General features: G+C 39.9%; 13 protein-coding genes across 30 annotated transcripts; 8 read left to right on the top strand and 5 right to left on the bottom strand.

Moving 5' to 3' along the window:
• Positions 1–5,855: 5,855 nt before the first annotated feature.
• gcgra (glucagon receptor a) lies at positions 5,856–40,660 on the bottom strand. Of its 4 annotated transcripts, none has more exons than XM_053339186.1 (15): positions 40,376–40,660; positions 19,225–19,342; positions 15,725–15,872; positions 15,103–15,199; positions 14,056–14,163; positions 13,749–13,843; positions 13,541–13,635; positions 13,146–13,353; positions 12,395–12,554; positions 12,136–12,196; positions 11,433–11,502; positions 10,224–10,312; positions 9,963–10,107; positions 9,075–9,116; positions 5,856–8,941 (listed from the first exon to the last, which is right to left on the bottom strand). In XM_053339186.1, exons 3-15 carry the CDS (start codon positions 15,776–15,778, stop codon positions 8,576–8,578), a joined length of 1,590 nt encoding a protein of 529 aa, XP_053195161.1. In that variant the 5' UTR covers positions 15,779–15,872; positions 19,225–19,342; positions 40,376–40,660; the 3' UTR covers positions 5,856–8,575. The 4 variants fall into 4 exon arrangements, with proteins under 4 accessions (XP_053195161.1, XP_053195165.1, XP_053195164.1 ...); XM_053339190.1 differs by having other exon boundaries at positions 13,164–13,353; XM_053339189.1 differs by having other exon boundaries at positions 19,225–19,339.
• Positions 40,661–58,558: 17,898 nt separating this feature from the next.
• Positions 58,559–59,536, top strand: LOC128379289 (G-protein coupled receptor 183-A-like). Its single transcript, XM_053338912.1, has one exon. The coding sequence runs from the start codon at positions 58,559–58,561 to the stop codon at positions 59,534–59,536; it is 978 nt and encodes a 325-aa protein (XP_053194887.1).
• Positions 59,537–60,501: 965 nt separating this feature from the next.
• On the bottom strand, positions 60,502–63,061 carry LOC128379538 (zinc-binding protein A33). Its single transcript, XM_053339193.1, has 6 exons — positions 62,534–63,061; positions 61,869–61,964; positions 61,548–61,778; positions 61,423–61,445; positions 61,211–61,329; positions 60,502–61,103 (listed from the first exon to the last, which is right to left on the bottom strand). Exons 1-6 carry the CDS (start codon positions 62,918–62,920, stop codon positions 60,568–60,570), a joined length of 1,392 nt encoding a protein of 463 aa, XP_053195168.1. The 5' UTR covers positions 62,921–63,061; the 3' UTR covers positions 60,502–60,567.
• Positions 63,062–64,294: 1,233 nt separating this feature from the next.
• On the top strand, positions 64,295–66,784 carry tubb4bl (tubulin, beta 4B class IVb-like). 13 transcript variants are annotated; one of them, XM_053339200.1, is made up of 6 exons: positions 64,299–64,355; positions 65,199–65,307; positions 65,495–65,605; positions 65,727–65,870; positions 65,921–65,922; positions 65,972–66,784. In XM_053339200.1, the coding sequence occupies exons 1-6, from the start codon at positions 64,299–64,301 to the stop codon at positions 66,782–66,784; spliced, it is 1,236 nt and encodes a 411-aa protein (XP_053195175.1). The 13 variants fall into 13 exon arrangements, with proteins under 13 accessions (XP_053195180.1, XP_053195175.1, XP_053195170.1 ...); XM_053339195.1 differs by having other exon boundaries at positions 65,727–65,759; positions 65,817–66,784; XM_053339207.1 differs by lacking the exon at positions 65,921–65,922 and having other exon boundaries at positions 65,727–65,806; positions 66,665–66,784.
• Positions 66,785–68,270: 1,486 nt separating this feature from the next.
• crb3a (crumbs homolog 3a) lies at positions 68,271–71,548 on the bottom strand. The gene is made up of 4 exons (XM_053339241.1): positions 70,938–71,548; positions 70,442–70,642; positions 69,386–69,438; positions 68,271–69,287 (listed from the first exon to the last, which is right to left on the bottom strand). The coding sequence occupies exons 2-4, from the start codon at positions 70,527–70,529 to the stop codon at positions 69,078–69,080; spliced, it is 351 nt and encodes a 116-aa protein (XP_053195216.1). The 5' UTR covers positions 70,530–70,642; positions 70,938–71,548; the 3' UTR covers positions 68,271–69,077.
• Positions 71,549–74,267: 2,719 nt separating this feature from the next.
• On the top strand, positions 74,268–79,696 carry asf1ba (anti-silencing function 1Ba histone chaperone). The gene is made up of 5 exons (XM_053339237.1): positions 74,268–74,347; positions 74,511–74,632; positions 75,970–76,085; positions 77,602–77,778; positions 78,885–79,696. Exons 2-5 carry the CDS (start codon positions 74,524–74,526, stop codon positions 79,074–79,076), a joined length of 594 nt encoding a protein of 197 aa, XP_053195212.1. The 5' UTR covers positions 74,268–74,347; positions 74,511–74,523; the 3' UTR covers positions 79,077–79,696.
• A 630-nt stretch (positions 79,697–80,326) lies between these two features.
• prkacaa (protein kinase, cAMP-dependent, catalytic, alpha, genome duplicate a) lies at positions 80,327–95,796 on the top strand. Of its 2 annotated transcripts, none has more exons than XM_053339219.1 (10): positions 80,327–81,080; positions 90,636–90,697; positions 91,155–91,283; positions 91,752–91,850; positions 91,935–92,017; positions 92,104–92,230; positions 92,353–92,448; positions 92,650–92,772; positions 94,076–94,240; positions 95,287–95,796. In XM_053339219.1, exons 1-10 carry the CDS (start codon positions 81,035–81,037, stop codon positions 95,410–95,412), a joined length of 1,056 nt encoding a protein of 351 aa, XP_053195194.1. In that variant the 5' UTR covers positions 80,327–81,034; the 3' UTR covers positions 95,413–95,796. The 2 variants fall into 2 exon arrangements, with proteins under 2 accessions (XP_053195194.1, XP_053195193.1); XM_053339218.1 differs by lacking the exon at positions 80,327–81,080 and adding an exon at positions 86,697–87,109.
• A 4,098-nt stretch (positions 95,797–99,894) lies between these two features.
• samd1a (sterile alpha motif domain containing 1a) lies at positions 99,895–110,236 on the top strand. 2 transcript variants are annotated; one of them, XM_053339210.1, is made up of 7 exons: positions 99,895–100,391; positions 103,064–103,418; positions 103,841–103,980; positions 104,101–104,161; positions 107,786–107,867; positions 108,011–108,125; positions 108,477–110,236. In XM_053339210.1, exons 1-7 carry the CDS (start codon positions 100,029–100,031, stop codon positions 108,621–108,623), a joined length of 1,263 nt encoding a protein of 420 aa, XP_053195185.1. In that variant the 5' UTR covers positions 99,895–100,028; the 3' UTR covers positions 108,624–110,236. The 2 variants fall into 2 exon arrangements, with proteins under 2 accessions (XP_053195185.1, XP_053195184.1); XM_053339209.1 differs by having other exon boundaries at positions 103,838–103,980.
• Positions 110,237–110,999: 763 nt separating this feature from the next.
• tecra (trans-2,3-enoyl-CoA reductase a) lies at positions 111,000–115,548 on the bottom strand. The gene is made up of 11 exons (XM_053339229.1): positions 115,378–115,548; positions 114,638–114,689; positions 114,476–114,520; positions 114,239–114,342; positions 112,601–112,716; positions 112,275–112,380; positions 112,078–112,150; positions 111,953–111,996; positions 111,803–111,860; positions 111,622–111,710; positions 111,000–111,253 (listed from the first exon to the last, which is right to left on the bottom strand). Exons 1-11 carry the CDS (start codon positions 115,546–115,548, stop codon positions 111,080–111,082), a joined length of 1,032 nt encoding a protein of 343 aa, XP_053195204.1. The 3' UTR covers positions 111,000–111,079.
• Positions 115,549–120,200: 4,652 nt separating this feature from the next.
• dnajb1a (DnaJ heat shock protein family (Hsp40) member B1a) lies at positions 120,201–127,244 on the top strand. Its single transcript, XM_053339224.1, has 3 exons — positions 120,201–120,695; positions 122,284–122,870; positions 123,268–127,244. The coding sequence occupies exons 1-3, from the start codon at positions 120,485–120,487 to the stop codon at positions 123,496–123,498; spliced, it is 1,029 nt and encodes a 342-aa protein (XP_053195199.1). The 5' UTR covers positions 120,201–120,484; the 3' UTR covers positions 123,499–127,244.
• A 2,903-nt stretch (positions 127,245–130,147) lies between these two features.
• gipc1 (GIPC PDZ domain containing family, member 1) lies at positions 130,148–134,629 on the top strand. Its single transcript, XM_053339225.1, has 7 exons — positions 130,148–130,321; positions 130,749–131,313; positions 131,403–131,588; positions 131,774–131,954; positions 132,466–132,578; positions 132,673–132,754; positions 132,854–134,629. The coding sequence occupies exons 2-7, from the start codon at positions 131,014–131,016 to the stop codon at positions 133,003–133,005; spliced, it is 1,014 nt and encodes a 337-aa protein (XP_053195200.1). The 5' UTR covers positions 130,148–130,321; positions 130,749–131,013; the 3' UTR covers positions 133,006–134,629.
• Positions 134,630–135,401: 772 nt separating this feature from the next.
• On the top strand, positions 135,402–138,427 carry trim35-12 (tripartite motif containing 35-12). The gene is made up of 6 exons (XM_053339191.1): positions 135,402–135,935; positions 136,439–136,534; positions 137,076–137,306; positions 137,389–137,411; positions 137,511–137,629; positions 137,868–138,427. Exons 1-6 carry the CDS (start codon positions 135,402–135,404, stop codon positions 138,425–138,427), a joined length of 1,563 nt encoding a protein of 520 aa, XP_053195166.1.
• Positions 138,428–138,600: 173 nt separating this feature from the next.
• LOC128379563 (uncharacterized) lies at positions 138,601–141,013 on the bottom strand. Its single transcript, XM_053339239.1, has 5 exons — positions 140,813–141,013; positions 140,590–140,644; positions 140,252–140,439; positions 139,761–140,117; positions 138,601–138,734 (listed from the first exon to the last, which is right to left on the bottom strand). The coding sequence occupies exons 1-4, from the start codon at positions 140,954–140,956 to the stop codon at positions 139,929–139,931; spliced, it is 576 nt and encodes a 191-aa protein (XP_053195214.1). The 5' UTR covers positions 140,957–141,013; the 3' UTR covers positions 138,601–138,734; positions 139,761–139,928.
• Between the last annotated feature and the right edge of the window lie 445 nt (positions 141,014–141,458).

The raw sequence follows: 141,458 nt of genomic DNA, 5'->3' as shown, positions 1-141,458 counted from the left end.
TATATTTGGAACTGTCAGATAAATATGCTGAAATTAAAGTAAAATAATAAATTAAAAACATGAAGATCCTCCTTTTCCAATCCTGATGGAAAGTTTCGTCCTGACCTCACCTTGCAGTCTCCACTGAGACGCAGTATACACACAAAACTGTCTCCTTCTTGCTGCTTGAGTTGCTGCTTTGAGTCGAATGAAACGCAGCAGTTGTGAAGTGGTTTCTGACGAATAAAGAAGGACAAAGTTCATTTGGGGCAGAGTCAGACTCTACCTCAGTCAGACTCGTGCCCTCACAGTATCAGGAGGCTTTATTGTCACTTTGAATATTCAACAAATTTAACATCAGCAACCTAAAATAACACAATGTGTCCTCAGGCAATCGAGGATTTTTCTACCTGTCTACACACATCTTACACTTTGTCTTTTCATTGGTCAAATAAAGTATTTTGGGGTGTTTGTTGAATATCAGTGTTTCAGTTCTGCTGTGGAGATTTTCCTTTTGAAAGGAGTGTTTTGCAAGATGCTCATCAGGCTGATTCACATCCAGACCCCTGTGCTGCATTTCTGTCAAAGTGTGGACCTCCCTTACTAAAACATCTGCACTACTAGAGCTATGAGGCACATTAAAAACGTCAACTACATCACGTAATTACAATATCACATTAACAAGCACTGCTTCTCTTCTCTGTGACAATAAACAGTAAGTGAGCCTGACATTACACTGAGTACTTTATGCATCATTATCTACATTAGCATCTATTTGGTCAGTGTCTAATTATTTTCCTCACAGTCTCATGATTGCCATAATTTATTTATCTTGACAATCAAAGTGAATGAATAAAGGACTGGCTTAAAAAAAAACACCAATTGCTCGTGTCAACTGCTGTTAAAGGTACTTCAGTGGGAATGACAGTCAAAAGCTGTTATGCAAAACTATCAGGTCATTCATTAGTTTTGACTTTACAAATTGCTCAAACTGTGCATGCACTTTCAGCACATAATTGAGGTAAATTAGTGTCTTTTAAATAATAGCATGATGAAAGCAATTGAAGGAGCCATTTATAGCATGTGTAAAATTGCCTTTCTGTCATTTTCAGGGCTTTATTTAAGACTATTTCTATGGTAGTTACATCCTCATTTGAGTAAATTATCGTGAGAAGTCCGGTCGTCTTTTTTATCCTAATCTCCTCTGGAAATGATAAGCAAGCAAAGAGCTAGAAAAAAACCTCACCATTAAATTGAAATGACAGCTAAATCAAGAATTAAAGCTCAGTTTGCAGGTGACTGCTTCCAACTTTACTGACTGAAAATAAATTTTGATCTAGCTTCGCTTCTGTGGTTCATCTGCAATAACCATTATTCCCTTGACTCTTTTTAGCCACAGTGCTGAGCTCAGAATATTGACGTGCCCTGAAAGCTCTTCTTTTAATCCTCCTCTGAGAGGAGCTTTTGGTCATTAGACTCCCATCCAGGCCAGAGTCATCTTAGGCCCTCGATCTGCCTCAGTGCTTCCGTTACCACCCCACTGTCTGAGAATATTGGATTTATTAACTTATTCTGTATTTGATGGCTGTAATCTGATTGTACGTACATGTAGTTGATTTAATTTGGCATGTTTGTGACCAGACCGTACAGGGGTGTTGACAGACTATTAGGCTGTGGTGGTGGTGGGAGGGTCTCTCAGATGTGTGTGTGTGTGTGTGTGTGTGTGTGTTTCAGATGGAAAGTAATCTTCTTCATACTGTATTACACAGGGATGAAGTAGCTTTGGTAGATTGGGTTGCTTTGACCCACTGTGTGTGTACTCAGGGGACTCAGCTTGAGAGAAACGATAAAACAACCTTTCACAGCTAATGAGCTCTAACAACCTGACTGATGACGCTCATGCATTAACCAAACCAATGAATCCAGCCTCTTCCTCACTGCTCACATCTCGCCTGAAATAGACAAGTGATGCCAATGTAGCTGCATTTTTTTTTTTCATGTCAGTCATTTGCCATGCTTTCATGGGCAGAAACAAAAAGTTATGCAACATTATATTGTTGTATTTCAGGGGAGAACATTTGAATGTACCTTTGAATGTAAGCACATCTGCTTGCTGGGTTGTCAGGTTTCACACAAAAGAGACAAATACATTTAACCTACAACTTCACATAGGTCAAATCCCATCCATTTTAAGTTAATTAACCTACACAGTATGAGCTTTTCTGTTTTTTGTTGTTGTTTTTTAAATTAATTATGTAATTTCTAAATGGCTTAATGCCTAAAAGGTTAGAATAGAATACAACTTAATTATCCCACTGCAGCAGGAAATTTGTGGCTGTCTCGTCATTTTAAACAATAATGTCAATCAATACAATTAAGATGTCAACCATCAGCAGTACTGCAATCTACTGCATGTGCCAAATCCCATGTATATGTTTTTGTTGACCAGCGGTGTCATAATGTTATCCAGTAGGCATGAACTCATTTTCAGTGTAGAGAGGATGTTTAGTGTCATTAACAGAAGCTTTCCTGTATAGAGCAGTATTATACAAAACATTTAATGATTTAGGTGAATTTGTTTTATTTATCAGTCATGTTAAACACCAGGAACATCTAGACCGAGTCCAAAGCTTAAAGAATTTACTGATGAGAAATAATCTTTGACTATATGGTTTCTTACATAGTGTATCAACCTTATCTGTGAAATTCAGTTTATTTGAACTTAAATTAATATAAAAAAGCAAATATTACTGCTGTTAAAGGGGCTAAGTTGGGACCGGATTGAAGGCTGAATGCAAACTTGTTTTCAGCTAAATTTCAAATGCATTTTACTCTCTAAAAAATCCCCAAAAACCAAAACAAATTATCTTCTGGCTAAAATCACTGATGTTTCCACTGTTTTTGTCAAAACCTAAAATAGAAAAAGAACTGTGATTTAAATCCAAATGCATTGGCTAATTTCAGAAATGATGAACTGATACCAGACAATCTGAGATCTCCAATTACTGAAGTCTGGGGTTTTCTACATTTTGTCAAGGCCTCACCAGAAATTATGCTTTCCCCCCATTATCCTCCATGGTGAACTGCATGTTAGATAGATAGATAGATAGCCTTTTATTGTCCCATGGAGAAATTCATTTTCATAATCTGTCAAAAATGTTACTGCCACAGTATGAAGGGCTGCCCTAAAGACTTTGGATTTGTTTTGCAATCCCGGTTTTTTCTAGAACTCTCTAATTGTTTCCACCCAATTCTAACAATGAAAGCTACCAGATTGTCCTCAGTCTCTATGAGCCAATTATTAAGAGACTGACCCGCCAGTCAACGTTTTGTCTTTTGCCTATTTTTGTTAACAAGAGCATCTCATGAGACTGGTGTCCATGCTCACTCAGTGTGGGTGGAATGGCATGATGAATGGGAACTGCCTGTTTAGGCCATTCATCAAACTGTATGGGGAACTGATGACTCCAGAGAGTTTACAATGATCAATAGCTAAACTGAGTTAGTAAAGAACTGTTTAGATATGCACCCAACATGATTGTTCCCAAACTGCAAAAATAAAGAAACCATTTACTTTCTGTATAATGTTTCACTTCTAAGTTTCTAAGTTTCTAAGTCTAGGAAAAAAAAAGAAGAGAGGAGTAGAAAAAGAGTCTACGCTTAGCATCAATATACCCCACACTGAGAGCAGTCTTCATTTCCATGTTAACAGTGTGATATCTAATATTCGATTGCTTTTGAGCCCTGGGCAATATCATAGCTGTAGAGCTAAGGCCTGTTTTTAAAAGACTGCTTCTCACATTTCAATATTTTCAGTGACTGTGCCACCACAAAACAATACAACACAATACTTTCAGATGATAGATGAAATGAAGAACTTACTTTATACCCATGTAGACATCAGTAAGTTTAGAACAGCACTGTTATTATCATTCATGAATATAGCTTTATAAAAACTGTGTCAATTATGCACTAATGAAAGTAGATGGTTTTTTTTAAAACAATGACATTGCATTCATCCCATGTGGTGCAGTAATTGCAAATGGCCCGAAGCACATGTCACAGTTCATGCACAGTATTAACTAATTTAGCAATATCTGCGTGCACTGCATGCAGACATAGAATATAAGTAGCTTGGCAGCTTGGTGAGATATGTTGATGCTAAATATTCATTCAACCTCTGTCCCTCTCCAGCTGTGCCATGCTGAGGATCCCGGGACCTGATGATAGCACGAGGGCCTATCAGAAGGCTGAAAGTGGAGAATAACCCACACAATCTGTCTGTTCACATCAGGACACAAGCCCAGTTCAGAGGCCTCAGGGAGAAAACATAAACAATATATCCAATGACCTCTCCCCAATATATTTACTTCTTGTACATTATTGAGTGCAGACTAGATGCTGTTTCCACCACTTCCCATCTTCTTATACCCAAAGGACATTAAATCATTCCATGCAGAAATAAGCCCTGCAGCCTGCTCGATCAAATCATGTTCTAGTTACTTATTACTTTTCTTAAAGGATAGCAACCCTGCTAAACAACATCCTGTACATAATTAGTTGTTCAGACTGACAAAGACATTTCAGCATTTTCCAATTAATATAGCAGCTCTGTTTTATAAGTTTGTTTTTGGTCCCGGTGAATAATAATAGGTCAGTGTCATTGAATGTCTTTATCTTACTTTACACAGAACTGTGACTCAAGTAGCCTATAGGTGTGAATAAAAAAAAATGTAACCATATTGCATCAGAGTTTAAACATCTGCTTTTCTTACATTGATCACACACAGCTGGAGAAACAGTCGAGACTCCTTACCATGTAACAGTCCCTCTGTGTCATGTCAATATCATACATTTAACATGAGCTTTGTGTTCATTACAAATAGGATTCAGTTTTCCAGTTGTTGCACAAATGGGCAATCATGTTTCAGAGACATAGTCCCTACACTGACAGAATTACGCTTAAGAGAGAGAGATATCAGTGGGAATGAAAGGAAAGGGGACTGAAAACCATGTTCAAAACCTTACAATGAAAGTTTATCTCCTCAGGCCCACACACGTGTCTAACCCTAACCCTAACCCTCCTCTGTCTGAGCTGGCTCACTTCCTGCTGGCCCGACACACACATGAAAGCATGAAAATAACTTACAGACACAGTCTTCAAGACCTTTTACTTTTTATTTGAACTAACCGACAAAATTGTGTTTGTGATGCACAGAAAAATGTATCATTTTATTTTTATCAATATTTATTTCAGCACTCCTATACTCTTTCACACCTTCTTGTATTTGTATTTTTGGTTATGATTAATACAAATATTTTTACCTGTGCATAGACATGGTGTGTGGTTTTGTACTCTCTATTTGTGTGTATCTATTTTTCACCCACTTGCTTGTACATAATAGTGATATGTTCATGTTTAATCATATTTGTTTAGCTTGTCCTTTTGCACATTGAGAACCAACCAAAAACCAAGGTCAAAATCATAAAGCTGATTCTGAAATGGCAAACTGCTTGATAATCTTAGGGAGATGGGCTACTGTCATTTGTTTCATTGTTTTCTTAAAAGTTGGTGTCCCATCTTGTCTGTCCTTTTAGTCTCTAGCTGTTACACACAATGCCATGTTATCAGCAACCACCATAGATTTACTGTTAAGTTAAACTGAGCATGGTTAGTAAGTTAATGTGAGCTGATCCAATGACTCTTGGCCACAATAAGGAACAGTGTGTGCTGTCAAACAGTGCCTGACCCTGGGGTAAAATCAATACTCACCTCTGTTATGTGCCAACCTGGCTTTAGGCCAGCTGGGCAGCTACCTAACATCACCAACAAGCCAAAAAAAAAAGAAGAAAAAAAAAAGAACTGATCTGCACCAGCTTTCTCTTTTTTATTTTAACATTATGAATACAAAAGAGACACCCAACTAAAATCATTTTTCACATACATTGTTATTTATTCTTCACCATTTGGACAAAGTTTGCTAAGCGGACACAATATATGATGCACTGTACACACCTGAACACAGTCAGTATTCTACTGATTGGTTCCTCACACCAAATATACTGTACAAAATCAACTTTAAGAGAAAATAAAATGGAACATGATTTGGGCCATCTAAAGAATACATTCAAACAGAACCACTTTGGTCCAAAAAGGGGAGTGACCCAAGCTGCTGGCTTAAAAACATACATGATTATGGTCACAGTTTAAAATACATGTAATAGTCTGAAATAGAATTAGCAATATACTTTGACCATACTTATATAATCTACTGAATCTTATTTTACTCAAGGTGCACAACATTCCTTTGTAACCGTGTCAGTATCCAAACATTTCTCCTGCTCTGCAAAACAACAAAAACACTGCAGATTCACCTCTGAGCAACAGCAGCGTCAGTGTGTGAATCATGCTCCAAGCTCAATTCTAAGTATTGATATATCTACCTGCTCTATTACAATCCTCAGCAGATGTTGATGAAAAATTGCCTCAGCCTGTTCAACACCTGGCTGATGTGTAAATGCACAGAGCTATTATCTGAATGACAAACACGCTTCTCAGTTCGCTCTTAGCAACAAAATGCCATTGAGGAATCACACTGAGAATAGCTTCCGTTATAAAACACAGAGCTGTGTCTTCTTTATGCCTTTATATAGGCATGACTTCTGAGAAGTCCTGTGGTGTAACACTGTGTATGCTAGAAAGGGACGACCTCTGACCTCTGCGTTGTGTGTGAAGCCGCTTGCACCGGTTTATATCAACTCATTGCTCCTCTGCAGCCAGTGACTCATCCTACTGTAACACATCTGGAATACTGAGTCTGCTCAGAGCCATACCAACCTAAAAATATGCTTGTACGCGCACACACACACACACACACACACACACACACACACACACACACACACACACACACAGACCTCCATTCCATGAAATATATAGACAGCAATCAAATAAATCACCTGTATAAACACATATATACACACACAGTATTTACCATTATAAATTAACATTGTGCAAATAGTCATACATACAAAGTCAAGTTGAGTTAGTTCTGACTTAAAAACTTGATGAATTAATGTTCTGCAGGAGGCAATTTATTCAGAAGCAAATGTACCACTGCTAATTTAGGTTTCTTCAGCATCACTACAATGCTTACTACAGAGATTTTGTTCTATTTTTTGTTCTATGTGTCCACAGCGCCTGCGGACAGATTCAGGCTGAATATTAAATACTCATGTGGTCATTAGCACGGTCTGTCTGGCTTTATGCACTGATTTAATGGCACTGTACGGCACGTGTCACCGCCGAATGATTCACACAACGTACGTCTTAAGCTTACCAATTCTGTGCGATCTGCATGCACAACAGCCTATATTTAACATTGCAAAAACAACCTTTTGCCAGAGGTGACTTGTTATTTTGAGTCACAGTGTTGGATTCATACTTTATGCATGTGTGACTTTGCAGGTCACATCTACAGTATATGCTGTGTACTTTCATCCTTGATGTGAGTGCAGTTTCCCCTATCAGCTTTCATCTCAAGGGTAGAGTGGGCTGTGTAGTTCATTTAATACGATGAAGATGTGTGAGTAGCACAATTATTTGATAGCAAGGGAAACCGAGAACATACAGAGCTGCAACTATTACTTCTTGAAAACAAACCTGACACATTTACAGTTACAGCGGTCGTACTGTACTGAGTAATATCCAAGGTTTGGACCTATATAAAAATATTTACTTTTATCGGAAAACACCAAAGTAAATCAAGCGATGATCATTTTAGCTTATTTATAATTCATCTGACACAATCTCTTGACCTCTTTCAATGTCTATATGTAAGCCAGGAAAGACCTGGTGAGAGCAGCTGCCAATTTCCCATGAGCCCTGGATGGGGCCATTTGAACAACACTGTTGTCACTTCACTGTATGAGGTACAGTCAACAGAATGTTTTTTCGATACATTTTTCATCAAAATCAGTATAGACAAGAAAAACCTTACAGATATCAGAGCAAAGCAAAAAAAAAAAAAAAAAAAAAAAGTCTTACCCCTGTGTTACCTACCAACTTGTTTTGTGTCCCTTGTTTGGTCTTTTTTGTGTAAGCAGTCCAATGTCCAGTTTGCCTTTAACCTCTAGTACCATAAAACACACATTTGATACACAACACAAATTAAAGCAAGTTAGACCCTGTGTCTTTTTTTGTTGTTGCTGTTTTGTTTGTTTCTGTTGTTGCTATTTGAGGTTTCAGGGTTTTTTCTGTTTGTCCTATTATTTTACATGGCTTATCTGTCTTGAGATGCTGTTGTTATATTGTTCAACATGCAGCAGTTCCTTTCACTGTCTGGCAAAAATCCATTTATGAGACTTGCAGCACATTAGACATTTCAACATGGATGTCTGCCGTATTGTTCTCCATTCTCAGGCTGTGGAGAGGGCTGAGTGCCGCTCAGTCTCCCAGTGACACTGATCTCTGGGCGAAATGACAGAAGACTCTATCAGCCCAGCTCTTCACAGCCACCCAGTGCAGGATGCCAGAGCCACATGAGAGCTGAAGGCCCTCTATCTTTCTTCACAGAGTTCTTGCTCTTAGTGGCTTTCAGAGATGGCTCTCCACATTCTCTCTCTGAGCCTCGTAACACTGCACCTTGTCTGAAAGGCTGATGTCCTCCACTAGGGTGCAGTTACTGATGGTTCCCTCGTGCAGCGGGGATGCACACTGGCCTGCCCCCTTACTGTGCACCACGCCATTGTGGCAGCCAGCCACAAGCATGTGCCTCTCCTCAGGGCTGCAGATCGGGGCAGAGGTTTTGGCGATGTCTGGGAGATGAGGCAGCCGAGAGACGTGGTTCAAAAGGCTGCCGGTCTTTGAGTTGGGGGTATTGCTGTAGGTATGGCGGTACTCCTCCTCGATGTTCCTCCCTAGCTTCCAGCGCTTCCACTTTTTCAGGACCTCGGACTGCACCTGCAGAGAGGACAGAGATGAAAGTATATTAAGTATAGTATAGTAAGTATAGTATATATAATAAGATATAATTGATGTCATAACCTGAGAAAAGTGAGGAGATGACAGTTATCATGCAAATGAAGAGACTCACTTCTTTGTTGACAAAGCAGTACAAGATGGCCACCAGGAGACCCTGTACAGACAAGCAATTCTGAGTCAGTGCAGGGCAGCTGCAGTATTAAATCACAGCATGACTCTTTATATATCAGGTTTTGAAAATGCAATGCTTGAAGCAATGTAGCCTAGTATAGCATACAAATCAGTGAATGGGGAAGTATAAGTCCATTGCTTTATAATCAAGCCACTATTGAAGACTATCATAAAAAGTCTCATGACTCTCCATCTTTGACTTTGGGATTCTCTTTGCATCCTCCTCTCTCTCTCTCTGTTGCTTTCTTCCTTAAGACAATTCCCCTGGTGGTCTGCTGTAATCTTGATGCATGTCATCGGTGTCCCCATAGCCGAAAGGTCACTGGCATTGTGTCACAGTGGGACTCAGCCATAGCAGCATAGACAGCACATTATGTTAATGTAATCTCTGCTGACACATAAGTAAATACAGCACTTCTGAGTAGAGTGCTTAACAAGCTCATCTGTAACAACACTTTCAATTGTTTGGTTTGCTGTTCATTTACTAAAGCATGGACTTTTAGATTTTAATTAGAAGATCATTATAATTCTCAACTGCAGTTGTGTGTTTGAGCAGCATCTTATTTAACCCTTTACATCCTGTGTTACTCCTCCCAAACACATGAAATGCTTTCATTGTTCACTCTTTTGTCTCAGTATAGGTACAACAGGGGGAATTATGAAACAATAAATTGACTCATTAATGTCTCAACTCTCAACCTCATTTTATTATTAGGTAACTATCCATCAAATCACTGAACCCTTGATTCACCACACTACTAGCCACAACCCTGAGTAATGGTGTGGTCATAGTTTTTGGATGCTTTTGTTCAATGCTGAAAATTCTTACCTGGAAGGAGGAGAAGAAGAGGTCAATGAAAAGCTTGGTGAGACGCAAAGTGATGGTGGTCTTGGTGGACTCATCTGTCACAAAAATAAAGACCACCTGATGGATACCCAGCAGAGGGATCAGGGTTAGAGTCGACTTAGCCAACCTGAGATGGACAGGATAAGAGACAAGCAAGACAGTGAATAAAATAAGTTCAGAAAAAGAGAAGAGACACAGTATACACATGAGACACATAATGAACTCATTAACATTTGAACTCACCTGAATTTGTAATCTGTGTATCTCATTTGGTGCGCCCGCAGTTTTGATACAAGAATTTTAATTATATGGATAAAGATAAGGAAGTTGATCTGTGGAAGTCAGAGACACCAGTGTTAATGGTGATGGTTGTGACTGGATAACAAACAGATGTTATGGTCACCCAAAACCTAATTTTTCCATTTACTAATAGTAGGTGATATGTAGTCATGCAGATAGTTTTGGTTTTAGGGGCAAAGCTTCTAAGATATCACCATGTTGAAACTTCTGCTTCCACCCAAATACAATGGACGCGTAAGATTTTTTTGTTTGAGCTGCTAAAAGCACTGAGAAACACATCTGACTCTGTAGCAACGCGTTTTTCAGTATTCCTGTTACATAGCATAATCCACAGACCTTGCAGTTAATCGTTTTCATGGATTATTGCTTTGGTGAAAATTATTTTCAACAAAAAATCTACATAGATTAAGACTTCAAAAGTTAAGTAAAAAAGAAGCTTTATGTGGTTGGAGTGAACCAGTCCTTTAACTTTATTACATACAGTAGAAGCACATTGTTATGAGGGAACAATTTCACAGCAGCTGGCATTTCAAGAAACAGTGGGTGTTCCCTTCATGAAAATTACGTATGATGTGACCTTTTTAATTTCGACTAAATTCTTATCGGTAATTTGCAGTTGCTTTGAAGAAAAAAGCTGAAGCTGGACCCAGTTTTCACACATAATTATTGACCAGGCTTTTTTTTTACAGTACAAGATAATACCAGACATTAACTTAGCAGCTTTCTCCTTAAAATTAAGCACACTGTGTGGAAGTATGTCCTGAGTGTTTCTACTCTTTGGTAAAACACTTTGGGATCAGAATAAAGAGGGAAACACTCAAATAGGAACCAGCCCTGCTGTCCATGCAATAACTCAAACACAGGAATTCCTGTGAGATACAGGCCACTTAGCAGGACGATTAATGCATGGAAAATGCCAGGATGCCTGTGTAACTGGCCTGACATAAGAGCTGTGACAAATCAGACAATCTCAGAACTGACCTTTGCAGAGCACAACTACAATTAAAGGCCGGTTTAAAGTATGAATACAACTGTGTATTAGATTGTCACAGCGCAACAAAAAAAAAATCAAATCTCTTTAATTAAAAAAACATTCATTCGATGAGAGGCATGATGGTCAGAGAAAGCAGGAGACAGAAAAAGAGACATTACCACAACTGCCAGTAGTATTGGGGAACGGATGATCCACCAGTAATTCATATTTATATTTTGCCCCCAGCACCTGTGAAAAAAAGCATTGGAGGAAATATTAGTAAGATATGACTAGAGAATACAAGAAAGACGTCTTCTGTGTTTTTAAACAAGGTGCACACAGTCTAACAGTCAAAAGTAGAAAGCTTTCCTCGTCTGACAAAATGTGAGAGCCTGGCAGCCATACGGTTTCAACAGAGGGGGGACACATAACTCCACAGTGGCTTTTTAAAGCTTTACATAACAACATAATGTTTCAGTGGTTTTGGAAAGTGTGGCCTTAGAGTACTTTCACCCCACTTGCTGTGCAAGTGTGTATGTTAGACTCTAGGGGATTGCAAAATAAAGCTCGGGTGCTGAATGTGAACATGAAATATTCAAAAAAGTGCACAACTTCACCACCCGAAGTGTTTTAACATGGTTGCCATATTGGGCTTTGTGCAGAGGAAAAAAACATGCTAGTGTGTGATGTTAAAGTGCAGCCAACTGCTCATGTAGTAATTAGGCGTTAAATTGACCGTGATGGGCCAAGTATCAACATTCATATGTTTAGAAGAATGACCAGCTGCCAGCCTGTTTTGATAGGTTGCACTGTTATGAGTGTGGAATCAACAAGAAGACTAGAAAATGTTGGTCAGGTTTGATACCGGCTGTGGTAACTTACTCTTGATTTTCATACAGGTATTTAGATATCACCCAGGGCACGAGGAATATTAACGGGGTACCTGTGGAGAAATGAGAAGTGTTTAAATGCAAAGCAGTCATTCTGCACACCATCGTTATAGCCTTTAATGTTTATCTCCTCTCATTTCATGTCCCTTTATGCAGCACATAATTAACTTGCATCCTTATTACTCCAGTTACAGACTCACCAGCACAAAAACAAACACTACAATAGAGAGAAACACATCGGGCTAGCTCACCCCAGCCTATGCACAGGTAGATTTTGAAGTAGTTCCTCTCTGTGAACACAGTGATGACCAGGAGGTTGTGGAGGTAGATGCCTTCCACCAGCAGCCAGTAGCTGTTGGCCATAATGCTGTACTGCATCATCACCACGGCGATGCGACAGCTAACCGTTGTCTACGAAACAGGAGAAGTCATGGTTCTTTCACAAAATATCAAACTGGTGGACAGAAAAATATCATTAGCTGTGAATGAATGGTGAGATCAGCACTGTGGCAGATGGGATCTCCTTCTGCTGCTAGAATTCATGATTTGTGCCTGCAGCAATCGAATAGTACAACGCTAGTAACTTTAACCCCAGCCTCAGCCAGCTGTGACCCCCAACACACACAACCCACTCTACACTTGCCTCCATCATTCTGGCCCTCCCCCCTTTTATGGACAATTAGCTGCTAATATTATCTTTGTGGCTACCATAATTATGTTCTCTACAATTTGTTTCACTATTTTTCTTTGACCTCTTTACTTCTACAATCGTACTGTTACACAAGCCATAACCTCTTTGCTAGGTCTTCTGTATTTTTAGGTTTTATAACATTATTATAATTTATAGGATCTACAAACATCATGTAGTCTCAGTCTATTATCAAAGAAGCAAACTGACAGGGTTTTAAATCTTTAAAGGCTTTCTAGTTTTGTTCTGTTTCCACTGTGTCAATTTTTTAACAACCACTATAGAACGATGACCTTTGATGGTTCATTATTTACCTGGGGATCACTACTGACCTCGCTGTTGACAAGCAACTCCACTGGAGGCATAGATGCCCGGGGGAACCCCTGCTCCTGGTCCCTGCCGAGATTCTGTGACATGATGTTGGCCTCCAACAGAGCGTCTTTGATGAGGATAGACAGCGCTCGCAGGATAAAGGAGGCAAACAGATTCATATGGATGTTGTTCCTCATGCAGTGTAGTTTCCTGATGAATGAGAGACAAAAACCTGTCTTTTTTCAGCTTAATCTATTAATAGTAATCTATCATTATAAGACGTAGTAGACTGCAATATAGCTTTGTATTTAAATGTCATTATTCACCCTCCGTGCTGTTTCTGATGAATGACTTGTACATCCCTCACAAACACAAACATAACCACAGTCATTATTACCTGAAGAATATGAGAATGCCAAGTGCCAAAACCAAAGCCACCAGCGATAAGGAATATCCCACTGTGTACATGATCCGTATGTATCCATAGTACTGCTGCAAATTAAAACACATTCCATTTTTCTTTCCTTTGACATTTTAGTTTCAGTTTCAAAGCATATTTTTCTTCTTTGTTTGTTTCTTTTAACCACAAGCAAGATATTTCTTACCTGACTTGGATCATTAGAGTCACACTCGCTGGAATTGTTCGTAGACACCCACTGGCCGTTTGCATCACATTCCTGATACACCATGCCGTGCTGAACTGCAGCACACACACACACACACACACACACACACACACACACACACACACACACACACACACACACACACACACACACACACACACACACACACACACACACACACAGACAGCCTTTGTGATTTACTGGAAAGTTCAGTCATGACAAATAGCTGTCTTTCTCTTTTGAATTTACTCTTCATTAACAGGACCAATCCACACTGGGCTCTTACCTTTGTGGTGCCATGGCAGATACCACGGACATGGCACACTGACACTGGTGTTGGGGAGTCCATCGGGCCAACAGGCGTAATTGTCAAAAGTCCTGTTGCACACAAGGCCTGTGGATTTGAAAAAACATGAAATATAAATTAGATCTGGTGTAAATACAAAGCCATGAGATTCTCCTGTCTATGGACTGGAGTGCTCTAAGTCACGGAATACAGTAACATGTCTTTGAAGTGATGGCTGCTGGTGGCCATTATGGCATCTGTACACATCATGGCTTTTCATCTTAGTGAAGTAAAGTAAAGTGACCTTCCACTTATTCCACATCTTTCATCTTTGCCACAAAGGCAGTTACTGCATGGATGCTCAGGTGTATTAAGTGGTGTCTCCCCTCTCCGCTACACCTGCTAATTCTTTGTTACACATATGAGGTGACAGACAGGACATGTGAGTGCTACGGAGAGTGGTGCGAGTGGTGCACGCAGCGTGGGAAGCAGCCTTTTTGAAAGTTATTTTGCTCCCATATGACGCACTATCCCAAAAGCATAAAACATGCCAATAGACCATAATGCAACTGAAGGGGAGCCACACAGTTAAACACTCTGAGCTATTTTACGCCCTTATGATGGAGCGAACTGGAGCTGGTTTTCTCTCAATATGAGCAGAGTGAGTGTGATGCAGCAAATAGCAAACTGGGAGCAGCTGCAAGCAGAGTGATTATACAGTGGTTATCAGTGGGGAGGGGAAATTGCTGCTGCTCCATACTCTGGTAACAGTCTGGCCTAACCATTACCTGCTCTACTGCATTAGATAGCTGCCACTGTGCCTCAAGCTGGGGGTAAATAATGATTAAAAAATATATATATTTCTTTGCATATATATAATGCAAATTATATATTAAAAAATCTCTTACTTTCATGTTTATGTTTTTTCAGGAATGTTGCACTCAGTATTTTTCTGGATAAGACCACTACCTTAATGCCTTACAATTGTTATAATTATAGAAAATCTGTGTAGTTAAACACTTAAAGTTACAGTACGTTACAGCTCACCGATGCTTGGTGGGTCTCGACTGTTGTTGCGGTTACACTCGTCCATGTAAAATTCCCAACTCTCCTTCAGCTTATCCAGGGTAGCAGCAGGAGACATCTAAGGAGGTGGTGGAGCACATGTGAAGACAGTGCAGTAAAAAGGCCTGTTAATCATGGGCTTATTGACATGGCAGTAAGCACGTAGACCAGAAAAATGTTGAGAATGGGAGCCTTACACAAACCATGAGGACACAATGTCTGCATTAACCAAAATGGCATCCATTTGTTTCACTTCACTTCATTTATACAGTAGCTGTAAACAACCCGTCCTTAAACTGGGGATATAATCCCTCAAGATGACGCTGTGCCTCAATCTAATGTGTTGTCAGTATGGGGGGGCTTGTGTGTGAACGTATAGACAGGTTGATATAATGCATCCCTGCATACTCATGTCATCAACAAACCAGGGAAAGACAGATTGTTTAGATGTCCACACCACTACTGTCTGGGTTGTTTCAAAAGGCAGCAGCGTTAAAGAGACAACATCCTCCCCCACACTGTAAAGGCCAGCGACTTTGCCAAGTTACAATGAGGCTGTGTGTGTGTATGTGTGTGTATGTGTGTGTGTGTTTGTGGGGCCCACCTGGATGCTGCTGGAGACAATGAGCATTGCCAAAAGGAGGAACAGCCGTGACATCCCTTATTTCTGCTGTTGGTGCTGGAAGGGGATACTGCAGGACGAGGAAGGGTTTTCACCTCATAAGGGGGCTTATCTACACTCGCCACACTACCTGGATGACACAGAGATACACAATCCATCAAAGCTCATTGCAAACACACGACTTATTACCCCGGCTCAACTTGGCTGGGTGAAACAAGACGATCAAAACAGGAAAAGGCTGGGTTGTATCTATTACAATTCAATTACAACAAGATTTGAAGGCTTGTGAACAAAGAGGAAAACGTAAAGTAAAGAGAAAGGTCAAATGTCAATTTAACTTGTATCCTAAACAAGTCCAGTAAATGTAGACGGAAAACACAACCATTGTAACCCTGATGAATCTCATTTCCGTGCTGTCCGCTCATTCATACCTCGCAACATGCTGCCAGGTTTAGCCACAGTTAGTAAAGGATGGACTACCCCAGAATCAGACTGTCCAGAACATCAAGCACAGGGCCAAAAAACCTCCAGGAAATACTGTTTGTATCAGCTCAGACAGCTGTGGCTGAGCAGAGCCACACTCGCTCAGTCACTCACAGTTGGCTGCTGTCCGACATAATCTTAAAGCCCAGCAGTGGACAGTTGTGCACATGTCAGTGTGTGCCAGAGGTTACTCACCTGTGCATCTATCGATCCCACGAGGGTTCGATTTGGTTGAAGCCGGAGAACGGAACGAAATCTGAAACGTTTCTGCAAAAAACACCTTGACCATGGAAACATTTTTGGCTAAAACGTTTCAAATTCCATTCTGTTCTAGTCTCAAAGCAGGGAGGACGGCGGGTTCGTGTCGATGTGTTTGGAATTTCTTTTGTTTACCAAGGTATTTGCTCAAGAGATAAGAGCACAATGTGTCGTGACAGACGTTTGTAACTTATGTAGTCAAGAAATCCTCGAACATTTGAAATCAGAGACATGTCCAGTCTGCGTTTTCACTGGACATGTCAACAAGCTTCTGACGTCTAGGCTGCCAGTCACAATCTAGATATCCAGCCTATATATCACAAAGCTCTACTGGAAGTCAGACATCAGATAATATCTAAACCAAAGAGCCATATTTTCTAAATGGCCTGTTCAGTGTAATGACCACAGGATGCAGTTAACATTAGCTTTAGTACAGACTGGCTGATTGGCCCGGGCGCCTGAGGGATCAGAGGTACTCTTGTCTGGCCTGACATCAGATCAGGACTGCTCCAGTCAAGATCACAGTACTGACTCTTGTGCCCTTAACACCATGAGAAACGTTAAAGTCACAATCCTGTTTCACAGCAATTAACATGCAATGTGCAATGGACTTTTATAGTAACATAAGTGGCATAACACAAACATCTCTGGTGTGAAAAGTCTTTATTTTATGATGAATTTACAGCTCATTAGGAATTTGAAAGTATGCCAACTACTTTTTCTGTATGAATAACTGATGCTTTGGCAGGAACAGCCGAGTTGTATCAATCATACCAGACTGGACATTAAGCTCATTCTGTGCTGTAAGTGTGCCAGATTAGTTCTTACCGGGAAAATGATCAGACATCATTGTGAGTACATGACGTTTTAGCTTGTGTCCCGATACAGCAGAAAGGCTGACATGCATGTGGGCGAGCACATGCTCTTGCTTACGGCATCAACTGTTATGAGAGCATGTGACGGTTTTCCGAGGATTTCCCTCTCTAACTCTCTCTTCCCACAAGCACATAAGAGACTCATTTCCTAACACATCAACCTGCCTGAACCACTTTCTGCAACTTAGCACCAAGTAGCAACAATGATTAACTAGACTCTGTGGAGTCCTGCAACAGGGATGATGAAAGAGACAGAGTGTGTCAGAGAGAATGAGAGTGCAAGAAAGAGAAAACAAAATTGTTTCTCAACAATTTTTATGTCCCAACACTTATTAACACCAGATATTACATAGCTGTCAAGTTGTCATGAATTTGATATTTCTCAACATGTTTCCAAGAGGATGGGGAGAGCTCCAAATAGAATATATAAAACTTACAACACTATACCTGTCTCAGAAAAATCCCACAACTCAAAAAAAACACAGAGGCCACTTTGCTGTCTCATTCAGTAACCGTTAATGCTACACTAAAGACACCTGTTTAAGCAGCGTCCATGACCCTAACACCATCTTACCCTCCTTCAAACTTCTAAAAATGAACATTCAGTGCTTACTATGCACAGCACTCAAAAAGAGTGCAAAGCCAGAACAAGAGAGAGCATTTTAAAGACACACACCCTCAAGACGTGTACTATCGCACATCTCTCATGCTTTATTTGTGCAGATTTGCCTTTGATGCAGGGCGCTGGGAATCACACCGGCCATTTGGTGGGAGTTGGAGTGGAACTAATGGGCTTGAAGGTGTGAGGCTAATTAGGCTTGTATATTCTGCTGTTAAGATATCTTGCCAGGGCTACAGCTTTGCTTTGGGCTCCCACTTAGTTGTGAATTGCTTGTACCGTTGTGGATCCAGACCAATCAAAGTCCCCTGGAATATGTGTTGTTTAGTCCCTCCAGCTGTTCCAGGAAATAAACTGGATTTTGTATCATTATTGTTTAAGAGGTGGAGCAACAGCTGAGAGTGACACGGCCAGAGCCAGAGGGACCTCTTAGGTTGTTTTTGGGCCTTTTTCCTTTGGTTTTTCATTCTGAAACAATTTAACAAGCCAGAACGTTTCACCCAGGGATGTGTTCAGTGTGTGAAAAAATGTAATGCTTTTTTTTTTCAGATATGTTTCGCCTAGGACTTGTAAGTTGTAAACTAAATAGATACAATTTTGCCTTAAAAATAATATACATTATTGCACCATTTGATTGAGAGAACATATAGTTATTTATTTGAATAATACCTGGTCACCTACTTATATTATTTCAAAAAATACACCAACAATCACAAATGAATGACGCAAATTCAACGTCCAAAACAACATAAAAAACCGTTCGGTGTTCAAGTGCACGTTGGATGGCTCAATACAATGGCCACTAACAATTACTGCTGTTTGTTGGAGGGTACTTACCTTTCATTTGATTACACAGTCTAACAAATAAAATTATAAAGGGGAGTATGCGTGCATGAATGCGGGCAGAGGGGAACATCGAGGATTAAAAACAAACCTCTTGGAAAACACAATAACTGTCCGGGTCACAAAATGCCCCCGAGCAGCGATCTATCATGCAGCGTTCCAGATGCAGAGATGCTACTAAGAGTAAAAACCTCCTACATCACCCGTGATATTTAATGTTTCTTCCCATTGATGAGGCCTCGGTGGATTTATGAAATACCAAAGTTACATTCACTTATCTGGTTTTGTTTCTAAACAAAGACATTAATGAAATGAATGATTGCTAAAGCAAATATGCAGCACCACTCAGGCTTGCCACGTATTTTTGACTAAATAAGCCAAGGCAAAGCATGTCATGCTCATACCTTAGGGCTGCAGATGAGAGTTCAGTGCTGGATGAGAGTTCCACTATCTCATAATGGGGTGAGGAGGAGTTCAGAGGAGACAGAGCATCATGCTACAACACGCTCTGCGACTTCGCTGCTGCAAGGAAGAAGGGACATCACTTTAATCTCTGCATCATGTTCTGCTTGACTAACCTGATCTTCAGTTAGATAGCACACTTATCTGTTACAGTGTAAATGCTCCATCAACTTCTGTGTTCTGACTTTTCTCTTTCTCTCAAAGTGCTTGAATGTATGTTTTCTGTACAGAGAACAGACTAATAGGTAATGTTGTGTTTAGAAAACTAACCTGTAGATCTTCTCTCCTTCTCAGCATGCTCACTCTCTTTCTCTTGCAACCATTAACATGCCATAGATTGAATCACACTGTAATGGATTAGCTCTCCCTCAGATACTCCTTGGAAGCATTTTCTGAGCAAGTGTTAATCTGACCTCCTTGTATCTGTGTTTACTTCACTCCCCAGAGAAAAACCCAACAGCCTTATAATTGTGTGAATAGCACCTTGTATTTGGTCTGATTTCACCTGTATGTTTTATTGTTAATGCACTGTAGAGATCTGGGAAGGGGCAAAATTGTCTTTTAGGTGGCTGTTTTCTTTAACACAGAGTATCAGTCAAACCAAATCAAGATCAAGGTTAAGTTACAGTTCTGATCACCGTGATTCAAACAGGAAATTCATCCTGACACATGGTTTCCTGTTGATGTCCTACTTTACAAAAGGATGTATCAGCATAAACTAAATAAAACCAGGTCCATGATACTGTTTGATTTTACTGTTTGAGTTACGGCACCACACCAAAATGTCACGAAAAACAAGCACCTGGGTTTTCCCTGAACTCTTTGTAGCTGGAAGTCCTTAAGCTAAAAAGATAACAGTTGCACAAATTAAAATGGAAGCTTTCACTCTGCTGCTCATTGAACTCAGACTAACAACAAAAGCCCTTTTTATGTCAGTACAACCCGTGTTAAATTTGGTATTGATCAGTAAGAGAGCTAGTCATGTCAGTAATTAATGGCTGTAGTCTAAAGGTGATTGAAGTGCATTTATGTCAGTTTTCCTTGCTTCTGAGAAAACCACGATGAGGTAAAAGACCAACCATCTCCCCTCAACTTCAGACAAAGTGCCCATGTGAAAAGCACCACAAACAGCTCCTGTCTTTGACCTTTGGTTGCATCAACATCATCCTGCAACCACTTTACAAGACAGAGAACTACCAAGACCTTAAGTCTACTACTGATATTTTAGATCAACCGAAAAACGCATCATTAGCTGGCAGAATGGAAGACATTTAGGATAGATTTATAAATCATTTACTGTATAAGACACATATATGTATATAAAAGGGGGGGAAAAGCTGGTATCCCCACCTTCAGCCATCACCTCATCACCCGCTATTATATAAAAGCTATAGCTCAGAGAACAGAATCAAAACATAGATTATCAGTTTTGAGTTTGACCACACAAATTTCATGACACAATGTCTCACATAAAGCAAACCCAAACTGTCAACATAATCCAGGACATGCCTGTGAAAGGTATTATCCCCTGTTACTACATGTTGTATATACACTCTGTACTTGCTAACATGTAATATAACTATCCTCATCCTCATAATGGCCTAACTTGGTCAGTCTGTCTGCGGTTTCAGTGGTCAGACATGCTCTGTTCGGCTACTCATTTGCTGCTGGCATGTCTCTTGTCTCTCCTGTACGGTGTTTGGAAAAATGTGACAAGTCTTTTTTTGCCCTCAGTCTCTTGTGCAGACTTTTTGTTGTTATTGTTGCCTCTTCCACGCCTCACTGAATATGATAATGAAATTCTTGCTTGTGGCACAGAGCACTGAAGTGCCCTTCTCTCTCCTGTTAAAACATTCAACAATTAGGCTACAGCTGCAATTACATGCATTCATTTGGGAGATGTGTTAAAAAAGTCAATGAGAGATGATACTTAACTGAATATGCAAGTCAAATATGTCAGTAGGAGCACTAGATTGTATTTTGTTAAAGGATCACCACAACACTTCTGACTTGATTATGCAAAGGTCAATAAATGTGCTTTAGGTTTGTTGAGAAATTAGTAGTCACAGAGAAAATACTAAACATACTACTGTTAGTTATTTCTTCCATATTGATATACAGTATTAACAACATCTGTAAAATGAAAATATTAGTACAAATGTTAATAATGTAATAGCAACACACAGTAAATGTGTTTAGATTGATTAGAAGTGTTGATTAATTATTTGTCTCCTCTCCAGGTGCCAGAGATTACTGCATAGCCTCTGGTCAATATGCTGTCTAACACAAAAACATGATGCCCTGTGCTATACATGGTTTTATTAGTTAGTGGCTGGCCTCAAAAACATCGAAAAAATGGTTCAGATTTTGTTGCTGCATAACAATGAAAACCTCTGAACTGCTCCAAATGTTTGTCATTGAGCCTGTTACGAAGCGAGTGAGCAGATTGGAGTGTGACCTATCTACGATGGATGCGCACACATCTCCTATGACCCAGCGGCCGGATGCTCTGCGCCTCTTCTGTGAGCTGGTTATTCATGTGTTTTGGTAAACATCCATATTTCTTATTCGAAGGTCTCATCTGATGAATGTGGGTTAGGAAACAATGACAAATGGTTGCGTAACATCTGAGATGTACCTGTATTGTATGAGAGAGCGTGCAGGCCTTTTTTTTGTTGCACATGAGCATTATGTGTGGGAAGTGTTTGGCACTGGCTGGATGTTGTTCACACGCTCTTTGAAAGATGTGTAGGGCCCACAACCTGTACCTGCAGGGAGATTTTGATGAACAGCTCCCACTCTGTTTCTACTCCATCTGTGGCTTGACCGATTGTTTAGTTGAGTAGTCTAGTTCAAGGATTTCCATGTTTCTCACTTTTTAAGTTGAAAAACTGAATAAAGCAGCTATTTGATTGTTATTTACAACAATAAATATGAGTAATGACAGCAACCTCTTTGTTATTCAGTCACTGGTCATGACAGGTGACAGTTCTGGTAAACTTGTAAATCCTTTGGCTGTACAGTTGTGTTTTTTTTCTTCTTTGCTATTGATTGCACTTGTTTAGGTAACAATGAAGTGTTGCAGTGCAAATTTAGGGTCAAAGATTACAGTTTTTTCTGATAGATAGATGATGGATGGATGGATGGATGGATGGATGGATGGATGGATGGATGGATGGATGGATGGATGGATAGATAGATAGATAGATAGATAGATAGATAGATAGATAGATAGATAGATAGATAGATAGATAGACAGATACCCAAAAGTTGCACTAATAAAACAAATAAACATGTAATAAATAATAATAATAAAATACCCCGTGTGCAAAAAGTACCAGTAAAAGTGCACTGCAGTATATTCATTTTATTTTATTTTTTTTTAATCTAAATGCAGACAGTCTATATTATCATCTGACAATGTGATACTTTCACTACTATATCTACTAGTACAAGAGCCCCTTCACATAGATTCCTCCTGGGAGAAAATATTTTGTGTCTTCATCACAAAACAGCCATTACACAAAGGAATTATAGTGATCATGATACAAGCATGGTCATGATGACAAAACAAAGCCACTGCCGTGAAATGAACAAAGACAAGTTGTCTGGCATTAAAACCGGATTTTCAGCAAAGAACAGCTAGTCTCAGCTCGGCAGGGGTATTTCTGTACAAGCTTCAAACAAGAATAGTGCTTAGCTTATTTATCTTTGCCCGGATTACTCGCTGATACTCACTAACCTAGATGAAGGGTAGGGTGGGGTGGGGTGGGGGGTACTTGAGGAAATATCAACATTATTTGTATTGCTTGTAGCTCTGTATTGCACCCGTTGTTTCTGTGGTGAGCCATCTGCTCCAACTACAGACTTGACATTCAATTTAAAATCTCAAAAACCATGAAATTGTCCTGCAAATGGACCTCAACCACATATAATAGCCTGTAAAAAATGCCAGAAATAATAATCCAAAAAATGCAGAATCAGAGACTATGAAATCAAATTGTCCTGAAAGGTACTTGAATTATCCTGGCCCTCTCATGCATGGAAATTAAAATAGACACAACTCTGCACCTCATTAACTGGTAGTAAGAGTCAAAGTTGTCAGTTCATGGTAATTTTGAGTGTTTTGGCAACTGGCTGCACACCAAGAGAGAGCAGACAATGTATGTATGTGTAAGCAGAAGCTCTCAGTGCATGCAGTCCCGTCCAAGTCACAGGCCTCAGTGCAATAATGCTGAACTCACCTGAGCGTTAAAAATGGGGTTAAACACATAACCTGAACCAGTTCATCTCCTAACAGCCCCTAAATCCATCATCATGGCAAAACTTGCAAATCAGTGACTTTTTTTGCATTAAACAAATGGAGCTTAGTGAAAGTCAAGACATAGTTCATTGCTCCTAACACCCTGTAATATTCATCTCTCACGCACGCTCCTTTATTCCCTAGCTGTCAATGCTCAGGGGGCATAGTATGAGTTGCAGTTGTCACCAGCTGATCATACTGTATCTATCCAATGGCTCAGCGACACACTTTCATTGTTATTCTATTATCTAGTTGCTGTCATTTTAAATATGTCTCTCTCTATTGGCTATGGCCTGGTATGCAGCTGTTATGCGCGCCCCTCCGCCCAGTCTCCACAGGATCAACAGTACCATCACTTCATCAACCATCCAAAGTCACTGGCCGCCACCACCACCAGCATCTGGACTCCATAGGGGGATCCATCTCACTGCTGTTCAGGGATGATGTCCTTGTGGAGTCCAAGCACCAAAGACTTGATGACTATCATTTCTGTTCATAAAATAAGCATGAATCTTGTCTCTCCTGATTGAACTGTAATTCTCTATGGAATATCCACCATATCAAGCAAAAAACAAGTAAAGTGTCAGAGTTGTCTCTTGTGGGTGAAAAAAGGAGTGCTCTGTCACCACAATAAATCTCTCAGTGACATTTGCACCGATTGCCCGAGATTTGGTATAAACAAACGAGCGAGGAGTGAAGCAGACGCAGCGATTTCAGCTGTCAACACTTGCAGGTTAGCATGACAAGTCAAACTAAACACTAATTCAGCTGTCTGCAAACAGAGAACAGTCCTTACTGTGACATTTAATAAAAGCCTTACCTGTGACAAAACTGTATGGTACAGCTGTTGAGTTTGTGGTGTCAGCGGCCTCCATATGAGGAAGGATGTGGTTTGATAAAAAATGGTGACTATGCTCTTATGACAGCTGTGTGACAGCTGTAATGAGCTCAGGGACAGGAATTGATGTTTGACAAACAAACAAACACATGACAAACCTGCTTAATTAACTCCGACGGGGACTAGGTCTGTTGAGGGAGATAAATAAATACAAAGCTTAAGGCAAGACCAAATAAAAAAACCTTTTACTTCCATTAAATCTGTCTCTGGACATGCAAACAGTTTCTTCCCAATCAAAACTGGGAAGAAACACAAAGCTTATTCAGAAACTTCAAAGAGCAACATCTTTTAAGAGACATGGGCACAATGGACACTAAGATTGGCATCGATAAGACTACCCCTGATAGATTGTGTCTGTACTCTATGATCAACTGATGAGAATGTAACTGTAAACACAACAGAGGAAGATAGAAATTAAGCTTGAGAACAAAACAAACAGCAGAAAGCAGACAGATGTAGAGAGATAAACAAACACACACACAAAGGATGTAACTTACTTGAGTCCCTTTCAGTGTGATTACGCGCAGAGATATGCCCATGTGCCTCTATTCACACACACAAACATTAAAAAAACCCTGCAAGGACCTTAGTATCATTACTGGATGCTTATATGTGCAGCAGGGGAACTCACACAAGCCCCTCCTACAATACCCTCTGTGATGTTCAATGTTTATGAGATGACTCCAAATAGACCTGCTGAATTATGAAAAGGCCTGAGTGATTACTACACTATGCTTCCTCCTCGCTGTGCGTATTGTATCCACACGGTTCTACATTGAGCTTGGCAGGCAGTGTTTATGTGCAGTAATCCCCGGAGCTCCTCGAGGCTGCTCTGTCACTCTGCCATCAGCCTGGAATTTATCAAACACTCTGAGAAAGTGAAGGATTGTCATACACAGTCACTGCAGCAAAATTGTGAAGTATAGTGGACCCCGTGCATAACATTCAGTATCCTAAACCTTATTTAGTCAGATAGTTCAGCCCCCCCAGAAAAGAAAAGCATTTTACATAATTTACAATTTACAAGTTAGAAGCTTCAGGGGAAGAGGTCATACTGTGTGCTCAGAGGCTGCTTAGAAGAGTGGTAATTATTCCTAACCCTGGGTATTTAACATTATAACAAAAACAGTCAATGTGGATGATAATTTCATATGCTTCATTCTACAATTTCATTTTTATCTCAAATTATGGATGTTGCTCTATGCATCTCAATAGCAGGAAAGAACGTAATTACACTTTATCAACATTATAGAGTACCTGCAGAGGCTTAGAACGGTACATATAAACACTTGTTGGTTGAATCATTACTGTATTAGAGAGGATAAGGTTGGAATTGTTTTATTCTTATTATGACCAAATCCCCTGAGTCAATTTATCCCACTAACAACTACTGTCTGTGTGTTTACAGTCTGATTTGGAAAGTCTGTGCCTCTGTGCCTGAACACAAATTACAATCCAAATACTATTGGAAGGTGCAACCCAAATTAATTGAATGCAATAAACATTACCTGTTAAGTTAACTCTGAAATACCTCCACAACTGCATTTTCTTTGTCTGGAGAGTAGCTCCATGTCAGGCAGACTGTGTTCATCATAAAGACAACCAAATGCATTGTTTTGGCTGTTTTTAGACTACTGTACAGAGGCATACAGTATATACAGTATATCAGGCTTTGGCTAAATGCACAATACTTCAACGAGATAAATGATTATTGATTCTGTTCTTTTTTTGTTGATAATAATGACAAGATAAAATAACAGCAAGTTGTGAATTATTCCGCTGCTCAACAAGATTTTCCCAGCTGGTTATTTTCTAACCTTCGGGCAGCTACAGTGATTGAGTGAGAGATATTAGTGTGTCTGTGTGTGTGTGTGTGTGTGTGTGTGTGTGTGTCTGTGTGTGTACCCAGTAGGTCCTTAAAATAACTGGTGAAGCTGAGTTTCTTCAGAGCTGACATTAATCCCAAGAGGTAAAAAAATGAATCGTTTCAAGTACTAGAAAATTCATATGCATGTTGTCCAAAATACTGGCCAGCATTCTGCCTCAGTAGATGATAATGATGACTTAATTGCCTCCTTCACTATAACGCAGCCACAAGCAGAGGTCAAGGAGGTCTAATGTTATGATTGTTAATGCAGAATGTGTTGGTGTAATGTAATGTGAGGACTCACATAAAGTAAATTAAAGGGGATTTGTCTCAATTTCACGACTACCACAGCTCCCACCCCTCCTGTTCTTTATCACTTATCCTCATCTGCGTTATCTCACTCCATTTCTCCCTCTGAGCATCTGTATTATCTCTAATCTAAATAAACTCAATACCTTACTACCAGTTGGCAGATAGAGAAAAACGACTTTATCTGCCGCCCCATCTTCTCCGTTATAAACACATTATCCTCTGCCACTCTTTCTCACTCACCTCTCTTAACACACCCGCATATGGACACAAAAATACACTTAAAGCCATCATTATGTAAACCTTTGCCTCAAGTGCGTGTCTGTAATGCTCCCAAAATAATGATGGTTTGCCCGAGGTGTCTCATTTGTGCAGTCTGTTCTGTTTTTTCACGCAAAGATGATCCACTGCTTACCCAGTGGTTGATTTGTTGTTGACTCCAGTTGCTTGTTAACCACTAGAAAAGAAAAAAAAGTCCCCCAGTGTATTTTATCTTAAAGAGCCATCTGTGCTGCAAGCAGCCAGTGTGAGGCAAGGCAGCTATACTGTGTTGCACAGATATCTAAATAGGCCTCAAGTGTTTTATTTATTCTCCCATGAAAAGCAATGGGTTAACTTGTTGCAACTTATCCTAGTTTGACGAATGAATTAACCTCACAAACAGCCCGGGTCGCCGCAACTGAAATTATCTACAAACACAAATCAGCGCACTCAGCCTACAGTAAAAAGCAAACCAGAGAGCAGATCCATGAATGTGCACAGTATGTTGTTGAGTTGTTTCCGGCCTGGTTTTGTTTTCAGTCACCTAATTAGGCAGCCAAAGACCTACAGCGTTATCATTTCCCATGCCTGTACATTAGAGATACAGTTTATGGACTGTAAAATAACATATCCTGCCTTTCATCACCAAGGAGGACGCGCATGCACTGTGAAGCATCAAGATCTTCAGACATTCATGAGAAAGTGTGGTGCAGGGCAAACAAGATATTAACATGTCACGCAACAGTGAACAGTAGAGTAAGCGATGGGAAGAGAAGCAGCACAGTAGCTGTAGATGTTATATAGGTCAAGAATGTTAAGAATAAACTCATCTACATTTCATCTGTGTAATCATCTATAATAAAGGCATGTCACTCTAATATATGCAGTGTGAACTTTCTTAAATTTTTTATCTAACAAAATATTTCCTTTGAATATTAAAGGAACAGTAAAACAAAAACACAAAATGAGTTAAATTACTTTTTCTATCTTCATCTTCTTGTATCATATTTGCATCTGTTTAAAATAAGTAGAAACTGAGGAGAAAACTGGGGAGATTCTTCAAATAAAGGTAAAAAAAAAACCCTGGTATTTTCAGATATAATTGAAATGACAGGCTTTGAATACAGTGTAAGAGAGTCATAATACTGTAAAACAGTTGCGTCACAGCTGCAGTTATGTCAGCCTGCAAAAACAAACCTGCTAGAAACGTTTAGGCAGCTATGTAATGCAGGTAATGTAATCAGCAAACAGAGACTAATTAGGCAGTAAAACAGATGAGTACACAAATATGCACACACAACCACTACACTGTTCTCTACCTCTGTACATATGAGGATGCTTCACTGGCTACATTCACTGCAGACACACTACTAACCCTTCACTTAAAGGAATAGTTTGACATTTTGGAGTGTGAGTTCATAATCTTGCAATGAGAATGACTTATAGCATTAAATTGGGAAAATGCTACCAAAGTGTAACAACTATTTCTTGGCTGGGATCAGTTTCTAGGCAACCAACAAAGACTCTAGGGAGTTCCTAACACATATCCCCCCTGTAAAACAGCAAATTGTCACTTTTGCACTTTGGCTTTTGCACAGATTGTACAAACAAGATATAACTTTTAATTAGTGAGCTTCAGAGGAACTGTATGCAACCCTAACCCTTTAGATTGAGTTTCAACAGCTGCTCCATTCAGCTACACATTTAGCGTTTACAGAAATGAAAGCAAATAATTAAACCAAATGTCAAACTATTCCTCTATCCTCAGTGCTTCAAGTATAGTGTTACCATAAAACTCACTTTTCCTCTTAACCCAAGTTGTAAACCTCAAATAAAGAATATAGGACTGACCAGAAATATCCTCGATTTGCCAAAACGATTTAACTGTGGAAAGTTAAGACTGTCAGATTGATAGTGACGGAGACAGAAAGAATCACACACAGACAGACCTTAAGCACATATGACAACACTGTATTACAACTGTAGATGATTTATCTACTTAACAGCACCACCTCTCTGAAGAAATGTCACAGCCTGTAGTGATAATAACCTAACAGACTGGAAAAGGGCATATAAAGAGGAGTAGGATTATCTATGAGAGGTTTAGAATTGAAATGAGTCTTCCACTTGTGTTTATGTTTGCAGATAAGATCTGTTGTGTTGAGTCAGAACCTTCTGCAAAGAGCGGCTGGATGGATGTCTGTGTGAGGCCGTCTCGAGGTCATGAATATAGTTTTTGTTGCTGTTGTTGTTTTTAATGATTGCTTACACACAAAATAATACACTCAAGAAGAAACCTGGTACTCAGGGTGCAAAAGATTCTCATCCTCACAGTTTTTTCAAAACACTAAACACACTTCTTTATATTAGACATAGAAATGTCACATGATGTCATTTCTTGGTGGTCTACAAAAATGTAAGAGCTTAATTGTAAACTCAGCAATCAGACATAATCACTATAGAAAAGGTAACAGGTGAGTGTACCTGGTTTCAATAAAAGTGGAAGGTAACATTGCAAGAAGAGGAAGAGGGAGAGTGAGGATGAGAGGGGCAGCCTGTGGAGGAAGAAGGGTAGGGAAAGGAAGAGGAAGACCTGGATGAGGACAAAATTAATCAGATTCATTTTTTAGGAAGATTGGTTGACAATGTTGTAAACCATGGGGACAGAGTTCATCCCAACCTCAGAAGATATACTGTTGCAACAGTAATTTGGACATTTCAACAAGAGCAGAGGTGAAAAAACACTTTTCTCTGTCTACAGTAAAATATCATTACAAAGTAGCCTACTATATGCAAATCATGCCTTGTACAGCATTCTGTGATATGTTGATTGGTCTACATAGAATTAAGGGTGGAGAACATCAAGGAGGAAGGGGCCCCATATTTTCAGAGAAATGAGAGAGTTATTGTTAACGTGGTTTTGGCCAATAATCTGATCTTCGAAACTGGTGCCATCTGCATCCACAATTTTCACCCAAATTCCTCCCACTATACTCTCCCTTCTGTATGATGCGTATGGTCAATATATTTATGTACTCAAATACAAATACACAGTATCAGTGTTTTTTGAGGCACTGTCTTTGAAACCATTAACACTTGTAGCCAATGCATATACCAAGTGTGCCAATCTGTGTTCACATTCTCTGCTTTACACTTTTACAGTTTGTAATAATATCACTTCTAGTAAAACTGTAAACATTGGTTTCTACATTGCTACACTATTTTACCACACTGACACATGTGAAAACACTAATCAGTTCACTTACAAATCAGAGCTTGAGCACTATGCTGTGATGTGGATGAAGTCTTCCGGCCAGACCCACAAAGAAGGTGAGATTTAACCTCATTTTTTCGTCCGTTCTCTTTTTTTCTAACACAATAATAGTTTTCTTCTACTGAGCTTTTGTTGTTTGAGGAGTGTTAGATCATTTTGAGAAAAAAAAAACTTTTCCCCCTTATTTGTTTTGATAGTTTGTAATGTTCAGAATACACATCCATACTTTACACATTTGGACAACTGTGTGTGTTTACTACATGGATGGCAAACTGTCACAAGTGTTCTTAATTTCTACTATCAGTGTGTAGTTGGTGCTTTGTGTGCTTATTCAAATGGTTTGTGTTAACTGTATTGATGCAAAAACACATTTTTTTTAAAGAGTTTGAAGAATTTTGCAAGAATTGTTTGTTTTTGCATGAGATGTATAACATATTGATGGTTTGGTGTAAGGTTTTGTGGTTAGTGTGTCGAGTTTTGCACAGAAAAATAGCCTATAGTTTCAAAGACAGTGCCTAAGCAGTCAGAAAAAAATGGAAAATTAAATTCAGATTATCTCATTAGAAATGTAGAAATGTTCAGTGTTTTAGAGCAGTGAGTAACTGGCTCATGTGGTTCTGTGAAATGTGTGTAATTTTTTGGGAAAAATGAGCCCTGTTTTCAAAACTGTACTTAAGCACAAACTGTAATACTCCATGGCAGTACTGTGCCAGTGTGTAATGAATATTTGATGTGTTTAGTTTATGGCAACGTAGCTCAAGGAAGGGAGGAGAGCATATTTAATGGCAGCTCTTTAAAAGCGAGGAGGATATGAGGTTTGACAGGAAAAGCTGTAGAGCAGAGGGGATGGGCATGAATCACCACGCAGAGAGAAACCAACGACTCAGTCAGCAGGTACGAAGGGTCATGAAAGAAATATAAATGCCCTGACATGCTCAGTTCTGCAAACCTTTACTCAGCACATGATGATAAAATGCCCTAGCAGATGGAACACATGATCTGTCTCATAAATCTCAACACAAATGAAACTTTAGAAGAAGCAATTGCATTTCACAGAGTAACTGCTGGTTTAACATAAAACAATGTTTCATTTATCAGAATAATATGAGGGTTTAATGACTGAAAATTGATGGTTTGATGCACCACACCTTATACGTCCCGATTGGCTGTGTGTGGTGTTTGTCAAGCTGTTCCCACACAATAAGTACATGTACAGTATGCAACATACAGTGCAGTGACAATACAGTGTATTACCGGCGTATAAAACTTTCTCAAACTGATGTTTTTACAGAAACTGAAATATGATTGGCAGAGTGTGATCTCATTTATTATCCCACTGAGGGCAGAAAACACTCATACATAAATGAGAAAAATGTTTATGATGAGCAATCATATGCATTTAATGAAGAGTGAGTGTTATCACATGTGCGTAAAATGGTAGTGACAGCTGGCAGTGTGACATATCTCAGTATATATGCATAAATTATTCTGCTCTGTAAAAACTGCTCTTGGCAAGCATGTTTATTAAGCAACAATATTTCATTTTTTTCAACAGATGTTTTTGCACACAGGGTTTATTAAGTCACTAAAACCAACAGTAAAACTTATGGGTGTTTCCACTGTTCTTCTTACAGCCCTCAGCAGGTAGTGTGAGTCATGTGTGTGTGTGTGACATGTGGATGGAGGTCAATGTCTCTCCCTGTGTACACAGCATGGAGGCCCATGTCCAGCCACTCCAGGTCAAAAACACACTTTCATCAGCAGTCTCTTCGGTGACGCAGGAGGACATGTTGTTTTTCAAGTCCCACTAACAATTAATGCCACTGAAAACTAGAGTAAAAAGCTTTATTAATTGAAAGATGTAAGAGACCAAAAAAAACAACCCCTCTGGGAGATATTAGTCTGACATTGTCTGCAATTCAAATGCCTTAATTTATGCGCAGCACTTATTCCAAACCATTGACCTGTTACAGCACTAACAACACGCATTCACTGCACCAGTGTTGACTGCTGCAGTCACTTCTTATTATACTTGGTTCTGTGGAGATAGATAAGTACTGTGTTGTGTCACTCTATGAGTTTTTTAATATGCACATATTATTCTATTAATGGCAGACAGTAAAAGTTGAAAATAAGACAACTCAAGACTGATATTCAAAACTGTAACAGTAGAATGAGTCTGTATAGACCTACTGTGAAATGGTTGAAGAATGTTATATAAAATCAAAACATTTAAAAGAAAGGTCACCTAAAAAGTAAAGAGTTTCATTAACAGTATCATATGAATGTTATTTAACACTTGTATGCACTTTAAGGTATTATATTCTCACGTCTGTAGAGCTGAGATCCAAAGTTATTACACGGTACTGTGAATATTAGTCTCAAAAAAGACACTTTGTACTGTCTCTCCCAGTGGTGGGAATAGTCTTCTGTGGACTCCTGTGGATACTATATGCTGCAGTAAATCATCATGCATGAACTGCGCTGACTCTACAGTTAGGGAAAATACATCCTGTATCTAAATTCACATACTGTATGTTACTCCTGCAACCATGCAACACTCAAGAGATTCTCTCATTTCATCATTTTTTTAAAGGAACATGGGTCAATTTCCTAGTTTGAGACTTTTGACCAAACAATGATCTAAAGCTGTGCTGGATGCACAAGGTTTTGTGGATAGGTTGTTTGGCTTTACAGCTTTCTGAGATGATGAAGACTGAAGAAGAAACATACAGTGTGTATCTACAGACTAATCTTAGGTTGAATAGCTATACACCCTGTTAGTCTTTGAGACCAGTTCAGAGGCCCCAAAATATGTAATAAATCTTACCATGTGACAAAGAAAATGGTTTAAACATTCCTTCCTACATTTTTGAGTAAAACCTTTGGAGAGAGCCATCGCAGCTCATTATTTTAGTTTTTTATCTTTAAACTGTATTTTAAAAATATTAATGCATAAACGAGCATTAAAATAGCTTCTTTGTGGCTTTCTGTTTGTGATTTTTCCTCAAGTATTTTCCTCACGGAAAAGCACACGAGGATCTCATTTACAGTGAGCTAGTGATTCACTCGCTCTTTTTTCGAATGGAAATTTACCAACATATGGACTTCTGCATAAGGACATCAAATCTGTATCAACAATACAATACAATTTCTATTGTATTGTATTGTTTTACTTTTTTATTCCAAAATGACTTGCTTGTTTTTGCTTTTGCCTGTTTGCTTTTTTTTTTTTTTTTTTTTTTTTTTTTTTTAATCTCTGTGAAGTGTTGGAAACTTAAAGAAAATATGTATAAAAATAGAGAATATTATTTTATATACCTGATGAAAGATTAGAGACATAAAATTGTCTAAAGAAGATGTTTCAGTCGGACAGTCATAACTTTCTGTCTTCATATTTATTGAGTTATTCAACTTGGAAAAGAGAAGAAAAACATAACCTTTCACACTGAAATGAGCGGTGGACCAGAATTTACAGACCGCTTGTTTGTGGCAACCCAAAGGCTCTGGAAAAGGCATGGTTGCGACAGTTTCCATTTGGGCATTTGTAGAGATAAAGTCACTGTTGTTTGTGCTCTCTACTGTGATAATAGGCTGTGTTGGGTAGCAAAAGGAGCAACACTTGACCCTCGACCCACACACGTTGCGAGGGAGGAGGGGGTATTTTTAGTGCCTCGCCAATGTGGATCTGCACAAATAGAAAATGGCTCAATACCGTTACCTCCTCCAGGGTTTACAAAGCAGTTCAGAGAAAAGCAAAACCCTGTTGTGTTCTTTCATCTTTTCAATCCTTCACTGTACCTCTACTGCTATCGATTCCTATGTGATAAATCATTTTGCTCCAGTTTCTACCCTGCATTGAAATGTCTCTTTGCGCACTGAAGAGGAATTTACTTCCCAGTGGACAAGCAGGTTAACTCCCTCCACTGATTGAGAGCCAGACATGACCACTACTACCACCTTGTGTGATCCACTACTTGTTAGGTGCAACACGGCCTCTGTCCAGTCAACACTGGAACGTGTAGGTTGGTCATTAGTGAGTAATCATATAAGCCACATTGAGCCTGATGGTGTGATTCATCTTGGAGTAAAGGAGCTCAAGTGATGTGTTTCCATCATCACAACCCACTGATTTGTCTCAGGCCAACATGACTTATCAGATCCCTCATAGATAATTCCAGTCATGACCTCCTGAGACAATCTACAACCCATAAGACCTAAGTTAATTTAATGGGCAGATTGATTGCCTGAAGAACGCTTTTTACCAGTGATCCTTAGAGCTTTAAGTTAGAAGGTTAAGTATTAACATATGGGAAGGAGTACTAAATTATTATTATTCCACATCTGTTGAGCTCAAATATCAAAGACTGTCTCTTCACTCTGACTGCCATACCTTGTTCCTTTTATATAATGACAGTTAAAAATGTGTGATTTTAAAATCAAAGTCTGGATTTTGTTTGGCTGATATCTGAGAATAGAATGAGTCTGGATTTTATTTAAAAGAAATCTATCAAGAATGAAGATCACAATAATAACCCTAACCCTAACCCCAGCTAGCTCCATGGAAATCACGCATAATGATTTTCACCATTTTGATTCAACATAACATTTTATGCCAGAGACTTTGGAGCATAGTTATTCATCATGACAACATGTGTTCTGAAATCTTCAAAAAGAAGGCGTCCATCCAGTTTTTAAATGTGTGTGCAATAATAATAAAAAGGGCATCTTTGGCACTTAATTGATTTGATAATTAATAATTCTGCGGAAGTGCATTCTCTGTAACAGCTACTTTAAACTGAATTTCCTTTTAAAGGGTCAATGGGACAAAACCCATTATGGATGACACCAACAATAACAGCAAGCAGATATGGATTTAAAATAATGGATGAATTCATCTGTGTTCTTCCCTACATAGCGCCAGCTCTAAATATCACAGTCGTATTTATTGTGTGTGTTTGACGCTGTAATCCTCAAACTATTTCTTGTGGGTCTTTCTTGAACTGATTGAGTGAAGACAGGAAGGATATGATTTAAGTGTTTCAGTGCCTGGCTGATACCCAAAGTGAATGTGGTGAATCTGCGTGCTGAAAGGCTGAAATAGCAAAGCTTTTAGAGAACCGAGAATGAAATGACACATTGGGTCTCTCCAGGATACTGCTTCTCTAGTTTTGCTTTATTTACTATTTTATAATAGATTTCTTATGTCCAGCATGTATGAAAGTGTAAAAAGGAATGACCGAGGAGGGATCTATACAAAAACACTTTTCTAACGTCTTTCTGTTGACAGCAGCTGAACTTCAAGCTCAGATCACTCTTGACCCGCAATGCAGAAACAATTTCGTCCATCCAACATGAGGGGACGTACGATTCCTTTGGCATGTCAGATTGATTTATCTCGTCATTTCCCCGCTGCAGAGCAGGCAACATCAAAACATTGTCTGGATTTGTTCACAGGGGCAGGAAGGTAAGATGTTGGCAGTCACCCAGACCACAGAAAGTGATGGAATGTGCCGTGCTTCATATCTGATTCTAGTCGTGGTACTGAGAGGAGAACGTGGAAGGAAGGTAACAAACGCTACCCAGAGACGAGACCAAAGAGCCTCATCAGGGCACGGCTCAGATTGGCAGAGAAGGAAATGTTTGATGTGAATGTGAAACCAAAATGAAATCCGCTTTGAACTACAACAGACAAAATGAAGACGTACTACTATTCATGATGTACCGCACTATAGAAAAGCTGTAAAAATATTGTCACCAGTTACTATAGCAAGTGAATCACCTTATTGCTCTATAAAAAAAAACTAATAAGTGATTCAATTTTCTCCTAGTGCTTGTTTCGAAGAGGTTTTATTAAAGGAAGTGACAGTTGCTCTGCTTCTGGCACACTATTGGGTGTGTTTGGGAAGATGTAATAAACTCTTAAGTTATCCATTTAACCTAGCACGTGCCCGAAAGCTGGACAACGAAATGACCCATAAAATCGTGACTCGGAGCAACATGGGAGTCGATATCTATTCAATAAGCAGTAGATGTTTCCTGCCACTTACAGGAAGGGTTAGGTTGGTTCTGGTCCTTTCCGTTAAATTGTGTATATAAACACTGTGTACGTGTTCAAATGCTATGTGAGTGTGTGTATGTGTATGTGTATGTGTGTATGTGTGTGTGTGTGTGTGTGTGTGTGTGTGTGAGAGAGAGAGAGACAAACAGAGAAAGAAAAGGAAAGAGGGTATTCAGCTACATATTCTGTATACAGCCACAAAGCAAAATATTTCTTCTTTTTTCATTTATTCCATTTTAGTGAAACAAGGATAAATGAGGGCAGTTTTAAACATATTCCTATCGTGAATGTGCTTATTTTATATTGCATTATTTTTAGGTTGATATTTTAATAATGTGATGTTTAAATTAATAGTAACCCTATTTTTCGACATCGTCATCATCATCATCATCATCATCATCATCATCATCATCATCATCATCACTTGATTCAAGAAGCAAAACTACATTAAAAAACAAGTGAAAATATCTTGTTTTGTCTCCACATGACAAAATCTCAATATGAATTGCAGATTGGCTCCAGTTTCATTTTTATAGCATATTATCTCTTGGATACTACCAGTTGGTTACTCTTCCTTTTTCAGTCTTACTCAGAGAAGTCCTACATTTTCTTAATTGCATATACAACATTCACAGACCGTTGCTTACAGCGAGCTGATTTTCCTGAATGAACAATGTGTCTCACTGCTCCTTATTGCATTTTTAACTGCATAAATTGGCCTGAGGGTAGAAACTATTGTTTACTTGTTTTCATGACTCAGAAATGCACTGTGTGTACAGATATTTTTTGCGTCTTATAAAATTAGGATTTTAATCACCTGACCAATTCTTATGTGTTTGCAAGTATGTGAGCGCATGTACCTATGAGTGTGTACACATATGTGTGTGTTGTGGACATGGTGTTATAGGCTGGATGGCACACACAGCTAAGTGGGGCCCAGCGGCAATATCCAGACAGACCCTTATCACAGCACTGTTACAATCCAGAGTGACAGCTCTTTGTAGTGTATGCTATTCTTAGCCCCCCTGGGTCCATCATGGGGGCTTGTTTGAACGGGAGCCTATAAAACCGTACAGAACGTCCACGGTCACCTGATGGGCGCTGACACCTACACGCCTCCTCACACCTGTCTTGCCCACCACTCCAGGCCATCATCCAGCTGAGGATCTCCTGATCATCTCTCTCTGTAGATCTTTCTCTTTTGTTTTGCTCTCTCAGTCTCTCAGTCTCTCAGCCTTCTCTTTTATCTGACGCTATCTCTCTGTCGCTTCTTATTTCTCTCTTAATCTGCATTATCACCAAAGACCTTTGTGGAAACATCTAGAACCACATGAATATAAGCAAAGCCATCGCGTTTCTCTCTATATCCGCTTGTCTCTTTCTCACTCGCTCTTGCTCTCTCTCATCTTGTTAGGTGACACATACTCAGGAAACCACAAGAGGTATGACTATCTTCCCTCTCCCCTTCTCATGAATTACATCTTTTTCTCAGGTCAATTATGTTCCATGCTGTGTAACAATCAAATGCATTTTCACGTATTTAATAAAAAATGTTTCTTCCCCCTTTTCAGCATTGGATACTTGAGCCCAGAAAATCAATAGATCTGTCATAAGTCCTCCCCATCTTTGATTTACCCCTAACTGAATGTCTTCACTGTATTTCTGCAGCAGCCACAGATGCCACAGAGAGAGAGCTGAAAGTTTACTGGCAGAATTACTCGTGTCTTGGCAGCTGGAGGATCCAACACTTAGCTCAGCAAGTTACAGATCAAAGTCAAACAGGACGAGCAAATGTTTGTGAACAAGGAAAGCCTGAGGTGCTTTGCAGATAGCACTGTGATATACTGTATGTCTGTTAGACCTGGAACTGAACCGCAGCTAAAGACGTTTCCTATTATCTTATTTTCAGTTTTCTTCTATTTTTGAGTTGTGAGTGTTTTCTTAAAGTAGTTAAAAATCTAGCTGCTGGGTAGAACTATTCCCACTCCACTCCAAAATAAATGGCTTTTATCAGTGACACCTTCTTCTTTCCATTACAGTGTTGCTTTTGAAGATCTTAACACTCACTTCTAGACAAAATCCTGAAATATGTGTTTCGGTACAGACTGCCTTTTGCTTTGCCATTAGGTTTGATGTACAGTTATCTATGTAGTCAGCTGTAACCACCTGTTATTAATCATATTTATGACAGAGATAATTATATGCATGTTTTGCTGAGACCACAAATCCTCACCCAGATAAAGCATAACTCCACAACACAGCATGAACTCTCAGCCTTTAAACGTCAAAAAACAACGAAGCCCCAGGTTCCAGATAAGTACACCCAAACCTTGATGACAAATTGCCTAATTTCTCTCATGAACTCTGATACAAATCCATCTCCAAGGCTGATGATGCCACAAAACACTAGAAAAACGTCTGTCTCTTGTACAGACCTCAGGGTGCTTGAACTGTGCAATCTCATTTGGCGTACAGTACTGACATAGAGCTCTCTGGAGGATTGAAAAGATCAGAAAAAACTCACTGCTTTGAGCTTTCACCCCTTAAGGCTAGATCACAGTCTTGCAAGCCTTTCAAACACACAATGTGCTGCATGCACATAAGGGTCAAATATATATGTAACCTATAAACCAGAGCAACCCCTAACCCTGTATTGTTATGTAACATTTTCATCCACATACATAATGGAACGCGAAACCACGAAAAGTTCATGCTGCTGATTGTAGAAGCACTTAAAGAGCAAAAGATTGCTTTATGCAACAAGACTACGCTAATGTGTATTTTATATGCATTGAAGCACCTGTACTGCCCACTAATGTTTGCAAATTACCACTAAAGACAACATACACCAAGGCACCACTCATTCATTGAGTGCACCTGTGTGCACATGGCTGATACCGCTGCTTCAGTAAGGAGTGTGCATCTCTTATCACTACAACAGATGTGCTGTCTTACTAATGAATATGTTTGTTTAGTTATGTGTCTGTGGTGTTTACCTAACAATAGGGGCATTTATTAACCAAGCTCTGTGCAGTGGAATACAAGATGCTCAAGGGACCAGGGGCCCCACATGTTGTTCTCTCACTTGCGTGATGCTGCTTAAGTGGATCTAATTAGGATCAAAATCACTCCTGAGCAATTAACTCCACAAGCAATTAAATTTGTATGTGATCAGTGTTACGGTTTTGCAGTTTTAGATGCAAGTGTAATTTATGGCAGAGGATGCTCATGATTAAAGTGCTGCTGCCTTTAAATTGCTCTTTGTTTAGAACAAATTCAAATTCATCATGTTAAATATTTATTGTAGTAATCCTTGCCCCAGGCTTAATATATGGCCTTGTATTTTATGTAAGAAATACTTGTTTTATACAGTGAAAAAGAGGCAATGCAATAACACTACATTTAAAAAAATTAAAATTACCTTTAAGTTATCAGCAGAAATAAAAAATAGCATGTCTTGGCTGCAGGAACATTATATTGCATTGCATTTTTTTTTTTACCTCTAACAGCTGGATATATTTTTGTTCCTAACTACTCACTTTAAAATTAAGTATTGCACAAAGCAGACTGGACTTTTGTTTAATATGTATATTTCTCTCACAACTATCATGCAATAACACATTCAAAGTTAATTTGTAATATAAAACGCATAACCTAGGAAGCACTGTATTATTCGTGCACTATTCTATTCGTGCGCAGCGCGGGTCACCTTTGCCTTGACATGCACTTAACACACTTGTGGGTTTGACAGACCTGCCAGACCAAGTACAGATTCCAGATAGAGGATGGTTAAGATAACACGGCATTTTGGGCAGAGCGATAAGTGAAACTGGCTACAGTTTATGCCATTCAAAAATGTAACTGTGTCCCAACATGTACCTCAGGAAAAGGAAAAAAAAATACAAGCCGCGTTTCTCCGGTCCACACACAAATCGCATTTCGAAGTAAATCATACTCTCCTTATAAAGTCACAGATGTATTGATATTTGCGCTGAGATGTTGTAAGACTCACGGCAGCCTGTAATTGCGGGTTTTCCCATGTAATTGATGACACTCGGCTCAATTGAAGCACATGTGGAAAAATCACCAAATTAGATCAAATAAAAAGAAAACAAATTACCGTTGACAGCACGGAGCTCCGCTGATCTGTCCTTCACTGCTGCTCATCTTCTGAGCAACATCTGGCAGACAATATTTCCTCTCAGCTCAAGCGTCTCCGCTGTAATCCAACTTTGATCACAAATGACCGACTAGAAGAAGTCCCCTGTTCTGTTAGCGGCTGCAAGGAACTTGATCTCGCTAGTTTCACATGAAGCATGGAAATAATTTACTTTTTAAAAAGTGAAACGTTTAGCTCTGCATGTGTAGTTGTCGGTTTGGTTTGTGAGAGCGAGCCGCACCGCTGCATGCGCTCCTTGTAACCGTGTGACGTAACGGGGGGGGGGGGGGGGGGGGGTATCTAAACTAGGGACCAGGTGTGTGTGCGTGTGTGTGTGTGTGTGTCAGTGGTTCTGTCATAGGCTACTTTTGGGGACACATTTCAGGCCTAGGACCTGTTAATTGGGGATGGCTTGTCCAATCGGGGACAAAAGTTCCAATATGGTAAATTGCAGATTTTTGAGGTCAGCGGTTAGGTTGGGTGTTAGGGTAGGGATGAGGTTTAGTGGTGATGGGCTAGGGTTATTATGGTAAGTCTCCAGGAAATGAATGTAAGTCTACAATGTCCCCAAAAGTGTCTATGGTGTGAGAAGTGTGTGCGTGTGTATGTGTGTGGTTTGTTGAAATTAGACACACTGTCGATTTACTGTTAACATCTCTGGTTTTATTATGTATTGTCTGTCTCCTTTGTCTGTTTGTTGTTGTGCTTACACCATGTGCATCATCATAGTTTAAGGTGTTAGCATTCTCATTTGCTATAATTGGTACTACACACAAGGTAGCCTACAGCTTCAGGCAGATTTTGCAGGTATTAGGTTATAAACTGTATTGGACAAATTTATCATCTGAGCAACATGTGTTGGTGTAATGTATTCTCAACAATCCATCTATTATTTATCAAGATATAGCAATAACATCCCTAAAATGTCATACTGCTGATGTTGCAAGAGTTGAAGTCAAGGGATCATCACAGTCATCCTCTGGGGACCTTGAATGTCTGTACATAGCAATCCATCCAATACTTGTGATATTTCAGTTTGGACCAAAGTGTTGGACCAACCGACCAACAGACAGACATTAGTATTCAAGTCATGCATCTAGCAAGGCTTAACTGAAATAGAGTGACCTACCAACTGCATTAAGTCCCTCTAGGGACTTATAATGTTTGAAATTCATGACTATCAATTTATATTATTTCCTTTGTATATTGCTGCTATATTCTATTTTGTGTGTGTGTGTGTTTTTGAGAGACAGCTGGGTCACCAAACTTCACTCCAATTTCTTAAATAGTTTTTTGACTGAGTGAACTTTGTCCTGCTCTCTCCGGACGTCTCATATCACGGATGTGCTCTCAGTTGTCGTTTTGCAAAACTGTTGTGCATCTTTACCCTTGACAAGGCCGTTTCATTCTCTAGACTGAGCAGCACCGGTGATCCTATTAAGGGGATTTGGGGCTTGAACAGTTCCTTACAGCAAATGAAGTCTGAATTCGGTGTGATCATCACTAAAATGTCAAGCTGAAGTAATCTATGAATATTAAATCTGACTGCAGCTCAGTTTATGTTTTACTCAGAGGATCTATCACATTAGAAATGTGGACAGTGTTGTTGTGTAAGGTGAGATGGATGTGTTCACAATGGATTAATCTGAGCAACCTATTGAAAATACCATCATTGTTTTCAGAATTAATGGGGTGGAATGTAGTTTTCCCACTATAGGTCTTTACATTAACAATCACAAGCTCTGGACTTTCTCAGTCCGTTAAACAACCAATCAATCACCTCGTCTTGCTGTAAATTTGGCTGTTTATGCCTCAGTAAACAAAATCCCTTCTATAATGTCACTCAACTGAAAACGAGGTAGACTGCTGTGGTTGTAGCAAATCCCCGAACAAAAAACTGTGTTTCTTCTTGCAAAACATGCACACAAAAACACACAGACTTTTAAATGTGAACTTTGCCCATAAACAGGGTTCAAGGACCTTCTGAATGTGGCAATAAACTGTGCATGGCAAAGCAATGATCTAGTGGACAGAACACTCCCTCAAATATAATTGTATTTAACACATTGTTCTACCATTTACAATATACATCCTATTAGTTTATACTTTTCTTAATGCTTAGAAAAACATGGTGCATTTAGATTAGTCACACTTTACATCCTTATTGCAATGCTTTATTGCTTTATTCTTATTGCATCTAAGTTGTTGCTTTTGACCCATTAACCCATTCACCTTTTCTTTATACTGATAAGAAAAATCCTACATTCTCAGAAGGAATGGACAGAGTCAGGAGATTACATTTTTCCACCTACTTGTGTATTTTTATCAGTTACAGCTGCTGCTGAAGGTGCCCCCACTTTGAATGGGTCAAGATATGGCGAGCGGCTTTTGTGACTTTTGTCGTCTTGAAAGCTGTCTGAGCTGTCTAAAAGAGCTTTCTGAGATAGCAGTGTCAAACAAAATGATCCTCTAGGCAGATGTCATTTCCTCTATATTGAATTGCTTCTAAATCAGCTGGAAATGATGGTAAATGCTAAATGGACCACACTTATATAACGCTTTTCTTGTCATATCGACCACTCAAAGCACTCCACAATACATGCCAACATTCACCCATTCACATTAATGGCAGAGGCTGCCATGTAAGGTGCCAACCTGCTCATCAGGAGTGATGCAGCACTTTCTATCCAAAGCCCCCCACAATGTTACTGTGCCCACTCATTCACACACACACTCACAAACTACATGGGGTTTACTAACTTACACAAGGACATTTTGATATGCAGACAGGGGGGCCAAGTATTGAAACACTGACTTTCTTATTGGTGCATGACCTGCTGGTGAACCACAGCCGCCCTGTAATGATGATGTAATAAGTTCAGTCAAGAACTTAATGTACATCTTTCTGCGCCTGTCCAATGAGACATTATATATAACGCTTCTGAATTAGCCTACTGGCCTATTTATGGGCGCTGTTTGACTCTAAATAGCAATGGCTTCTTGCTTAACAACAATTTGCTCATAGAATCATCTGTATGTTTTTTTCTTTTTATAAAGGCACTATGTAGGCTATAAAAAGTGTCTGATAATGTAATACCATCAGTAAGTCATATTCCTTATTCTTTAAAAGACTCTCAGGGCACAAAATGGAAAACACATTAAGTCTGTTCATATATGCAAGAGTGTTCTGGCTGGAAATAGAAAAAGCCACATGGTATTAACTAAATGACAGTGAAAATCTGTGTGTGTGAGAGAGAGAGAGAGAGAGAGAGAGAGAGAGAGAGAGAGAGAGAGAGAGAGAGAGAGAGAGAGAGAGAGAGAGAGAGAGAGAGAGAGAGAGAGAGAGAGAGTTCTTAGACTATCCAACAGAGGGAGACAGTGAAACAATACACAAGTGAAGAAGCTCTATTAATATTATTAAAGTTATTATAAAATATTAAATGCATAATGTAATAATAACATGATGCATAAAAAAACATTTTCTTCTGGTTTTCCTGGTGTCTACTTGTAAACTTACCCCCTCTCTTTCTTGTCTCTGCAGGCTACTATCTCTATTTGAACAGAGGTTAGCCGCAAAGTAAACACTGGATGCATAGTTCAGTTCAAATCACAGAGATAATTAGAATGGTTTCTGGTTTTGGAGCAGGACAAGGTTATAAAAACCAACTTCATAAAAACACAGAGGAGCTCTGAGCTTTGAGCCTAATGCAATCTGAACACACCACTGAACACTTCCTGTGGTATCAGAAAGCAAAAATATCTTTCCAATGTTGTCAAGATATTTTGTTTACATCAGAGTGAAGTGCAGATGAAATTTCACCTGTGAGGTGTACTACTCCAGGGACAAACTCTGCTCAATACAACCTCTGCTGCATAATTTTTGACTATCATGAAAGCTTAGGCCAAACAGTGGAAGAAAAAGTGAGCTCTGAGGTGAAAAAGGTCGATGCTGGCAGTGGGAATAGACAGGTGAGAGTGCGGTACGTAGCAGTGTGGTGTGTCTGTGGGTCAGCTTTGTCCTGACCTCTGGTTCCCCTGAGCCCTAAGAGACAAGCTTGTTTTCAGTGTCTGGTCACACTCTTTGAGTCTGCCCATTCAACTGGCATTTGGCAGGATCGTATTTTCCATAGCCGATAATGACATCAGCGCACTATGAAGAAATGTGACAGAAATTCTTTCAAGTTTTTGATCTGATTGAAGGCTTTTGATGTATAAAGTAGGTCATAGTTGGTGACTGGCCAGAAACAACCTGGGTTTTACATTCTAGTTCATTTCAAAACAATTACAGTACATGAAGTAAAAGTGGGTCGCATAAAACAACAATAAATAGCATCCAATAGATAGTTTCATGGTTCACTTCCTCATTCACCCTAACCCTAGCTAGCACACCACATTATCTTCCAACAGGGTTTTAATAGAGGAAGCATCAATAAGGGCATTGTCAAAGTGAGCCAGTTTATACAACCATTGCCGTTGTTTGATTAGCTTTTTTTTAAATGGGTCCTCTCAAAGTTTTGTGAATAATTTACAGTGTATAGTGCAATAACAGTGAATAACAGATGCTTTACAGAATACAACACTCAAAGCAAATTCTCTTTGCTCACAATGACATAAAAGTTCACTTCAGATGCTTTATAAGAATTGAGTGCAGATTTTAAATAAACTTGCCTTCTTCTCCTGATAACAGTCCCACTCATTCATAGGCTTTATGAGAGAACATAAGCAGTACATAAAACTATTTCACCTGGAGCTGCAGTAATGGCATGGAGTAAGTATTGTGTATGGTGGGGCAACACATAATGGAACATTAATGGAATAGTAATTATGTATATAATGCAACATAGATAGATTTCAAAACCAGTCAACTTGAAGCAACATACAACAGTCAATCTCTTACATGTTTCCATTTATGTGTACTCCTATGAGGGCCTGAGTGTTCTGCAGCCAGAATTTCATCAGCAGTAATGGCAGGGTGTTCAAAGACGAGCTGATAGATGTACAGTCATGCTGAAAGTCTATCTGTTCTGTTCTCACCCTGCTTCCGCTGACAGCCAGCTGGACAAAGAATGATTCTCCTCAGGGAGGCCACAACAGAGACCAGAGTGGGCAGTACCCGCAATCAGACCTCAATGCTCCCTCCGCTGGGTTAAGTGAAACTGCAACACCCTTTCTGAGTGTAGGTTAGGTTCATGGACCTGAGAGAGCTTTTGTTAAGGATGGATCACAATTCATTTATGGTATTGTTCAATTTTGCTCTGCGTGCTAAAATGCTAGTTTGTAAAAAAAAAAATTAAAAACTAGAGCAAAGCATTTATATCTAACAGGTTTTGAAATGGTTTCATAACTCCAAGAGCTACTCAGAGAGAAGCTTTTAGTTTCTATAATTTAAACTTGTTCAAACTTATTGTGCTAGCATTTGTTTCCATGCATCACCTATAATCTTTTTTTTTTTTTTTTTTTTAAATCTCACCCATCCATGAAATTCTACCTTGATTCAGAGCGCAGAGCTCACTGACAGGCAGCTCAAAAAGTGTGTATATTTATTCTGAGAACAGTGGCAGCTGTTTATTCCTTTTGACTACAGAGGTACAATAGAGCCCAGCAGCTCATGTCACAAAGTTGGGCCATGTCCCTGAGTGTAAAAATAGCCATTTGGCGGATGGTGTTATCTCCCTGTTCACACAACTACTGACCAACAAAGCCATTACTCTTTCACAGTCACCCCCCATCCCCCCTCACTCCTTCATGGTGTAAACTTAAAGCCATGCCATCACATACATACAGTTTGCAGTTTTCTATGAATCCCAAAAAATACTGAAATACTAAACCAAAGTAATATTCAGTCAGTGAATTGAACAGTGGTAAAGTGGTTTATTAGTGTCCAGTGAATAATACAAACAGACAAAAGAGCAGCCTGGGGGATTTCCCCACTTTCATGTTAATATCTTTCTGGCAGCACTGGAGATATTTTGAAATACATTCATTGATTCAAAAAATGTTTTTAAATGGTTTGGCTATGTGGGGCTGGAGAATAAGTTAACATTGATTTAGAAACCATAATTCATACAAGATAAGCTTCGTTGTGTATTCATAAAGTTCCCATGATTTCATTATTCAGTCTGCTTAATACATCTCACTGTTCATTACAGACATCTCAGTTTAAGTAGCTGCTGAGTGCCTTTGCTAACAAATTATTTAGCAAAACATAAGGCAGCTGATGTACTTTCTAAAATTTGAAACATAAACAGCCAGACTCAGTTTAAAAATGCATGTAGTCCTTTAATACATTCCAAACCCTGTAAGATATATCTGATATGGTATTCATGTTGGTTTGTGCAATATTGATATTCACTGATGCTATTCTGTTCAAAAAGCTCCAACATTCAGTGGTTAAACCAAAACACAAAACAAAACAGCAAAAGTATGTGAGGTTTCTGCTTCCAAAATGTGTTGCAGTAGTTTGATGGAAAGTAAAACAAACAATTTACCCATTCCAAAAAGACAAACAAAGTTAAAGAACCACACGTGATATTTTAAAATGAATAAAATTTCATTGTTTCCTATTTTCACTTGTTTACTCAGCAGTGTTACCAAAAAGTTTTAGTTTTATACATGGCTGTTAAGTACATAAACATTGTCTCAAATGGTTGCAGATTTCAGTGTGTGCTGTTTGTCTTCAGTGCCATTTTGGAGTAAATTCAGTGCTACAGATGATGAGTGGTTAAAGGTTGAATATGTAGAATATTTATTAAAAGCTATATTTTTTTAAAAATAATACAGCCACGGGGCGTTTTGAGGGGTACAGAATGAAAGTATTGCTTTTCCATTAAAAAAAAATGTAGTCTGAATTAATATTTTTAAAAATTTTTGACGGGTTCGACAATGACGTTCTGACACGTTCTGTGTACATTGTACCAGCCATTTAGCGGCCGGAATTGCGGGTTGCCAGGGTTGTCTGTTGTTCCGGTGCAGCTACTGTAGGCTGGCACTGGGTGAAATGGAGTTGTAAACAAGCAGAGCCGTGTTGAGGCCTGTACTACGAAGCTGGATTAACCTATCCAGGATCTCTCTCCGTTACCTGGGTTGACTTAACCAGATCTTCGCAGTCCAGGATAAGCGGTACTACGAAGCTGGTTATCAACTCGGTAAATCAACCCAGGGTTTTCCAATCTGGATCTCTGCGCGCTCACATAAAGGGGAGGTGTTTGCAGCGTCTGACCAATCACAAACATGCAGAAACCCTGCAGAGCAGACTACTTTACCATGGAGGAGCAGACAATTATTCTTCAACTATATGAAGAATTCAATCACATCATCCAGGCCAAAAGCAAAAAATGCTGGCAGAAAATTGCTGACTCTGTTAATGTGTAAATTCATGAGATCATACAATATTAATTTATCAGACAATATAGCTAAACGGACAGCACTCTGATCACACAATGTCACTTTATTACGGCACAGACGTTTGGGGCAGAGCGCTTCCTCAGTGCCCTTCCTCTCATAAGAGACATTAAGTTAGTTTAATATTCAACATTCAAAATACAAACCTATTATGTGCTTCAACCATTTGAGTGAATGATGTCAAACCAACTGTATAACCTACAGAATAATATTCCTCATGTGCCTCAAGGATTATTTTACAAATATATTTTCGTCAATTTTTTACAATTACAATAAATAAATACAGTTATTATGCTCCCTGACACTTTGATCTCAGGATGTCAAACCTACAGAATAATATCCCCCACGTGCCTCAATGATTATTTTTTAAATATATATTTTGGCCAATTAAAAAATTGCATCTATCCCTAAAAGCTCATTCTCTCCTAAACGCTCCTCTCACGATCCGCGTGTTGACAGGATCTTTTAAGAATGGGCAGGTCATTTTCTAAGAGATCTGATTGGTCAGGAGGTGGTGCTTTTGTACTCATTGATCTCTTATCCAGAACATAACCTGAGGGGTATTGCACAAAAGTAGAATAAATAAATCCAGGATAACTGAGCAAGCGCAGCTTGATCTAGCCTGCCCGGCGCATCTTGGCTTAATTGGTTGCACGTTCGCCAAGCCAGGATGAAAAGGCGCGGCTATGTCAAGCCAGGTGTAGATAGCTGGGATAAGTGCATGTTCACGGCATTCTCAAATAGACCCATGGCATCGATCACAGAATCACAGATTGGAAAATGGAAAGGTGTCGCACGTCATTCTTCACGGCCGCTGAAAAACAGCTCCTGATGGAGTTTCATGATGAGGTTAAAGAAATGATAAGAAAAAAAGGCAACACAAGCACAAAGCACTGTAATCAAGGAAAGGGAGAAAGCCTGGCAGACAATCGCGGACCGGCTCAATACGTAAGTAGTGCAATTAATGTGCAATTAATGGGTTAAGTATAGCTCAGTGGGTAGAGCACCTGCCCCGTGTGTTGCGGCTACAGCCCTAGCTGCAGGCGACCCTGGTTCAAACCCCGCAACAAGCACTCCTATCCTGCATGTCATTCCCCCTCTCTGTCTCCAGTTTTCCTGTCTCTCTCTACTAACCTGTACATCAAAGGCAAAAAGCCCGAAAATATACTTAAAAAAAAAAAAAGTACAATTAATACAACAGTGCTCCACTAGAACTGTCAAAATTACAATTAAAGGACTAAAGAAGTTACTGTCCAAGCCCACTAATCAACAGTTGTACACTTTGATTTAAATGTGGCAAGTAAAAGTGCATGCTTCTCAGGAAATATAATTAAGTGCAAACAATTATTATAATTAGGTGTAGGGCAGGTGGAAGGCACATCTGCAGCTGCAGGATGCACTTCTACAGATGAGGAGACGGCGTTGCTGGACTCCAGGCTTGAGGTATCATGTCAATTTTATGGAACTGTCTTGCTCATTTAGCCCATAATGGATATGAAGTCAGTGATTAGGTGCTAATAGAAAACAACATGTGTAACAGGACCCAGATGCTGCTCAGCCTCAGAAGCAGCCAAGTAACATTGTGAGTATCGGCTAGTAAATAGTACAAAGTAAATCTACTGTACATTATACACAATAATGATACCACATGAAAGACTATAAAATGACTGTTGCAATTAAACAGTCAACAGACTTTAATGAAACTACAATATAATTTATCTGTAGTATTTTAATGCAGGATAATTGAAATGATGCAACATATTTAGAAAGACCATGGTAATGCTGTAAAACCCATTAATTTGTCACACGATTGACAGTAGAACTGCCAGATGAATCCCTGGGAATAATCTTAGCCTGGTTGTTAGCCTGGTCTGGAGCAGGCTAGCTGCAGAGAATAAATTACCATAGTAACTGGGCCAGGATAAACTTAACCTGCTTTCATGCAACCGACTTGAGGCTAAATTCAGCCAGGATACCTAACTTATCCCGGCTTAATCCCTTATCCTGGTTTCGTGCAATACCCCTCTGCTCCGGAGCAGGTTAGCCGTTCAGCATAAGTTACCATGGTGATTTACCCCGGTAAGAAGTGAACCAGCTTCGTAGTACGGAAAACCCAGGGTTAACCCTGAAGTTACCTCGATAAGAGAAAATCCAGCTTCGTAGTACAGGCCTCTGGACTTACTAAAACCAGCGTTTTTTGCTCTCAAGTACAACTTTTCATCACAAAACTTCGAAGGTAAGACAGAATATCTGTTAGTCGCTGTAAATAAGTGGTTGTTTACCTTTGTATTCTTTGGCTGCTGGTTCACTGAGTTTTTAGCGCAATAATAGTGGTACTGTTGAACTCACCAGGGTCTTAGCTTTCATATGAGATGCTATTTGTTTGTGTACCATGAAGTATCAAAACGGTAGCAATGGAAATGTGGAGAGTGGGTTGACTTTCTGACGCTATTCGGATTTTGATATTTGATCATTAACCTCTTAACGCTCGCTGTTCCGTTCACGGGACGGGACGGATGTTAGGAGGTAGCCACACGTTCTTCTGAATGTTTTAAACACCAACCCTTAAACATATATACTCATGCCGTACATTGTTGGAAAGCTTAGATTGTTCTGATTCATTCAAGACCACTCACGACTTATATGGTTGCTCACAGCCGTAATAGTATTAGCGATTAGCTCGGCTAGCCACTCAGCTAAGTGAGAAAAGCTATAATGCCTACATACCTTCAAAGTCTTCCCTTTATCCACAACGATCATCTTATGACTCAGGACTTTCTGTACAGCTCGCCAAGTATCCATTCTTGTGAAATATGAAATCCGTTTTCATAAAACCGGAATACTTTCCTCAATATGTCCATGTATTTAGTCCAACACGTAATGTAATAACACAAATAACAAACCATATACGGTCCGTTTACGTCATTTCCTGACCTGCACGTCCATCTCAGAGTACACGTGACTAGATGTTTACGACCGTGAGCCTCTCCTGCTTCTGACGACACCACACACAAGCCAATCGGTGTTTAGGATTAGGCAGTACATGCGGAGACATTGCTGCTACTCCCACTGGCGTGTTACAATGTAATGTACCTCGGTGGTTTCAAGCAGAGACATTATAATAAGAGCCTTAGAAGGACTTTGTTTCAAGTCAGTTACAGCGAGGGTATGTTCGCTTCCTGTTTTCAAAATAAAAGCACCAACTCTATCGTTATGGTTTTCTTAATAATAAAAGGCAACGGGTGTTTTATTTTGTGAAAATGACCGGAAGTGCGTTACTCGCTACGGCTAACTTGAGTGGCTCCGAATTCGCAGGAACAAAACTTTAAGCAGATGTTATTTGGACAAATTAGCGTCACATTGTGGATCTTAAGGGCTACTTTCTCACCTAAAAGACATGTGGATAAAGTGGTATATTTACAGAGTTAGAGCTAAAATAAAACCCGGCACCGGACCTGGCAACCCGACTGCTGGAATTACTTTTTGGTTGTTGCGACTACGATCTCGAGACATTAGATGGCGTTGTTCTGCTCATTCTACTTATTCTACCTTTAATAAATTATTAAAGCAATTCATTCAAAATAACAACACTGTTCAAACAGAGATAGAGAACTTCCTGGGCATTAAAATAAGAATGGATCCTAAACAGTGTATTCTTGGTATCAGCCACATGCCCTTGCCTGGACAAACTGTAAAATTGTTAAATATCATGTTGTATGCTGCTCGCCTTTCGATCCTGCAGGTTTAGCTTGAGGTACATCCTCCTACGATATCAATGTGGTACGATAAACTACTATCAATTCTTCCTTTTGAACGGTTATCTCATGTACTGCAAGCAAACCCTGGAGGATTTTGTCAAAGAGTGGTCCCCCCCTTAGTATTTATTTTGGTAGTGAGTGGCCAGCAATAACAAGTATTGGAGTAAATTAAGATTCAGCATTAGCATTCACTGATATTAGAATCCCCAGGCTGGTCTTGTATTATGTTTGTTTATTTGTTGTTGTTTTTTTGTGACAGTAGAAAGCTGTGATCATATGTTGCTCTCTTGATGAGTATTCGTTTTGCTGTCTTAAAATGAAAATTAAAAAGAAAATTAATTAAAAAAACACACATCTTCTGTCAACATTTTGGAGGAGTCCTTAATTTTCTTCCTGAATCTACGAATAATGCACTATAATTGTACAAATCAATTAGAGTTTAAAATGGATGAGCAAAGTTGTTTTTCTGAGAGGTAACCATGTTGCACTGCTTAAACACCGACAATAAAATGCTGCAAACAGTTGCAAACAGCTATTGTGTATCCTGTCATCAGAGGAAACTGAAAACAATCAGATGCTCAGTTCTTTGTTGGCATGATTTGTGTTTAATTTTGCGCCGAATTACATTATCCAACAGTTCAAAACATCAAAATAGCATTGGGATTTATTTCAGAGGTGCTGTGTTGACTCAAATTATGAATTTTTCTAACTGGCAATTGACCTCAAATTCCCCCACTTGCCCAACACAACTGAGACACTGCTTAACCCAAAGGCAAATGGGATTACTGAGAATTTAATTGTGTGTGAAAAGTGGGAAGAGCAGATAAAGGCACAAACAAATATATAATAATGAACATATTAACACTGTCCTTCAGAAATGTTATTACTGACAAAGAAAATGCACACATGGAGTAAAATAAAATTTTAAAACCTGTTCGACTACAGTTTGAAACCACGCATCTGACTTCATCAATAATACTGACAGTCACACACAATGCTGCATTTGATTAAAATATCTAGACAATTCTACTTTTCCACAACAGTATTATGTTGTAAAACAAAGTTGTGGTGCATGAATTTTCCAAACTAACTGAGTGCTCCTGACAGTAAAGCGGCAAGTTCTTTTTCTTAAAACAAAACTGTGCCCCTTCATATTGATCTGACATGAAGCAGCTAATTGGATTTAGGTTTCATAAACCACAAAGCTTCTGTTATTGTGGCACACTGAGACAAATGTAGCAGCTTGTCTCGTCCTGTAGCTCCTCATACATTTTATAAACTGAAAAATGCTTAATCACATCTTGTTGTTTGATTCCATAATTAACTTCATTAGGGGTGATTGCAAAATGAAACTCTGGGTTGTTTGTTTGTTGGTTAGCCACCCCCTAGACTAAAGGGCCATAATTATGGTGATTACTGCATATTTAGAGTGGCATAATTGTAATAATGGTTGGAAAGCTGGTGGGCTGCCCATTCTTTCTATTTTGGCTACAGGCCATCCAGTTAGTTCCACTGTATACATCTGTGTCAAAATCCCATTAAAAGGAGTGAGCTCAGTAGCTGCTCACTCTGTCTGCACAATTGTCCATTCATCCAGTGGAGCACAGCACATACAGTTAATGCTGACATTTATATTACAGAAATGAAAACAACAGCGACACTTTGAGAGAATTTCCTGCAAATAAATATTAACAGCATTTCCTGCAGCTTTGACATCATGCTTTTTCATGAGCTATCATGCACAAAGCAGCAGCCAAACTTCAGAGCTCTAATAACTCCCCAGTGATTATTTCTTCTTCATTAGGAATGTTAATTAAAAAGAAGCATTGACCTTTCTCCTGTCCTTTTCTTTCTCTTTCTCCGTCTCTGTCACATTATCTATGCTTCTGTATTTTCATGCGCTTTCATGCATCTGAGACAGCAGCGGTTTTGATTGATGATGGTTTCTCCAGGGTGTGTGCTTTTATTTAAAAGTTTCAATCCTGTTACTTATTCCAACTCTCACTGAGAGAGATGACGCACAACGGTTTCTGTTACAGCCAATGTAATGTCTCAAAAGCAACAGAGAGAAGACAGAAAAAAGGTCTAAAAAACAGAACAGTTGTGCAATAGTGTGTCGTGTTTTCCACCTTTCTGTTATTCAATCGTTGGATTCCTTTTCACTGTTCAACATATGATTTCAATAAGTGCTCAACAGGGAATAGCTCTGAATGAATGAGCCACATATGGTACAACAGAAAGCTTTTTTATCTTCTCAGGTTGCATTCACTTCCACAAGTAAAATCCATGTTTCTACAAAAAATTTAAAAAATCAATGCAATGCTTACAGAGGTCCTAACATGATTACTTCATGTAATATACCATGTTTCTATTAAAATCAGTTTCCAGGTGTTTGTACAACAAATACTGTTACGCCGTGTACTCTGTCTCGCCCTCATGTTTGTGTGTTTATCTATGTGTCAGTGTAGGAGTAGGAGTGAGTGGGAGAACTCAAGAGTGATAAAGTGACGGATTCACCTACGTCTCCTTTCATCCTGAGAGACTGGAGGCAGAACTGCTGAACTGCAAATATCTAAAATGCCTGTACTGTGGAAAATGTACTGAATGCTAACAATGTGAGCACAAGGTATTTTTACTATTTTGACCGAAAATGTGCTTTCAATTCATTGACCCACATCGCCTTTGCAAACATGTTTAATTGCATTATAATTGATGATGTTGTCATAATATGTTGTTTTTTTAAAGTCTTAGCTAAAGTTTTTAATATGTTTATTTATAGTGTGTGCTTAGGGTTTCTGCATAATGTCAATAAGGACTCCTACTCTAATTTTGGTTTTGGTTTTGGCATCTCAGCAACCCTCAGTGAAATGTATGTGAATGCCTGATCCTGAATGATACCGCATACAGCTCGCTGCCTTCTCCAACAGCACGCATTTGCTGACATGAATACATTTCAGACAGGAAATAAGAGAAAGAGGGAGAGATTTCCTAACACTACAATCTCACAATGTGTTTATGTAAGACATGACTCAACTCTCTTACAATTATATGAATCACTGAAGCAGCCTGGAATATTTCCTGTATTCCGGTGCCTTTTTGTATAAATAGACTTTTCTTGATTTGACATCAAATGGAAGTAGAATTGTCCAAGATAAGATTGCATATGTTTTTTTTATGTTTCGTTTTATATTTCTGATTCCACATAAACACATTCATTTAACTATGTTAGTTGTTCTTCCTACCTCTGGCAGCACCTGCATTGTTTTTTGTGCCAGATGATCATGTTGAATTGAGATGTTAAATTGAAAAAAGTAGACACAGTAAGCAGATGAATATTTTTTTGGAATGAAATGATAAGGGGGTACAAAATAGTTAGAGTTTCAATTATCCATTAAAGTAGTAATAGTAACGTAGTTTTTATATGTATTGCACTCTGAATTTATTTTATTTTCTCCTATTTCTCTAACATTACATTATATTAAATGTTATGTTCTTTTTATGTCGTTTTCTTTTGTTGTAAAGCACTTTGAGCTTCATTTCTTGTATGAAAGATGCTGTACAAAGTTTATTATTATTATTATTATTATTATTATTATTATTATTATTATTATTATTGGCAGTAGTAGTAGTAGTAGTAGTAGTAGTATCATTATTAATATGATTATTACGATTATTATTATTGTTATTACCATTATTATTATTATCAGAGAGCAGAGCCAAGAAAAATAAAGACAAAGTATACTTGAATGTCCTGAGGTAGCTGTCATGGATACAAACTAAAAGTATATCTTGAATCCAAAATATTGTGTGACACACATTGAGATGTCATCTGGTTAGCAGTGCATATATAAATATGAAAAAATAAAATGAATAAAAAAAGTTTATTGAATGAGAGAAAGTAGACTTCAGGGAATTTCATATAATATAAATATTTGTAATGTTTGTATGTCTGCAAAAGCTGCAGATTATTTTAGTGACTCTTCTGTCAGCTTTAAGTATCTAGTATGAAGTGCAGACCGCTACTGCCCCCATAGACCAAACAGCAGTAGTGCAAAGCAGTCTGAGTCTCTCTCTCTCTCTCTCTCTCTCTCTCTCTTTCTCTCTCTCTCTCTCAATGTCTCTTTTTCTTCTTCTCTCTTTCTCTCTGTGGTAATTTACACATCAATAAGACAATGGATCAATGTGAGTTTTGTCTTCATGTTCACAGGAGAACAGAACATTGGGTTCAACACACCCAGGCAGTGGCTAAAATTCAATTAACCACCAAGTGAAGCAATCAATCCCAATACATGGTGACACATACTCACACACGGGCTTGACACGCTTACAAGCAGTGTCTTTTTCCACCTGCCGTGATTAAGTGATGACTACTTGAGAGAGTCTTCACCAGCTGTACTAAGGCATTGTAATTTGGTCAGATGCATACAAGGGGCAGAGCACGTATGCTTATTTTTCAATTAACAGCAGTGAAAGACTACCAAAACAAAATGAGCTTAGACAGCACTGACATTTGCTCCAAGGCAGTTGATAGTGTTTTTGTGCACCTGTGCTCAGAGTCCTCCCAGAGTAAGAGGAAGCGAGCTGAGTGAGGATGACATATGTGGCTCCAGGAAACCCACTAAATCACCAGACCAGTCCCACATTACTCCCTGAATCCACATGTCAAGCACAGACTGACAACCCAGGAGACAAGACAATGACAGAGTGGCAAACACATGACACAACTACAGCTGCTCTTCAGCAGCAGATCCATAGAAAAAGCCTCTTTATTTCAATACACAGCCAACAAGAACGTCTGGAAGCACCTTAATATTGACTGGAAGAGTCAATATTCCCTCAAGATATCAAAAACTCCAGGAGGTCCTCCCCTCCTGGTCAGCGTCAAGTCTACGACACTTCAGAGAACTTATAAATGAATCCCCTAAACATAGATACACACTTAGTACACTGCACAGAAGAATAATCCACTCTGGTGAGTAAAAACAATATAAAGCTCCAGTAGGTCAATGAATTTTTAAACATTTGTTGTAAAGTTGAATCTCTTTTTCAGTCTATGTGTGTCCCTAAATAAGTAAATAATATATGCCTGATTGTTGAATTCTAGTTATCGTCATCATGCCATCTTCATATACCGTTAGTTTGACCAGTTTGATATTATTTCCTGTGATTAATACAATTAATTTGTCTAAACATCAACAAGTAGTAGTAAAGTACTAAAGCAGTTAACTCTGTTTTGCAAAAATAAGAAATAGATAACCAGTTGAATTAAGATTTAATGGCTTGCCCTCATCTTACATCCTCTGCAGCTTCAACATTACGATGTGACCCAAAACATTTTAGACTCTTCATTGATAGATTTAATTTTTTCATACCTAAAATGTCTATATTCAACAGCGAAATTAAATATTTAATTTTTCCGTTTTAAATAATTTGTAAAATGATTTAAGTTGAAATATTTGACAAAACCTGCAAAGACATACACTGAACTTCTTTTTTCTTATTATTATTCATAATGTTCAGTGTTTTAAAGCATATCAAATGAAAATAAAACATTATCTATAAGACAAAAAAGATGGAAACATAAATGTTACAAATATTTTTCAACTTTTATGAAACATACTTACAAAACATACAAAAGTCAAATAGTAAGTTGACTCTAGTCTCTTTTTGTAGTATAAACTTAACCTTGAAATTTTACATGTACAAGAGTCAATGATATTATAGTATTCAGCACCTCATTAAATGTTCCAAAATGATATTCAATATTCTGTTTTGTTTATTTAATTTTCAGTAGATATGCCTGCAGAAAGAAAACACAATTGATTAAGTCTGTCATCTCCAGGGAGAGAGCTTCACTCCTCTGTCAGTGTGATTAGTCCCACAGGAGTGTGTTTGGCCTGAGGTAGAGCCGACAGATGAGGGAGACACGAAACGCAATCCACTGAGGGAACAAGGCAGAGAAAGGTCCATATTAAACCAGAATAGGCCCCTTGATGGCTGTGCAAAGAACGATCACAGCCTCTGGCTCCAAAAGTCCATTCAGTGACGGGACTTCAGGTGTACTGCATGTGAAGATGCTCACGTTTTCAATGAGGTTGTGCAAATCAGTCTGACTCAGAGCTGCTGCAAATAGTCCCGAAGTCCAGAACAAAACCAGACATTAAGGGCCTAACATTAAAAATACTTAGCTAAAAAAAACAAAAAACAAAACGTCCATTTGTCGTCTTCCAGGGACCAAAGACGGAGACACAGAGCTCTCAAGGCCAAGGACCTAATGATAATGGCTGTGGTTGTGGTTTTACATCATGTCTAACTCCAGTTATTATACCATCAATCCAGCCATTATTAAATTCATTTTCCAGGTTATCCTCCTTTTCTGGTTAAAAATGAGCTTTAGGAATTGCTAAATGTCAGAAACAGGCTTTTAAGAGCTGCAGGAAATTACCAAATTTCCACTGCCCTTACTCGCAATAGTCTTAAACAATGGTCTACGTGCAGAATACTTTGCCATTTTAATTTGGGAATAGCTGCCCTTTTATTCTGTTGTGAAAGGGTGGTGCTTTTATCATGACTCCCTTAAGTGAGTTAGATGTCCCTTCATACAGAGCCACAGTTCCCTCAAGGAGCACAGACACAATAACAAGATAACAGCCTGAGGAGAAGCCCTGACGGTGTTTGTAACATGTTTTTGCTCTCTGGGAATTGTCTTGCTTTACTACACAACTAGTTTAAATCTACTGAGATTAACTAACTTCTGAGCAGATTATAAACAAAGATTCAGATGAGCAACAGTATGTTTGACTGTATTGTCCATGCTTAGCTGATAAATCCTCTTGAGAAACACATGGCTTTAATGGGAGACTGTATCATTTGCTATTGATTGAGTGAGTGGGTGAGTGCTGACCAAAAGATGCTAAACCCTGATCATCACTATATCTTCTTACTCTTCTTCCATCAGAGTCCTGTTTTTTGCCAAACTGGAATGATGGAGAAAAATGCATCCTCACCATTCAATTCAACCTTACTCCCAACTCAACTCCCACTCAATAGTACTGCTGACACCAATTCCACAGTAAAACCCTTCAGTGTGTTTGATGGGTGCGATCATCAGGTAGAGGGCATACTCTTTGACCTGACCCTGCAGTCTATCAATGTAATCGTGGGAATCCCTACCAACTTACTTGTCATTGCACTCCTCATTCAGAATCGAAAAGAACCCTCCACTTCAGACATATTCTTGGGCTGTCTGGCCTTCATGGATATCTACTTCAGTGCCATGACCCCCATCATTTTCCTAAACTTCTACTACTGGCAGAGCAAGGAGGTGTGGTCTGCCATGAAGTTCTCTTATGGCGTGAAAGACACTAGTGGTCCCTTGTTTTTCTCCTGTATCTGCCTGGATCGCTTCATAGCTGTGCTCTTTCCTATTTCATTTGGGCAATTCAAACACATAAAATACAGGTTATTCCTCACAGTGCTGGTTCTCTGCCTCACCTTTGCATACTCCAGTGCCAAGTGTGTGGGAGGCTTGCCTAATTTTGAGAAGGTGTTCACAGGTGAGATCCTGGCAACATTCACCTGGATGGTTGTGTGTAACATAAGCATCATGTGGGCCCTGAAGAAGTCCCGTGGTGCAGGGAAGGATGAGATGCACCCCATGAAGAAGAGGGCCTTTAGGATGGTGCTCTCCATCCTTTGTATTATTGTGTTTAACTACCTACCACCAGTAGCACTGTTCCCCTTTGAGGACTACTACTCCCCAGATGTTTTTCGCTGCTACGTGCAGCCCGTTGGCTTCGCTTTCATTAACATCAGCAGCACCATCCAGCCACTTGTCTACTTGTCTCGCCTGGAGAAGGTGCCTTTCCTCTCTGACGCCTGTGTTAAGAAGTGTTGCCCCTGTGTCACCGCAGAGAACAACAAAACCCCACCTGCACAAAACCCACAAAACCCACCTGCTTAGGGTTCAGAAGATATAACATAAACATCCTGAACCTCAAGGATGCAGAGTCTAATTGTCTCCAAATAAGAGCTGTTAAAAGTAAGAATTGGACACAAAATAAAACTGTGATATTCTCATGTATTTCACTTTATTTATCATGTTGTATGTTTTATGGAAAATATATTTATACTGAGTAAGGGAGAGCAATCCTGAAAATAACATAATAAAGTGTTTAGATAAGTGTTTAGATAGATCTTAGTACATTCATGAAAAAGTCTCAACAAGTGCAAGTACACAGCAAGTGGGGGAAAAAATCCATATTCTAATCTCATGTTTTGATACACTGATTATGTTCTAGACAATGATTTTCTCCAATAAGATACGTGTTCTAAGTTCATATGTCCTTTAAAATATTTGCTTGACTTTGGCGCCATCATGTGTACAAAAGAGGCAAATAAAAAGTACCATAGAATCCCTGCAGTATGGACTTCTTCCTGATCCACTGAATTGTTTCCCTCGACAAATTAAATTAAATTAATTAAACATCACCTCATGAATTGGTCATTTAAACCATAGTCGCCATCACTATCCACATTTACACAAAAAGCAATGTTTTCTAAGCAAAGAAAAGAGGCCTCCTTTTTTCTAAATGCTTGTATGTGTATTTCTTAAGGTGCCTGATGCTGGGTGAACCTCCCAGTCCAACTCAATATGGATGTCATCTCAATATGGATGTCATCAACAGTAAAAATCAAACTCCTTCACAGCAGTTTAATTAAAATGCAGGCAGTGAAAAAGAAAACAAAGAAAGGGTTTGCAGCATACCACATTTCAGATCTAAAATAACCTAAAACCTCCCCTCTTCCACAACAGAGAATAATTAATAATCATCCAACTATTTTCTTTTGTTTTTAGACACATTCCTGTCTCACTCAACAGCTTGTTTTAATAGCAACAAGATGCCAAATTTAGTAATTTTAGCACAAATTATTTTTGAAGCAGCAAATTGGATGAAGAGTACTTTCATCCATCAAAAAGGATCATTCACACAGTTATTGATGTAACATTGTGACAAGTACCTTCCCTGGCAATATTCTCATAGGATGACTGCTCTGTGTATAAAAATAAGGAAGTAATGTTTCTCTGAATGTGTGTATGAATTTATAAATGAGCTCATCAGCAGAGTCGACAAAAGACACTGTCCCTTTGTCGTAATCCAGTTGCACTTTCACTTGTTGGGGGATTCTTGAAACAATCAGTGTGGTGGGTGGAGAGGTCATTGCCCTTAACTCTCCATCCCTGAAACACAAAGTCCAGAAGCCTTTCTCAGGCCGAGCAGAGATCTCAGAATTCCTAGGTACAGAGGAAGAAGCCACGCCCAGGAGCCAGTCCTGATTACTTCCTGTTTCCACAACCCAATGGTGACTTCCTGAGCCTAGCGTGTCCATACCTACCACTTCAGCACTCATGTGGAAGCGTTCTGGGTTGTCTGGGCAACAACTCAGCTCGGTTGAGTAATGGAGGGAAGTCAGGTCATCTGACAGGATGAGACAGGGGTGTGCTGTGTTTGGGTCTAAAGTCACAGGAGCTAAGAGGCAGGAAATTAGCCAAGCAGAAAGATTTATATGTTACACACAGTTTATGTTATTCATCCAGTGAAAGAAACTTTCAACAAAAAAACCTATGTCTACTCACTATAATCAACATGGTCCAGCATCTTCTCCCAGATTCTATATTTGAGGTTGCAGAGATGCTTGGTCACATCAATCAGTACTCCAGACATGATGTCTGAATCGAGTGGAGTGCTTTTGCTTCTGGGATCATAGCAGATACTCCACTTAGAATATATCACAATCAATACAAGAAATAGATGATTCATAATCCATAAATCCATAATTTTAACATACCTGTCCTGAGTAGCTTTGAAATTCTAGAAACACCCCCGCCCCCAAAAAAATAGAAGAATCTCTGTCAAATGTGCACATTATTGGAAATTGTTATTTAAAAACTGATAAAACTGGACTGTACAAACCTTCAACAAGACCATTTCATCTTCTTTCAGCTTCTCCTGTATGACTGCGATGGTCTCTGAGAGGGACAGCACCTCTGCAGCAAGTTCTTTAAACTTATCCTTCATTCTTGCAGTTTTCTCTTCTTCTTCTTTCTTCACAGCTGCTAATTTGACTGACTCTTCGTGATAGAGGACCTGATGGAGCTGCTCGAACTGGCTCTTAATCACTCTCTGTGTTTTCAGTGCCTGATTCTGAAGGAGATTATTGCAAATACTGGTTTATTTGAACTTTTTAAAAATCAAAATCAAATATGTAAGATCGGACATCTCATACCAGTTTACCTTGATGTGATTGAACATGGTTGCAGTGTTCCTGTGAATTATTTTGAGGCAGTTCAGTTCATCTTGCAAAGTCTTGAGGGATAGAGCAAGTTGATCCTGAAAGTCAAGCAGGCATCAATCAATGAGGTCAGCAGTAAACAGTCAGTATTTAGAATATTTAGAATATATTTAAGGGTTGGATTCATCCCTAAAAGATAACATTAGGGCTGAGCAATATATTGATATTAGATCGTGATATGAGACTAGATATCATCTTAGATATTCATGTCATAAAATCATGATATGGCATAAATGTTGTTAGTTCCTGGTTTTAAAGGCTGCATTAAACTTCAGTGATATCATTTCCTGAATATACCAGGCTGTTTTAGTTGATGTATTCTTTACCAACTTAGTCATTATATCCACATTACTGATTATTATTTATTAAAAAGTAAGTATTTTGTGAAGTAATAATCAATCCCACAATATTGTCACAATATCAATATCGAGGGATTTGGTAAAACATATCACAATAATTGATTTTTTCCATTCTGCCCACCTCTAGATAACAGTGTAGATTACATTCAGGGTGGACTTGTGGAACAACATTGTACATTTCAGCGTTACCTAAAGGTTAAAGTAACAGCAGTGCAGTTGGTACGTATTTGGTGAGTTTTTTCCCTTACCTTGCAATCCAGCACTGCCTCTTCTAAAGGTGAGCAGTCGTGGTTCTTGTGCAGTTTGGAAGACTGACATACCACACAGATGGGCTGCTTGTCAACCAGACAGAAAAGCTTCAACTTCTCCCCGTGGATATTACAGTTCATCTTCTCTTCCACTGAACTCTGTCTCCTGGTCTGTACAACAGTTTCACAGACATTTTTCAGCGCCAGATTGGATAGAGGACTGGACTTGGAGGTTCTTTTCCTGCATACTGGACACTCACGCAAGCCTGTGTTCCAGCAGCGCTTCAGACAGCTCCTACAGAAGCTATGACTACATGACAGCAGAACAGGGTCTGTAAATATGTCACAGCATACTGGACACGTAAGATCCTCCTCTGGGAGTGACATGGCCACGACAATAAAGTAACTCCACAGTTCAAAACAGTATAAATCCACGAGTTTAAGAGCTAAATGATTCCGCCGTCAGCAATAACAACATGATTTAGTACAAATCGTTAAATTGTCTCCTGAATGGCTTAGAGCGCACTAACTGCCTATCTATTGTTCTTGACATGAAGTAGCAAATGTTCTTGGCTTTCCTGTGCATGAGTTCTGTGGGAGTAACTTGAATCATGAAAAAAAAAACATTGTAGCAGAAAGGAAGTAACGCCCTATTGGCCAGATGTTTAAGAGCTTAAAACTGATTGGTAACTTGCTGCATGCTAGGAATGTAATCATTCAGGATTTTTGCTGTGAATGTTTCAGTGTTAACATCCATGTTGACAGGCCAAGGCTCCACATAAGTAAGTCCACTAAATCATTTTGCAACTGACCTTTTAAACAGGGATGGTCTGAGAAATAAACTGCAAGAAATTTCATAATCTATGAATTTAGTAAAATTGTTGCCCAATCCTCTTGTTATGTGTTGTGTTTTTCATGTTTTAGCAGGTGTGTTATTAACCAAACTGGCTGAACCAGCTGGGAGCAGTCAGGGGAGAAAAAAAAGAGAGATAGCTTTCCTTTTATGTGCGTGCATGCATATTCTTTTATAATGATATCATTTTAGGTGCGTCCTTGATTCACTATAGTGCCAGTGTAAGGTATGGTGTCTACCTGTCTAGCTCTTCCCAATAGTTTTGTATCATTTGGTTTGTTATATGTCAGTATTTTGCTCTTTGATAATCAAGCTACTGTAATGAAATGTGACTAATGACAAATGAAGTAGGCTAAACCAGTGATCAGTGATATAATACAGAGGATGAAATGCTGGAGACTTACCCTACATGACAGTGCATAGCCTCCTTGATATTTGGATCAAATTTTTTGTCCTATTTCACAACATGCAGGCCTCAATTTTAATGTTGCTGCTCTTGTCCTTAAAAACTAAATGCATTTCAATAGGCTACACTGTCACATACAACACTAACCTTGATGCTTAAGTGTGTGACTTTAGGCCCTCATTTGTGAGTATGTAGAGGGTGTGGTGCAGGGTCACTCGGTGCGTTACACCGAGTGACCCCGGTTTAACGCACCCTTATTGATAACTGATGCAGCTCCTCGCATCCTATCCGCCATTTCCACGGCTCTTGGTTCCTCCCTCTCTCCTCCAGTCTTTGGTTGCCATGGTGATGACGTCAACTTGCGCCACCGATTCAGCCCAGTAAACGTTCTCAGAGGCGGTGCAACAAATCCCTGATATTGGACTGCAGGAGCCATCATCCAGTGAATCTCCCTCTCTCGGATACACATCTTCTTACCCGACCATCCTCGAATCCATCTGTCCAAAATGCGTGAAATTGTGCATTTGCAAGCCGGTCAGTGCGGGAACCAGATCGGAGCTAAGGTATTCTCTTGATTTTTTTTTTTATTTTATTTTTTTTTATCACGGTTCGTTTTTGCATTCGGTTTCAGATTTGTGCAGGAGTTTGTGCAGGCATGCCTCGGTGGCGCTGAGGAGCCGTCTAATCCATCCTCCACGAATTCTCCAGAATCAACCCAACGCTGTGTCTTGTTCTTGATTCAAGCTCTGCGCAATTATCCAATTTAAACTTGTATGATCATTGGTTTTCTTTGCAGGACTGACATTGGGCTCAAGATTAATGCTGTTGGGTTGGATTGTGCAACATACACATAGATTCATGCAACATACGACCAACAAAATATTGTGTTCTAATAATTGCATGGAAATTTGACTTTGGATTTTCTTCCTTTTTGTCAATGTTGCAGTCGATGATATTACACTGTAGTAGTAATGTGGTAACCTTGCCATCGTACGAGCAACCTCCCCTCCCCCTCCGCTTGTGTGACCTATTTTTGTTTAGGCCTAATTGTTAAAATGTCTTTTCAACACTAATTAAAAATGTTACTTTTTATAAGGAAGCAGGAAATAAAGATATATTTCGTATTTTAGGTTCCTTACCCCTTTATAGTACAATGTGCCTTTGAAAGACACCTTACTTATCAGATTATTGCCATCTGCTCGATTCCTCCAGAGACAGTCTGCATTTCAGACTAATAGACTGCACTTATGACCTGCTTTCAATTAGATAATTAAATAGTCTTGCAGCTTGGCATGTTTAAAACGCTTTCTAGAAAGTGGATAATGCTATTATTACTTTGGGCCTGAATTACACATCTGTCTCTCCCCAATGTCCTAACACCCACCCCTCACCCTTTTTTTCCTCAGTTTTGGGAGGTGATCAGTGATGAGCATGGTATTGATCCCACTGGCACCTACCATGGGGACAGTGATCTGCAGCTAGACAGGATCAGCGTCTACTACAATGAGGCCACAGGTAGACTACAGATTCAGCTACAACACATGACACAGCAAACAGAACCACCTACTCAGCTTTACTACTATGCAAAATTATGCTCTTTACACTAAAAGACGCAGGCTTAACATTAAATTCATCACGATTCAATATGCTCACAAGATTCACAACATGTAGCATAATATTAGTCTGTTTTGCTTGATTTCAGGTGGAAAGTATGTGCCCCGAGCCATCTTGGTTGACCTGGAGCCAGGTACCATGGATTCAGTCAGGTCTGGTCCCTTCGGGCAGATCTTCAGACCCGACAACTTTGTTTTTGGTAAGCTATGGGAATTTATTAAAGATGCACCTGTTGTCAAATCACATATTGGTTGATTTTAGCTGTGGTTTTAGTTTGTTTGCTACATCTGCTCAATTTATTGAGATACTCTTGACTACAGGTCAGAGTGGAGCTGGAAACAACTGGGCAAAGGGTCACTACACTGAGGGAGCCGAGCTGGTCGACTCCGTCCTGGACGTAGTGAGGAAAGAGGCTGAGAGCTGCGATTGCCTGCAGGGCTTCCAGCTCACTCACTCCCTCGGTGGTGGTACTGGCTCCGGTATGGGAACCCTGCTCATCAGCAAAATCCGTGAGGAGTACCCCGATCGCATCATGAACACCTTCAGCGTGGTGCCTTCCCCCAAGGTGTCCGACACAGTTGTGGAGCCCTACAATGCCACCCTCTCTGTCCACCAGCTGGTAGAAAACACAGATGAAACCTACTGCATTGACAATGAAGCTCTCTATGATATCTGCTTCCGCACACTCAAACTCACCACCCCCACTTATGGAGATCTCAACCATTTAGTGTCCGCCACCATGAGCGGGGTGACCACCTGTCTGCGTTTCCCCGGCCAGCTCAATGCTGATCTCCGTAAACTCGCTGTCAACATGGTGCCCTTCCCACGTCTGCACTTCTTCATGCCAGGCTTCGCCCCCCTCACCAGCAGGGGCAGCCAGCAGTACCGTGCCCTGTCTGTGCCAGAGCTCACCCAACAGATGTTTGACGCCAAGAACATGATGGCTGCCTGCGACCCACGCCATGGCCGCTACCTCACCGTTGCCGCAGTGTTCAGGGGCCGCATGTCCATGAAGGAGGTGGATGAGCAGATGTTGAATGTGCAGAACAAGAACAGCAGCTACTTTGTCGAATGGATCCCCAACAATGTGAAGACCGCCGTTTGTGACATCCCACCCCGTGGCCTCAAAATGGCTGCCACTTTCATCGGCAATAGCACAGCCATCCAGGAGCTGTTCAAGCGTATCTCCGAGCAGTTCACGGCCATGTTCCGCCGTAAGGCTTTCCTCCACTGGTACACTGGTGAGGGCATGGATGAGATGGAGTTCACCGAGGCCGAGAGCAACATGAACGACCTGGTGTCCGAGTACCAGCAGTACCAGGACGCCACTGCTGAGGAGGGTGAATTTGAGGAAGAGGGAGAGGAGGAAATCGCCTAAGACCTCAACCCCACTCTCATTTCACCCCACCCATCCCCCAACTCTATCCCATCCATCCCCCTCCCATTATGAATTGAATGGTCTGCCACACTAAAAAACGGTGATCATCTAGATCACTTTTGCTCTAGTGTAAGACATTGTGTTAACTGATGCTAGTGAAGTTTTTGGTTCTGATGTTTTTGTATGTTGTGAATGCACTAGATTATTGACATCCTTACATCTTCCTGATCATTGCCTTGCCAAATTTAAACGCAAGTGATTTTAACTGTGAAGCCATGACATCGATTAAATGATTAAAATCTGATTAAATGGCCAATGTTGCTGCCTCTGAGTTTTTATTCATTCAGTTGATGAGTGATCTGATATGATTAGACCTTACAGCCATTCAGTGTCTGTCCAGTAACATCCTGAAAAGGGACATGCCTTAAAACCATAGGGTCACAACAGGATTATTGGGATCCGTTAAAATCTGTCTCTGCTGTACAAATTAATCTTTTTACGCCAGTCTGTAAACCTTCTGGGAAAAGTTAAACAATCTGAAGACGGATAATCATTGTTTGAATGATTGAATTTTGAACAGAAACTCTGAAAGGAGTCACAGTATATATCAAACGTCAAAATAAATACTCGTAACAGCCAAATACTTGTCAGTGATAAGAGTGATAAGGGACTCACCAATGTTTTCAGTTTAAGATTAGTGATGAAATGTGGTCTGAAGTCAAAGTATATCAAAAGTTCACAATGCAGTTTGAATTTTGATGCATGCATTATGAATCAGGGCTGAGGAGAGTTCAGATAAAGCAAGTATATTTCAGTATTTTAAAAGATAGACAATAAGGGAGCGAACTGTGCTGTAATGTAAATCATTCAAACACAGTATAGTAGCAATAATTAATAATAATCTCTCAGTTGGAAGTCTCACTGATGGACGTTTTCCCCCAAATCGCCTCAGTAACTGGTAAGCCAACATTAGTGTGTGTGGATGGGGCTAAAAGCTTTTCTAATCCTGCTTTAAATTATTATTTTAACAAATAAACAACTATGACTGATGGTAAGCTTTTTCCACTCTGACACTCTGAGAACCAGAAAATGTTGATATATACTCTATAAGTCGTTGCCATGCCATATCAAGTTGGCTATTTGATAAATGGACAGTAAATCCTGTATATTAAAGACTACTCTCTCCATTATTTTTGATGACATTTTAGATACACCTTAAAATATTTTTTGTGTTTCACTGACTTTCAGGCATTTGGCTGAACTTTTCACTCTCCACTTCAAGAACCTCTTATCTGTGGAGCTATTTTATCATCCAAACACTCGCTGCACAAATACATACTTTTCCCAACGTTAGCTGGATTTGTTTGCCTCTAGTTTTGGCTTGTTGCCCATGAGGGCATTATCATGTGTTAAGATATGTGTGTCTGTTCACACTCAAATCTTATTTTGTTGATTGCATATGATTAACTTATACCTTTATTGAACTCATGTAATTTTGGGGAAGTGTCAGACATCAGAACAGAATAAAATAGTTTAAACATTTTGTAAAGTTTAATTACTTAGCTGTTTTACAAATTGTTTATTTACTTGATAAAAGTATAAATAAACATGCAGTGACTGTAAAACATATTTGATTACCATGCAATACGCACTGCACTTCAGATCTGATGAAATGTAAAGTTTTCAATAGTGATGATTTCAATAGTATGATTACGTAAAGTGTAAACAGTTACTTGATTTTGCTTGATACAATCAATCCCACAGCTGTATTTCTAAAATCAAGAGTTTTTGCACTATAAAATGCTGAATTCATCACTCATCATTAGACTAAAGATAACAATGAAATGCAATGGAACAAAAATTAGTTTGAGGTAAAAGATCAGTGTAGATTTTGCCAGTGAGTGTTTCATGGTAGACAGAATCAAATCAAGCACAGGAATAGTAAATGGTACACAATATTAAGGCAGCTGATAAAGGAAAACATCTTAAAACTAACTACGTATTAGTTGTGATGAAATACTGCAGCTCCTGTTTCATTTGTGCAGAAGAAATGTTCAAAACCACTTTGAAATGTTTGTTTTTAAAATCCATTGGAAGACCCATTCATCCAGGTGCTTTTCCTCATAGTGCCATGCAGGGTCCATTCAGTGCTTGTTGAAGTGAACGCATCATGTAATGTAGCCTCATACTTGTCAGTCTGTCGTGGAGATATTTTTCCTTAAATGATCAGCTCAAGGTAAAGAGCATTGTCACATGGGAATGTTGCCATGCATACATTTGCAAGCACAACATCTCAAATGAGTCTTTCCTCCTTTGGTAACTTTAGTGCATCTGGTGCGGCCACGCTGCGTACACCGGACTGTTCCTCAGCGCTGGGTCTATACGTTCCTTCAGTCTGCCTCTTCTTTTTCACCACGCAGAACAGCCAGCATAGAACAGCCAAGACTATGACCAAGACACCCAAGATGACTGTGGGGGCCACAATAGCCGCAATGTTGGTTGCCTGCAAATGGAAAAATGCAGGACAGTGATCAGTTTTTGGTGACACTTGATATTGTCTGGAAGTATCTGCATACTACTCTTCAAGTTTTTTTTACTTACATCACTCACGGTGTCATTTGAAGATCTTTTATTTATATAAATGGGGTAATTCCCTGTGGAAAAAAGCAGAAGTATCAACACCCACAATGCCCATAAGACAAAGAAATGTTCAAATGATTTAAGTTTCGTTTTTTTGCCAGCTAAGTGAGTGACAGGAAACCTTATATAATCCACCTTTAAAACAGATTCATATTTAACATAAACATAAATTCCTTTTTTTATGCTGTGTTATGCTAAATAATTATTTTGTGTCAGATTAGAAAAAGAAAACAAGAAACACTTTCCAGGCAATAATTATAAGCATACCAGCTCTCCCACCGGTTCTACTCAGTTTCCAGCAATTTCATCCATGACCACTCATGTGATCACTCAGTGACATCACGAAACTACATAGTAACTTCTTGATCAGGAGAGCGAATGAGGGGTAGAAGCTCAGGAATGTAGAGTGTGCTGCAGCGATACAGTCAACTGAGTCAAACAATGTGCTTGTTTGAAATATGGGGGGGCAGAAATAATCTAAAGTGAATCTTTTGCTGGTTTGTTTGCTTGTGTCGTGGCTAGTAAAGCTACTTAGAAAAAGCTTACATGAGCAGTTATTGTTTTAGAAACTTAGACAGCCTCTCCTGGCATTCTCTGAGTCAATAATTTACTGGGGTAAATAATAAACTTTGCAAGGACAAAAGTGCAACTTGATAACAAAAAGTGGCGGGTACAGGAGGGGGAGGTTGTGCTCAAAGGAGAAAGCCTAATGTATTGTGAAATGAAATGATTTTGTATATATATATATGCACACATATATGCAATTACTGATGAGAATAAAAACATCCTTCTCATACAACAGAGCGTGTTTCTCACTTATTTTCCCAGTCGAATAATATTACAACATGTTGACAAGCCAACGCATGTGTCAGATTTTCTGTGGAATGTCTCCTATGTTTTCATTATGATCTATCACTGCAAGATAATGAAGTGTGTGTTTGTGTAAAGGTGTGGTCAGATGGATAGCTTTTTTTGTGTGTGGGAGTGTTGAGGATGTTGGGATGGTTACTGACTCACCCCACGCAGGATTACCACTCAGTACCAGCAGTAAAACACTCCTGACCACAACTCCATGTATGGCCAGCACATCCGGACTCGCTGCCATCTCTATAACTGTGACCAGCAGGGCCCAGTGAAGACAGACTGGGATTTTGGGGTGTCACCTCGGGTCCATTTCATTAGGTCAAACATTTACCTTACCGCTTTTTCCTTGAACAACTGAAGACAGAATATAAGTCAGAGTTCACTTTGACACTCATAGACTCATTAAAATGAGGTTGAGTCAGGCACCACCACCATGCAACCAGTCAGTCACACATTCAGCCTGATGTTGAATCACCATTAAACCTAGTCAGACCACAGAAAATAACCTATTAATAGTTCTACTGAAAACTAAATACAGCTTCTAAAGTTAACCCTCCTCACATACAACAACAATGTCATTATTCCTACTGACAATAATATAGGGACCAAATAAAGTTAATTTTCCACAGTCTCCATTAGAAACACATACCATTGATCCGGATGTTTCCAGGTGATCGAGGCAAAGAATCGAGCAGGTTAATTCCTCACGAATGAACCATGTTGCTTCCGCCTCACCTTGTCATGAAATGAAACTGCCACTAATGAAGAAATATCCAATGAAAACGACAGGTGATACATCTCATGAATGAAAAAAATGGTTTGCAGTGCCGCTTGATAATTGAATGGATCCTTTCCTACTGGACTACATCACCGACTGAACAACCTGTTGGGTGTTTTATGTAAAGCAGTTTTTTTCGTTTCGCCTACTCTTCAAATCGCCATAGGTCACATGATTTCAGTTTCAGGTTACATTACCTGAGCGCATGTTATCTACCTGCAGCAGAGCAGACAGGTCCTCCTTTGTGCAAAGTCGAAGAAAAAAATCGTTTAGTGAAGCAGAACAAACTCGATTTCCCCTTTTGCAACAAAAATTCCTCAAAATAGACTAATATCTGGAAAAAAAAGCTTAAATCACTTCTGCCATATATAATACCTATTCATCCTGTAGGCCTATTATTTGATTCAAGCTGCACTTTGAAGTCTGATTATAAAGTCAGGTTGCTCTCACTTGCTTCAACCTGCTGGAGTACAATGTTTGACTGTCTTTCCTGCCTGCTCCTACCTACCTAGCAACCTGTTTAATGACTGTGGCATGAAATAGCGCCCCCACCAGGTTTCATGTTTCCCAACATGAGAAAGGATATCAACATTCCTGAGATATTTTAAGGATGAATTCGGCTGCCAGCTGGTCCACTGGGCTCTAATCCTTGCCTAATCTCCCCTTCTCAGACTCAGAGGGGCAAAGAAAATGTGGGCTGCTTCAAACCCCTAATCTGTGGTGTTCAGATAGTTTTCATTTGCAGTGTGAGCACACTGAGGAAAAGCAAGTGCTACAAATGCAAAAAAACACTCCTGTAATATTCAGTAGAGTTAGTCTGTGCACCCTACAACCGTACACTTATTGAGGTGTTTTCCACTGTCCTGTCAGTGTTGACTGTGAGGTTAGACAGATAAACCCACGAGCCAGACAGTCAATTTATCTAGACTGATAAAAACGCACACTACAATATCTTTTTCTGTGATTGTGAAAGCTGTACTTACTGACATATCAATGATGAATGAGGGTAATGCACAAAGTATGGACAGAGAATATCTGCTTTGGTGTTTAATTCAATGTAGATTGAAATGATTTAATTAGAAATATTTGCAAATAAAACAGCATAGACATGAGCCATTATTTACTGTGTTTTTCTCTGAGTCAATCGCTACAGGGTCAGATCAATCAATAGGCATATTTCTGTTGACTGGAGGACACTTTTTCTTGTTAGGCCTCTCCAGGTTTGACCTACTGACCAAATGAGAGCACATTAAGTTAAAAAAACAATACATTAAAGTTGATTGATTATCTTTTTTTTTCTCACCTGCACCTGGTTCTGTGTTTTCCAACGTGTCTTTCGTCCTTTCAGGTGTTCAAAGTTATGTGAATATTTTACTTCATTATCAGTCACTTCACCCATGCGGCTATGACTGTCCATATAGGCTATGGTTTACACAAGATATGGGAACATCACAGGTACAATGGCATGCAATCCAGTAAAATATTCCTGCAAAAAGTATAGCCTTTGTGGAGTGTATAGGGTTATATCAAGTTTATATCAGTAGGGAGCTTTCAAGGTTAATTTTCAAGGTTGTTTTGTTGCATTTGGTTACATTGTTAAATGTGCTTGTTGCCACCCTTCTGGATTTGGACACAATAATAAAGCTGATTTTATTGTACTGCCAAACCCAAGATAATGTTACTGAGGTACTGGTAATCAAAACCAAGTAGGTCAAGTTACAATGCTTACCATTTGATTTAGTGTCTACTGTTGTCAGTCAGGACACAAATTATGTGTTTATGGTTACAATGATTGCAGTTAGTAATATAAGCAATTACTTTTTATAAACCAAGGCCTTCCTTCAATGCCTCTGCTAACAAATGCCACATGGACAGCAGTGGTGACTCACCAGACTTTTTATGATCTCTAAGAGAACAGATTACAAGAAGAATCAGATTAGTTGAATGTGTATCCTGTTGAGCTAATTGCAGCATAAAAAGGTTCAGCTGATAAACAAAGCTCATGAGGAATCCCAGCAAATGAGAAAGCAAAGGAGGCAGCCAGGAGAGAATATGTTGATATTAATATATAATAAATACACATACAAATAATCAAACCATGGCACCAGCATTGGGTTAGTGCAACAAAAGGAGAAGACTTACAAGAATTGGAAAATAAAGAAGGAGTGGTAAGAAAAAGTGGAATCAACAGGAAAGCTGACAGTATTAAGAACTAGTCACAGTGACGTGAATAGTACACTTTTTTTATCATAGGAAATCAAGCCATTGTAATGAGTGCCAGGAAAAAAGAGAGAGTGCGACACATCCTGATTTCATGCAGGAAATATGAAGAGGAAATAAGGACAATGATTATCACAGGTCTACGGGGGCTTGAATGATTGGAGGCCAGGGTTAAAGACACAGTGGAGAGGGGGAAAAAATATATTTAGATTTTTTTTAGGGCAACTGGACTTTTTATAGGACTGTAACAGAATTGGACAAGAGTAGACAATTAAATCCAGAGGGGGGCAGTAATGCAACTTAATGCCAACTGCTGTGAAAGAATGGAAAAGAAGTATTACTCCATTGGTTGGAGAAATAATATTTAACATAGGGGTAGGAATAGGAGGGAGGAGACAATTCTCATCAGGATGAGAATAGGAAACACAGAATTAAACAAAACATTACACATCATGGGAAAACATGAAAGTGGAAGATGTGAAAGTTGTAGAGAAGGAGAAACAGTTGAGCATTTCCTTATTAAATATAAACAGTATGAAAAGGAAAGAGGGAAATTGAAAAGGAAAATAGAGAGGGTAAAAGTGTTTAGGTTTAAAGGAATATTAAGGAAATCATCAAAAGGAGTTTTTGAGAGCAACAGGATTAGATAAAAACGATTTGAAGTTGTTTTATTTATTATTTTTTTAATTATTATCATTATCATTATTATTTTAATTATGTTTGTGTTAATGAACCAGTAGTCTGTAAACCATTGCAGTAATCATTACAGACCAAAGGGTGGCGCCGTGGCGGTTAAGCACTATTATAGTCTGCTACCGCCGTGAAAGGCAAGAAAGAAGAAGAACAACCCTGGAAAAAAGAAGTGGTCTCTGCTACTTTGCCACAAGGGGGAGAAAGAAGCGCTTTGCCCTTTTTTTTTTTTACACAACCTGCCACAAGACACTTACCGCTTGCCGTAGGCGAGGAGAAGCCTGGGTAGGTCTGTCAAAGCGGCGGGAGACCGGCGGATCCATCCTCTAATTTAATTTAAGATAACCGTGCTCAACATATTTACCTAGATAGTGAGTATTTAGTCGTATAAGTAAGGCTTTAGGTTGAGTAAACCGGTATAATACTACTGACTCTGTTAAGTGTATTGCTGCAGTGTTGCTTTTGAAGCCCCGGGGGAACTGCTTTGCGCGTTTGTTTTTGCCCCCCCCTCCTTCCTCCTCTCCTGTTATTTAGCTCTCCAGCAACAATGGCGAAAGTACAGGTGTTAAATGTGGCTGTCCTGGATAACCCGAGTCCCTTTGGAAACCCCTTTCAGTTCGAGATAACCTTTGAGTGTATGGAGGACCTCCCTGAAGGTAGGCAGCGTTACAGTCGCTCTAATTTACTGTCATCATTGTGTGTGTGAAGCTAAAGCGGGAGTCTGTTGTTAGTTCAGTCCATGCTAACGCTAATGTTACTTAGCAATGAAGTAATGTTAATGTTACACAACTTTACCTAATGTGTAGACACATCTCTAAGTGATCTTAACTTAGATCAAATCCGAATATTTGATAATGTGTCCCATGACTTGCACTCATTTCATATCTTTCACGTTGCTCATGCAGGCCTCTACATTTATATTGTGGTAATTTATATATTCACATTGTTGTAGTGTAGGCGAGATATAAAAATGTCACAAAAATGAGTGGGGAGTTATGAATATGGACACAACCGAGGTCTTTGTCTTCTTCATCAGTGCTCAGGGTTTACTATCTAATTAATTTTACTATCTAAGTAATTTGGGCTTTCATGAGCAGAGATGCCACAATGTACTTCACAGAGGAGATAAAGCAAAAACACATAAAACACAATATTAGAGCCTGACTGATATTATTATCACAGATATATCAGTATTGGTGGATTGTTGTCTGATATGTGCTGATATTGAAAATAAAAAAATATAAGTTATAGAAACAGCATTTAATTTAGGTATGTTTTTTTTTTGTTCTTTAATTAGAGGGATGATTGCTAAAAAAAAAGTGCATTTATTTCCATATTCTGGACATATAACAGTATTAGCCAATATATTGGTATTGGAATTTTTTGCTTCCTAGTATTAGTATCGCATTGGCCATAATATCCAGTATCGGTCGGGCTATACACAATATAGAACAGAGTAAAACACATAAATCACACAAAGCCATGTTTGATATCGGTCTGTGTTTTTTTTTTTTTAAAGGTGTCTACAGATGTTACATCCAGTGGGAGAGAGTTTCATAGTTTAGGAGCTACAACCTCAAACAACCTTGTTGTCTTGTGTAGTTTTAAGCAGTTTAAGTTTAAGGAACAACCAAACTTTGATCAGAAGACCTTAGAGACCTGCAGAAAATCTCTAATAACAACCCTTTAAACATCCAATTTTCTCCTATTATGAGTGGGAAACTTTATAACTGTTAAATAATTTGTTCATACTACCCTGTGGAGTGTTGTTTACATAATAAAGAGTTTTTTTCAGTACAGGAAATACATTGGCTTTAACATTTAGTTCTGTCTCTAAATGTGTGTGACTACCTGGAGATCTTTTCTGGTGAATGAGTGCATGAATGGCTAAAGCATGAAGAAAGGCTGTTCTTTCTTGTGTTTATGAAGCTTTTCTCAGGCTGTGTTTAGTACTTTCAAGTGGAAAACATTACATCTTTGTTTTGTTTTATAGACCTGGAATGGAAGATCATCTACGTCGGCTCAGCAGAGAGTGAGGAGTATGATCAAGTCCTGGACTCTGTATTGGTCGGCCCAGTACCAGCTGGGAGACATATGTTTGTGTTTCAGGTGAAGCAGTTATATGTGTTGTTGCTTTAGCCCTATATTGTATGTGCTAGGAACAGTAGTTTGCAAACATCTTGTTATATTTTATTACACAACTAAGCATTCAGCAATAGCATCCATCCTCTTTCCTTTAAAATTCTTGACTTTTCTGCGTCTCTCCTGCATAACTTTTTGAATGTTCAAAGAGCTATTTGAAATATTAGATATGCCAAAGAGTCAATTTTACATTTCAACAAACAGGACTGCTGCTCCTGTTTTCACTAGGTGTCCATCTGCATATGATGTCACACTGCGGGTAATTGTTTTTCAAGCCTTAATCCGGGATAAGAGGCCGTACATCAAGTAAATGGCAACTCAGCATCTGATTATAACAATGTGGACATAAGAAACACAGTCCAGCTCTAGCTGTTCCCTGTCCTATATAGTTGACAGGATCATATCAAGTATATGTGGGGCTATTCAAGAACATAAACTGTCTGAGACGCAGGATCCGTCAGACATTACAAAACTTTTTTTTTTTTTCTTTTAATTTCTTTATTCATAAGGCCAACACACATTTATCAGCATTTCTATGTGAGCCAGTGCACTAAATTTCAACTGTTGGCCTTTAAGAGATTTAGAAGCTATTGAAGTGACGAGTTTTGACAACATTTTGAGCGATAAACGTTTTTCTGCCCCACTTTTCTTATAATAGTTTGTAATGAATATCAGTTTTAGCAATCTGGACAAAACTAGTTTAAAATAGTAAATGTAAATGTAAATGTAGTTTATTTATACAGCCCTTTATAACAGTCCTTGCAGTGTACCAAAGTGCTTTACAGCAGGTAATAAATAAATAAAGAGAAAAATAAAAACAATTAAAAACAATAAAATAACAGTAAATCCATTGCACAGTACTGTCATGTAAAACTGTTATTTAAATATTAGGGCTGTGCGATATGATGATATATATAATGTAAAAATAGAAAAACATCCATCGTTTCACATTATGCTCTATTGTTTATTTTTATGTGTTGCAAATCACTTTTAACAGCAATATTTTTCATCATTTGGAGTCTATCCATGTTTTGCAAGGATTACATTATGAATTACTCTTATTAGCTTTTTACTCGTGTTTAACCATAAAAACATAATTTGTGTCCTTCATTAGTTAGTTAGACAAAATCACAATTTCTTTCCTCGCCTTGTGATTTTTGACAATTCAAGTTTAACCGCCACAAATAAAAAAACTTTGCAAATTGCATTACAGTTTTTTAGAGAAGCTGCTGCAAAATCCAGTATATTACAACAATCTCAGAAAAACAGCAAAATCAATAAAAACAAATGAATGGTCAACATAGACTGATTTAATTTTTACAACCATGTCTTTCATCCGTATGAAACATAGATAAAAGTAGCTAGATTATGGTTATTGTTTATTGTCTTGACTTGCCTATTTGACAAGTAAACAGTTAGAGAGCCTAGAAGGAATGTGAGCAAAGAAACTCTTTTCATCTTAATTTGTTTTTTCATTCAACAGGCTGATGCCCCAAACACTGGATTGATCCCTGAAAGCGATGCTGTTGGTGTAACAGTGGTGCTGATCACCTGCACATACCGTGGCCAGGAGTTCATTCGCATTGGTTACTACGTGAACAATGAGTACACAGACCCCGAGCTCCGTGAAAATCCACCCATCAAGCCAGACTACACACAGGTCAGAGAAATGTTTAATGTCTGGGTGATGGCCTGATGCCTCTTACACTGACTTGAAGAAATGCTTTAGGTTGTCTGATTGTAGAACAGTTATAATGGAAATTTCCTCTTAAATTCAACCTCAAAAATATATTCAAAAGTACACCACACAAACATTAATTAGAAGTTTAATTATGAGTACTTGAATGACTTAATTACACAACCCTAAGATCAGGATGTTTTTTTAATGTATTAACCATGAAAGTAGCAAGAGTAGTCATTGAGCAGCACGGTGCACTAATACATGGTACAATTGAAGCTTTTCATCCCAAAGTGTTGAGCCTGTACTTTGGAACACAAATTGCTTCAAAAATTACAAATAATCCTTTCAGTTCCCTCGATTATATAACTGAAGCAGAAATCCTACTATTCTGTAAGAAATGTTCTTATTAGAGATGTTAACTCTTCTGATAAGCCTCTGTTATTTTTGCTGGAATGACAAAGGATTTTGTTTGTAGGTGTCACATTTTTAAGGTGGCTGGCACTTGGAAAAGCACTTGGAATGAAACCTTTCACACACAAGTGCAATAGGAAATATTGAGATGAGTGATCACAACATCAAAGTTCAATTTTGTACCTAGCATGACCCACAGGGTTAACAGTTTATTGTCCTGGGGATAATCTAGATGTCAAATGAAGTGGGATGTATTGCTGATAGTAGCAATATTTCCTTTATCAAAGGTTAGCTGTCATTAATGGAAACGAATCAGATGAGTCATCCTAGGAAATGTGAGAGGTATTCAAATTTGGTGTGGGTGATTCCATTAAGGTTGTAAAATGTTTTGTAAACTTGTTGTGTTTTTGTGATTCCCATTATTGGCAAATGTAATGGAAAATTGTACATGCATTAATATATGACTAAAATTATAAAATTGTCCAAAATCTCAAAACATTTACACTTAGAAACTGCATACAGAAGGAACATATGGTTTGACTTAATGCTCATCTTATATACCTGTTTGTTGTGTGGTGCAAAATAACTAAAGGTTATGAGGGTTATTCCTTAATGACTACAGTTACTAGCACAAAGTATTAACTGGTATCTACATTTTTGTCTACCCTTTTCAGCTTCAGAGAAATATTCTGGCGTCAAACCCACGTGTTACCCGATTCCACATAAACTGGGAAGGCTGTGCAGAGCGAATGGAAGACTGTGAAAATGTGGATCCCACGTCAAACTCCATGCTCCCACCATCCTGTCTCCCAGGAAAAGCCCCATCCTTGGGGTTACTTCCAGATAACTCCATGGACTGCTTATAAAGAAGAGACTTGTAGGAAAAGTGATGACTCACAGCAAAGATTTTGTGGAGAATGCCCATGGACATTCAAGTGTGGATATACAGACATATTTGCCTTACAGCTGCCCTTATTACCCTCAAGCTTGTTGTCAAAAGTGAACTCTCACGTTGGGCTTCAGATGAGTGTTTGTTTCAAGGATTATGAACATCTCACTGGAACAGTTGACCCCTGATAGATGGGGAGTTCCTTCCCATGAAGCAATATTGAAGTAGTTTAACTCATGGAAGCGAAAATGTTAACTATGAAATGCAGCTGAACTGCAACAGAACAAAGCTGTTGTGATTCACCTCCCTTCCTTTTGTTTGTGCAGAACGGATTTGTACCCATTTAAGAGGATTTCAGCACTGAAGCAATAGGCAAATAAATTGCAATATTTTGCTGTCCAGGAATTTGATAATCTGCCATTATTATTTCTGTTGAAGTTCTTTTTGCACTTATTTGGATGGGCTTTTTTGGGCTATATCACCTCCTCCATGTTTTTTTATTTTTCTGTGCATTTTTGTGTTCTAAAAAATAAAATAACATTGTATTTGTTATGTACTTGTGTATGAATGACTGTATGGATCAGTGAGATCAGTTTTCATCCCAATAATTATCTTGTTTGTGTCACTTGTTTTTCAGTATTGATTACAGAAACAATAAACCACTTTTTTTAATGAAACTAATACATTTATGCTTGTAGTTATGAATAATTGTACCACACAAGTGCTTTAATTCTACCCACAATAAGGTTAAACAACAGTGTCAACTGTATAAAACAATATCAGTACGAGTGGCCCTTTATATTCTCACATTTTACTAAAAATAGCCTGTGTTAACGTCACACCCAATCACAGACCGGTCGGGTAAAAGGGGTGGCTAGGCTACAGAACAGCCTTTTGAAGATCCTGCACTGCAAATAAGAAGATGAATGCAAGATCTTAGCGTTTGATTTGTGTTGTGCATGGAACTCAGTGTGATTAATACAAACAGCTGATTATTAAAAAACGAAAAGATAAAAAAAAAAAAAACAGTTACAGTTGTGGGCGTATTGGCTACTAGCAATACTGAGAGGCGGGATGAAGCCGTTTGACAGTCCAATCGCATCAATGCAGTAATTGCATGTATTAACGCTCATCCAATCAGCGCTCGACGTGTGACGTCTATCATGTTATTGTCGTTCCATGCAGCCAATCAGAGGGGAGCAGAGGCGGGACCTGATGGATGGATGACTGGAGTTTCCCTTGCGGTGTGAAGATTAATGGAAAGGGTCTGTTGATCTTAGCAATCGACTGTCAGATGGTTGGTCCGAGGAAACCATTGCACTTAACGCCTGGCTTCGAAGCGAGTGGAGAGATATCCGTTTGAAATAATCTGCAGCGGATAAAAAAGCGAATAAACCGGACAGCATTTTTGTTATCCAGATCTGAACGGAAAAGGCCTGCCCACACATACAACACCTGGTTAGTTCAGGCCAGGATACGACTGCGAGGGACGCTCGGAGCTAACGCTAGCTGCTCGTTTGACAGACCGAAAAAAAGACGACTTTCGACGATCCGTCTGATGGACTAGAAGCAGATTTTGGATATATTAACACCGTGTCTGGAAATAAAGGACAGTCGAGTTGACATATCTTGCCTTGCTTATTGACGAGGTAACGCTACCAAGCTAACATTAGCTAGCCTCGCTAACCCCCAGCGCCAGTGTTAGCTGCAGACTTGGATAGACCCGCTTGGCTGGACTTCTCCGAACTCACTAAGAAAAACAAAGTGGTGGAGGAATTATATTTCCTCTTACTCAATAATGGTAGCTGTTAGCTAGTACCTAAGTGACAGCTTCATTGAGCCAAGGGACTGCGTTAGCGGTGTACCATCACTTGAACGACTTTGTAAAAGGAAAACTCAGTTCGAGCCCGGGGAGTCCACCATCAGTCTGCCATAATGGGCAACACGCCCACCGCAAAGAAGGGCAATGAGATGGAGAGTGGTGAGTACCCCTTTACCCCTTATTACCCGGAGCTACAGCTAGAGCTGGCCATAATATGCAGCCCTGTCGCTGGGTCGTTTTGCTGTAGTCATTTCCTGTTTCCATAATGGCACAGAAAAAAAGGTACAACTTAACACCACGATAGTGCACCAAGGCCCAGAGACCCTCCACAAAACCACGATATTAGATTACTTTCTACACCCTTCTTTAATATGCATGCAGAGGTGAGGTATTATAAACTTATAAACTGGTTGTTAACTTTTAGTGAAACACTCTCATGTGCGTATGAACTTTGGCCAGGCTGTGGCTGTGATACCATGTTCATCTCAGCTGAGCAGCAGAGCAGCAGGAGGATGTTATTCATTCTCTCCACTGATTTTGTGGGGAAAGCTCGTGATTAAATGCCTCAAGTTATATTCAGAGGTACCAACGAGGATGACAACAACGAGCATTATACAACATTCAGGTTTTCTTTGTGGTTCATGTTTTACAGACACCCCCCCCCCCGCCCCCCTCCCCTCTCCTCACAAGGTTGTGAAAGGCTGCAGTAACATTATAACCTAACAGTTAGTCTGGTGTGGGGTTGCTTTCTTGTGCAGTTCCTAATTACTTCAGGAAATTCATATTCCTCAATGTATAGAAATAAATGCATAGAGTGGAGATGTACATATTATTCAGGAAGTTTCTGTACGTTATGGGTTGAATATTAAAATGTAATGTGGACCTGAGCATTGGCTCCCACAGACTGTGTTTGACATGAAGTGAGCAGAGGAGAGCTGGTTGTTATCAGAGAAGGAAAAAAAGCCACCAGGATGGGGTCATATGATGCACGCAGGGTGATCCTCTCCAGGCAGAAACTTGGAGTTGAGGAGTCTCTTGAACATCATGTGATGAGCAGCATTTAGAACAAGGGCACTTGTATTTGTCACTGTGTGTGTGTTTCTCTCTGTGTGTGTGTGTGTGTGTGTGTGTGTGTGTGTGTGTGTGTGTGCGTGACAGAGCAGAAGGGAGATGCTCCGCTCTTGCTAATAGTATTGTGGGCTGTTGCTTCTCACAACTTTTTTTATTTTATTGATGAGCTCATTGAACATCAGTTTAACATCAGTTTTTATTTAAAGAAAGACACGCAGGGGCATTTATATAAGCTAAAAAAAAGGAAAGTAAATGACAATAACTCAACTCTACATTGAGAAACTCAGAGGTTAACTACTAAATGAGGGAACATTTCCTTTCTGTTTCTAACACAAATGCTCATTCCAAGCATTTGTTGTTTTTTTTTCTCTTTTCTATTTCCAGTTCAGGATCACTGGCCGTGGAGAAGGCCTGGGAGGACACGGTTTAATGTTTTTATCCATAACACCATAAATAACGCTCAAGTGTGCAAAGTCTGAACAGCTATCTGCGAAATGAGCATCAGCTCCTTGTTGCTGGTAGAGAGTAGGTGTGAAGAATGGCCTCCAGTCCCTCTGTAACGTTAACCCATCCCTGGTAACCCCCTGTAACAATGCACATGACTTTCAGGAGTTGTAGTTTTGTCCTTTTTAAATGATCAAGACTTTACTCTAAAATGGGAGGATTAGTGCGTTAGAAGCAGGGACGGAGGAGGCACTGCTCGGGGAGGTTTGTTGACATGCCCTGCATCACATCCTTATCAGCCTGATCGCTGCGGGCCCACCCTGATCCCCAGAGACAGGTGCTGACCAGGGGTCCAGAGCCCACACCCAGTAGCGTTATTTTCCACACGACAGCTTGAGATTAACGACTAGGTGGCATCTTGTTTTGGGTTCTATAGAAAGTTGAGAGTTTTGAAAGCAGGTTCAGGTGTTCAGAGTCAGTTTTCCCCCTGAACTTTCCAGGCTGGAGAAGACGAGCAGAGAACGACGGCAGTAGTATATAGAGCTGAGTCCAGGCCCACAGGAAGAAGCAGGGCGGACAGACACTGTAAACTGCTGCAGGAAGTGAAGGAGCAAGGAAGGTCCAGCCCATGCTCTGCACAGTTAGTCATCGCTTCTACTGAACTATAAGCTTACACAGGCGACCAGGAAAGCTTCATGTTTTGGCATTTTTTAAGACGCTGTGTGTGTTTTTACACTTTCTGGATTTCCTACTCACTAGAGCCTCTGGACGTACTGCAGTGTTGAGACTCCACACAGGCGTTCAGCTGGCTTCCTCCAGCATTGTGTGATGGCTCTTATTCACAGGCTGGCAGAGAGGCTTTTTCAACGAGCCGGTCCCTGTCTGGGGGACACGGGCAGTGAAGAAGGCAGACCTGATCTACCACAGGAGGAGCTAGAGTCTCGCTGCTGGTGTGAGTTTTCATTCTCGATCTGGACAGGAGCATGAATTAGGGGTGGAGCCGCGGCCCTCGTGTTCCTCTAGTTAGCCATTCACAGGCTGAGCTTAAACTCAAGTATTTAACAGATAATCAAGCTGTTTTCGTTCTTTTTTTGTTACCATATTCATATCATGACCTGGTGAGTGAGTGACTTCTAGCTTTGGTTGAGGGATCTTTCATGTTGGCGGACACAGATGCTACTGGTATTAATGGCCAGCAGCCAAGACATATGTGTGTGCATATGTAGTCTGTGTACACAAGTACACACACAGAGCACCCTGTTGTTTGTCTCTGTACTGTCGCCTATTGTTTTCTTCTTACATTTCAAAGGATGGGACTCCTCAGTTACTGTTGGAAGTGTCTGTCAGGCATCGGGCTTCGGGCTGCACAGCGTAACACTATCAGCCTCATCTATTATGCGGTGTAATAACTAACCTATCCAAACATGCATACATACTTAATTCTTTTTGTTTGTTTGTTTGTTTTTTGTGTGTCCTCTTGTGTCATTGTCCTACATACTGCTACTGGTAGGGCTCTAGCAAGTCTGTGTGTTTAGCTCGGAAGTCTTTTCCTGTATTCAACACACTTTAAACATCTGATCAAGACACGCTCAGCCAGTTATGACACGGGGGGACGGTTATATTGAATTCTGTGTGTTTTTGAATTGGCCATATAATGATGTGGCTCCCTGTCAAAGTGCAACTCCCTCTATCTATAAATATCCTTGTGGTTCATGTCCTGCCTCTGCTCTGCACGTAGCTGGTTTGTGTAACAGGGGCAGGTTTGTGTTTTCCAGCGTTGGTTTCTGGTAGCTGGAATTCGGTACCGTTACCCAGCGGTGACCTTTTTTTTTCCCTGTTACTTTACTCTCTCTGTAATAACTAACATGTAACTTCAGTTGTAAAATAATAATAAAACTTCTCAATTACAACATAGAACGTCTTGTTGTGTAAAGTAAACTAAATGATAATAAATTAATAATAAGAAAGGTAAAGAAATTGAAGTTGTTAAGGTGGTGTGCCAAAAAATGCAGCTCTTCAGACACCATCATCATCGCCATCATCATCATCATCATCATCATCTCTGTGGTTGTTTCTGCTCGTACCGTTCCTCTCTGTAGTATTTATAACTGATCTGCTGAGCAAATACCTCCCAAATATCTCCAGATCATGTTGTGTGAACTTGTTAGCACCGCTAGCGAAGGTCCGCTAACTCAGCGCTACAGAAATTAGATTTCCTGTGAATTCATAACAATTAAAGCTTTGTGTTAGTTTGTCCAGTAAAAAACATGGCAGGAAGCGATCAGGATATGGTTCAATTAGGCTGATATCTAAAAATACACACAGGAACACAGGAGAGCAATCTGAGGTGCACGTGTGACCATAAACTAGTAAGAATCTTATCAATATTTATGTGACTTCACATCACAGCCTCATGGGTAAGGTCCAGAAATTTGGTACCCGGTATAACATGAATAGGTACTTGAAATTACACCAACATAATTTAGTCCCTTTTTAAAAGTACTGAGTTCAGTAAGCAACCCTGGTAGTTTCAAGCACTCATCACTCCCTGCCTCTGGTTAAAGGGGCTTTGTTGTAAGCCCACACTGATTACCAGCGGACCTTGCTCTCGAAATGCCAATCAGCCACCTCAGATAAGCTCACAGGACTCAACTAGTAATTTGGCCATCTGGCATTTTTGACCAAGAACAATCCTGAGATGCAAAAATTCAGCAACAGGCAGGACAAATCTGAAGGTGGAGGAACTCACATCAGCAGGCATGTTATGGCCTCATTTGGGGGGGGGGGGGGGGGGGGGGGGGTCAAATTTGTGTCAGGGGTCTGAACGGGTCAAAGCTCATCAGCCGAACCTCCTTCACAACCTGAGGCCCGATTCGGTGACCTGCCGTTGCCACCAGGAAGGGAATTATTGTGAATGAGAGTCAGACATAGAGAGAGAAATGTAAAAGTGTGCTCTGCAATCCAGAGGGTGGGAGGCAGGAGTAGATGACAGACAGAGCAGCCAATCAAAAATGTTATCTTGTAATTATTTGATGTTTTTCTCGTGATTGTTGGTGAAGTTTATGAACTCCAACTACAGAGTGACAGAGGTCTCAACAAATGCTGTAACACACATTGAGCAAACCTGTATTATAGGCATGTCTGTCATTGAAAGGAGTATTAATAGTGTGCAACCTGTGTGTCTGGTGATTAATTACCTACAGTAAACAAAAAATAAACTCATAGCATGCTAAAATGCTATGCTACAGAAATGAGAGCTCCCAGAAAAACAGTCCTGAGCCGTACCTCATCAACTATTGATTTCTTAATCTTACTCACCAGAGGAGCACACTGTGGAGGACCTGTAGGCATCGCATGCACGTGTGTCCTCTTGCATGTGCATGGGACAAACCAAACAGGGGTCCACTCATTTTTTTAAAATGGATGGTAAAAACTCCACAGGCTACCTTTAACTAATCAATTCAGATCTTACAGTAGGATATGAAATTACTTCCCATTGGTGTTTTTTCTGGTAAATGTTTTCTCACTTGTCACAGTGCAATTGATTTCTCCCCTTTTACACACCTGTAAACACCTTTCAAGTTAAAGCGCAGCACTGTTAGCCTTCTCACTGGCTTCTGATGCGCTACATGGGAGCTGTATGCCATCTGAACGAGGCCTTGTGTAGACTGGGACCTGATTTGGCGCGCTTCACAGTTAAATGTCGGTCAGCTCGCCCTAATATAACCCCCTCTGTTCCTGCGTCAGAGTGGGCCAGCGAGGCCCAGGGGAAGAGATGTAGGATTGATTTTTTTGGAGGATCAATTCAGCGCTGGCACTACACAAACTCTGGTGCATTTGGGCAGGGAGAAAAAGTTTCACCGAGGTTTGTGCGTTCCTGCTCTGCTAGCGTCTCCTGAGAGAGCTGCTTTTATGTTTTGGAAAACACCCAGATCGACCGTGAAAGTTTTTCATCACAGATGTGACATCTGATTGGTTCTGCTAATTAGGGAAAGTTTTAGCTGCATCTTGGATGTAACTAGTTCATCTCAAGGGTCTTCACATAGGCCCAGTTTTCCATAGAACTTCCTGTCTGGGTTGGATAAATATACCAGCTAGTGTTTTAATGCCCCTCCCCCTGATGATTATGCCCCTGTTTAGATCAATATGTATCTTCTGTGTGTGCGCACATGTGTGTGTATGTGTGTTTGACATGAGAGGGAACAGCAGAGAGTACTTTGTGTACAGAATAAATATTGATACAAACCAAGCAAGGGTCCAATTGATCTGTGTGAGTGTAACGGGAGCAGCGCTGCTCTATATGCTATGTTTGACTGCACACTGGAGGTGGATACTACTTTCTAAACTTGGTCCCTGGCAAAGTGACGGTCACGGGAAAGACTGAAGACACAACCCTGCCGGCAAGGACACTTGACTGGTGGCTGCGGATGATTGGGGCTGCTGATCCGACCAGAGTGCTCGAAGAGGGGGAGGATAGGTCATGAGTCAGTGGCTGTGAGGGAAGAGGCCAAGGAAGAAGAACCGGGGAGACTTTGCAGGGCTAATGTGTGACAGGAAGAGCTCCAGAAGGCATGCAAGGGAAGGGAAGAGGGAGTCATCCTCGCGCTCTAGTGAATCAGGGTCGCGCTCGGCAGATGCTGCAGCGGCCGAGGTACCCATAGTCATTCCAGATGGTAAGGAATTTGGGGATACAAGAGAATCAAGGTGTTGATCACCTGCAACTCTCCTATGGTAGTAATAGCAGCTAAGCCTCCTAAATCTAACAGCAGCGAGAGACTAAGGTCAAGATCATTCCTGGAAGACAGCTGATGATTTGAACTAGTTTTGCAGCAGCATTCACATCTCTCTCTTCCAGGAAAGAGATCCATTTGTGGCTCTTTGTGCATGGAAGTGGGAGTTAAGCAACTTTTAACGGGAAATGTTTTCTCCCTGGTGACCGGTCTGCTTCCATCGCTCTCTGTGGGACCAACAGCGCTCTCGACATGTTTATGCAAACTTTGGTCTTTGCCGATCTTGCTGGCTTTCTCCCATCCTATAGTTGGAGCTGCAGGTCTTAAGAGAGTTTGCAGGAAATCACATTAGCTAGATCAGGATTAAGCTTGTCTAGTTTTTTTTGGGAATGTATGAGTGACTCATGAGAAATCTCTGTGTAGATAGATGCTACTTATTTTGTAAGCTTTTCATAATAATCATCTCAGTTTTGTAATCTAGATATGTCATTCAAAAAGATTATTAGTTTAAATATGCATTTCCAAAAGTTGGTGAATGCACTTTCACTATTGACAGCTCACTGGCTGTATTTAAACTGTGCTGCAGGCTGTTGTTTGGCATCGATTACCTTTGCAGATAGACATGCCACATTATACTGAAAGGCTTGACATGGTTTATGTTTCCACAGATTATCAGTAGTTCATAAGCGAGTATAAATAATACTTTTTATTCCATTGTCAATATTAGTGAAGTTGTTGTTAAAGTAGATCATTTGGATCTATGCTGAACAGAGAAGCATGAGACTTTTTCTTTGCTCTCGCTGTACAGTGTCATAATTTAGCGCTACAATAAAGAGAAACTATTGTTCTTTTTTTTTTCTCGACAGTAGTTGTTCATTTACAACCTTGATCCTGTGTCCCAGGCTGATGGTGGAAATAGCTGTGCTCTGTCAGCTGCTCAGGCTGGTGTTCTTAAAACTAGTACACAGATAGTAAGGAAGAATGAGGAAGGACTGGTTATCTACATGTTCCCACAGAGCTCTGCGATTGGCCTCATAAAGATAAGGCCAAGAAAAATGAACTTCTGCATATGACACCATATGTGCCAAGCTGTCAAAATCTTTCCATGAGCATGCCTGTCGCTCGATAAAAGCATATATGAGTATTTGTGTGTGTGTGTGTGTGTGTGTGTGTATTTTTTCATTGCCATGTTGTTAGCTGTGTTCATTCGAAGACTTGTAGCCTCATATTAAAATGCACCCTTAGCACAGATCAGTTGTGTAGCGAGATCCTGACTGAAGTCTCTGAAGATGGGTTTCTCAAGAGTAACCCTAAAGGGCTCACCATTACTATGATTATATCAGTTCACTTATTGAAGCTGACAGTGGACTATGTCAAGCCTCAGAAAATGTTATCATGTGATATAAAAGAACTTGTTGTTTTTTTAATTGAAATCAACGTCAGATATCTCAGAAATAGGCCACACGATGTACGAATAGACACGCCTGGTTTTGTGGTGTGGGACTGTAGCTTCCTCCAGCATGTTCAGTCCTAATGTCTTCTTTGCAAAACTGCTAAGGCCTCATCAAGACTCTGCCACCCTGGACCTTAATGTCATTGCTGTGTAGTTTTGCCTGTGTTTGGGGTCACTTGAAAACAGGAGTTGGGTAGGGCTGGGCGATGGGGCAGAATCAAATATCACAATATGTTTGACCAAATACCTCGATATTGATATTTTGACAATATTGTAATCAGTAATGTGGATGTAATGATGAAGTGGATAAAGGCAGATAAAAGAAGAGCCTGTTAAGCTCAGAAAATTACATTTGTACTCCAATGCAGCCTTTATAAGCATAAAAAGACTACTACACTTATTCCATATCACGATATTAAGATATACAAAATCTGAGATGTTATCAATCAAATATCACTATCGATATAATATAAATATATTGCCCAGCCCTAGATAGCATAGCATAGCATAGCATAGCATAAATGTTATGGTGAAAAGACAGTTTGGTCTCAACAGACTTATAGATCCACTCTGATTTTGAGCGTCCTACATCCTTCTCAGCAAACTAACTGAGATGTCACACTTTGCCACCCTCTCATAACCGTAACTGTGACCTGTGAAGCACCTGTCTAACAGTTTTAGGGTCTCACCTTTTAGCTCTTTTTTTGTTGCTGCAGTTCTCAATCACTAGTACCTGATTTTGAAGATGGCATTTACTCAACAACTTTACAACAACAGTGTCCTACTCGATCTATTTTCTGTGGGATTTTCAGGACCTTGGAGGGGTATTTTAGTACTCCTTCATTTATGGGTACAAATCAGTTGTTTGAGACCACCATAAGATAAACAAGTGAGTCCAAACTGCAGTCAAATGAATGCAGACTGTCCAGGTGATCACATCGCAAGGTTGGGGCCGGCTTTGTATTATTGGCCGCCACATGCAAGAGGCAGCAGTTGCAAGCTTTTTTCGACTTAATGACTAAATAATTACCTTTGCGAGACAAATGAGAATATATTGTGCACTTTCTATGCGGCCACTCATAGACTAACGTTAGTGCAGCGGAGCAGCAATCCCCAGCAGTAACAATCAAGACTGGCTGATTAACACACACTGTAGCATTAAACATCTTAAATCAACTTTAAGGTGAAGAAATACTCTGTACTCTCAGTCTGTTTGAAATGAAAAACTCTGCGCCCACTCAGTTCATTGGACGACAACAATGTCTTTCTCCGGAGCTGCTCTCCACTGCTGGAGTCATGTTGTTAATAACACAGCAGAGCACTCCACCTCCCCCTTTTTGTTGTTGTCATACAAGCAGGAGACTCTACAATACTTTCAAATTGATTAATGAATTAATGCAGTTAACTTATTTTTTTTCCAAAGGCTGTGGACCATTTATCTTATCTGCCAGTTCTGTTTCATATTGTTTTTGGTTGGACATGATGACACCAGTGAATGGTTTGGTACACAGTTATAATGTGCCAGAAACTGAAAATAGTACCCCTTTTTCTATGCATTTAATCGAAAATCAGTTTTGAATCAAATCGGTTCCCAAGTATTGTGATAGTATCGAATCAGAAGATAAGCATAATCAATAAGATAATGTGTCACAAGCTTCATTTTTCATCTTTTTGTTCCATCTTGGTTTAAAAATCTAATCCCTGTGGACACTTTTTTTCTCTTCAAGTCATGATTTTCTTTTTTCAATTAAACACACAATACTCTAAAGGTGCACACCACACCATGGACGTTCTTTAGCCTTTGCTGTCTGCATCTCCAAAACACTACATTGACAGTATTTATCTTGAACATATTATGTATCATATGCTATGAAAAACAATGTCTCCTCAATTGTATTTATTATATTTTATTATGAGGGTGTTGTCTGGGTCTTAGTGATTACATGAGTTAACCTGTAAAACTAAATCATTTATGTCTGGACTCTAATGTATTTTGAACTTTGCTCTTAATTACAGTGAAGGAGTTTCTTGCCAAAGCCAAAGAAGATTTCCTGAAGAAATGGGAGAATCCAGCACAGGTGAGAGAATAAAAACAAAATGAATCTGTTTTTAATCACTATTGTTCATAATCATTCTATCATTTTATAACTGTACCGTGTTATTGTTTGTCTACAGCTTTATTTTTAGACTCGACTCCTGTTTTCACATGCTTGTCCATTCAGACTGACTCATGGAAGTAGTCCCACCCATGAACAGATTAATCCTTACTTATTTTAGAGGGACAGTGCACCCTCTGCTGGACTAATGTGAAACATGTCCTGTTTTTCCCCCATGAGTACAACTCAAATGTATACTCTCAATAAACATAAACCAGCATGTATAATCCTCATTAAAACAGCAAATACCTGTTATTGACATGACAATACCTAGGTGAGATATTATTTAGAAAAATAGTGAGCTAAAGTAGTTGTAGACCTCTTCGTAGTATGTTGTCTTGCACCTTTTCTCTTACTAACTTCCTCTTCTACCCCTCAGCAAACTGCGGCGTTGGACCATTTTGAGCGTTTGAAGACCTTAGGCACTGGTTCTTTTGGTCGAGTCATGCTGGTTAAACACAAAGAGTCGGGCCAGCATTTTGCCATGAAAATACTTGACAAACAGAAGGTACAGTACATCAAGGCGTGATAATCTAGAGGAGTGCTACTTAGTAAATGAATGTGAATGTATGACTCTATATTACGATAATATCTGTTATGTAGAAACTTAATCATTAAATATACTCAGGAGTTGGACGGCCTTAATTAGTGTTTATAATAGCAGTTTCCTAATGAAACTAATCATTCAGACAGCCAACAGTGATCCATATGCACTAACTACACAAGTATATTGACTACAAAGGGGTTACTCACTTTTGTGTTTCTTTGTATAACGCTGCAAATCATGTCTTCTTAGATCAATTCTTGCTTTAGGGATGGAGGAGCTCATGTTCATATACTAACTTGGTAATATTAGGACATTGAAAGACTTCTCGAGTCAAATAGCATTCCTCTTTTTGTGTCTCTGTAATAAGCCTGATGAGCTGTTTTAACGACCTATTTAACCTGAGTAAGCCTCTGTCCTGATCCCTCTCAGGTAGTGAAGCTGAAGCAGATAGAGCACACACTGAACGAGAAACGTATCCTTCAAGCTGTCAGCTTTCCCTTTCTGGTGCGACTGGAGCACTCGTTTAAGGTACGCATTGAAAAGTTCATTATTTTATGTTCCTCATTTTTAGAGTGTGTTTTGGCATATCAGACTTTGCTTGTCTCCCAATAGGACAACAGTAATCTGTATATGATAATGGAGTATGTACCTGGGGGCGAAATGTTCTCACACTTAAGGAGAATTGGTAGATTCAGGTAAGTTGACTTTAGGTTAAAACAACTGAAATATTTCCATACACTTACTGGCCCACTGTTAATATTGTTGCTGGTCTTTTTTGCAGTGAACCCCATGCCCGCTTCTACGCAGCCCAGATTGTACTGACCTTTGAATACCTTCACTCTCTGGATCTGATCTACCGAGATCTGAAGCCAGAGAACCTGCTCATTGACCAGCAAGGTTACATACAGGTAAATTTTGCACCTTTTTTTTTTTTTTTTTTTTTTTTTGCTTTTTAGCCATCAATAACAGTTTCTAATTGGTCTGTAAAAATGTGTGGTCAGTGCTCAGAGCTGTATACTGTATTCCCCAGGTAACAGATTTTGGATTTGCAAAAAGGGTAAAGGGCCGAACCTGGACACTTTGTGGGACTCCAGAGTACCTGGCACCAGAGATCATCCTCAGTAAGGTGAGTGTTCAGCTTGACCCACAGTGAATGGCACTGCTATTATGTGACAAGGAGTTTTCAGATCGATGTAGGACTTAATGTAGGAAACCATTTCAGAAATCAACTTTAGGACTGCAGTACAAATTTCTGCTTGTTTTTGTATTTGTACGTTTTTCTATTTAAGAGTTATTCAACTGCTCTTCATTTCCTTTCATATTCCAGGGGTACAATAAAGCAGTGGATTGGTGGGCTCTGGGAGTGCTGATATATGAGATGGCCGCTGGGTACCCCCCCTTCTTTGCAGACCAGCCTATTCAGATTTATGAGAAGATTGTATCAGGGAAGGTGAGTTTACAGTGGCCTACCTGAATAATCCCTTTTTTATTTTTGTGAGTAGTTCAATTTTCCCAGAACAAATTTCGTTCACTGGGGGTGATTCTCTGAAGGTTTCATCATTCATTCCAGTAACCTTTTCCTACATTTGTATTGGTTTTGACTACATGGAAAGGATTTAAGGAAAAAAGGTTTATGAAAAAATGTAAAGTTAATGGAAACTTACACTTCATGTAGTTAATTTATTTTGTAAAGTAAACTTTGAAATCACTAGAATGGGGTGTCTGATTGACTCACCTTAATTAGTCTATTGCCCTTTGCACTGTTGCATCAGCAGTATTGGATCAAAAGCAAATTTACTCCCCCTTGCATTGAAATACAGTCTTATTGGAAAACTGTGTTTGTGTTATTTTTGTTTTAATTTACAGGATACAGTTGAGAATACATAACTTCCATCCATCCATCCATTTTCTGCTACTTATCTGGGGCCAGGTCACAGTGGCATTAGGCCGAGCGATAAATTGTGTGACTTGCATTATTTTATTTTTATCTTTCATATTAATAAATGCTTGTTCTTTGTAAATATATTTAATTCTTTTGAAGATGAAACTTAAAAACATTCAAATCTCTCATTTACAAAGCACTCAGGTATTTGTCTTGGGGACATATAAATAACTCATAACTCTCAGAGCACATGTACAACAGGATATATACACAGAGTTTCCATTTTATCAGGTACATACATTAGTAGTGTACATGCCAACAAATCATGCATCAAGTGACGGCAGTGAACGATGTAATCCGCATCATATAGTACTCTTCAGAGCATTGGAACTAAACAAGTGCCCTCAGTGACCTTGACATTGGCCTCATAGTTGGTCAGTGGGGCCGGTTTTACCATCTCCCAAATGGCTGTCATCTCTGGCTTTCATTTTCAGCCTTTCCAAAGATTTAACTAAACAATGGTGAGAAAAGCAGTGATAAATGATCTTGCAGACAAAAATGGTTTATGCATCAGAGGAGATGAGGGGAAAATGGAACTGTGCAAACAAGCAGATGTGTCAAAACCAGATAAATCGCATCCAAATTTAACTGTAGTGGACTCAATGTCATTTTAGAACACACCACTGTGTCAGCTGTTAATGTTGTGAGCAAAGCAAGTATGCAGTGCACACACGAGCATCACAACTGGACCTTTGTTGAACCTTATCTTAACCTGCAGCTGTGAGCCAGAGTATTGTAATCTATTGAAAAAGCATAGCATGAGAACATGAAGATGGAGAACACACTCTTACTGTGCTTTGACTGTTTGCAGGTTCGCTTTCCCTCCCACTTCAGTTCAGACCTGAAGGATTTGTTGAGAAATTTGCTGCAGGTGGACCTGACCAAGCGCTTTGGCAATCTCAGGAATGGAGTCAATGATATCAAGGGCCACAAGTGGTTCGCCACCACTGATTGGATTGCCATCTACCAGAGAAAGGTGAGATGCTAGCCGCCAGTTTTCCTCTGGACTGCAACAGTAGGACCAGCCCTACAAACACAAATGTCTGTCCCTGACTGACTGAGTAATAAAGTTACATCATTGGTTGCCCAAAGGCTACTTTTGGCACCTACTGGCAGCAATGGCAGAGATTTTGAGCCAGGCTAAAAGCTGTTGTAATATATGCTGTTGGACTGTTAATATGTCTCTTTATTAAGTTTTTAATTTTTTTTAATTTTTCAGGCACATAAGTAACCATTTAAGTACCCATTATATGCTCAGTTTATCCAAATTACACCTATTTAGATATTTGTGCCAGTGTTTTCGGAGGCGTGAGGAGCCACTGGCTAGGTTTCCGATTCCTGAGATGATTGGCCAGTGAAAGTCCATCATCATCCAGGGAGAATATGATCCGATAAACTGATCTGTTCAGCTCTTTGCTAATTTACAGCTGGCTCTAATGTCTCTGCAGCCTTTTGATATATGATATAATTCCTTTCTGAAGATAAATGTTGGTCTCACAGATTAAATCTAACAGTTGTAGCTGCCACGTTAGTTTGTCTGAATGTAAAGTGAAGCTTCATGTTTTCAACGGACAGAACAACAGTGCTGCCTCTGGGGCTCTAGATGTACAGATATACAGATATTACCACATTTCAATAAATATAAATCTATTAAAATAAACGCATCAGGTTATTTTAAATGTTTTAATTTATTAAGCTACACAACAGCTTGGATTTTTATTGTAGTTTCATTACAGGCCTAATAACACAATTTACTGCATGAGGAAAATGTTAGTCATTTTGTCATAGTTCAGTGAGGCAGGTGTGTCAAAGCTGAGCTGGTGCTGTCAGTGAGTACGCTGCTGTTCCAACTGCAGAATACCTTACCGCATCCTCCCATACTCAGAAGTTTAAACTCCCGAAACTTACTACTTACCATGTCCAACTGAATGACTTTGCATGCTATGTCTTTGGTGCTCTGTATCATTGTGACTAATGATAACAATTTGCTTGTCTTGCTGTGTGTGTTTTTTTTTTTTTTAGGTGGAAGCTCCCTTTATTCCTAAGTGCAAAGGCCCCGGTGACACGAGCAACTTCGACGACTACGAGGAAGAGGAAATCAGAGTCTCCTTCACAGAGAAGTGTGCAAAGGAGTTTGCTGAGTTCTAGATTCCAACCACGAGTAGCGACGAGACAGGGATAGTGAAAGTAATAGGGGGTCTGAAGAAAGGAAGCACTAGGGTGGACTGCTAACTTGCTTATTTGTAATGACGACAACATTGTAAAATCCCCCCCCAGTGGAAAGGTAGGCAAAGTGAAGAAAGATCCAACAGAACCAGCAGTGTTGCCTTTTCTGATTGTTTAATTGTTACCTATTCATTTTATTTATCCCTCTTGTGTTTGTGGCAGGGGCTTGAGGAGAACAGACATAGGTTGTGTGTCTGTTCAGCTAGACTTGTATCTCTCTGATGTTGTAATAACATGTTTTCAGTCTTTGCAGGTTGAGGCATTGATTTTCTGTTAAGGTACTGAATCTGCTAGCCTCCTTTTTTTTTTTTTTTTTTTTTTTTTTTTTTGAAAGGCCACTCTCTACAAGCTTCTCAAAGAGTGGTTGTTGTATCTTGTCACCCTGGTCCCCCCAAACCACCCCCCACCCCCCCACCCACCTCAACCCCCCCTTCCATCTCTCCATCCTGAATCTGTCCAAGCAATACCAAGTCCAACAGATGTGCCTATCACAATGCCAACTGGTTGGAAAACTGTGTCGAAAGCATTGGTGCAGAGCTTTGGCTGTGGTGGCGTCGGCCCCTCGTGGTCGGATTTTTTTTTTGGTTTTGAAAGCTTGAAACTCTCTGCACCTGCCTTTGTCTGCTCAATGTGGCATGATTATTGGGTAGATGATACACTCACTGCTTGCAGATGAAGCAGCGGTGACCTCTTTGATCGGAGTGAAAATGATTTATGACAGTCAACTTCATCAAGGTCTTACTCGTTTTTTTTGGGGACCTGTGAGAAATGGTAAACATGAGGTCTGCATTTAAGTCTGTCTTTCTCTTAGCTGAATTTATTAGAGCATTTTCAAAATCCTATTGGTGATCATTTTGTCCTTTTTATGTCAATCTCTGTGCTTGTGTGTTATTTAGTGCTGAAGGGTGGGTTAAAAAGCTGTGATTTAGCAGCAAACTAACATTGTGGTCACACTCCTGACTATTGTTTATTTAATTCATAGTACATTTATACATGTATATTGATATATATATATGATAGAGAACACAAAATATCCATCTTTTTTCAACATTGTCTCATAGCTGTGAAACTGATTTAAGATTTCATAAATAAAACAAATATAAATTCTGCCAAAATTTGCAAACTTGACGAACATTGCAAAGTTTCCTGTATGTAATTATGATGGTGGTGGATTTTAATACGCAAAAAAGTAGCAAAAACGTTTCAACAAAATGTGCATGTTATTTTTGTACAATATCACTTTTAAAGAAAGAAGGCAGAGCATTATGCTTTATTTGTGCAGAGGTACCCGAGATCATGGATAACAAGCTTAACTATTAACACGGACTCTCAGCTGCTCTTATTTTGAAAATGAAACAAAAACCCCAGTTAAAGTTCTTCTTCTGGGGTTTTGTTCGTTATTCTGTTGGAGGGCGAAAGTTGGCTCATAAATGTCACTGAGCTTGTGCTTCTTCTCACCTTAATTATTGTTTTTTTTTTTGTTTGTTCCCCCCCTCCTCCCCCCTTTCTCTTGTATATACCCTTACATGTAACACCTTCAGACAGATTTACAGTCCAACCAGATTTTTTTTTTTTTTTTTTTTTGGACTGCTGAGATTGGGGTGTTTTTGTTTCCGTTTTCCAGGTTTCAATGTAACAAATTAAACAAAGGAAGCTAACCCAAAGCTGTCCCCTTTTTTTTTTGCCAAGTTTATTTCTGTGTATGCAAGACAATCGCAGACCAAATCTTATCGCTGGTTTGTTGACTGAACACATTGTTTTGGTTTCATGAAGGATGTACGCTTTTTCGCGCCCCTCTCCCCCCCCCCCCCCCTTAACCCTCCATAGGCCCTAGGTGCTAGACTTTGTCCATCTCACTGAAATGCTTCTGTGAATTGTTTGATGTGCATCAATCTATTTGTCATAAAGTCTTGTAACATGACATTTTTGAGAATGTTTTCGACTCTAAATGATTTCAGTAGGCTTGAGTAATTATTTTGGCAGTCTCTTAATGTAATTGAGATCAAACGCAGGATACCTTTTTTGAATGTCTTGAATTGTCTGATGGAGATGTTTTCATTGCTGTTTGGAAACATGATGTGTATTTTTTTATTATACATGTTTCTCTGGTGAGCTTGGGTTTTTCTTGCATGTGGTAAAGCTACAACGGCAAGACATCTCCTGGACCTGAGACATGTTTGAGACACCCGACAGTCTCTGCTGTTTTAACCTTCTTTTTTTTTTGATTTGTTAGAGCATCACAATTGAACAATGCAGTGGATCACCAACCAACTTAGCGAAGCACACGCCACACCTTTTCAAAATCTCCTATTTAACTGATTTGTGCTAATTCTTTGAAACTTTCAAGACAACACTGTAACGCTTTTGATGAGAGCACGTGTAATATCTTTGGTCTTAATGTTCTGACAAATGACTAAATCAGAGTTGGTGGGTAGACGGCAATGCCGCCTGATCCACTACAGATACTGAGGCCATTACAAATGCTTTATTTTATTGTTTCCGATTCACAACGTCTTGTCATTTGTCTTTTAATTCTTTTCTATCAGCACTATCAACTGCTCTCTGCTCATCTGAGTTTTTTCTCCTGTGTTTGCCTTCTATTTTCATCAAGTTTCCACATTCAGACATAACACTTTTTACATCTGAGATGTTTTGCGTTCATATTTTCTAATTGTATTTTCAAAAAAAAGGAAGAAAAAAAAAGAAAAAACAGAACATTAATCTTTTCCTCATGACCTGGGTACAGTGATTGTGTAGTCTATTGTACCTTTTGGGAAACAATACTGTATATCCTTGCCTTTGACAGTCTTAACTATCTTACCCTCTGGAGAACTTGACAGATACCCTTAGAACACAATGAGTATGTTAAAAAAATATACATAAAGTAATATTTTGCAAAATGTATCATTCCAATAAAGTTTTACTTGTTAAGACTAATATGTCTGGGGTTATATGTGAGCTCTCACTTCACCTTGCACAATGTCACACCTGGTCACATTTTAAAATAATGGAGTTTCTTCACAACAGGCAAATCTTCAAGAAAAGGTATTTGCAGCTTCAGGCTATCTCACAGCTGGATCAGAGGAACATACATGTTGGTAGGTGAAGGAGTATTTTTACTGTCATGTTGATTGTTGTGAATGAGTTAAGGCCAGCAGGTGTAATTGAATGACACGGTTTAGTATTTGTTCTCTCACAGCCCCGAATCAATTATCAGGTGTCTTTCAGCACCCAAACCTAATGTCTTTCTACCCTCAGTGCACACTTTTTTAATGACTGCATCAATACATCAATTGTAATATGAAAGACAAAAGAGCCTTGCACATGGTTGGGAAGAAATTAAGACCTTACAAATCAATTAAAAATAGTCATATTTGATACTGAAAAGGCTATAAATGTGTAAATCAGTCAAGGAAGCAGATGTGTGGAGAAAAAAAATTAAAAATTGATTAATGCAGGCAAGTTCACAGGCCTACTTAGTCACATATTACAGGTATGATGGTCCTAATTGACATTTTTTGACAACATTTTTTTCTGCATTAGAGAATGATTACATACAGTACAGAAGCATGTTGTACAAACTGGATTACCCTTTGGTTAACAATAGGGTCACAGGTTGGGATTTCAATAGAAAACAGAAAACAGGATTTAAGTGCAATTTACAAAAGGCTGATTCAATTAGGGGTTGTGGTTGAGTTTTAATGAATTGCCCATTTCTAATTGGATTCAAGAATGCCATACATTAGTTTTACATTAATGTAGTAGTTTGGTTTTGTCTTTTAAAACCCCCTTTAACTAATTGTCCATTAAATCATTAGCTAATTCGTTGTTAGGCCATTCAGTTTGATTTAGTGATGGGTCATTTTAATGTGTAGTCTACCATTTTCTTGGTCGTCCTTTCAAAGACTACTGCCGCACCACACTGAGGGTGTTGGTCCCTAATGCTTAGTAAGATGTCCGTGAAGACTCTCAGTCATCTAGGTCATCTTCAAACATGTGATGGGGCAGAAAATGGAGCCCACAATTTGCAGCTACGCCTCTGTGATTCTCCAGCGTGATGTTGTGAGACCGTGTGGCGAACTACAGAGACTCAACTACATGTGATCTAGCTTCAGTTAATCAATGTGTGGAGCTCACTAGTTGCAGTCCTTGACATTTACCCCCCCCCCCCCCTCTCTCTCTCTCCTCTCTCTCTCTCCTTTCCGCGTTTCTCTCACCTATAGCAGCAGGACGCACATGGGGGGAGAGAGTCGAGTACGCGCAAGCTCGTTCTCGCCCAGGACTGCAAATTCCACCTTAAAAAAACCCTTCTTCTCGAGTGAAACTTTTCGCTCGAACTCAGTCGGTCCACCTTAAGCGCACACGCAAACGCAGGCAGGCGTACAGCGAGGTTTCCGCTTCTCAGTTGGGCTCGGACCGTGGCTCACGAAGAAAAAAAAAAAAAAAACACCGTTTGTAACGCACAAGGTTGACGCACTGAAGGTAAGGAGAGAAAAAACAGCAAGCGAAGCAACCGAGCAGAGAAAGAAAGGAGAAGGATGTCTGAATCCAAGTACAGAGAGTGGATCCTGGACACTATCGACTCGCTACGTTCGCGAAAAGCCCGACCTGACTTGGAGAGGATTTGCCGAATGGTCCGGAGACGACACGGGTCCGAGCCCGACCGAACCTGCGCAGAACTGGAGAAACTGATCCAGGAGCAAACGGTGCTCAAAGTTAACTACAAGGGCTCCATTTCGTACCGAAACGCCGCCAAGGTTCAACGGAGGAGCAGAAAGAAAGACGATGTAACGTTAGCGACGGCCGTGAGAAGAAACGCGGTGGAAGAAGCCAGTCACTCGGACTTGAGCAACGGGGACAGCGCGGTGGGTCCTGCAGACCAGGACGAGGAGGATTTGGAGGTATGTGACGGTGGATGCGAAGGGAGGAGGAGGAAGGGGGGGGGTTGCACGTTTAACCGGCTCACGTCTCATTTGTCACATCACTCATTAACAGGTGGAGAAAGGGAGAGAGAGAGAGAAAACAACAAGGTGTGGGCTAACTGTGTGCGTCTTTTTTTTGGGGGGGTGGAGGGGGGGTTTGTACCCGGGGAGTGGTGAAAGAGGGGAGTGAATTTGCAAGTGCACCCAAAACTGCCGCAGACGGGGAGCGGCGGCGGGTTGGACCTAGAGCGAGCGCTACAGAGGTGGAGAAAAAAAAGAAAAGGAAAGAAAAAAAAAAAAAGGAACGAAGGTGCGCTTGAAGTCAAAGTATGGTGGAGCCGCTTGAAATGCACTTTAAGCCGGACACGGGAAAAAGTTGCACCGTCCTGCCCGTCACCCACCAACTAGAGCCTCCATTACCAGTAGCAGAAAGCGCTTTTCAAGCCCCAAACTCGGCGTTGAGCGAAGGGGAGGGAGGGGAGAGATGGGGAGGAGGAGGAGGGGGGGAGCAGAAAGATGCGTACACACAGGCCGGAAGCTGAACAGATTTTCTTTCACAATGTTCTCCTTCAAACGTGAACTTGACAAGTGAGGGTTTTATTAAGAGATCCAAGACCGGAACTACACGTTTGTATCCGAACTGACTTGTCGATGTGGGAGTGGGTGAAGGGAAGAAAAAAAAAAAGTCTCAAACACCGCGGATGTACGAGCTTGATTGGGAGGGGGGGGGGGGGCGCGGACGCTGGGACATTGTTGGGCTGTTGATTGTTTATTAGGTTGGGGGGGGGGGCAGAGCACACGGCCACATAAACACATCATGTCACTATCTGTCTACCTCTGACGAGACCCCCCCCCCCCCCCTCCTTTCCCGTCTGGACTTATACAAAATGTGCCCATCACTTATGTTTTGTCCCGTTAAACCGCAACCAAATCGATGCAGATCGGTGCTAAAGTACTTCTAGAGGAGATGTGTGCAGTTCATGTGTGCAAACTGCGTCTGTTTTTCGAGCGATGGACGATTGCCGACGCAGTGCATAAAGTCGAACCCCCTAGATCCATTGTCGGACACGCTGCCAAGCCCGGTCACGTCTAACGCTTGGTGTCGGCTGTTATGGCCTCTCTCGTCCCGCACAGCATGACATCACTTCTATCTGACTGTCAACTATTTTTTGGCAGTATTTTGAAGACGATCCACACAATTGCAAAGTCAATAAAATATGAAGTAACCGGTAACAGTGAGACCTGAATGTAAACGACCGCAAGCTGGCGGATGCGCCTGTCCGATTTGGGTTAAGCTGAGATCAAACTGACTTTGTTCTCTGAAAGGCGTGTGTCGCTACAAAAACAAATACGTTTGATTACTTTGGACTGAATGCTTCGGGGATTGTTGTCCAGGTTTTTTTAACTGAACACGATCGGGTCAAATGTAGACAGTGACGTGTCCGATAACGGACTCATTTGCGTTACTCTTTCTGCTCCGTCGCTTTTTACTGTAATTCGTTGACTACGCTGCCGTGCAAAGTCAAAGTGGTCTGAGACTGGTGCTCGCTTAGATCGTCGATATAAAGTCGCTTTCATGTGTGCTTGCCGTGGCTCGGCCCCGGGAAGCGCACCGTTAAAGACCTCAGACACAATGGCGAGGTCCTTACCGCGGCTCCCCAACTCCATGCGCACTTTGGAGGAAATTTGAGAAAAACAAAAAAAAAAAAAAAAAAAAACGCCTCCCATCGGCCCCTTCTACGCTCTCGTGTGTCAAAATGATCAATCAAGAAGGCCTCTAAAGACAGGGACGCACCGAGCACATCGGCTGTTGTTGTGTGTGTGTGTGAGCCGAGATGAAAATGATGCTGGATCGAGATCCTCTGGGGGGGGGGGGGGCGCATTATGTTTTTGTGACCGTGTCTCGGGGAAAGTTATGTGAAATGCAGTGGTGCGATGGGTGAATGCCATTCAAGCGGCTTTTTTTTACAGGAGCAGGGCGGGCTTACAGTGCGCTCTTGTGCTCGACTGCTGGGTCTTGGACACGCAGTCGCACACAAGGTAAATTTTTTTTTTTTTTTTTTTTTTACTCAGGGGCGCCGTCGACGAAACCCCCACAATGAAAGGAATGAGTGCTCATGTTTAAACTAGTTACATGAATCCAGACAACAGTGTATGCCCGCGTGTAATTGCATGGAAACGTGTTTGTGGTGGAAGGGCTGTCGGTTTGTCTGCGGAGTGAACACTGCACCGCGGAGAGAGGGACGGAGAGGCATTCAAAGGCAATAATTTACCACCACAGCGGTCAAATTGCGACATCTGTATGAACATGTTTCCATGTGACACGCTCAGCCTACAATCAGTAGTCAGTCATAACAACAATCCCCTGTAACCTGCCTGGCTTTACCAGCTTTTTAAGTTGTTGTCAAATAATTAACTTAATTGTTGATAGTGGCTTTTCCTTCCGTTGAAATAAACCTATTTCTGATCCTCTTATCCTGCCCTTACATGCACAGATTAGGACATACTTGATGTATGTGTCATTCTGCACCCACCCCACCTTTCAGTTTTTTTCCCCCTAAATAAAACATCATGTAATCATTGTTGGAAAGCTTCTCATAAAATATAATGGGATTGGAATTTTATGTTGCTCCTCTGCTCCGGTTTTGCAGGCAGACACCTCTATGGCTATGGACACAGACAGTAATGCAGATGAGGAAGGGGCCGACGAGAGCCGGGATGGGCAGGACGGACCCTCTCCTGTCCGCCCGTTTGAAGATACGGTCGTGCACTGTGCCTCTGAGCGAGCCGTCTCTGCTCCCTGCTCTCCCTCTGGCACCCGGCCTGGCCCCGGCCCTGGCCGCGTCCCTAGCTCGGGTACCGACTGTGTCTCTCTCCAAAGGGCTGGTGCAAGGCCCAGCTCCTTGCCCCCCTCCAGCCCCAGGGCCCTCGCACACAATGACTGGGCTTATAGTTCTGCTGCCTGCCCAGTGGAGCGCCAGCACCCAGGAATGCAGAGAGACAAAGGTATCCACACTGCTAGACACAGTCTAATATGCATGCTCCGATATAATGGAGCACTAAGCTTTGTGTTAAGTCTTGCTCTGGACATGAAATGGAGATGCGAGCTTCTAACCACCTAGATGATTAACTGCTTGGTGACATAGTTGTTGACAGTAGAAATGCCTTTGTTAATGTCCACTACACACAGAATTGCAGGAGAAATAATACATTTCCATGGTTTCGCTATGTTGCTTCTGAAGTTAGAAGTGTCGGCATCCTTTGCCTTGTTTGTGTCAGTTATTCGGGTTTATTAAACAGACATAATATAACACTCAGCTGCTTAAGTTTTTGATAGCACTAGAATTTGCCAAGAATAAAGTCAGGTGCAGACATATGGATTGTACCAGTGCATTATGTAAATGGTCTCCTCTCCTCTGTGTTAGCAGCAGTCACGAAGCCAGCAGTCCACTCTGTAACCCTCAGCCCATGTGCTTTAAAGAACAATGTGAAGAAGGAGGATGAAGGCAAGGTGGAGGATAATGGCCTTTTGCCTGACCAGTTGGTACCAGACTATGCAGCACGACTGGTAATTGGCCCATGTTCCTTTTGTGACTAACACCTCCTGGATGTTTTTCCCTCTTCTTTGATCTGGCTGCTTCCTACGTGACATTTTCATTTGTTTTGTTTTGTTGTGTTTGGCCGACAGGAGGAGAGCAGGAATGTATCGGATGGAAGACCACAGACGCTGTCTTCGCCGTCTGACAACTGTGAGTTACATGGTTTTACATCGTTTTTCAAGAAGCTGCCGTGTAAACCTGCATCTGTTCATTCTTATTCTAGGAAACGGTTCTCAGTGAAACACACAAAACATTAAAGGAATTACCTGACAGCAGCACAGACACTTATTTGGCCTATTCTTCTTCTGGCTCTTTTGCCTCAAGGCTTGACAAATGTGTCCTCCTACCATTTAACCGGGTAGAACTTGTAACAGCAGTCATGTATTTATCCCGAAGCGTTCAATACCGGATGTTCGGTTTGGTTACGTGACTTTCCTCGGTTCAGTATGCTCCACCGTGACCCAAACAAATGCTGTCAAAATAGTTTAATAAGCCTCTTACTCCTACATGGATGTATGCTAGCTGGATTAGCCAAGTTACCCAGGTTAACCAAGCTCATGTAGTGTTGCTGCTGCCATTATTATTAGAATATACACTGTTATTGCCTGAGTGAAACAATACAGCATCTCCCCATCCCCCTACTCCTATGTTTGTGACGTTGGCTTTTCACACCGTCTTTGGGTGAAAGTCATTAAGAAATCATTTTTGTTTCCAACGCTGTCAGACAACATGTGGTAAGAACCAATTCTGAGCGAGCATAAATCAGCATGAAACAGCTGTCAGCAGGTGTTGTGACTCCTGGCAGGAAACAGCAGGGTTACTTTCTTTTTTGCACTGCAGCACAACTTTTACAGTTTGAGTAATAGTTTTATCCGATGAGTCATTGTTGGATGTTTACATTTTTTTTCAAAATGCTGTACTGAAAATACACCAAAAAAAATACGACCACAAAAACCGAGTTACATATCGAACGGTTAAACACTCATTTTGATTTTCATTCTAGGAGAATCGCTACATGACCACGAAATAATCACACAGCTGCAGACGGTTTCTAAAAAGCTGCTTTTAAGTGCTGCTTGGTAGAAACTGTATGTGTGCTCAATCTTACAGGTTGTTCTTAATAATTCAGTTAATCGTTTAGTATGGATTTATGTATGTATGTGCTGTAGTTTTGAAACATTATTGACAAAGGTTGCGTCCCCTGGCTGTTGCTAGGAATCTCCAAAGCAGCAGCAGCAGATGTTCACACTGTTCTTGAAGGCAAATAGTTAACAAGGTTTTAGCAATGTAGCTTGGTCCTAGTCCATAAAAGGCTTTGTATGTAAGGAGAAGGGCCTTAAAGTCAATTCTAAATGTTGCAGGAAGCCAGTGTAAAAAAAAGCTCAAACTGGACAAATGTGTTCTCTCCTCTCGGTTGTGATTAATAGCCGAGCTGCAGAGTTTTGAATGAGCTGAAGTCTCTCACTGTTTTTGGTTTGTTTTTTTTGGAGAGGCCAGTAAAAGTGCATTACAGTAATTGAGTCGGCTTGAAATGAAGGCATGAATTAAATTTTCGGTGTCTTCTTTATGTATGAGTGGTCATACTTTTGCTGTGTTATGGTGGAAAATGAAGGTTTTCCTCAACTTTGTTATTGTTGGACATGAAGCTTAGTGCTGAATCTAAGATAAAACCAAGATTTGTAACCTCACATTTAATCCAGGGAATTAATATCTTGATTTCAGTTTTGTCATCGTTTACCTTTTAAGAACTTTTTTTTTGCTCATCTATTTATTTTTTGCCAGAAGATGTCTACTAATGGAGTTTCTAGCTGCTGCTGCATCATTTGGTCCAGCTGAGATATACAGTTATGTGTCATCAGCATAACTGTGGAAACATACATTTTGCTTGCATGATATCCCATAGTGTCAGCATGTACAGTGACAATGATAATGGACCAAGGCAGCTCCCTTGTGGTCATGTTCCTCAGACATATGGTCTACAAGACTTGAACACACAGTTAGAGAGACCAACCAGCCTTTCAAGACTAGGCATCATGGTCAGTTATATCAAACACTGTGCTTAGGTTTAAGATCATAAGAGTCAGGGTTTAGTCTGAGGACACTGTTTATTTTAGTATGAGCAGGTTCAGTGCTGTGGGAAGTTGTGAAGCCTGGCTGATATTATTTTACTATAAGAAAATGTACTTGCAATGAAACCATCTTTTCAAGTATCTTATTAAGAAGAATGCATCATCAAGCTTGGATTTCTTTAGTAAAGGTTTAACAACATCTGGGAAGAAGCCTGTTTTAAGAGATGTATTTATAATCTTGAGGACATTACTTGAAACACTGTCACACACTAGCTTTTTTAATGAAAAGGTTTCTAGGGATGACGTTCCCAGCCTCCAAATCACGTGCTGAGGGTTCAGTTCCCAGTAGCAGTTCCTCCAGTTTGCTTCTTTTCACCAGTGAACACGAGTGTCAGTTTGTAGATTTTACATCCTACGTGAAACATGACTGAGAGACCTCCAAGTAGGGCTGCTCGATTATGAAAAAAATCATAATCACGATTATTTGGGTCAAAATTGAAATCACGATTATTAAAACAATTTTTTTTTTAACTTTAGAAACATGCTGCATTTATTGGACATTCATCTTACCGTAATTAATTTTCTCTCCCAGCAGCAGCCTTTTATTTGCCGCTTAACGCAACACACGGAGCAGAACATGTGCAGAGATATTAGAGCTGAGCTGGTTACCATGACGATAGTTCACACAACACTTCCTGGTTTTTAATAATTAGTCAGTAAACTCAGCATCGTCTGACGCAGGCTGGTAACTTTAAACTTTTATTTACAGTTAAAACATTTCACCGTGTGTTTCAGCCTCTATTCTAACGATGCTGCGGTGGCTTCCGGTATAAGCTTTTCAAAATAAAACCTTTGTTGTTGTTATTAATATTTTATTTATTAAAAATAATTTCCCCTCGATTTTATTAGTTGTGAAATCGTTTGACCCCTAAATCGCAATCACGATAAAATTTCGATTAATTGAGCAGCCTTACCTCCAAGTGCTATGACTCTGTGCTGTACCTATACTAGCTCTGATGGCCTCAGCTAAACACTGGCCCTGCACATTTCTTCTGCATTAACATATATAACTACGGTCTTGTAAACGTGGGCTGTTACAGTAAGTGTGCTGCATCAAAACTCATTCACAGTAACGTCACTGTACTGGACCATGAACAAAATCTAATAGAAAAACATAGTGTGCTGTGACAGTTGAGGCCTCAGTGCGGCGTACTGGCAACATGGAGAAAGCATTAGTTCCATTTCATCACAGCTATGTAGAGGATATGAAGCAGCACATTTAAACTCAATTTTTACTTTGCACAGTGATGTAGAAATGGAAGAAAAAAAAATAGAATCATGGCTCTCACATAAACCTTATATCTGCAGTTGGTGTTTTTATGAATGATTTGTGGTCACTATAGCATACTTGAGCTATGCATTGCAGAAATAGAAACCATTATGGCTTTAGACATGAAAAGTAACACGAGGGCATTAATATTCCCCACGCACTGTCCTGCTCTCACTTTCTTACATCCTCACAGGAAATACTGACATGTTTTAACTACAGGTTGTCAAACTGTCACATTAATAGAAACCAACTGAAATCAACTCTGCAATGTTTTAGTGATCATTTAAAGAAATACTGCAGATATGATATCATGGTATCCATCTTGTACAATCTGCTAAACATTTTTAATAATTTAGCTTCTGTTTTCATTCACAGGTACATTTAAGAAGAAGATAGATCTATCATCCTTCACAGCAGCTGAAGACGGTCTTCTGAACGGTGGCAAAAGTGATGACATGTGAGTATAACGTTTATTTATTTTTTTCTCTTTTGCAAATGTTCCCCTACTTCTCCACAGTCTTTCTCACTGAGGCACAGACACAAAAGAGAAATTACAAATCTTAATGCTTTTTTAAAAAAAAATATCATATCTGTCTCCAGCTCTGTGAAGAAGGAGAAAATGAGCCAGAACTTGTTGCAGTGGACTGTGGCAGATGTGGCAAGTTATTTCTCAGCTGCAGGCTTTCCAGAGCAGGCTGTGGCGTTTCGAACACAGGTGAGTGCACCACCACGAACCCTCACAGCCACGTGTACACTGCGGACTAAACTTACAGTATATTCCATTTTTGGAGGGAGTTCATATAAAATGTGTTGCACTGTTCAATGATTACACAGGAAGTGACCTATATAATTTAATTAGTGCTTATACATGCATGTTAAAGGATGCTAGAAAATAAAACTGTCCATCTTGTGTCTCCTACATACAATGTTTTTTCACTCAATTGTAGGGATCCAATAGCTAATTTTACCCTCTGTGTTGTGGTGGTTATATTAGGAGATATCAAGCATTCAGTAACCTAGGGGTGATGCTAACTGATCAAAACATTTATTCTCTCCCCTACAACAGGAAATTGATGGAAAGTCCCTTCTTCTAATGCAGCGCAGTGATGTATTGACCGGTTTGTCCATCCGACTCGGCCCTGCCCTCAAAATCTACGAGCGCCATGTAAAGGTGCTGCAGAGGACCCACTTCTTGGAATATGAAGACCTCTGAGATGGTGATGCATCATTCGCACTCACATGACGGACAGATAAAATGCCGCGTTGACCCAAGCGTGCATGCAGTTGCCCTCTTCCATCCGGATCCTGCCACCCACCTTCATATATAATATATGTAGAAGGTGTGTGGAGGTGTGGTGGGGGGGGGGAAAGGCTGCGGTGGATTTAACTTTCACTGTGAGAATGACCAGTAACTAAAAAGACATTCATCCTACCTCTCATTATGGTCTTTGGTTTTCATTTCACCCCGCGTACAATTGCACTGTCAAGGGAATGGAAAGCTACATTCAGAGTATGTTTTAAAACTGGAGGAGCAGTGGCCTTACTGCAGGAGTAAACGCTGGATAACGCAGCCAAGTGAAGAGGACTTGCACAAAGTGGACCAACTATGGGAAGATGCACCCATAGAAAAATGACTGCACAATGCTGTGGCCAAAATGTTGTCACAGTTTAGGGGTCCATAAGAACTTGCTGAGGCTCTGCAATTTCTCACTTTATCCTCCTCGTATCTATTATGGTACCTTCTGTTAGTCCAGAAACCGTTCGTAAGTCACACAGATAAACATAAAGCGCGTCTGTTGTGCTTTTTTTTCTCATCTGATGAGTCGGAATAAATGTCATCTTAAGTGCTGGAGAAGTCAGACTATCTACATACGTGCAGCAAAAGTCGACAGTCTGATGCCACCGATTGCTGCTGTTGTTGGAGTGTGCCGTCAGTGTGTCAAACACTGAGATATAACCAGTATGATATACTACGACCTGCTGGCAAGGCAATATGTTGTGTTTTTTTTTTTCCTTGTTATGTCTTATTTAGAAATGACTGGGGTCCAACTTAATACAGTTGAATTTTGGGGAGCAATTGCAGACAGACATGACCAGGATGTGTGCAGCCTGATGGAATTTGCTTTCATACACAAGCAAAAATAAAGTAATAATATTTGATGAAATGTTATTGTAATACTGAACATGTTGTTTTAAATTTAATACAGCTGCTCAGTGCCTGTTTATGGAGCAGATATCTTGATCAAATGCAATATTTTACATTATCATCCATTTATAATTTGTGTTGTGTCTCTTTGTGTAAAAATTATAAGCCAGCCACTTGAATTGTGACATTCCATACGATGTAGTCTACATCTCCAATGTATCTCCTCCCCTTTTTATCTGTAACGGTGACAATGAGTCACAAATAAAGCTCATGTCTCTCTGTTCAGTCACTTGTTTTTTGATGCAGTTTATTCATGTTCTTTATCAACAGTTCATTTAAAAACATATGTTTCTGTGGATCATCCATCACTTTGAGAGGGTGTGAGGCCTGGCGATGGTGCTTTCAAGTCTCAATCAAATATTTTACAAGCTTCCACTCCAGGTAAATGTACATAGATTGCAAATAAATAAATAAAACCAAAGTTACTTATCTAATCTGAAGGTTCAGTTGATGCAGCAGTCTGTGAAATGCACATTCAGTGAAAATGGAATAGCAGAAAATTGAATGTGTTTTTTTTCCAATGACCTGTATCCAATGTAGTGAAGCACCACCTTGGCAAGTTTGTGTTTTGTAGCTGCACAAATCTTCAGATTAGTACAAAAATACAGTAATAGAACAGAAACAGATCTGCACAAGTCTGATAATGCAGAAACGTGCATGTGTGATGATGGTTACATGACTGAAACCTGATCTGTTTACTTTTCAATTACACACTTTTTCCACAATGTAATCTTATCAAAGTAAGAAGAATTTTGTAGTTTAACAGTATGTGTGTGCATATTATCAGCAGAGTGCAGATCCTTTTTTCTATTACTATGTGAGAAATAGACTTGATCCATGTACAGAGAAAAAGAAGAAAAAAAGAGTTTTCATCAGCCGTGGTGGAATCAGCATACAATTTCTAATCCAGGACTAAAAGCAGTACCATAAAGGTCACTTGGATCAGTCAGATCTAGAATACTGCATGAGGCCACAACGCTGTCAGCTCCAGGCTGCACACTAGTTTGACAATGCAGATTAGCCTCTTGGTTTCCCAGCTCTGTGGGAAACCTACTGATTAGGCTGCCAGACACTATGGAAATAATGTGATATTTTAAAAACACCCTTCATCAAACATTTTACAACTTACCACAGTAGCAAAATAAAAAGGACATATTTTCATCCTCTTGCTTTTCAAAGATCACATACAACATTAAATTAAGACTTTGCCGCATTTAAAACTCCCTTTGCTTGTAACAGTCCTGCATTCACCAGTCCAACACTCAAAGTAACTGCAACTGCCGCTGCTTGTTACAGAGTGACATGCAACTAAGTATTACTGTACATGAAGCGTGTATGACCAAAATCCATCCGTGTTGTAAGCCTCAGCACACGCATTCTGACACCCCCCCATGGATGGAGGGGCCTTGATCAGTGAAGGGGTTGGATGTGTGTGTAGCAGCTGTTTTTTCTCTCCCAGGCTCTTAAAGGATGAAGGGGAGTATGGAGGAGCGCAGGGTTGGATAATCTCTGAACTCCTTCAAGTAGCTGCGGTGTTTGCCTTTGGCCCACACAGCCATCTGGATGAAGGCAACGATAGTGAAGAAAGCCACAGGCACACACTGGGTCATCACAGTGAAGCCAATCCAGGTGCCCACCTGTGAGTAAGATGTTTACACACACACACAGAAACACATGCATAAACAAATTATGCACACACAGTATAACCTGAGATTCACAGTACCTTTATAAAAATGTACTGCAGCCAGTAGGTGGCAGCAGTAGCACATCTAACATTGCATGGATGAACTATAGACTGCCAGTTTGTACAACAAGTACAGCAGTTACATTCAGTAATGCAGTGTTGAAAGATGAAGAATCACAATTTCATATTAATGTGAGAAGCAAACAAATAGAAAATTGTAACCAAATGTTCTGTCACTGATTTTTACCTATGACTTCTTTCATAGGAATACATTCAAAAAAATTATTTCTTTGATAAAATTCTACTCATGTATCTGCTTACCTCATATGTATAGTTTGGACAAGAAACCAGCCAAAAAATCCATGTGAAAGGATTTTTGGTTGGGTAAGGAATCTTCTTCATTTTTGAACCTAAGATCACAAATAAAAAACACAAATCAATATTGCATTCCCCTAAACTGTTCGCTCCTTTGTTTAAATTAGCATTGTTTCAAAATGTTCACCTGCTGCTTTGAGGTTACGAAGTGCAACATGGATGGAAAAATTCCCCACTTGACAGAACTGTAGGAATAAAGACATCCACATTACAGGTCATTGGGTTTAATATCTGATAGATGTTAAAAGTATTCAACTTCAACAGAGCTAAGATTTACCAAGAAAATGTAAAGTCCTTTATTCACTTGCTGCTCCCCGTAATCTGTTGATGTGTCAAAGAAATGTGGATTAAAATGGGGGCCAATTTCCATTTATGAGTTCAAGTAAGAATTGCAGCACTTACAGGGTGTAGTGTAGAGCGGATGGTTAATGTAGTATGCCATCCAAGCTGCCGAGCACCAGTAATAGCCACAATTCTGAAATAGGGAGTGGGACTATAATAAGTCAAATTGTGAAGATAGATTTGCTTCTGAGAATAATAAACACAGCACAAATTAATAATAGACTGCCCATATTACGAGGCCAGAGTAGCTCAGTCACCTTAAATATGTTTCTGAGAGGCATGGTCCCATGGGAGATACGATGGACAAACAACGTCTCCAGAATCCTTTTGATGTAGTGGAAGGAGTGACACATACAGGCCAAGCTGCAATAAGACACACAGACACACTTACATATTTGACTGTGATTAAGACATTGCCCGACGACAGTCCATTACACTTGGCCCTGACTCATTGTCAACATAGCAATAAGCTTCACGACTGTTTGTCATGTAGAGGGGGCATCTTTGCAAAGCCTGGGATTGTGTGATACACAGCAGCAACATTGCAACGCATCCCTAAAAACATAACCCAGCTGACACTCACTGTACGACCCAGTGCTTGCTGCTGGTGAAGTCATATTTGGGCGCGTAGATGAAGGGGAGACGGAAGTAGAACATTAAGTAGATGAGCAGCGGGCCGGCACACTCTGTCAGGAACACCTAAAGCAAGCAAGATAGAAATGCTTTAAAATGTTGTTTCCTTCATTTGCAGCCAGATGCATAAGAAGAAGTGAAAGAATATGCCAAAAAAACATCCAAATCAGTCGTAAATAAATCCCCAAGTGCATCACAATTAACAGCTCTAACCATAAACTCTAATAGAAAATATACTAAGCCAATGCTGTCCAATTGAACAGCACAGGAAATCAAATATTTTCTCCTTGTTAGAAGAGCACTTTGCCAGTCTAAACTCTAATGGGAGAAAATGCATCAACGTCAGCATGACTCTGTCTTTCTTAAGAACCCACTTGACAAAGCCATCTTAAAGCAAAGAGAGCCCATCCATAATAATATTCAATATGTACCCGTAGAGCAAAAGAGACACTCAGACAGCTTGTAATACTAGCTTTCCACAAATTGTATGATCAAGCAAAGTAGCACAGCTGCCAGTGAAACTGATATCTGAATCAGCACCTCAAGCGGCGCCCTAGCTCAACATGTCTGACCGATAGCTACCGGCGATCTCTGCTGGGGTACTTCATGCTTCTCCTGTCACACTATCACTCTACAGCCTGGCAGGGTGCTTGGGGGTTGTGTCAGGTTTGGTAAGGACGGAGAATGCGGAGGCTCGGTGGGCAAGGTTGGCAAGGTTGAGTAAAGAGGCACAGTGAAAGGCAAGTGAGAGGTCATGGGGATAAACACCTTTGGGAGAAATGGGGCCATGAGATTATATGTCCTAGGACAGAGGACAGGCATAGCAGAGGGTGAGAGAAAAATGAACCACTACAAATCATGTCTATCTGTCACTGTGGGTTGATATTTATATTCAAGAGTAACTGAGTGGGCAAGAATGTCTGTTTTAAAAAGACCATACCAGCAGTTTTACATGTTTTAGCCAATTAAGTACAGATCATGTATACTTTACAGGCCATTTAGCAAAGCAAGCCTCTCTCCTTGATAGTCAGCTAATGAACAATGTTGCATTCATGATCAACAGCTCCTTAAAACTAAATCAGATTCAAAAGACAAGCAGGTAAATTTGCACTTTGAGAAAAAGACCATGTCATTTCTTGCGTCAAAAAGGGTTAGGGTTAGGGTGACATTCACATTATGAGTGTTGAAGTGCCCTTAAAATCAGTAACAATCACATTTAAAGGTTAGCAATTTGATTTTAATTACTGACATGAAGGGGAAGCAATTGAAGATGGAAATCAATTTAACAACATGTGAGATACTTAGGAATAATACAAAGCATGTCTGACTTGTGATTAACTGATCAAAGCAGCTGTGACTCATGATATATAATGAATGAATAATGCCCGGTTATACTTTTATTCCTTATTCTAATTAAAGGGTGTTATATTTAAATATATTTTCAGGATGACCTCTGCTGTGCTGCTGCCATAAAAGAAAGAATTTGCAAAGAGAGAAGTGTTTAATTTTATCTTTGGCATGCATTATTATTATGTTGTAGGATGGTTCAGACTGTCTGTGATTCATGCGTGTGAACATGTGGACTCACAGTTCCCCATGTGAGTTGGGGTCCTAGGTCACTGAAGTAAAAGCTGGCTGTGGTTCCAACAGGAAGTGTCTGGAGAATTTCTTCATCCCTGAGACACTTAGCCTCTGAAAAACATGGCCAACCCAAACCATCAGCTGAGATAAAACCAGGCAACATCAGCATGACTTCACCTATCAACACCTATCAATCAACTGAATGTGATATGAGCAGAATTAAAATAGTGGCTGGTGGACGTACTTGGATCCAAACGCAGAGATTGTCTAGCTGGATACCATTTTGGATCTGTCAAAATGGAGGGTAACTTTACTATTGGCATGCTGGACAGAATTTTTTTTTATTATTAAGAAATGAACACCAATCAAAAGCAGATTAACACATTTTTCTTAATTCTTTACTTACATGATTTGTGAAACAAAGCCTTAATATCCAAAACTGTGGCAGTTGGCTCCACCTGCAATCAAAACGTAAAAATAAACCATACTCAAGAATATTATTATCAGCAAAATGTTGATATTTTTAGTACAAAATTAAAAAAAACAGAAGCAAACTGCATTAGTATCTCTATGACAGAACTTTTCTTTTTCTTTTTTTAAATTAATTTTCATTTTTTTTCATAATTTTCATCTGCAAAGTTATCCTTCATGTTGCATACTTGACTCCACGCATGTACAAAAAGCTGCTAATGTGTGTCTGCCTGTCTGTTGGCCCATTAATAGGCATGTACCACGGCTGGAAAAGAAAATTCCTGTCAGATGAAGAGGGAATTCTCACCTCCTAACTGCAACTCTCGCTCAATAGTAACGTAACCGATAATGGCTGCACTTGACCGGGCCGCCTGTGAAGTAGATGATTATCTGTAAAATTACCCGTGTGCTCACAGTGATGACTCTGTAGTTCTTGAGCTTAAACAAACACGCTTCCTCTGACTTCATCGCAAAGTAATCTCTGCTCGTGCCACTTTTAGAACAGAAGAGTTTTGAATCATGAAACTGTAAAAGGAATGTGCTGGGAGGTGAAAAACTGCAATAGTGGACCATAAAAGTTCTCAAGCATTCATTGTATTTGTGATATGTTAGTTAAAGCAAGAAATAGCAACCCCTCTTTAGATCATTGCATGTGAGTTAAAACTGGAACCTTACCTTGTCCAGCAGTAGCAGCTTTTCCTTAGTCTTTAAATCCACAATCTCCACCTCAAAGTAAACAATCCTTTTGGCCTTTTTGGGAGGTTTCGGTTTTGGCCTTGGTGCAGACTTCTTCTCAGGTTCTGAACCACCCCCACCGGTCTTTGCCTCTAAAGCAAGTACATCCATGACACCGTTTGAAACCTCAACAGGCTAGTGAAATAATCAGCAATATGTCCGGTGAGGCTAGTTGTCCTCTGCTGCTGGTATGGGTATAAAGCAGGTCCCAGGTCACCCTCAACACAACTGTCAGTCCAACACAAGAGTGTCCTCTTCTGTGTTTCTCAGGACTCTCTGAATAGCCCACCACCTCCTGAAGAAGAATGGGAGAAATATGTGAGACCATAAACACTTTTTCCCCCAATCAGAATGTGTCCATGTGAGAGGGTGGAAGCAAGCCAAGTAGGAAAGAAAAGGTGTGGAGGAAGAGCTGGCTTTGGACCTGCTTCTCACCTGAATGGCTGGCTCTTCATGATCCAATGCCCCCCTTCATGCAACAAAACGCAGTGAAGACGAAACTGGAGAGCCCCAAGACATAATCCATAGTGCGCCATTTGCAAGGCTAAATATAAGTCGCCTGATTTGCTCTGCACCCACCAGCTTGGTAACCTTGGGAAGCCACATGCAGCCCTACCCAGTGACAGTTGCCAATGTGCTCTCATTAGAACTACAAGACACATCTCCTGCCTGCTCTGTTCCTCACTTGGTTACACAATGACTGGCCCCATTAAATGCCTGATCCATGATGAAAGACCTCCACATGCCAACACACCCCCCTCCCCCCATACCACCTGTGTGGCTGGTATTCTTTTCTCTTGATGACCTCCACAGCAAAGACAAACATGTTTATTTCAGTGCGTGGTTCAAGGTTTGTGTGCCGAATGAGCGACATAGCTTCTAAAATACTTCATGGAGGCTCGTGGTGGGAGGAGCGTGAAGAAATTGCTGAATGGGAGAAGATGCCTTTCATCGCAAAGGTTCAACTCATCACAGCACATATCTATATTCTACAGTCTATATATAACCAGTAGGGGCAGTCCGAGCCAGCAGCAGGAACACTGTTTGCATTCCAGGATCATTTTTGAGTCTTGTACTCTGTGCTGAACATAACACCTTTTTTTAAATATTGACATTCAGAAACCCTACAATGCATGAGAAATGTATGCTGAACACAACCTACTTCTTTTTTAAAGGCGGTAACACTTTGGTGTGACATGGTGTTGTCTCTCTTGTGTTTGTCTGATAGTTATAACATGGGGCTACACAGGATTAATTATTTTAAAGAGACATGCCAGTCATGGTTACTTTCTTGATATAAGTGTCACATTTACAATATGTAGAATCTTTAAAATGCCTTTTTCTACCTATGTTACTGACAGATTGACATAGATATTGCAGTTGTTTATTTAATGTCTACTGTTTAAATTAACCTGAACAATCTTGAAGATGAAATGTGGGGAGAAAATGCTTGACAGATTGTTATCCTGTCAATTTGTTTAATAGTTTCTGTATAAATAATAAAGTTGAGTAAAGTTGAGTATAGAGCTTTGATTTGTGCACAGCTTGAGTCTGTGTGGTGTCGCTGTATTGAATTTCATTGTATTTTAGTCAGTGTTGGGGAGTAACTAGTCACATGTAACAGTGTTACGTAATTTAATGACAAAATAATTGTATGAAAATGTTGATGATTACAAAGGGGGTTACATCTGAAGTGAGACCTTTAGGATTTTGCTCAGAAGGAGGGTTCTTTCCTCATTTTTTAATATCTAACATGTTACTGAATACATACAATATCTTTATTTTATATGCCAAAATCTACATGAACTAATGAATACATTTTCAAATGAGAGATAAATCTTACTGTATAAGAAATGATCTCCCTTATAAATCATGTCAGTATCCATGAAAAGCACCTGAACTTAGATTTTTGTGGGCTTAATGGGTACACTTACCATAACAGTTCAAAACATTTGTTAGAAAATTAGAAAAATAATCAAAAAGTAATCAAATGTAATAAATGTAATGAAGTAATTGAAACAGTTACATTATGTCTTACATTTTAAATAAGGTAACCAGTAATCTGTAATTTATTACATTTCCAAAGTAACTTTCCCAACCCTAATTATAGTACACCCACCAGCCACTTACTGTAGGTAAACCTGTACAATGCAATTCAATACAACAGCTCTGCCAGAACAATCTACATTTAGAAAGCTTTCACATTCAAAGTTTAAGTTGACATTATCAGAAAGGTGATGAATCTCCTTTATATTTATTATCGAGGTAGTAGTGGGTGTTGGTGGTGCCACTGGAGTGACCCCCCTCCTGCATATTAATGCAGTGGACAAAATATTAGCAACACGATATTTGGGAATCATGCGAAAGTATTGATAACATTTGGGGGAGGGTCTCCATCTCCTGGTGGACACTAGTAAGGAAGAGAGAGTTGATGATGACTAATGAGTCTCACCTGTGTCAGAGGGTGTGGAGGATCACGCTGGGGTAAAAGTCATTGATCGCCTGAACTGCTTTTATCCGTGTCTGTGTCACTGATGCACTGAAGCGAGCAACTTCTAGTGTTGCAGACAGTGAAGCCAGCCAAGCAGGGCACCCGTTTCTCCAGTATTAGGAAGGAGGCAGCTCACCTCCTTTATTTAGAGAGGGGCCGGAGACTAGTAAGTGCTTTACTGCATGAGGTTGTTGTCGTTGTGACTCCACTTCGTGATGTTACTGTCCAAACCGACAGCGCGGTCAAGCAAGCCGTCTTCTTTGAGGAAACTCCGGTCATTGATGCGCGTTTTATCGTGTTGTTACGGTACAGGTGTTACGGGTGCTTGGAGAAGGAAAACACGTCGCTATTCAGCACTCCCAGATCTTTACTTCTAATAATATTACTAATTCGTACAATTATTTTGGAATAATAACTATAGGCTATAAAGAGTGCAATTCTCTCTCTCTCTCTCTCTCTCTCTCTCTCTCTCTCTCTCTCTCTCTCTCTCTCTCTCCCCAGCATACATTTCTCATGCATTGTAGGGTTTCTGAATGTCAATATTTAAAAAAAGGTGTTATGTTCAGCACAGAGTACAAGACCCCAAAATGATCCTGGAATGCAAACAGTGTTCCTGCTGCTGGCTCGGACTGCCCCTACTGGTTATATATAGACTGTAGAATATAGGTATGCAGTTGGCTGCATGTGCTGTGATGAGTTGAACCTTTACGACAAAAGGCATCTTCTTCCATTCAGCAATTTCTTCACGAGCCTCACTGAAGTATTTTAGAAGCTATGTCGCTCATATAGTTTCAATGAATTTGTGTCTTCAATAAAGGTTAAATTTTGACCATATACCTGCCTATAGCAGCCTTAACATCTTGGTTTATTACAATATAGTGTAATGTGATACAATGCACCACTATAAAACACTGTAAATGTGAATCTTAACCTCTCACAACCCCCCCCCCCCCCCCCCATAATGTCCTACTCTGTAAATACCTTGTGAAAATAGTTTTGATATTCTGCACTCTGCTCTATGGTGTTTTCAAAAACGTAAAGTTTTAGTTTCATTAAAAGAGCAGAGCCTAAAAGTCCTAGTCCACTACTTAAAGAACCCAAAACTTGTCAAAACCTCAGTAAATGTTATTAAAAGAGCACTGATGCCCACCATCCAGCACCTGCTAATTGTCAGCAACGGGAAACAGGAAGGGAAAAACATTTCAGAGTCCTGAAGACCTTGAACACAACTTATTTGTACTACTTCCCTCTGGTGGTCACTACAGAACACTGTAGGCTACATGAAAACAACCAGACACAGTTCACAGTTTATCACACTGAAGAATGGTTCATTTAATTATACAGGGTCTCAAAACCAGTCCTTTACTTAACAATCATGTGTGCATTGATATATGCACAGTACACATTGATATATTTTCATATCTCATTTAGTCTTAAATGTACATTTTCTTCCTGTATATTTGCATGCAGTAAACCATACCCATATGAAGATTATATATTTCAGTTTTTGTTAAAGCTGTTTTAGTGAGTGTCGATTCAACATTATTCTTTCTTTGAAGCATCACAAACTGTGTGTTATACTGAGTATTTCTAATATTTAGTTCAAGGTAGGTTACATCATCTTAACATCCATGATGTAAGGATTTATAGCAGGGCTATAATTGTGTTGGTCTGATTTTTGTTTTAGCTAAGTGTACTTAATAAACTGGCAAATAAGTATGAAGTGGTCATTATGTAATTACTGATGCCTGCCCACTGTATGCTATGGAAGCCCATTTCTGCCAATGTGATGAAAAAAAGTGAAGATTGAGATATTATCTTAAAATAATGACTTATTAGTATCTCATTATTTTGAGAAATGTTCTCATTAGTTTAAAAAAAAGTTTCTCATCATTTTCCATCACACCGGCAGAAATGGGTTTCGATATTACAGAAAGGGTCTTGGGCGCAAAAGTATTCAAAGCAAGGCAGGACTTAAAGCGCATGCGCATGCGTACTCAATTAAAAAAAAATTAAATCTAGGGTTTATAGATTATTCACATGGCAAATTAATTTATTCAGACAGGCAAAGACGAGCGGTTTCGTTAGCTGGAGTTAAGTTACTGGTTAAAATTGTTGTTTTAAATAGATATCTGTCAACTTGTGAGTGTCAACAGTGGTTGAGGCGAACCCGGAAGTGTTGTGAGTGGTTCATCTCGCTGTGGTAATGAAGACACTCTGCTCCACTGCCTCTTCCAGAAGTTTCCTCGCCCGGTTTGCAGCTCGGCGGCCACGGACGGGACGCTCCAGTGTGGACACGTCGTTTAATGTTGTGTCGTTTGATTTGAGTAACATTCCCCCCTCCTTTGTCTTAGCCTGGAGCAGAAAGTTGTCAAGTAAAGGAGGCTAACCTTGTGCTGTTAGCTGAACCAGCTAGTGTCCGCAGCTGTGACATCTGCAGCGGAGCCGACACGCAGCGGGACATGCTGGATGTGTTGTTGGTTTTAAACAGAAACTGAAGGGTCTCTGCCGACAATGTTTTTATGAAGTGAAAGGAGGAAGAGACCGGTCATTGTAATGGGTAAAGATTACTATAAAGTGCTGGGAATAGCCAAAGGTGCCACCGAAGATGAGATTAAAAAGGCGTACAGAAAACAGGCCCTGCGCTACCACCCGGACAAAAACAAGTCCGCCGGGGCAGAAGATAAATTCAAGGAGATCGCTGAAGCCTATGATGTCCTCAGTGATGCCAAGAAAAAGGACATTTATGACCGATATGGAGAAGAAGGTAACGTTATCTATAGGCTGATCCTCTCCCCTGCAACTTAGATAACTGTATAGTCTAATGCCGATATCTGTCACACAGCTTGTTATCTACAGCAAACATACATTGTGCACTTGTTAAATCTTGTTGACACACTGATGCACATTTCTGGCATCTGTCTGTACCAGGGACCACACAATGAAGAGGTGTGTGTGTGTGTGTGTGTGTGTGTGTGTGTGTGTGTGTGTGTGTGTACAATAGCTGGAGAAGCTGCTGGAAACGACGAGTCCTTGCCTGTCCTGTCAGCCTGTCACTGCACTGATCATTCTGGCTTAAAAATGAATACATTTAGTGCTTTTTTTTAAGGGCAGATATTACACAGAGACACAGATCTGACCTTTTGGTGTTAAAATTGTATTTATCTGCAGCATGGTCATTTTGTGAATTAAGTATTTTAGGGGGATTGAAACGTCACTGGAATATATAACATAAATGTGTCAATTTGAACTTGGGGAAACTAACAGTGTTTTTGGAAATGCAGTACATTAAAGTAGAGATAAAATGAAGAAAAAAAAGCCTCTCCAGCCATTTTACATTCCACCCCTGGTCATATTGTGTACCTAGTTGACAGTATAAGGCACAAAAAAAAAATCAGTTTCTTTGCATTCATATATCAAAATCCAACCCTGTTTTCTTCCTGTAAAACAAAATATGAGGTGTGCTAGTAGGCTTGAACCCACTAGGCTTGAATTTCAACCAGTACTATCACGACATCCACCCATCAATTAATTTTCCAAATGTTTGCAGCACAGAGCTAAGATTCATTATGGCATAACCATTTTCCATCCAATCAAATTCCTCAAATTCCTCTCGCTGTTATGTCCCGCCTTTCTGTTCTGTTTAACTGGGAAATATGTCACAACATGGAAGTTAGATGCTCTGGAAATGCGTCATCTGGAGTTTAATGACAAATGACCAATTCTGTCTAAAACCTTCAAAATATTCAAAATATTCAATTTACTATCATGTAAAACCAAGAAGAGCAGCTAATTCACCCACAACTGTCAAAAGTTGTGTTTTTGCTTGAAGAATGACTTGAAGGATTCACTGATTATCAAAATAATTGGCCATTCATTTTCTTGTTAGCGACTAATTGCTGCAGCTCTGATGCAGTTATAAAAAATGACTCAGGGAAAGTTTAAGATGATTGTATTATGGGTTGTGCAAATAAAACTGATCTTGACTATGAAAAGTTTTATATCAGTGTCTGTCTCAAAAATCTAGTGTCAATTCAGCTATAATCAAGATTATAATCAGTCCAGTTGCAGTTGGTTAAATACCTGATTAACCAACTGTGAGTGAAGTTTTTTTGGTGTGTTTTTAACTATTGATATTTGAGAGTTTTCATACAGGGAAATCTTAGGTGTGTACAAATCATAATGCTCTCAAACATATCTTTGACATTTTCCGAGTGGCATTTTCTCAATAGGCCGACAAACACTGCTACAATATGTGATGATCTGTATTTGTTCGAGGCCTTTGCTAACATATATCATTCAGGCTTTATTTCTTACAGAGATCTGATGTTTGTCCATGTCTGCTTCCTCTTTAGGATTAAAGGGTTCAGCAGGTGGTGCAGGTGGAGGACACACCGGTCCGAGCTACAACTACACCTTCCATGGAGACCCTCATGCAATGTTTGCAGAGTTCTTTGGTGGCCGCAGCCCATTTGATCACTTCTTCTCACAGAATGGAGAGGACAGTATGGACATCAATGACCCCTTTGGCATGCCATTTGGCATGGGAGGGATGGGCGGCATGGGTGGGTTTCATAGGTCCTTTAAATCCCACCCAGGAGGCCCTCACAGGGCCCACGAAAGAAAGAAGGACCCGCCTGTGATGCACGAGCTGAAGGTGAGCCTGGAGGAGGTTTTCTCCGGCTGCACCAAAAAGATGAAGATTTCTCGCAAAAGACTGAATCCAGACGGCTGCACCATGCGCAGTGAGGACAAGATCTTAACAGTGGACATCAAACGTGGCTGGAAAGAGGGGACGAAAATCACCTTCCCCAAAGAAGGAGATGAAACTCCCACTAACATTCCTGCAGATGTGGTGTTTGTGGTCAAAGACAAACCCCACCCAGTGTTCAGAAGAGAGGGCTCAGATATAATTTACCCGGCAAAAATATCACTCAGAGATGTAAGTGAAGACTAATAATTCATTTTCTTGTCAATTCATTATATTGTTGATCAAGCACTTTGTCTATTAAATGCACTTGTCTTGTCCTACCTGCAGCTAAGAGCCCACAAATATTCAGTTTATCAAGTATGACAAAAAAATGGTCATGTTTGAGAAGCTGGAAACAGCAAATGTTTAATGTAAAAATGACTTAAAACAATTACTCCATTACCAGAATAATTGCTAATTTATCTCTTGATGCAGAAAAGAATGACAGAACTGATAACTTTTCCAATTAAGTTTTGACTGAAGCCTCTATATAAATGAACAGATGATATAATTATTAAGACTAGACCAAGCATCAGTGGTTTTATCTGTATAATTATCTTACTCTCCGTCTCTCTCCGTCTCTCCCCAGGCGTTGTGTGGATGCACAGTCAGCGCCCCCACACTGGATGGCCGGACCATCACTGTGACCTCCAGAGACGTTGTCAAGCCCGGAATGAAAAAGCGCATTTCTGGAGAAGGGCTGCCGCTGTCCAAGTTCCCCGAGAAGAGGGGCGACATGATCTTGGACTTCTCTGTGAAATTCCCGGAAAAACTTGGCCAAAACACCCGCGACGCACTCAGGCAGATTCTTCCACCGTGACTTGAAAGGACTAAAGTTTGCTAAACTCTTAACATATCTGCATTTCCAGTGGCACTCTCCTGTGCACCGTTATATTTTAGCCCGAACGATTGAGGCTCAGGGCAGATTTGCTTCCAGCTGAGTGTAATTTTACCGTCTGAGCAACAAATCCATATTCTTAAACAGTATCAAGTCAGTTTAATGGAGTGTCTTAAGACAACAGAACAGCTGATTTTAACGCTTCTTGTCTGCATTCAGCTGAGGTTCAGTAACAGTATTCAGTAACAGACTGCCATTTGTCAGTTTAAAGGAGGAGAAGTAAATAGAAGAAGCCTCTATCTATCTGTCAATCTCTCTATCTCTCTCCCACTCACTCTATATAGCTCTATATATATATCTATATCTATCTATATCTATTTAGTGAAAAAGAAATTACACCCCATGAAAAGCTATGGACATTTTTTAATCTTCATTTTTAACACATTTAGTTTAATATTGAGAAACGTAGTTAATATAACTTAACAAATAAAACTAAAGACCCAACTTTTAAAAATGATCAGTAAATGTAATTAATAGAAATGGAATTTTCTTGCTAGGAATAAGTGAGGACACCCCCACATTTATTACTACTTAAAACACCTAAAATTAGAATTCAATGTGCCACATCAGGTGCAAATCATCAGAACATCATTACGGCGGGAACACACCGAAGAATGACGAAAAGCAATCTCTATGGAAACTCGCAGCAGGCCGCTTTTCACCACTCTTCGGTGTGCTCCCGGTGTTAGAGATGATTTTGGAGGAGCCTGCCTTATTTAAAACAACATTTGTAGTTTGGTTTGCTGGTGATTGTTGAAGTGAGTAGTATCACTATTGTGAGATGAAAAGAGCTCTCTGAGGCTTTTAGAAAGAAGGTCGTAGATACATCTGGAATGAATTTAAAAGATCTTCAGACAATTAAAAATCAGCAATTCCACTGTCTGGAAATTTGCAAGTAGAGAACATTTAAAACATCTGCTAACATGGCCAGGTCAGACTGTCCTAGCAGGTTCAGCCCAAAAGCAGAGCACAAGATGCTTAAAAATGGTCTCCAGCAATCCTAAAATGTCATCACGCACTTATAAGTAGCTCTTACCACAGCTGATGTCAATGTATATGTACCAACCAGCAGAAAGAGGAGGAGGAAACCCTGCTGTCCAAAAAAACACAAACAATGTGCTTTGGACAGATTAATCAAAATTACAATTATTTAGGCACTGTAATAAAAGACATGTTTGGCACAAATCAAAGTCAGCATCTCATAGCAGCTGTGTGAAGCATGGGGGCAGAAATATCCTAATTTGGTGCTACTTTGCTGCAGCAGTGTCTGTCCAGATCCCCATCACAGAATCCACTATGAATTTTTTATTGTGTCAGATGTTGCTTAAGGAAAAATGTGAGACTTTCTGTCCAAATATTGAAGCTGATGTGGATCATGCAACATGACAGTGACACAAAACATTACAGTAAATCCACAGAGGAGAAAGAAATGGAGAGTCCTGGAAAGGCTGAGTCAAAAGCCCGGATCTTAATCCTATTGAAATGCTGTTGTGTAATTTAAAACGGGCTGTGTGCAAGAAACGCCTCATACATCACACAGCTGAAAGAAGTGGACTGTTATAGGAAACGTCTAATTGAGGTTATTTCAGCCAGAGGGGGCAATACAAGCTATTAGGGTACAGTGTGTCCTAACTTTTTCCTCCAATAGGAAAGGTCAAATTTCATTGTTTTTGGTTCAGTTACACCACTTTATCTATAGATGGTGTTTGAAAGTAGGTTTATGTCCATATATTTCATGGGGTGTCCTAATTTTTTCACTACTGTGTATATATAAAATCACACAAGGTGTCAAGTAGTAGCCGTTGGTTTGGCTCTTTAAGAAGGAGATGATCTGATCATAGAAACCAGACTTTTTTTTTGAAGCAAAGCTCACTGATTTGTCCCACTTAAAAAAATGTAAAATAGGAAATGAGGATTTGGTTTCACAGCAGTTTTTGGGAGTGCTTCAAGGCAACACGCAGCCAGCTAATTAACAATACCTCAGGTGCAGTGATGCATGCTTGAAAGTAGCTAAAACTTCATTATTCTGCAGGGTTTTGGTTACTGTTACATAGACTGAAATTAACTGCACCCATCCTGAGAGGTGAGAACATTTTAAATAGGCGTGCAACGAGCTGATCCACGGTAGCAAATCGGTATCGGCCAGATGTGACCAATGAGCATTAATTGTCCTTGTCAGTGTCATAAATGAAATAGTGTGTTTCTGCTGCCAGTTACACTCATACAGTCACTGGAAAATCCATTTAAAATAAGCCTATAAATAATGGTGGCATGTGGACGTGTCCAGTTATAAATAAATAGCGATGTGACCTTACAGTCATATAATGACTAATTCCAGCGAGTGACGTAGCATCATACAGACTTTAAATTTAGGGAGGAGAGCACTACTATCAGCATCAGTAGTCTGTGTCAGCAGATATTTGAGTTTAAGTATCAAGTCAAGAGAAAATGATCAAATTGATACGTCCCTCGTGTTAAAGTTGGCACATACTGCATAAATGTTTACTTTCAGATGTATCCTGTTTATCCAGGAGTACACACCCACCCTATTGCTCCTGTAAAATGTCTGTGGGGAGACTTTTTGTGCCAAATAATAGTCCTTGTGTAATTATAATGTGTGCGTGTGTGTGTCTGAAAGTGTGTCGAGAGCATGTGTGTATTTCGTCATGTGTGACTAACAAACTACCAAAATCTATTTACTTCATTCAGACCCTCTGAGTAAACACTGTGTGTGTGTGTGTGTGTGTGTGTGTGTGTGTGTGTGTGTGTGTGTGTGTGTGTGTGTGTGTGTGTGTGTGTTACATTTCAGTTCCTGATCTGTTAACTGTCTGTTTTATTTCATCTGAAGCCAGTCAGTGTATTTTTTTAACCTGACATGTTATGAGTTTGGTGTATCAGTCAGGTGAAATATAGTCGTTTTGATCTTAAAGTTTCACTCCTAACTGTCTTTAAAGGCCTGTAGGATATATTTTTCTTTCATTATTTTGTCCTCCATCATGTCTTCTATTAGAGCTTTTAACGGCACTTGCTTCAACAAAATCTGGCAAAATGTGAAGTGTGTATTCACAGTTCAGTACTAAGCTACAACTATTCAAAAGCCTGTGCACTTTTGACTGTAGTGATGAAGGACGTTAGTTACTCAGTTAGTTTGTTTGCACATTCAGATTTTTTTGTGTTACCGTGACTGTCGGAAAACATTTCATGGCGGTCATTACTTGCCTCCTCATCCTGCTCCTGGTGGAGTTTTAAGTTTCTATTTGACACAAACATGTGGTTTAACATGAACGTAGAGATGTGTAATCTCTCTTAATGTTTAACTATTTTTTTGTTTGATTTTAAACAAAAGATTTGCTTTTATTTTTTTTCCTTTTTATGGAAAAATGTGTAAGCATTATTATTTTGTTTGACTTCCTGTTTATGTTGTTTTGAAATTCTTCAGGTTGGGATTCAGGACATTTTTGATTTTTAACAACAAAAGCTTTTATGACTTGATAATGGGATGATAACTTTTAATAGATATTTCCTATGCTGTGATGATTTGGATTTCCACATTAAAGAGACTAGCAAACAAAACCCGGGAACGTCTCATCACTTATGGTCTATGCATTTTAATTATTGATGACATTTTCTCTCTGTCTGCACTATGAAGAAGCATTCACTGTATTAATGCTCTCCACTTTCACAATACTCATCATGCAGTACATTTTCTGTCTTTGTGGATCTGTGAAGACAGAATTAACACCATATTAAAATGATTTTCAAAGCACTAAAACAAAGGCCACAATGTCATTAAAATGTAAAGTAGTTTTTCCTTTGGGAGTGCAAAGTGTGTGCAGCAAATTTCACGGTATTTTTCAGGTAAAAGTGCCCCCCCCCCCCTCAAATTATTATTATAGCTTCCTGTTGTGAGAATTGGCTGCACTTTTCTCTTTTATGTTTTTTTCAAGCAATCAATTTAAAAACCTCAATTTGGGCTGTGAGATATATTTTTGTACATTTTTCCCTTTTTTTCTGGACTTTTCATAGACCAAACAATGAAGTAATTAATTATGAAACCGTAGGACAAACTAATGTGTCTCCTAGATATATCTCTATACAGAAGATTGTGATGTTTCTTGTGACATGTACAATCATCAAACATGAATCCTGTGGGCAGCGTCATTGGACAGCAAAGAGAAATATGGCAGTCTTCTTACTTTGTGAGGAACATGGACCAATGGAAAAGTTGACTGCAGTGACCTATGAACGACCAGCACATGATATCCTAATTGCTGAATATCCATTAGACAATATGAAAATCCATACATTTCATTGCTAACCAGGCAGTAGTTGTCCGGAAATGTTGCTCTGGAAGTCCTGGGTGGTTAAAGAAGATTTAATAAAACCTCATTATTTTCATCTGCAGTATTATTATTATTGACTCATTTTTGAATGTACTTTTACACTTTAGATTGACAGTCTGTTTAAAACGTGTCATTTTTAAATAACTCATAAATGAATTGAAATGTGAACTGCACCTCATTCTCATACACAGACTACATTTGTGTGTATGTCTTATATAATCATCTGTATACACTGCCCTCTGGCGGTCATTGTACACAACTTCATCTTGAAAGCTGTAGATACCGGTGCTGTTGCAGTTCCTCACTAGGGCCACTAGATGGCAGAGTAAATAGAGGAGAACAAACATTACACAGTTTTTCTCTTTGATGTAGAGATTAACTCTGTGTTGTGCACTTTATCCACTGATAACCTTACAGAAGCTTTAATATGCAAATAGCTTGTTTATGAGCTTATTAAAGCTGTGTATCGTCATGACATTTCTTACCATCTAGTGGTCACAGGGAGTGGTGGTATGTAAATGGGCATGTATGATGTCTGATCAAGGTAGTATTTATTGCATGGCTGTTCATTGTAAAGCATTTCATGATGTAGATGTGAGGTGAACATTACTACAGATATGATTAAAGTTAAAGTAAGGTTAAAGTAAATGTATTTCTTGTTCCAACAGTTATATGTTTGAGCTCCACTGTATAGAAGGATGTATGTGCAGAGTTTGACACTGGAAGGATCTTTTCATATTTACCTGCTGAAGGTTTCTCTATGCTCATTGAAAAGCTGATTTTCAAAGGTGGATCTACGAGCAGGATTTGTGACATCACAACTAGTTTGGAAGTCAATTTTGGTCCAATATACAACTTACACATTATGTTTGATGTGGAAACTTGAAGTCTGCAATGCACAAACACTAAAAATGGACATTACAGTGCATCTTACTGCCTTGCTCCATGTTCCATATCTCACATATTAGTCAGATACGAACCTGATCGTAGCCTGAGACTCTAGAGCAGAGGTCTTTTAGTTGTTCCTGAGACAAGGCTGAAAAACTTCTTTTAAATCTCTTCTTTAAACATACTTTTATGAGTTTAGATAAGTGCTCTATAAATAAAGATTATAATTATTATTATTATTTGATCAAAGCATATCAGACGCATGTGTTAATACATGTCTGGAGAGGATCTTTAACATTAGTAAACATGTTGTATGTATTGACACCGCTATAGAATACAAATATTCAGAATAAATCTCTATTATACCCACTGAAGAATTCAGAGACTGTAACTGTGATCACAAGAGAACAATTAACATAGTTTCTGCTTCAGTTTGATCACTTTGTTATCAGACTCCTGAAGTATTAGTGTGTACTGGTTCCCCAACTAAAAAAGCACTATTAATACAACTTTTCTCAATACTGATGTTCCTGTTGTTATTTGTAATAATCACACTAATAGTGAGTTGCACATTCATATCAACAATACTGATATTAAGATATGAATTGAATAGAAAAATCAGAGAGTTCAATAGACTTTCCGTAACCCATCATTTGACCTTTGCATGATTACATTTTGAGTCTATCCAAATTATAAACAATAAGACATATACATAGTATGTTGCATCTAAAAAGAAATCTTATTTATTGCCTACCTTTTCTGATATTTTCCGATTTATTTATTTATTATCATTCTTTTTCCCTTTGTCCTGTTACCATGTTGACTGTATCAACAAAATGAAAGTGAGGTCGATTTTTTTCATAAAACATCTTTATTTTATATTCCAACATCTACACGAACTAATGAATACATTTTCAACTGACAGATAAATCTTTCTTTATAAGAAATTATCTCTCTTCCAAATCATTTCAGTATGAATATATCCAAATGTAGATTTTGATGGGTTTAATGGGTACACTTAGCCCAACAGTTAGAAAATTTATCAAAATGTAATCAAATGTAAATAGTTACATTACGTATTATATTTTAAAGAGGGTAAATAGTAATCTGCAACCTATAACATTTCCAAAGTAACCCTCACAACCCTGACATGGATAAACTATTAGGATTTAATCTCCGGTCCACACTCCGAAGCAGAAGGTGGCGGTAATGTGCCTAATTCTCTGGTTGCCAACTTTGATCAAACATAAAAAAAAGATGAATTAAAAAGAACGAGGAAAGGAACTTGGATTTCCGAGGGCACCTAAAGGCGCCACAGTTCCACCCCTGCTGGGCAGGCAGAAAGCTAATCTAGAGCCACATACCGACACACTCTACTAGCTATACAAGCTGCCAACACCGTCTGTCAGGAGCGAAGGAGGAAAACATATCTGACTTTTATTTTATTTTTTAGCGTCGTTAGCAGGCTAAGCTAAAAGGAAGAGCTAACTACAGCTGTCTGAACTCTTGCTCCGGTGAGAATGACTGGCCTGCCATGTTTACTCCTTTCTGTTCACGTTTAGCGAGCTAATAACTAACCCCAGGAATAAAAACCCTACAACTCACTCCCAACTAGAGATTAACAGTTACTTATTGAGCTTTCTGCTGTTATGAGCTAAATGTTAAGTTGCTAGTCAGTGTTTGTGCTGCTACAAGTGACAGATATGTCTGAAATGGGTCTCACAGCTAGCAGCTAACATTAGCTCTGTCTTGACTGTCAACGCCTCTTGCTTTAGGTGTCAAGGAACAACTATGTTTGCAATTTTTTTAAATGTTAGGATCATTATATACTATTTTGTACAATATGTAATGGTACATAATTTCTAAACTGCCGCTATAACTGAGATGTCACTGCTTTGGCTAATGTGTGAGAGTTAAATAGTTTCTGTCTTTGTTTTCCAGTTAAAGACCCCCCACCCCACCACAGGCTGCTGGACTTCACAGATCCAGCTATGTGAGCTGCTCTGATGTGTGATTTTGTAAATCCATACAGTGCCCGGTTGAGACAGCTTTTAAGCTGGTCTGGAGGACCTCTCTCTTACTGTGACACATCCAGCACACCTGCAGCTGATTTGGCTGGCAAAGGTGTATGCTGACCTGGATTGTAGCTTAACTCAAAGCAACCGCCTTCCCCCTCCACTCCCTCGGCTCCCCTTCTAGGACAACTATGCCTCTGGGTTTGGGAAGACGGAAGAAGGCGTCCCCGTTAGTTGAGAACGAGGAAGCAGAGCCTATCCGCGCGGGTCTCAATGTGCCGGGTATGGATGGCCTAGATGGAGGCGTTGTCGGGCTGGGAGAAGGTGCCACCTCTGAAGGTCTGCCTCCTCCGCCCAGCAGCATGAGACCTCGCCTCATCTTCCACACCCAGCTCGCTCATGGCAGCCCCACAGGCCGCATCGAGGGCTTCAGTAACGTGCGTGAGCTCTATGCCAAGATTGGTGAAGCTTTTGGGATACCGCCGGCTGAGGTGAACCATTCTGCAGATTGTGATGAGTGTGAGTTCACAAACAGAAAAAAACATCATATTAAATCTTTCTTTTTTGTGTCTCTCCACAGGTTATGTTTTGCACACTGAACACACACAAAGTGGACATGGAAAAACTATTGGGAGGTCAGATTGGGCTAGAGGACTTTATTTTTGCCCACATTAAAGGCCAACGAAAGGAAATCGAGGTGTACAAAGGGGAGGATGCATTAGGATTGACGATTACTGATAATGGAGCTGGCTATGCTTTCATCAAGGTAAGTGTTGTTAAAATAGCCAAGAACATTGATTTCCTTTAACTCAGAGACCCACAGGGAAAGACAAGACCCTGGACTAAAAATAAAGGAATAATTGCTTCTCAGAACATGAAAAGTAAGAGAGCGATGAACTAGATCGAGTTTTCGATTACTCAATTTGAGTTTTGCTTTGTTTTCTCCTCCAGAGAATCCGAGAGGGGAGCGTCATTCACCAGATCCAGGTCATCAACGTGGGAGATATGATCGAGTCCATCAACGGCCACCGACTGATTGGCTGTCGACACTACGAGGTGGCTAAGATGCTGAAGGAGCTGCCAAAAGGGAAGGAGTTCACCATCAAGCTGGTGGAGCCTCTCAAAGCCTTCGGTAGGTGTGCAAGGAGGAAACATGTCATCATGAAGTGAGATGTTGGGTTTTGGGTGGTTCAGCACCACAATCCTGGAGGTTGCAGTGTGGCACTCCCTGCAGAGAACTCACAATCACTCAGTGCCAGAGTAGATAAACAAGACCATGAAAGCAGCATTTAAATTTCATACTGATTCAATTACTATATTACATTTTCTTTACACCTTATTTGGACTGTCATTGCAGCTCCCAGATTTATAGTTGACCTAAAATCTTATGTAGGTCCCATTTAAGGCCACTTTCTTCACTGTAATGTTAGGAAGTGCAACAGGACGTGAAATCATACATACCACACTAATTGTATTTACTGACTCACAGCCCAAGCACTGAGAATCAGGAATGTGCAGTGATAGCAGAATGTGACGGAGTTTATCTAAAGAGGGCACGATGTTCAGCGCTGTCACAGCTGGAGACTGATTTATAGGACTGTACTGAATGTTAAAGGGATCTCTTGTTCTACTGCTGTGTGCAGATATGATCGGCCAGCGGTCTGGAGGTTCCAGGTCAGCGTCAGGGGTTCAGCTGGGGACCGGCAGGGGAACTCTGCGGCTGCGCTCGAAAGGTCCTGCTACTGTAGAGGAACTGGTGAGAGTGCTTACAAGAGAGTGGAAGAAAATCAGTCTGTAAAGTTTAGAAAATTTAGTGAGATTTTTCTTTTTGTCTTTCTTTTTCTTTCCAGCCTTCTGCATTTGAGGAAAAGGCCATTGAGAAGGTGGATGACCTGCTTGAGAGCTATATGGGGATCAGAGACAGCGAGCTGGGTAAGTGTGTGTGTGTGTGTGTGTGTGGGCTCTACTTATATTATAATTACTGTCTGTCACTGGTTTACGTTCACTAAACTTCTCTCTCTGTCTCTTCAGCGGCTACTATGGTGGAGCTGGGAAAGGACAAAAAGAACCCTGATGAGTTTGCTGAGGCTTTAGATGAAACCCTGGGAGACTTTGCCTTCCCAGATGAATTTGTTTTTGACGTCTGGGGAGCCATCGGCGATGCTAAGGTCGGGCGGGTGTAACCACAGAAACTAATGGAGCAGAACAACCTATTTGTGTGTGTGTGTATGTGTGTCACCCACAACATTCAGCACTACTAGGAAACACTACCGTCATGAGTTTGTTCTTATTTTAGTGTATACTCCAACTATTTTTAATTTAGTTTTGGGAGACTCTGCCTCAGCAAAGAGGGTATTTCCAGTCAATGGGAGAAGAAGGTGACTGTGATTACTTCCCAAGTGCTTTTATTTGTCTTCCGGCGTTTTCCAGAATCTACAAGCACGCTGACGAGCATTCCCTTTTGATCGCATCACATGAACCTGCATGTCATTATTGTAGAAACTGACAGTGCAACAAGTTCAGCACAAGTCTCTAAATGGGAGAAATGAAAGTAGGCATAAAAATGTGACTTTTCTTTTTTTTGTTTTTTTTTTGTTTCCACATTGCACCGTGTTGCACTGCGCTGTTAAACCAACAACAAAAGTGAACAGAGATTGCACTGTACCGAGGTGAGCAGCACAGGTATTGCACAGTACAAGGCCTCAGCTTTAGCCTCCCTGACATACAGTGAACCACTCCATGTTACTGTTACAGATTTGTTTTAGAAGCATGTGTTGTTATATTTTGTCTACATAATGAATTCTGCTGGTTTTTTGTCCATTTTTTTTTTTTTTTTGTAAATGATAACAATTGGGATTGCAAAAGGGTCATAGTAAAGTGTAGCTTGCTGACTAAGAGGTCAGTGGTGTTTGTTCACTGTTAAAATACTCCATGCTGTAATGAAGTTAATTGTGCACACAGCAGCACATTCCAGTTTTACTTTCATACATTTAGACAGTGTTAAAGAAAATCAGTGTTAATTTACCTTTTTATTGGTCATTATATGAGAGTGAGAAGCTGACTGGTTTCCAGGTTTGTAGATTGTGTTGACTTTTTATTTTTTATAGCTAGTGTTTTTATATAAAGTGATGTGATGTCTACTTAAAAAATGGTTTGTGTAACAGATGAAGAATGGTTTTGTGTTGCAACTACTTTATTGTTTTGATGCGTTACAGAGAGTGTTAAAGAAGAGGAAAAAGTCTGACATGGAGGAGTTGTGTAAAAACAAACATTGATCAGTTAGGAACAAAATGCCTTTTATTTCTTATTTCATGCATTTTATACATTTTGTTAGAAGTATGCATTCTGGTGCATGGTGCTTTAAAAATGAAGTATACTGTCAGTGGAGCAGACAGACTACTACCAAACTACTTCCATCATGTGCGTCACAGACATTGTGACTGTGTTGTTCATTGAGAGGAAAAAAAACAGGCAATGTTGAATTTCCAAGATGCACCAACTACTCAGCGTAGGTAAAAACATGTCTTAAAAAAAACTCTAGGTGTTAACCTTTTCAGTATATCCAAATGTATGAAGCTATTTTGTAGTAAGTTTTTTTGTTTCATTCTTCAGAGTTAATGTATATCTAAAAGGATTATGTAATGAAACTGACGCTAGAACACTGTAACACTGAGAAGAACACATTATTTTGATGGCTTTGTATCACACTGTTGTCATTGTCCAATTATAATGCAATAATAACATTGACATGGCAGTTTTTCCTCTGTTTGGTCTTTCTTAAATGCAACACAATGTTCTTTTTGAAGCTGGGGGTACATTCACACATACTGGTTTATTTAGATCTAAAATATTAAATGCTTTCTGCTTTTGAAACAGACGCTGTGATCTCCTGGAACGTCCCCCATTGTTCACAGAAATCAACCTGAGGGTGTGTTGTGTGTTTGTGTTTCCTCTCACTCCTGCGTCCTCCTGAAATATATATGACAATTAACCAGACAGTGAATTCCATTGAGTATCAGCACGGGTAATGATATACTGTACCTGGGTAAATTGATACTGCCAAATGAACTCAATGGGGTCACCTGTGGGAGTCACGTGTAAATAAAGGAAGGTGGCAAACTGAGGAGATCTAAAGTTCAACACAGAATAGCTTTAGTTTACCTTCTAACATTACCAATATCTCATTGCCATACCCCATACTCCTCCATTTGGTGGCCTCTCTACTGAAAAATAAACCAAAAACTGTCAGAGCACTTTGAGCAACATTCTGGCTTTTTCCAAAGAAAGAAAGCATGATGTCCATTCAGCTGGAGTCTTCCTTGTTTCTCAGAACCCTGTTGTGGGTGGCAGATGAGGGGCGGTGACATGTCCTTTATTTACTAGCAGTGAAGAAAACCTGTTATTCAAGTCCCAGTTGATCTATAACCCTGGTTGCTCTTAAACTGTGTCCAGATTACTGAGTGGAATCATGCTGTAGTCTTCACAGAGAGGAGCACAGTCGAGACATTTTTTTTCCTAACAGAGTGTACTCTCTGCAACAAAAGCCATAAAAGCTGCCCCCCACCAGCAGGAACCAACCATGGCGCTGCGCCCACGTGCTTCCTCTCAGCCTTTGAAACTTTCCATCTTCCAGAGCCCCAAACTGGCTGCAGCCCTTCGACCTCGGGCGGCTTCCTCGCGCTCAGGCTCCATGCTGGAAGAGGAATTGTCTTGTCCTGTCTGCTGTGAAATTTTCAAGGAGCCTGTGGTGCTCAAGTGCAGCCACAGCTTCTGCCGGGCCTGTCTGCAGCAGTTCTGGAACAAGAAGAAGGCCAGGCGTGAGTGCCCCGTTTGCAGGAGGAAGTGCTCTCTGACAGAGCCCACGGTCAGCCTGGCCCTGAAGAATGTAGCTGAAACTTTTTTGAGGGAGCAGGAGCGAAAGACGGCCGCTGGTGGGGCTGGTGGGACAGGGGAGCAAGCTGGGGTGGTGGAGGTGAACTGTGTCACACATGGGGAAGTCCTCAAGCTCTTCTGTCTGGATGATTTTGAAATCCTCTGCTGTGTGTGTCACACCTCCAAGAAGCACCAAGGCCACCAAGTGTGTCCCCTGGAGGAAGGAGCTCAGGACCTCAAGGTGATGTGTGGAACTGAAATGATAGTCAATTAGTCGATTGATAAGATAATAGCCACCAACCATTTTGATTAATTGTTTTGAGTTTTTGCATATAACAATCTCTGGTTCTGGGACAAAAGATATTGTAGGTTTCATCTTGGGTTTTGAGAAACAGTGATCTACGTCTGTCACCGTTTTCTGACATTTCAAACATCAACCAATTAATCAGTTAATCATGAAACAAATCAGCATATTAATAGATGATGAAAGTGGTAGCCCTAGTAATATTCTCTTTCTATCTTGTGGTTTTAAACAGTTTCTGAAATCCACTGAACAGTTTTAAGCATTGTAAAAATTTCACTCCAAAAAGAGGATAGTCCTCATGTCCCAGTATCGTTCTCAGTAGTTGTGCAAAGTAAAAATGAACTCAATATCCTAATAATATGCAATTTTCTGCCACCTGTGCGACTCTTGGAATGCACTTTCTCTGACATTGTGACTTTTTCTCTCCCCTCACCCCTCAGGAAGAATTGAAGAAAGAGCTGATTCCTTTGAAGAAGAACCTGCGCTGCCTGTATGAAGCCAAGCAGAAGTGTGATGACACAACGGTGCACATGAAGGTATCAATAAACACAGAGATCCACGAAACACTAGAGGACCTGCATGGCTGCTGACATGTTGCTGACAAGTGCATTGTTAGTGTGTAAATATGTCAATCAAGGTGTCACAGAAGTGTACTTTTAGGGTCTCAGGTTAGGTGATGATACATTTTGGATAAAGCTGAAAACAGTGTATCACTTTCAGATCATTTTAGGAAGCATTTTTGCAAAGTTGAAACTACAGAATTCCTATAATACAATATGTTTTGAAATATACTAGACCGATAAAAAACTTTAAAAGGCACATTTAATCCACTAGGTAGATCATAGTGAAACATTTTGAGATACATACAGTAAATAAAGGAAACAACATAGCTCTATAATAGGGTATTATGAAGACATTTTATTTCTCTCAGTAATAAAAAGTCATTATCCACTATTAAAAGACGTCAATCCATCAAATGACGAGATGTGAATAAAGAGTACAGACTACAACTGACTCAGTCATGTCATTGTATGTATATTTTATATCCATGTTGACCCGTGTTTCCACGTGTGCTAGAACCAGACTCAGACCACTGAGCAGCAGATCAAAGAGGAGTTCCAGCAGCTGCGTGAGTTCCTGCAGAAGGAGGAGATGGCTCGACTGACCGCCCTGCAGCAAGAGGATGAGGAGAAGAAAGAGAAAATGAAGAAGAAGTCCGACAGCATCACCAGAGATATCCTCACCTTTTCTCACGCCATCATTGCCATTGAGAACGAGATTGCCTCCGGTGACCCTTCCTTCCTTCAGGTGAGTGGGCGTTAATATTCATCTCTTTGAATTCATTTGACATGAATTCAACACTGTTTGTAACACTGTATTTTCATTTCAGAATTACAACAACACAAAGAAAAGGTGAGACATTTCTAACCTTCTGTTCTGTAGTATGTTTATAGATTTGGCTTACTAGTTATTCAATGTTGTTGACCTCTGTGTGGGATTTTCTCCTCGCAGAGCACAGATCTCTCCGAAGGATCAAGAAAATGTATCAGATGCTCTTATTAATGTGGCCAAGCATGTCAGTTCCCTCAAGTACCATGTGTGGGGGAAGATGGCGGAGCTGGTTCACTACAGTAAGCATTCGCCTGACTGTGTGTGTGTGAAGTTTACGTGGTTACAAGTTAAGTATAGATTTGCAACCCAATTCAGTGTAGTTATTATGGAGTACTCAATCAATAGTTTGACCCTGTGGAAGAACAGTGTGTGTTCGATAAATGCTGGCATTGTTTTCAGTCATGTGTTAATAAAGGCTTTTTGTGCCTTGAATGATGATTGTTGTGCCATCATCTGATTTTTCTCTTCTTCATTAAGCACCCATCACCCTGGACCCCAACACTGCCTACTCCTGCTTGTCCCTCTCCAAAGATCTGACCAGCGTGAGTAACAGTGGATGCCTGAAGGAGCTCCCAGACAATCCCGAACGTTTCGGCCACTTTGTGTTCGTGCTTGGCTCCGAGGGCTTCACTTCAGGCCGCCACGCCTGGGAGGTGGAGGTGAGTGACAAAGTGGACTGGATGCTCGGGGTTGTCAAGGGGTCCATCGACAGGAAAGGCCGTATATCTGGCTGTCCTGAGGGTGGCTTTTGGATGATCTCACACTACGAGGGCGAGTACTCAGCCATGACGAGGCCCAGCACCCAACTGCATCTGGAGGGGGAGCTGACCAGGGTCAGGGTGCAGCTGGACTACGATGGCGGGGAGGTGAGCTTCTCTAACCCTATCAGCATGACTCCCATCTACACCTTCACCGACTTCTTCACTGACAAGATGTACCCCTTCTTCTGCCCGGGAGCCAACATCAACGGAAATAACCCCAAACCTCTTAAGATCTGCCCCGCCAAAGTGGCTGTGTGGAACAGTGCCACATGGTGATCAGAGAACAGTCACCAGACAACGAAATGAATTAATTGTAAATTCAAATTACCCATGTATGATTTAACTAATTGAAGTTGATGATGTCAGTGCATGTTTGTGTGTAAAATAAGCATGATGCAAGCAAAGTAATTAAGACAAGCAAAGTTTTATTTGAATTGTAGTTTATGAAGCACAAAGTGGCACATTAAAGCTACCAGGGGACAGTCTTGCCCATGTAATCCAGGAAGGCTCCATTGTGCTGTTCAGTCAGGGAGTGTATCACACGGAGCATCCCCTGCACACTCTCCGGAGCATCAATCTCCCCCTGGTGGACACAAACACATGGTTAATATGAAGGCTCACATGGGACACACAGAAACACACTAGATGTAGATTCAACAGCTACCTTATCACTCGAATGTTTAGCCCTCATCTGAGCCACTTCCATACATGATTTATATCCAATTTGTAGAAATGTGACCTCAATTTTAACATCATGTGACTTTTACATTGCTTTACATAGCAATAATGGGGGTTCAGTGGAGCGACAGTGAAATCAAAGACCACAAAAGTATTTAAAATGAATGCAAACCATCATAAAAAGATATGTCTATGCAGGATCACAGGAGAATAAATGTTTAAAATTAATCCTTAAAAATAACTTTAAAAAAACGCAAAATAATTGAATGAAACAAGCCGGTGGTGTATAGCAAATGCTGTTTGACCTCCTATTAAACACTGGAGCTGTGATAGAGATATATTTGTATACTTAAAAACAGTTCACAGTTACTTCACAAAGCAGAATAAGCAAATTAGGAAGATTAATGTAACTGTTGCCGAACCTGATTTGAGTTTGTGAAGTTAAAAAACTTGATGGGGTTTTTTTTTGTTAAAAATGATTTATGGATGTGATTCTGTGAGATAAGCTGTTTCACAAAAGAAGTTTATCCATTTAACTTGCTAATTCTGATCTGGTATTGTTATTGAATATTTGGATTACTTGATGGATGACTTGTTCAGACTGAGTGAACTCTAACCTATAAAAAATCTGTTCTTGAGCAACAGAACATGAAATGAATACCAAAATCCTGCTATGTGAACAATGCCTACTTTATAACAAGATCTGCCACAGTGATGAGTTTTCCTCGGTGGTTTGTGTTAAATCTACAATAACTACTGTATTTGTTTCCTTGCTATTTCTAGAAACCATACAACATACAGTGTGATGTTAATATTGTGCTTCTCAATGAATAAAGCAAACTATGATTCAGAGATAACTCTGGTAACTGGTTTCTCCACATTGTTCTATTTTTTCCTTTATGGGTAGACTTATGGAAAACTGCTGATTCACCTCGTCTCCACCCATGTCGGTGCGAACCCAGCCAGGGTGTAGCACTGAAAACAGGATCCCTTCCTCTTTCAGCTCCTCTGCAGCATACGCAGTCAGCATGTTCAAAGCCGTCTGAGGAGAGGTAGAAAAATAACTGTCATAGAGCAAAGAAGTTAATGTTAGATGAGGTCACAGTGTCAGTGGGTTGTCACTTGCCTTGCTGATGCGGTATGCCATGGCAGGGAAGTGGACATATGTTGGTTTTACAAGGTCCAATGATCCCATAATTGAGGAGATATTGATGACAGCTGCTTTGTTGCAGGACATCCCCGGCTTCCCGTTGGCCTGCACTGCTGCACGTAGGTGAGGCAAGAACTCCTAATGGTGACCGGAGGAAGAGAGAGAAACACGTGATGATGAGGGTTAACTTTAAATGTACAGTGGGATGACGCTACACTATTTCCTGGAGAAATGCAGTATTGTGAATAATGTGACACTTCCTCTGCCCATACTTTAATCATGTTCATCGGGCCAATGACGTTAGTGTTAAAGGAACTCTGCATGTCCTCAGGGGTGGTGTCCTGCAGAGTGCCTTTGGCCAGTATCCCTGCGTTGTTAATCAGCAGGTTGAGACCCCCTGTCCCCACCAGAGAACCCACCAGCTGGGCGGAATCTTTAATGCTACAAAGGTCAGAGGCGTCTGACAGAGAGGGACAGAAAGCGGTGCATCAGTGGCAGTCAATAGCACACAGACAGATAAAATATCAGGCAACTGGGCTATTCATAAACTCGAAGCCAGAACGTGTTTGGACATGGAAGCGTTATACAGAGTTTAATATTGAGCTTGTACCCAGGCGGATGATGGATATGATGCCGGGATGCTTCTTTGCCAGTGTTTGCAAGGCCTGTAAATACACAGAGAAAATGGCTTCATTATTCAGAAGGATCAACGAATCCCATACTGTCAATCTTGTGTGCTTACTTTATTTTATGCAAAATTCTTGCTTCCACTCCAGTTTAGTCAGTTACTTAAACATTTTGGCCAGTGAGTCACAAATGCAGTACACACTCACCTCAGCCCTTGGTCCATGTGGATCCCTGCAACAGGCAAACAGTTTTCTCACTGGACAGGGAGCCTCCACCATTTGTTTAACCATCTCCAGGCCCAGGCCTCTGTTGGCTCCGGTGATTAGCACGTTGACTGGTAGGGCGGCCATTTTCCTCTGTTTCAGTTGCACAGTTGTGTCTGAGCTCTATCATTCAGTCTCTCTTAAATGTTTGCCTGGCCACACCCCTGCTCTTATATCATGTGTTTATTCCATATTTTGCTCCACCTTCAGTTGAGCAATTCACTCAGATGTGTGTAGAGGTCATTCAGAAAGCTTTGCCACAAAATGAAGTGAAATTAACTTTGAGAAGACAAAAAACATTCTCATGACAACCGACAAAAGAAGAAAATACAATGATGGTGATAATATGTAAACATGCTAAGCTGATGGGAAGGTTTGTGATTCATGTTGGCTTGTCAAAAAACAGCACATGAACAACGCCAAGTACAGTGGGCTGACCATTTGATCAGTGACCAGCAGCCAAAACATACTCTTCAAAACTGTGTACAGAAGGAGGGTGATAATAGACATTGCACATTGTGCAAGTCATGATGTCTAGGTTAACCTTTATAACACATGTAGTAGTGTAGTGTGTTCTTTGGTGAGACAT

Source organism: Scomber japonicus, chromosome 18 (genome assembly GCF_027409825.1).
Source record: "Scomber japonicus isolate fScoJap1 chromosome 18, fScoJap1.pri, whole genome shotgun sequence".
In the NCBI taxonomy this organism is placed as follows: domain Eukaryota; kingdom Metazoa; phylum Chordata; class Actinopteri; order Scombriformes; family Scombridae; genus Scomber; species Scomber japonicus.
This window is presented reverse-complemented; position numbering and strand designations above follow the sequence as displayed.

Coding starts and splice junctions, on each gene's coding strand:
- gcgra (XM_053339186.1), bottom strand. CDS start 15,778: ATGTCACGGCTGTTCCTCCTTTTGGCAATGCTCATTGTCTCCAGCAGC. Junction 14,164..15,102: donor TCGAGACCCACCAAGCATCG/GTGAGCTGTAAC, acceptor TCAAATCCACAG/GCCTTGTGTGCAACAGGACT. Junction 13,636..13,748: donor ACTCTAATGATCCAAGTCAG/GTAAGAAATATC, acceptor TTTAATTTGCAG/CAGTACTATGGATACATACG.
- LOC128379289 (XM_053338912.1), top strand. CDS start 58,559: ATGGAGAAAAATGCATCCTCACCATTCAATTCAACCTTACTCCCAACT.
- LOC128379538 (XM_053339193.1), bottom strand. CDS start 62,920: ATGTCACTCCCAGAGGAGGATCTTACGTGTCCAGTATGCTGTGACATA. Junction 61,965..62,533: donor AGGCAGTGCTGGATTGCAAG/GTAAGGGAAAAA, acceptor CTTGACTTTCAG/GATCAACTTGCTCTATCCCT. Junction 61,446..61,547: donor ATGAAATGGTCTTGTTGAAG/GTTTGTACAGTC, acceptor GGGTGTTTCTAG/AATTTCAAAGCTACTCAGGA.
- tubb4bl (XM_053339194.1), top strand. CDS start 64,299: ATGCGTGAAATTGTGCATTTGCAAGCCGGTCAGTGCGGGAACCAGATC. Junction 65,312..65,489: donor TACAATGAGGCCACAGGTAG/ACTACAGATTCA, acceptor GTTTTGCTTGAT/TTCAGGTGGAAAGTATGTGC. Junction 65,606..65,726: donor ACCCGACAACTTTGTTTTTG/GTAAGCTATGGG, acceptor TCTTGACTACAG/GTCAGAGTGGAGCTGGAAAC.
- crb3a (XM_053339241.1), bottom strand. CDS start 70,529: ATGGCAGCGAGTCCGGATGTGCTGGCCATACATGGAGTTGTGGTCAGG. Junction 69,439..70,441: donor GAGTGGTAATCCTGCGTGGG/GTGAGTCAGTAA, acceptor TTTTTTCCACAG/GGAATTACCCCATTTATATA. Junction 69,288..69,385: donor CAAATGACACCGTGAGTGAT/GTAAGTAAAAAA, acceptor TTCCATTTGCAG/GCAACCAACATTGCGGCTAT.
- asf1ba (XM_053339237.1), top strand. CDS start 74,524: ATGGCGAAAGTACAGGTGTTAAATGTGGCTGTCCTGGATAACCCGAGT. Junction 74,633..75,969: donor TATGGAGGACCTCCCTGAAG/GTAGGCAGCGTT, acceptor TTTGTTTTATAG/ACCTGGAATGGAAGATCATC. Junction 76,086..77,601: donor GACATATGTTTGTGTTTCAG/GTGAAGCAGTTA, acceptor TTCATTCAACAG/GCTGATGCCCCAAACACTGG.
- prkacaa (XM_053339218.1), top strand. CDS start 86,980: ATGTGTGACAGGAAGAGCTCCAGAAGGCATGCAAGGGAAGGGAAGAGG. Junction 92,231..92,352: donor ACCAGCAAGGTTACATACAG/GTAAATTTTGCA, acceptor TGTATTCCCCAG/GTAACAGATTTTGGATTTGC. Junction 92,449..92,649: donor CAGAGATCATCCTCAGTAAG/GTGAGTGTTCAG, acceptor TTCATATTCCAG/GGGTACAATAAAGCAGTGGA.
- samd1a (XM_053339209.1), top strand. CDS start 100,029: ATGTCTGAATCCAAGTACAGAGAGTGGATCCTGGACACTATCGACTCG. Junction 103,419..103,837: donor AGGAATGCAGAGAGACAAAG/GTATCCACACTG, acceptor CCTCTGTGTTAG/CAGCAGTCACGAAGCCAGCA. Junction 108,126..108,476: donor CTGTGGCGTTTCGAACACAG/GTGAGTGCACCA, acceptor CCCCTACAACAG/GAAATTGATGGAAAGTCCCT.
- tecra (XM_053339229.1), bottom strand. CDS start 115,548: ATGGATGTACTTGCTTTAGAGGCAAAGACCGGTGGGGGTGGTTCAGAA. Junction 114,690..115,377: donor AGCTGCTACTGCTGGACAAG/GTAAGGTTCCAG, acceptor TTTTGATTGCAG/GTGGAGCCAACTGCCACAGT. Junction 114,521..114,637: donor GGCTTTGTTTCACAAATCAT/GTAAGTAAAGAA, acceptor CCATTTTGACAG/ATCCAAAATGGTATCCAGCT.
- dnajb1a (XM_053339224.1), top strand. CDS start 120,485: ATGGGTAAAGATTACTATAAAGTGCTGGGAATAGCCAAAGGTGCCACC. Junction 120,696..122,283: donor TGACCGATATGGAGAAGAAG/GTAACGTTATCT, acceptor CTTCCTCTTTAG/GATTAAAGGGTTCAGCAGGT. Junction 122,871..123,267: donor CAAAAATATCACTCAGAGAT/GTAAGTGAAGAC, acceptor GTCTCTCCCCAG/GCGTTGTGTGGATGCACAGT.
- gipc1 (XM_053339225.1), top strand. CDS start 131,014: ATGCCTCTGGGTTTGGGAAGACGGAAGAAGGCGTCCCCGTTAGTTGAG. Junction 131,589..131,773: donor CTGGCTATGCTTTCATCAAG/GTAAGTGTTGTT, acceptor TTTCTCCTCCAG/AGAATCCGAGAGGGGAGCGT. Junction 132,579..132,672: donor CTGCTACTGTAGAGGAACTG/GTGAGAGTGCTT, acceptor TTTTCTTTCCAG/CCTTCTGCATTTGAGGAAAA.
- trim35-12 (XM_053339191.1), top strand. CDS start 135,402: ATGGCGCTGCGCCCACGTGCTTCCTCTCAGCCTTTGAAACTTTCCATC. Junction 136,535..137,075: donor ACACAACGGTGCACATGAAG/GTATCAATAAAC, acceptor CACGTGTGCTAG/AACCAGACTCAGACCACTGA. Junction 137,412..137,510: donor TACAACAACACAAAGAAAAG/GTGAGACATTTC, acceptor TTCTCCTCGCAG/AGCACAGATCTCTCCGAAGG.
- LOC128379563 (XM_053339239.1), bottom strand. CDS start 140,956: ATGGCCGCCCTACCAGTCAACGTGCTAATCACCGGAGCCAACAGAGGC. Junction 140,440..140,589: donor CATATCCATCATCCGCCTGG/GTACAAGCTCAA, acceptor CCTCTCTGTCAG/ACGCCTCTGACCTTTGTAGC. Junction 140,118..140,251: donor GCCCGATGAACATGATTAAA/GTATGGGCAGAG, acceptor GGTCACCATTAG/GAGTTCTTGCCTCACCTACG.